We start from the raw sequence: 128,790 nt of genomic DNA on the forward strand, positions 1-128,790 counted from the left end.
ATATCAAACTGCCAGGCAGAAACTATAAATCGCGGAAGGAAGTCGTCTTATGATCGGTGGAAGATCGAATTCGTCTTCGATTTTGACTTTTCTCGCGCTCCAGGTAAGAGTCTCGTTACGTTTAATGACGAGGGACCAACCAGTCGGGAAGCGTGATTAAGGGAGAACGACCAATCAAAATGAACGAAAGAAAGAACGGAGATTGATATAATCCCCGACAATCGAGGACACCTGGCACTCGGTTTACGTTCCGAATAACCAAAACGTCGTGTGTCAACGCACAAAAAAAAAAAAAAAAAAAAAAAACAGTTTCTCGTCTATTGTGCCAACCTGTAACCCGTGCCACTTCGGATTTAGACCGTGTCCCCGACTCCAACAGAGAAAGTCTCCCGTGCCTTACAGACTTATCAACGCCACTGTCCCGAAGCCACCTTCGATCGACCATCGAAGAACTACATCGACGCCCAGAATGTCCAAACGGCTGATTGTCCTAAAGGAAACTATTTCGTACATAGTGTATGTTTATTTTATGTTAAAATAAACGGTTTTTATCAGATACTTGCAGTCTTTTTCTTCCGCCACCATGCACGTACGAATGACCCTAGGCCATCGCTGACGCGCAACTAACTGATTGCCCCTGGAAGTCGGCTTCTTACAGAAACACAGCTTCCCTATCATCAAATGTCACGGCACGCCACTGGTTTTTTAATAATTATATTATATTATATTATATATAATATTGTATGTAGTACATAACATTGAATGGGTCGACAGAAAAAAATATATTTGTTTAAGGAAACAATACACGAAAAATATTAGGAACCCTTTATTAATTGGGTTAACTTTTTATTTTTATTGGTTCGTAGGCAACTTGAACCAATCTTCCAACTTACTTTGTCGGTTTTTTGTGTATTTAACATGGTATAGTATTGGAATCGTATCAACTTTGATTTTCCGAGATTTATAGCAATTTCGACGATTTCAATCTATAAAAGCCGAAAGAAATTCCTACAATGAGTTGCGTGTTATGCAAAGTTATTTTAAAAAATAACGTTCGTGTCTCGTGCCATGTTTTACGAGATTTTGTTTTGAAAACAATCTTATATATAAAATTCTCGTGTCACAATTTTTGTTACCGTACTCCTCCGAAACGGCTTTACCGATTTTTACCAAATTTTATATGCATACTCAGTAGGTCTGAGAATCGGCTACTATCTATATTTCATACTCCTACACCATTTCCCCCCTTTCAAAAATATATTTATATATGGATTAAGGCTTTTATGTCCAACAGATGGCGCTAACTTCCGACGATCTAAGTTTGCTTTTCTGTGAGGCATTATGCTTTTCTGTGAGAATGGACTGAAGCAGATCATTTTCTATCTATCTATATAAATAAAATATAACGTTCGTTTGTTCCTACCGATTCCTTTGAAATTTTGACACAACGTTGCATTCGAATACGCACGTGTTTTTATATAATATACATGTCGAAATTCCCCCCAGTGGGGGGAGATGGACGGGATTAAGGTTTACCGTGAAGAACTCGGCTTCTATTATACTATTTTACATGCGGTTTTTTGCGTTTTTAATTGCGTTTTAATAGGTTACGTCAACAGAATATACACTAAAAAGGGATTTTTCGATATTCCCCAGCGGGAAAAGTGACGGGATTAAGGCTTACTGTGAAGAACTCGGCTTTTATTATACTATTTTAGATGCGTTTTTGATTGCGTTTTAATAGGGTACGTCAAGAGAATGTACACTAAGAAGGGATTTTTTAAAATTCCTCCCACGGGGGAAGTGTTATACATTTATAATAGATACATTTTGAGCCACAACAACGCGTGGCCGGGTCAGCTAGTGTTTCTATATTATTAGTTATTATATGATGACAAAAACCTTAATTTTGAGGGTATTGATTAGTTTTATAAAAATAATCGTAAATGCTAATAACGAGTATTCTTAGTTAAGTCAGATCTCTCTCGAGATCGCTATTTCCCCTCCTCCTCGATCTTTATCATTATCAATGTCCCTCATAATCAAGTCACCGTGCCAAATTTCGTGTTATCGTCTTTAATTTATCCTGAGATAATAAATGAAATAGACACCAACATCGCACTCGCATGCCACATGCATCCACAGATATCTTTCCCGTTAATAGCATTTTCAATTTGTTTCTTTTATAAAACTTATCTTTACTTTCAAAATTAAGGTTGTTGCAATTACAGAAGTATAAAACAAAATTTAAAAAGCTAGGAACAAAGGATTACTGCATAGCAATGTTTTTCAACCTATTTGGTCATGTGACACTTATAAAATATGGAAGTATTCAAAACACACTTTGTTGGAAAATTAAAGGCTTACCTATATTATGAAATAATATGCATTTGCTATAATACAATTTAATGACTACGTGAACGTTTGTTTGAGAACAATTTTCCCTTTATACAATACTTATTCTATTTATACAACACGATTTTAAAATTGCACGAAACCTCTTTAAAGATCTCCTTCTCAGACGCGAATAGGAGGAACTGAATGTCTCGATTGAACAATGGAAGTTTTTTGTAAACTATTTAAACAATAGAAAAGACTGAAGTCGAGGAAAACGCGGCTGGAGAGGAGTCGTATTCAGTCGCGATGTTGACCTCTCCCGCGCCCTCCATCGGGTTTCGAATTGTCACCAGGTGACGATGTGAGACCAGTGGGGAGGCGACTTTGGATGAAAAACTAATAAAACTGTTCGTTTCAAGGACATTCGGGGTTCTAGGTTTCTGGTTGTTGGTACTCGCCATCAGAATTTGCCATCGTGTGGACCAACATCGACCAACTAGTCGACGCCCGAAACTAACCATCGCTCTTGGAGACATCGTGTTTCTACTAGATTCACCCTTCTCCCGAACATTCGATTCGAAACAGTGCCGCACGCCCCGGGGCCGTCCACCGAAACGTACGTCGTCGAGGGACCGAGAGAACTTCTGACCGAACGTTGGACACTCAACCAAAAAGAGAAAAAAAAATGTTTTATTCGCTCCCAGAGTTGGGTTTTGTCCAAGCTTTGAAGAAAGTTGTAAGAAACTTCTATTTTTATTAAGCGGTTTTAAGATGGAAAACCTGTCTTGGTGAGTCTTTCCACTCCCACACGTCTGTGTTCATCTCTCGGTTACCGAGACAGCCCCCTAGTCGGCTAACCTCACATTAGTACAGTACTTTTGTTCAAATAAATACAGTCGAGTCCGCATAAGTCGACACCCGAATAACTCGACACCATCGGTTCAGTAGTCAGTTTCTGTGGTCCCGGCCGACTTACATAGGCATTAATGTTAAAAAACTCCGGTTTAACTCGTCACCACTGGATGAATCGACATACTTTTGCTGTCCCACACTCCAATAAGTCGTCACCCCTCCTGAAAAAATGAATTCACTCTGCACGTGTGGTGCGAACTCATTTTTTTCAGGAGGGGGAGTCGATTTATTTATTAATAATTGATTTATTAATATACAGGGTGGGCCAGCGAAAACGAAACGGCAGTGTGTTCGTGTTCGTCCAAGCAAAGCGCTCGGACAGGTCGATTTTACTCTCGAGGGGACATCTTTTGCAATAAAGTTTTTGCGATTCTGAATATTAACTAAACAAACATTTTTTTTCGAAATAAATGCTTGTTTAGTTATTACAAAATAAATGAGTTTTTAAAATTTTTTGTCGTCTGTTGTATTCAAAATCGCAAAAACTTTTATGCAAAAGATGTCCCCTCGAGAGTAAAATCGACCTGTCCGAGCGCTTTGCTTGGACGAACACGAAACACTCTGCCGTTTCGTTATATTCGCTGGCTCATCACTGTATATATACGTATTAATAAAAATGCCTTAACATTTTATGTATTTTTATGTATAAAATAATAACACATAAACAAAAGATACAATCTACATCAACGTCACACCAGAATCAAATTTTGCATTTTCTCACGCTAGAGGCATTAAGGCATGAAATATTATTTTGTACCATAAATGGTACTGAAATATTATAATGTACTCAAAATGTACTAAAAATCTAAGTGTACTTTCAATGCTCTCGAAAAAGTAAAATGTACCCGAAAAGTACAAATGTACTAGGAACGGCAACACTGATTGTGGGATCTCTCCTATCACAGGATCTAGTTTAAAGAACTCTCTCGAGTCAATCGCGATTGAAACGGTCGAGAGGTCGCACCAAGGCATAGTCGCCGACCTTGGTCACAATCTAGATTGAAATGCTCGGTGCGAACAGGGTATAACTGTGTACCAAATTTCACTACTTTACGTTTAGCGGTTTGCTCTGGGCGATGATGAATCAATCAGTCAGTCAGACAAGTAATTTTATATATATAGATAAATTCCTTTATATAGCACAGTGGCGTAGCGAGGGGTGCAAGGGGGTGTATCAGGCACCGGTCTCCAAGACAAACTATATGTGTTTCTGGGAGGCGCTAGGCGCGGCCCAGTTATGTTCGCTACGTCACTGATATAGCAGTATAGACTCAAATCGGACACGACCACAAAACACCGGATATGACGAAAACTTGGAGTGTCGGAGCGCTCTTACGAAGTTCGGCGAAAACGTGATGGATAAGACTATTGGAGAAGACTATTTACACACCGATGTGTGTTTTTCTAGAACATTTTTTAAAAAATAAAACAAAAAAAAATCACAACACAGCTTCAAGTGACCAGCTGTGCTTATATGTAAATTAACTATCGAAAGAAAAGCGATTTATATTAGAGTATCAAAGAGTAGAACGCCTATTTTAAATAGTACAATTTGTGATATACCGCTACAATACTTGTGTTTTCTATTCATAATAATAAATTATAAAAATTCAGTAACTTGTTGCTGGATTTTTTTCTCTGATCAGTTAAAATGCAAATGAGAAAGCAGATTTAAATTCTGCAATAAAAGTCCAACTTTATTATGTTTTTGTGAATTTTTTTTTTGAATAAATATGTATGCAATTTGTAAACTGTATATTCATTTACCATAAAACAATGGCTGAACAGCGAAACTGACAGGCGGCAAAATTGTCCACGGCAAATTTAGAATGCGACAAAATCACCCCGAGGCAAATTTGTAGTGGAAAATTGACGCGACACCATGCAAATATTTCAAAGTGAATACGTACAGCACAGTACAATATTTAAAAAAATAATCATTAAGACAATTAGCGGTTTAAAAAAATTTTATCCGGCAATATATAATCAGTTGTATGAAAATTAGAATAGGTAAAAGTGTTCTTGAGTGATTCCTTTCCAAATTTTAATACAACTGTTTACGTAGCATAGAACTTTTGAGAGAGGACGCAAAGAAATATTCAGTCTATTCATTTTTTACTTTCTGATATACTGCAGAATCGATAAACCCACGACAATTTTATTTTAAAAAAAACAACAAAATAAACACACTAACAGTATGTAACAATACTACTGTACTTTCAATAGTTTTCAAAACTGATACCAGAGTGCAGGTCATTCGTTTTCAATGTCAAAAATTGGTTTTATTTATGTCACGTTGCCATTGCAACGAAACAAAACAAACATTATAAATGGCGGTCGATTTGAAATAATTTAATACTTTTGGTATAGAAATTTAAATATAATGGCTCCAAAGATGAAAAATAAACAAAAAGTAGAAGCTGTGAAGCAAAAAACGATAGAAAAAGTAGAAGACATTAAACAAATACCGGAAGCCACTATTTTGCAATCTCCTTTAGAAAGCATCCAAGAAAATATATTCACAAAAGGTAAATTAACGTTTAAATTATATTGCAGCCCAATATTCTTCATATTTTGATGAACTTATCTAGATTTTATTTGTTCAGATTTGCATTTAAACCAGTGATTATTGTGAATAATAAAAATATGTCAACATATTTTGAGTGTTAAATTCTGCTTTTAAAAAAAAACTTAAGTTTTTCAAAATAAAATATTAATTAATTTTAAATTTCATTACAGATATTGAAAACGTTCCAGAAATTGAACCTTTAACACTTTCTGCAGACACCCAGAAGCTTTTTAACTGTGTTATTGGTGAAAATGTTACTGAAAATTCACCTGTAGTTTCAATTCAGAAAGAAAATATTTTAAATGATATTAATGAAAGAAAAGAATGTTCAGAATTTTTCCCATTTTATCAAATAATTTTGGTGAGAACAAATCTATAATAAATTTATCCTTTAAATATAAAGTTAATAGGGTTATTTATTAATTTTTCTCAAACTTTAATTTTTGATACTTTTTATTGGGAGTTTAAAAACAGGATTAACATACTGATAAATGATAATTTTTGTTGGTATCAATCGGTGGAGATAGGTTCTACTTTCTTGGCTGCTATAACATAATGCAGGAAAGCATTGTAATCATGTCAAATTTGATCCTCTGGATATTTTTACAAATTTTGATATTTTGAGACCCCCTAAATCCAAAACAAATTTAAAAAGGAAGAAATGTTTCTTGGATGTGGATTTGTTGGCATTCTAATATCTCAGGATGGGGTAACAATTAAGAAATGAAATTTGTCATAGTAACTTGTATATAAGAGGCATTGTTGCTACTAAATTTTGACAGTTAAAGGTTGAGGGGGTGGAGAGGTAGAGGGGGTCATGTATCATATGTTGAGTGGATTGGACTTAATGAAATTTTTACTTCTTATTGGCATTTACAATGTTTTTAAAAACTCATCTCTACCTCAGAATTAAGCCTGTTACCTTTTTATAATAATTAATAATATAAAAGTTATTTTTTAATAACATCTCATAACAGATGGAGTCACACAATTTTAACTTTCACTTAGTGTCATAGTGTTTTTAAGGTTAATGTTACCTTAGGTACAGCGCTGGATTAAGCCTTTAGCGGGCCGTAGACAAAATTTAAATTGGGACCCCATTTAAATAAGTTGCTTCTAAACAAATCTTATATAATGTGACATTAGCGTAGCTAGCATGGGTGACACTCGGTGCGGATATCGTGGTGTCACCCCAAGTCACACCGTAGTGTCACCCTTTTTAACTCTTTTATAAAACACTATTGAATTGTAATATCTTTGCACTGCTACTTGAACGCTATATCGAATATGCGATGTCGCGACGTATAAGTTTAGATTTAGAAAATAAATCATAACCATACATCAGTACTACCACGAGAGGCGGCCCTAAGAATATTTCTAGATGGTGCGAGAGATCCTGTAGCGTACATTACTTCTGACGCACGGGTGGCTGTTGACCTTTTTTTTCTTTTTTTTTTTTAGGTAATGGCTAGTCGAGCGGAGCTTAGTAGGAATTGTCAAATACAGCCTTTTCTGTCCTATCGAATTTCTTAGATAATTTTTAACTCATTTTGAAACAGAGAAATCTTTTGCACTGAAGCCGGGCCCCTTCAAATTACGGGCCCTAGACATTTGTCTATTTTGCCTATTCGATAATCCGGCCCTGCTTAGGTAGCCAAGATGGCAGCTCATCTCTTATCCCAGCTATCAGAAGACGGAACAGTGGGGATGCACGTTCTAACCTAACCTAACCTATTCTAATAAATTACCATTATTATTAGCAACCAAATTATTAGAATAGGTTAGGTTAGAATGTGCGTCCCACTGTTTCCTTGCTGGAATTAGAGACGAGCCACCATCTTGGCTACCTAAGGTAACATTAACCATTAATTAAGTTTTTTATCCTAATATGTGGAAAATTATCTGACTTCCTAATAAACTCCCTTAATATCCCATTCGAGAGTGGGGAAAGTTAAGCAAGAGCCCTTACTAGCCCTTATGTTAGAAAGGTATTTAATGGTACAGTCAAACCTGTTTTTGTGCGGTCTTTTTCTGTGCGATTTTTATTTGTGCGATTTGTTTTTTGTGCTGTATATGAAAATTTAAATCAAATTGGAACATAATTGACTCCTGTAAAATTTTTAAAAACTCTATTGGTTGTTTTCTATGACATCAGCAGGTTTTTTCATTTTTTATTCAGAAAAATTTTTTTCTCATACGTTTATTTCGGTCCCCTCTTATTTTAATAGCATAAAAACCATAAATATTATGTTATATTTGAACAGATGTGGTAAGTTAGCTCCCCTCCAGCTTTAGACTGCAGATGTGAAATTTCATGCCTTGTTAAATGAAATAACATTTCCTGCAGCTATATTTATCAAATAAAATCATTATTTAACCATTATTTTTAACTTTTTAATGTTAGATTCGTATTTAAGTGGAAATAATTAATTAATATAAAAATTAAAATTTTTAGAGGATTTTTTTCCCCATTAGGTGTTGCAGAAAAAGGCCCAAGGAGTTAAAAAAGCAATTCCTAGTTATTTCGTATGGTTTCGAGTTATTTTCTACGTGAGACTTTTTTTATGCGGTCCCTATTCACCGCATTAAAAAAAATATTTTTTTAATTGTGTTGCGAAAACTATTTTTTATAGCCACTCGTGAAGTTTCGCGCATTTTTTTTAATGCATTTTCTTTTATGTGGTCCCTATCCCCCGCACAAAAACAGGTTTGACTGTATTTAAATGTAAAATATAGTTTTAATTTTATTAAAACATTTTCGTTAGACGTGATTAGGGTTTTTTCTTTTAAGAGATTTGACAATAATAGATATTCTTTTATCATGAGTTAGTAATTGAAAATTTATTTTATATTGCTTGTTCTTGTTCATGGTTCTTTGATTTGAAAAGATAATATTTCAGTTGATTGTATTTGATATGTTTGGATTTTTTGAAGATAATTGTTTAGTATTTCACTAATATGTTAAATATATTTTATTTTATTTTTTCATTCTTATGAACATTGCACTTCAATGACAATAAAACTGGATATGCATGAAATAACAAGACACTTAAATATCAAAATCCAGCAAAAAAGAAGAAACTTACAATAGCAAATGTTTTCTTCTGTATTAAACAGTCATCATCAGGCTAGAGACCTTTGAAATAAGAATGGAGCATAATGGAACAATAGGTTAAAAAAAATTAGAACCTATGGATAAATTGATTGGTCACTTAACTTTTGCTTTTAACATTTTATTTCAGATGTTGTTGTTAACATATGCATTATAAGTAGAGTTTTTTACCAAATGAGCTTAGCTAAGCTCAGTTCTGGTCAATATTCCTTGTGTTTTGTAATATGAGGTGGTATTGATCTTGTTCACCTCAAGCTATCAGGACTGTACAGTATATGTTTCTCTAGAAATGATTAATTTTATTTGTGTCGTTTTAAAATGTTATCCTTTATTACTTTTAATAACTCTAAAGCTTCTAAATCTAAATTTAAACTTGTTTATAGTTCAATTGCTTAATGCTCAAGTATTTTTTTTATTTGAAGACTGTCATTCTAATAAGATAAATGAAAATGGTTAATGTTACCTATGGTAGCGAACATGGTGGCTCATCTCTGAAACAGTGGGGACGCACGTTCTAACCTAATCTAACCTATTCTAATAAATTACCTATATTCTAATAATTTGGTTGGCAATAATTATGGTAATTTATTAGAATAGGTTAAGTTAGGTTAGAACGTGCGTCCCCACTGTTTCAGAGATGAACCGCCATGTTCGCTACCATAGGTAACATTAACCCAAAACACCTTAATTTAGCTCAGCTCTCATCTCCAGTCCAAATTCACAGCTCAGTTTGCAGCTTGTCTGTCAAGACTGTAGCTATTTGGAAACACTGAGCTGAGTTTTTGCTGAACTTTAGTTATAAGATTACATTTTATTTTTTTTATTTTTTTATTTTCTTTCTTTAATCTTACGTTGATTGGCCTTGATAGCCTTTCTTTTTGCAAAATACTTATTTTTTATGTTTGTATAAATTTTATTTTATTATATTTTTCTTAAAGTATTGTTACTTTTTATTACCCTTTTATTCTTATTATTATTATTATTGCACCAGTTTGTCACAGTTTGGTCAGGTTAATATTTGTACTTACAAAAATGTATATAAATATAAATTATATTATTTTGTATGTAATATTGTTGTTTTGTTTTTGTTTTTCTTATACAAGGATAATAAACCTTGTACTAATAAATAAAATATAAACCTAAGTGTGTGCATTATACCAGGGTGGTTTATAATCAGGTGAACAGTTAAAAGAACTTAATATCATTGTTCCCATTGTTAACCAGGTATTGTTTGCCATTCTGATTATTTTGGTTTTGAAGTCTTCCCTGGACACTGCTACATACTTAATGACAGAGTTGTTGCTGTCAATTCCATGGACTGTATCAATCATATATTGTTTCATTCTGTCCAGGGAATATGGTTTCCAAGGAGCACCTTGTCATTGATGACCCCGAAAAGAAGAAATCCATGGGATTAGGTTATGCCACCACTAATAAAAAGTATACTAAGTAAGTGCCTACTGTCCATCTACGTATAAGCCATCCTGTAATATTTATTTTTTAAGTGATTTATAAATTTAATTTTTAATTTAACTTGTAAATTTTTTTCATGAAGGAATATCCAGATGATGAATTGAAATTAGTATATGACTGTGATCCCAAAAATAGTCATAATTTTTACCTATATGTATCAAAGAAAATGGCAGAAAATATTAATAATGAAATTCTAGTAAGTGTTTTTTATAATATCAATAGTAATTTTTGAATTATAAAATACAGGGTAATTCAGAACATATCAACAGGACTTACTCTAGACTTTACTTGACAGCTGTAAGATTTAAATCATGAGTTCAGTTAAAATCGGTATCCACTATTCATTAATTGAGCCATTGATTTTGAAAGTGGGACAAGTCCACTCTAAAGGAAAATATGAATATATGATGAATTTATTACCCTATGTACCACCCAGGTGATGAATAAACACTATGTACTGTACAGTACCGCTATGTATCACTATGAGTGATGGATGAATAAATAATTAATTTAGATAAATGATTTGGATTATCTTCATAGGATTTCCAATTTTAAAAAAATTTTAAGATTTTTTTCTCTTTCTTTTTACTTGATCTTTATTTGCTTTAGTTATTTTTTAAGTTTTTGAACAAGACAACAATTGCTTACTGTTTTGTATATTATAATTTCCTAGTAACCATACATTCTCTATATTTGTCTGTATACAGTATTTGTTATTGCTTTTACTTTTACATTTTACAACTAATTCTGATAATACTTTTGTCTCAAAGTTAACATAATTTCTTTCACTGTTGGAAATCGATCTATTTTGTTTATTAAACTTTGAAACTATGTGTTTAGTTTATGCATGACAATTTGGCAGACATGTCATGAAGCACTTGGACAAATTGAAGAGATTAAAACATAGCCTTATCTTTCAATTTGAGAATTTCATAATTCAGTATTAGGTTGAATTGAATATAAAAAGTAAAGAAATTCTTAGTAATCTAGAGTTACCAGCTCAAAATCTCATATTACAACATACTCAATTTAAAAACATTGTTGGTGAATATGAACACTAGGGAGCTGAGTCTATGATATATTTGGGAGAAAAAATTCCAAATGAACCTGAGGTCTGTTTATGGGTGGAATTGCTCCCAAATTTGGATAAAGCAGTGGAAAAAAATTTGGGCAAAACAAGAACCTTTCTACTTTCTCTGATTTTTTAATCAAACAGAGAAAGTAAAAAGGTTAAGAAATTAGCAGTGATGCTAAATTAAAAATTAGTACTTCTGTTATTATTTGTGTAAGATTTCAGGCAAATCAACTTCCTCTGCTTCTTATCCAAAGTGTCCCCATACCTCCATGATACTATGTTCAGTATATAATGAACTACAACTTTGCAAATGAAATTACATAGTAAGCATTTTGGAAAGCAATAAAAAAATTGGACAAGTAAAAGTACAACATGTTTTCAAAATGAGTTTATTAAAAGAAACATCAGCATTACATTGGTACATTGTCTAATAAATTTATTTTGTTCAAAATGTCCTTCCCAACTTCAGTGCACTTTGCAGCATGGGTGTGTACAGTGTATTGCATATGTAGTGGGAAGGAAAAGGATGTGACAGTATATGTACATTTAAAAAGTGTAATATACTAACAAACAAGAGACTTTTTCAAAATGTGATTGATAATTAGATACCATGAGTCTATTCTGAGAGATAAAGTGCTATGTTGTTTTTACATTAAAACTCAAATACTTAATGAACATAATACCCATGTTCATAAGGGATATTTTCCTCCAAATATACCATAGAATCAGCTCCTAAATCCTGTTGATACATTCTGAATCACCTCGTAATATAAAGTAATAAAAATTAAGATTAATATTGTATTGTTCTTTATTTCATATGATATATACTGAAAAAGTTTGTCATTCATGTACATTAGATGAGATAATATGTATTGTTGTGTTTGATGTTATAACTGTATTCAGTATTGTTTAACCTACTGGACATTGGGTTTAAGACCAGGCAAAACAAAATGAGTCTCCCTGGAATATGCCTTGCTTTATGTATATTTGATTTCTTTTAATGCTTGTAATTAGTCTGAGAAATAGTAGTTGTTCTCTAGTGTTGCATTATTTTTTCTAAAAAAATAATGAATCTTCAATGTATTTTGTTTAGGTGTAATGTATGCAATAACCATTAGTATGGGATACTGTCAAATGCTTTCCTGTATTACATATATGCTACATGTAGGTTTTTGTGTTGTTTGTGTGCTTATCATAGAATTACTGAATCTATCAGTAGCTGTTTGGATCCATGAAGTTTTTACGTTGTCTTTTTGTTGCTCTGTGAGATTGTTGTGTTGTTCTATATGATGATATATTTAATTTGTGATGCATGTAATATGTAGGAAGGTATATGATTGGTCTGTATTGTAGTCTTTGGTGTTGTCATTTTTGGTTTCATATACAGGATGCATAGGAAAGTCCCTTAACCGGAAAATTCTTGCGAACGGAGAGAGCTACAGCTATGCAAGTGAGGTAACGGTGTAGTAAAGTGACTTTGCCCGACTTAATGCAAACGACAGCAGCACCCTAGTGGCGAAATTTGGAAGATAGGCAGTGCAAATCGAAAACGAAAATAGATAGAGCAAACTTTCCAATTAGAAAGTTTTAGAGCACCAATTAATTAATACAGCACCAAAATCTAGCCAATTTTGGCTAGATTTTGGTGGTGTAAATATTTGTACCAGAAATTGTGAATATTGTCTAGATCAAGTGTTTTCAAACTGTGTGTTCTTTGTACTGAATGTTGGATGTTTATGTTTATTTTGACAGAGGATGTGCTTGGTGTCTAATGCATATTTTCTTCTGTTTTGATCAGGCTTGCTTCATTTTTGTATGTGATTAGATTGGACCAAAGAACAGACTAATAGTCTGTGAGTTGTTTTTCTGTTGCTCTAATTGTCTGTTGGGTTTAGTATATAATTGTGTGTAGAAAAGTTTATATTGTTTGTGAATAGTTTATTTTGTTTCATAATATACAGGTTTTGTAGCATTTGAGTCTTTGTGACTTGGTTCTGAGTTTATTTGAATGTCAGTGTATTCTTATAAATGTGTGTTGTGTTGTTTGTGCTTTGATTTTTTGAATATTTTTCTAATTTCTTTCATTAACTTGGTGTTATGTTGTTTTTAGTGTATTGCATCAACTTATCTAATTGTTATCTCTCTCTCTCTCTCTCTCTCTGTGTATCATATCAGAAATCCTGACATCGGCGAGCACCTGACGCAGGTTAATAAATGGTTAGTAAGGCGCCAAGGTGTATCCTGAGGGAAGTTATAACCACAGTGGTTCCCCATTGCCTTCTCTAGTGCGCGATGTTATGCGAGGGAAAATGCCTTCTGGGAAGTCTTGTAAGGGAAACTGGCCCCTATTCAGGTGTTACAAACATGGAGAAAACCCGGAAAACTCCACGTGGTCAGCCCAAGTCTGAGCCTGGGAGTCCGAGTGCAGCATGAGCCGGCGACCGAACTCCCAGTATTTAGCGACAGAATCGCTCGGCCACTGGTGAGCAATTGTTATCTAAGTATATGTATTTGTGTTTCTAGTTTTCTTAGCCAGACATATTTATGATTTGTCTTTTTTTGATTATGTCTGTTTATGATTGAACTTTAAGGTCATGGTACATCATCATAGTGATTGCACCAAAATAAACTAGTGTATGTATGTTTGAGAGTATTGAATATGATTGAATGTAATTGTAAAAGCCTTACTGTCCTTAAATTCTATTATTATTGTTAATTATCTACTTGGACTTTACTTATTAATAGGACTTTATACTGGTGTTTAAAGATTGGCACAGTAATGAGAGTTAGTTCAGGAAAGAACAAAATTTCTTTATTATATCACCTGTAGTAATAATTTCTGCAGAAATTATTACTACAGGTGATATAATAAAGAAATTTTGTTCTTTCCTGAACTAACTCTCATTACTGTGCCAATCTTTAAACACCAGTATAAAGTCCTATTAATAAGTAAAGTCCAAGTAGACAATTAACAATAATAATGATTGAATGTAGTTTGGTAATATGTATGTTAGGGTGTCCCTTATTTTTCGAATATTTTTTTTCTAACACATAGGGCCTAGTTTTGTTTATTTTACCCTTAAATACTCCCACAATAAATTTCAGCTCATTTTGATCACTAGAACCCGTGCCAACTTGCATTGAATCATTTCCATACATATGGTGCTAGAGAAGTGGCACGTATTTGCTTTGTTCGCTATTCTAACACAATTTGTTGGGCTATTAACACATATAGTTTTTTTTGAAGATGTCAGTGGAATTACGAAGCACTAAAATCTTCGGACACATTTTCTTAGTCAGAGAGATAAACCACCAAATCACGGGTGCAAAATTTCCGTCAAATCGGCAAGTACTCGCAGTTTTGTTTTTTAACATTTGCGAAGTTAAACTAACTGTAAGTGAAAGTGTAAATCTTGAAATATGCGAGTGTATCATATTTTGGGAAAAAGCTAGAATACCTTCAAAATCTATACCTAACTGTGTCAAGAAATTGGTGGATCTTTATTACATATGGTGAGTCTCCATACCTGATAAATATCCACCAATTTCTTGACACAGTTAGGTATAGATTTTGAAGGTATTCTAGCTTTTTCCCAAAATATGATACACTCGCATATTACAAGATTTACACTTTCACTTACAGTTAGTTTAACTTCGCAAATGTTAAAAAACAAAACTGCGAGTACTTGCCGATTTGACGGAAATTTTGCACCCGTGATTTGGTGGTTTATCTCTCTGACTAAGAAAATGTGTCCGAAGATTTTAGTGCTTCGTAATTCCACTGACATCTTCAAAAAAAACTATATGTGTTAATAGCCCAAAAAATTGTGTTAGAATAGCGAACAAAGCAAATACGTGCCACTTCTCTAGCACCATATGTATGGAAATGATTCAATGCAAGTCGGCACGGGTTCTAGTGATCAAAATGAACTGAAATTTATTGTGGGAGTATTTAAGGGTAAAATAAACAAAACTAGGCCCTATGTGTTAGAAAAAAAAAATATTTGAAAAATAAGGGACACCCTAATGTATGTATTTAGATAATATAAGATTTATTAAAGTCAAACAATTGCCAGATTATGTCTGCCAATTACTACTACTATTAATAGTAGAAGTAATTGCCCAATATAATCCAGAAATTGTTTGGCTTTAATATATAACTATCAGGTTTTAGATGTTTATGTTTATGTAAGGTTTGCCAACTGTGTGTGATTGTCGGGACAGTCAAGGGGTCGAGACAGTTGTACATGAGTGTGATATACACACCTAGACAGGCTTAACATTCACTTTTTTCCATTTAATAAAATATGAAAATATTCTTACAAAATTTTCTATATCCTTGTTGTTACAATTCTCCTTTGATATTTCTTTTTAAGAAGAGAGTCCAGTAAAAGTTCAAATGTCATGTTGAATGTCTATACTCAATTCTTCATTGATGGTCTTCTGCAGGATTGATGGCCCGGGGCTCATTGTTAAAGCTCGGATATAAGACATCTTGGAGGGAGAAAGAATGAATTTAGGAGACAGAACAATGGATCTTGGAAGAAGAACAAATTTTAGAGGGAGATCAGCTCTTGGAGAAAAAGAACCGAATGTCCTTGAAACGAGATTTTAAAGGATTTCTTTTTTCTATTCCACATTCCAATTGGTGTTTTCTCATATCCCAGTGACAATTCAAAACCTTTCGGAATGTTGGAGAGGCCGTGTCAACACTTAACCTGATTCCAATTGGCTAAAATTCCTCCAAACTTTGAACTTCTCTCTTGTAATTCCAGCCTTTTGTTTTCCTTTTTGATGGAAAGAATTTTTATTTTTTTCGGGAGATCTTAAGTCTAGCTTTTGAAAGGTGAGAGTTTAAATGTCCTGCCAGATATTCATCATCATAAACATAAAATTTCAATTTTTGTCTGGGACCTCACATTTAGTTAAGGTTTCCTTAGTTCTGATGTGTGTATTATGGATATTTGTGGTCCCTACATTGTAGATATAAACTTGTATATTTAATTCATATTTCTTGGAATAAATGTGAGTGTATATTAATTAATTCTATGTCTATAATATCATCAGTTGTAATTGTTATGGATTCTACACTGCTTATGTGTTTTTGTTAGTTATTACTATTAATGTTTTATTATTATTATCATTAAGGAACCTACTGAAGAGGAAGAAAAATTATTTATAGACACGTGGCCAGATAAAGATTTTAAGTTGCCAGAATCAATTGCTAGGACTCATACTTCTTTTGGAAGTGATAAAGAAATTAATGAACAATTAGTGAAAGATAGTAGAGATAAAGTAAGATTGAAGATTGTTATAAATTAATTAAATTTAAATTTTTTAAGATGTAAATTTTTATCTAAATTTTATCTAATTCGATGTTGATATGCTGTTTATTAAAAAAGTTCTCTTAATTTTAATTTATCATCTTTAAATAACTAAATAAATTAGGTCAATGATTTGATTTATATATATATATATGCATTTGTGAAATCAGTTTCTTGAAATTTCAATATACAAGACGTTTGAAAAGTCTAGGAGCATAGAAGAAATTTGTTACAAACAGCATACAGTATATATTTTCAAATAAATAATAGCCAACATATTTCCCTTTAATTGCTTAATCTCTTGTAGATGAGACTATATATTTTACATTCATATGTAACTTTTTAAACACAAAATTAGTTAAAATTGGCTTAATCCATTAGAAACGAAATTGACCAATGGAGAAGTTGTTTGACTGGTTTTGCTATATAAGTTTCCCTTGTAGCCAAAGGGGTAACTACAATTTAGTCTCCAGGTACTAATACATAAAAAGAAGAAATTTTCAGCAGTTAAAAGTTAAAGCTATTGATCAATATTGATCTGAAAGAGAAAATAAATTAGATTTTTTTGTATACAATAGACTTGCTTTATAGCAATCCTCAATTTAGCAACTTGCTACAATATAATGACCAATAGAAGTTTCATCTGATCTTCCATAAGTGTAATGCTATTTTAATATCAATATAATGGCTCTGTTAATGGTCAGAATCTTGCTAGAGCAACCTTTCTTAACTTTGGTGAGTGAAGAAAGGTTCCTCTAACAAGATTTCAAAGTTAAGAACAAAAATGAGCCACTGTCAGAATACTGTAGCAACAATATAATTTTGCTTAGAAATTCCCAGTATAGTCAATTAATACTACAAAAGCTTTTTTCTAGTTGCAATTTGTGACCAAAGTATTCATTCCAAAAAAAAAGGTCATAACTTGTCTCAGATGCCTAATCTAGAATTACAGTAAGCAGCAATATACTGTGTAGGTTCAGCATGTCATGCAGTATGAAGGAGTTCTTACTGCATGACATTTGAAAGATGTTTGTGTTACTGTAGGGTTTACTTAACTACAAGTATACCCCATTGTATAAGACCAAGCATCTTCATTGATCATTTTATTTGTCACAGAATTTACTTTTATTATATTTTTACTTGTGTAAAAATAGTTTATAAGCAGGAAGTCAAAATGAAGTGGATAGTTAACTTAGGTATTTTAGATGAAATTATTAATAGTAAAAGTATTTCTTAATCAAAACTATATTTATTGAACCTAAAAATATAATACTTTATACATAAATACAATCTTGATGATTACTAATAATTAAGGGCTGGATTTATATGCATTTAAAATTGAAATATACTGTATGTACATTTCAGACATGTTAAAATGTCTGAAATGTGTATTATGTATGTTAAAACTGCCAGTAATATACACTATAATTTGTAGAAATGCATACTTACTTTAGAAAGCACTTGTAGAAAAACTGGAAACAAATATACTAATCCCATTACATTCTATAGACTCAATGTATTGTTCCATTAAGGATATATAAGATGATCTAATAAAACAATACATTGAGTCTACAAAATTCCAGCCTGCCACATAAGCATTTGTGCACATCCTTCAGAATAGATTCGCTAGGTTTACGCATATTAAAATAGCTTCCATTTTGAATTTAAAACATGCAATAACTCATTTTAATACATTTTTAACCTGAGACAGATCTCTGAATGGGGTCAAAAATTTTGTTTTGATTAAACTAATGCTGGAAAAGTGTGTAAGGTATAGTATGATTAGCATACTCATTTTACAGTACTCTAATCTGTTTACTTAAAAACAAATCTGAATAAAATTAAAAATTGTAAGGCAAACAGGTAAATCTTGAGAGAGAGAAAAAATTTTTTTATTATTATTCCTATTGTATTACCCCAAATGCATTTCGCCGTAAACGGCCTCCTGGAGGAGGCCGTGGATGATGTTTCTGTTGCTGTTGGATGACTTGCATCAAAGTTACTTTTGAAAAAAACGCTACTGAAGAGGCCGTTTATGGTGAAATGCATTTGGGGTAATACAATAGGAATAATAATAAAAAAATTTTTTCTCTCTCTCAAGATTTACCTGTTTGCCTTACAATTTTTAATTTTCAATTTTATTCGGATTTGTTTTTAAGTAAACAGATTAGAGTACTGTAAAAATTTTTAGCCTCCGTACGTCAGAAAAGAGTGGAGATTAATACTTATTTTACTCTGTGAGCAAATCTTACTAACATCTATTATGTCACACTTTGTAGGTGGAAGGAGTTAAACATGACAGAAGGGATTTGAAAATTATGATGTCATAAAGCATATATTAGAATAATGGTAGGAATATAGGAGGTGTGCAATCAAGTCAATTATGAATAAAATTACATATTCAATAAAATTTTATAACTTTCAATGCTATCTAATCAATCATTATTGAATTTATTTCTGTATGTATAATTGTTTATAAGTTGTATGAGGATGATTGGAATAACCTAATTTCCTTTGCCTGTAGTTACCTCACTGTTCTAAAGTAGCCATATATTTTTGTCTGTAGTCATGTACAAATGATGAGAAATGAGCAAATGCTCTTAACAAGCTATTATCCAATTACAGATTTAGTGACATAGTTGATAGTAATATTTTATTTCTAACTGATATCATGGGCTTTATTAAAGTTAATTTTCATGCAACTAGAATTTACCTGTTGTTGTTTTAGCTTGTTTTGACACTTCATGTTGCACTGAAACTAATATGCTAAGACACTTGAAAGCATTTTTTAGCAGGAAATTATTTTCTGGTAACATTACAATAAAGAATTTTTCCATCTGTTTAACAAATCTTGTACATACTTTCTTACCAATTCAGCATTAGGTTTTGCTGTTTTACCCTTTTTGATCTCTTTTATATTTAATTAAACATTATATTTATGCAATTTTTTGAAAGAATTAAATCTAAAATTGTTAAATTAATAAATATAACATTTACAATAATTCTAATTGAGTAATTCAAAGGATTTTGAGAATTTGAAAAATGAGAGGCTTCCATTTTCATGGCAATGCAAAATGTGTTTGTTTGTGGGTCTTTAAAAGAATGCAAGTTAGATGATTAAAATTTAGTGTTTTGAATTTTGTGATGCTCATCTGTAATTTAATGGCAGAGTGATATTTCTCATATGAACTATATATGTGCAAGAAAGATTTCTTGCACAGATAGTGAAAATGGACTATAGCACTCATTTTTATATAACTTGTCTTTTATTTAATATGCAATAGACAAAAATACAATAAAATTGGTATGATATACATTTTACATTAAGATATTACTAAACAGCATAAAAGCAGAAAAACAATGAAAATAAACAAATAAGGTGGTGAACCAACTGTAATTAATGGTGAAGAATAAAATCATAAGATTACATGGAAATTTTGATAGGTTAGGTATAAGACCACTAAAACAAAAGTTGCTAGAAACAAAGTCACTTTCTACTTTTCACTTTTACTGGCATAAGTTTTGAATTTTCACAAATGTGTTTTGAGGAGACTTGTAATACTGGGATTATTCGATTTTGATATTGTGATGGTTACTAAAGAATGTCATTTCGGTGTAGTGGAAATTCCTCTAGAGAGTTTTGATACCAGGATATGACTGTTTAATTAAAAATATAAAGTTATATTGAATATCCTATATAATTTTAAATGAATTTTAACTGATCTCAAATTCTTCCAATTGGTTGTCAAATGATATGTAGTTAACCTAATAATTTGAAATAATTAAAAAATTCTATATTGTTTAATTTAAATGATTTCAACAGATGTGTAAGTTTTTTTATTTAACTGATTTTTAAACATTCTACTGACAAATCCTTTTTAGATTATTAAAGTGTATTAAATGATATTAAATAATATTCTACTAATGAGTAAGATTATCTAATAATTGCTGATTTAATGTTTTTAACATACTTGATGTGTTTATTGCATCCAATAAGTAATGATTATTGGTAAGCTTGGGATATTGTAGAAAAACTGAATGTTGTATTGCTAACATAAAATAAAATGCATGGTATATGGTAGGTTCCAAAAACTTATTTAAGTTATTTCATTTTAAATTTTTATTTACCACACATTAGTGCTATTTGTTTGATCTCCTAATGACATATTCAAAGTGTACTGCACATCAATGATGTAATCAGCATAGAAATCTATCACATCCAAATGAGCAGAATAGTGTGTGTCTACTCAACTTGCACTTAAATTTTATTTTAATTATTTGAATAAAGAAACACAGAAACACACAAATAAAATTGAAGTGAAATATAACATTATAAATATTACATAATATAATAAAATGATCAATATAGAGTAGTAAAAACCAATAATTGAGAATATAAAGGCTGCCATTTTTTGGGGTTAATTAAAAGTTTAATTCTCTTAGCATATCAATTTTTTTTTGTGTGTTTTCATTTTCTTAAAGTTATCATGGTGTACATCAATATTGTACTGCAACTAATAATTAATATAATTCCTATTAATTTGTGGTTTTGGTAATTTCAATTAAAAACAATGTGGCTAATGATTTGCTAGATTATATTGGACTATTATATAGCTACTGTTTAATAGTTATATCAAGAGCCCTAATGAAAAATTGGGTTAATGGATGTTCATATTTGTGTATTTTCATATTATTTATGAAATATGATTAAGCTTTTTGTGGTAAATAAAGATGCAAAAATTTTTAAAGAATATTCTTGAATTATAGCATGTGTATTACTACTTCTGGTGCACTTTATTTATTTTATCTTCATTGACCGATGAGGATATAGTGTTTTTTATACCAACTTTTGAACTCTTGTAGAAATGAGACTACACTGAGACACTATACTGACAAAACAAGCAGCACTGCACTGATGAATCAAACAATTTAGAGTAAGAATGTATAGTCTAAATTGTTGTCAAGGTGTACACTTTTTACATGAAACAAACATGACTATTATCTCTTCTTTTCATGTTTAAAAATTAAATTTTTGGTTAAAATCATTGGTAATTTTAGACTTTTAAAAGTTGATTTTACTTATTATATTGTATTAAGTTTATTTTAAGTTTTAGTTTAATTGTTACTTGGGTATAATTTCTCATGAGTAGCCTTCTGAATGTCTGTAGAGTAATATCCAAAAAATAAAACAAAAACTAAATAGCACTGATGATGATAAAAAAAAATTTCAAGGCTATTGTGGATCATTTTTATTTACAAATTAAACAATCTTTTGGGATTTTATCTCCCATTATCAGTTCCATTATTATACAGATTAGAACAGCATTTTTCTAGAACTGGTTTTTGTTTTTTGATATTTAAACATATATAGTCAAAGCAGTTTGTATAATTAAATAAAATAAAATAAACAGTACATTTTTAGAATTAGAAAATAAAAATAAAATACAATAAAATCAAGTAAAAATAAATAAAAGAAGTGTAAATATATACAATTTTTCGTGAATACTCAGGATATATTATCTTCGTAATTGAAGTTCTAGACTATTTACAAAACTATTTACAATCTATTAAGATAGACTCAAAAATATTATATTTTTTGTAAATAGTGTAAAACTTCAATTACGATTGTAAATATATAGTATAAAAACTAAATGTGAAAAACGTTCAAGTGCGAACTTAGCAACTTTTTTAGTTTTATTTGTGGTCTTCTGTCTGCCTGTAGAGTCTGACACCCAAGTGTAAGTGGCCAAAGAAAAAAAAAATCATAAATAAAAACAATTTATGGACTCCTTGAAAATTTGTTTTTTAATACCAGTGCTATTTAGTTTGAATTATGGAGTTGAATATTGTGAAGCATAGCAAAATTATAATTAATTTAACTACTTTTATATAAAAATTACTGTAATTTTATAGATATGTATTCACATTAAGTGGGATACAAAACAACCCAAAAGAAAATGTATATTAACAGATAAAGATGCTTGTAAAGAATATTATGAAGTTCCTCTTACACCAGTTCCCATAGCAGAAAATAAAATTTGTAGAAAAATTGTTGACAGAGCTGTTCAAGTGAGTATGATTATTATTATTATTATTATTATTATTACAGTAAATTTATTTAAGCAAATAATTTTCAAAACTGAAATTGGATATTCTTTATAGGCAGCAGTACCTTTAAAAGACCAGATGAATCAAACTGGATTTGTTCTGATGATTAATGAAGGAAACCAATATGAACCTAGAATATATGAGAGTGATAAAAAAAAAATTGGTGAAGATGAAAAAATTTCCAGCTTTGTTCAGAAGTCCTCAGAAGTGTAAAATCAAATTGTATTATAATTTCAAAACTGAAATTAAGATATAAAATATGTAGAATTACATGTTACTTAATTCTAAAAATTTTATCATTTAAAACAAAAGATATAATATTTAGGAATCAGTTGGTTAAACTTAGTTTAAAATGGTTTTAGATATAGAGATTAATTGGTCATTGATTAAACATTAGCTCTTATGTTTTACTGATTGGTGTTAGATCAAATATTCAGCATATTTATTTGCCATAAAGTAAGTATTCAGTATTCAGCTCAATACTAAACATGTATTTGATATTCAGACTGTCTATTCCTCAAAGCTGAACATTTTTGCTGAATAATCTTATTTTAGTTGGAAGAAAGAGAGGGAAGGAAAGAAATATAAATAAACAAAAAATAAAATTAAAAGACAATTAAAAACTCAGATATTTTAAAATATTGTTATTTATTCTTTTCTGAAACAAATATAACTTTAATGATAGAAAGTAAGCGATTTTGTTGGTCGTTATAAAAGCTTCATTGAATATACCATATGTTCAGTAAATACACTACTATGTGGGACTGTCAAAAAACATCAAACCTTAATGGAAGATTTATTTTTTACTTTTCATCACATAATAATAATTTCTTAAAAGTAAAAACATATATAATCTTTATTATTGAATAGAAGACACTGCTTGCCTCTTTACTCATAAGTCAGTGTTTTATATCGAGTTTGTTTTCGACACTGTTTCACATAAAACACATAGTTAATTAACAATTAACTTTATTCACTCTCGGATACAACTGACTGGGGTGACGACTGCACAAGAACTCAGCTCCCCGACCACGAAAGTATGTAGGAATTTTCACCCCTGACCTGACACTCAGATCAAGTTACACCCGACCGTTACAACAGATCTTCCCCCTCTAAAACGAAGTCTCGGAGATGTGCAGGTAGTGTCCGTGTTCTAGAGCTCTTTCTAACAGGTGGTCCTGTGTCTTGATGTTGATTATTCTGGGGAGCTGGATGTTGGTTATTCTGAGAAACTGGATGTTGCCTGTTCTGGAGTGGTTGTTCTCTTCGAGCTATCAGTTGATCAATATGTCTCCTTTCTATAGTTCCTTCTGGTGAAGCTATCATGTATGTATATGGTCCGGTCTTCTTTGTCACCTTACCTGGTTTCCACTTCTTTGCGTCTCTATAGCATCTGTAATTGATGTTGTCTCCTATCTGGAATTCTCGTATTCTTGTTTCCTCTATTCTATCCTTATATAGGTGTGGATTTAGTCGATCATAGATGGTACGTAGTCTTCTTCCCATCAACAGTTCTGCTGCCGTTTTACCTGTAGTACTACTAGGTGTTGTGCGTAAGCTAAACAAAAGTCTGGGGAGCAACACTTCAGTTTTTTCTTGGTTGTGATGTAATTTTTCAATTCTCCTCTTTATAGTTTGCACTTGTCTCTCTACTTGTCCGTTGGAAGAGGGATGATATGGAGGGGTAAATATGTGCTGTATCCCATTTTTACGTATAAATTCTTCCATTTCATGGGATTTAAAGCTTTGGTGATTGTCTGATACAATTGTATTTGGTAGTCCATGTGTACTAAATATTCTCCTCAATAATTTCACGGTTTCCTGGGTTGACTGCGTTTGTACTTCTTCTACCTCCACCCACTTCGAATAAGCATCCACTAGAATAAAATATGTATGTCCATAGTGTGGTCCTGCATGATCAATGTGTACTCGGTCCCAGGGTCCCGAGGGTGATGGCCAATGAGTATCCTTAACTGGGGTTGGGTTTGACCTCTGTTCTTGGCATTTTCTACACATCGATACAGTCTCTTCAATTTGGGAGTCCATTTCAGGCCACCAAAAATAGCTTCTGGCTGTTCTTTTCATTCTAGACATACCCTCATGTGTGGAGTGTAACAGGTGTAATAGCTGTGGTTGCAAGGTTCTAGGGATAACTACTCTTTGTCCCCATAAAATGCAACCGTGGTGAATTGAAAGTTCTAGTTTTCGCCTAGAAAAAGGCATAAGTTCTTCTGGACTACTCAGTGGCCATCCGTGTAAGATTGCATGTTCAACTCTTTTTAACACTGAGTCTTTGTTTGTTTCTCTGCTTACTTCCTGAGATGTGATGGGCAATTCTGGCTGTTCAAATATAAGGAATATCTCTCCTGGTTCAGGGATAGTCTTGTCTTCCACAGTAGTTGGTATACGAGATAATGCATCGACATTAGTCATCTCTGCTGACCGACGATGTTCAATCTTATATGAGTATGCTGCTAATCTTAAACACCAACGAATCATTCTGGGTGAGATTAAATCAGGAATTGGTTTAGCAGGGTTCAGAAGGCCCACAACTGGCTTACAATCTGTATATATAGTAAAATTTCGGGCAGCTAGGTAATTATGAAATTTTGTAATGCCAAAGATTATAGCTAATACTTCTCTCTCGAATTGTGAATAATTTCTTTCTGCTGGGTGAAGTGTCCTCGATGCAAAGTATATAGGAGCTTCGGATCCATCTGGTAATATGTGTGAAAGGACTGCTCCCACTCCATATGGTGAAGCATCACAGGATAATACTACTGGTTTATTTAAATTATAATGGATTAATAATGTTTCTGGTGTTAACATCTTTTTTATTTTCACGAATGCTTTGCTGTGTTCTTTTTTCCAGATCCATTGTTTGTTTTTATCAAGGAGTCTATATAAGGGTTCAGCTTCGGTTGCTTTATCTTTCAAAAATCTATCATAGAAGTTTACAAATCCCAAAAATGCTTGTAATTCTTGTTTGTTTTTCGGTTCCGGAACCTGTTGGATCGCCGCAATTTTCTCCGGTGTGGGCCGAACGCCCTGAGCATCTATCAAATATCCTAAAAATTTAAGTTGGTTAGTCTTGAATAGGCATTTGTTTTCGTTTAGTTTTAGTCCAGCTTCTGAAATCCGGTTAAGAATTTTCCTCAACTTTTGATGTAGGGCTTCTTCATTGAGTCCCATGACAAGTATATCATCTATCATCACAATTGTCCCTGGAATACCTCCTACGATCTTTTCCATCTCTCTCTGGCAAATAGCTGGACAACTACTCACTCCAAATGGTAACCTTTTCATTCTGTATAACCCCTTGCATGTGTTGATAGTCAGAATCTCAGACGACTCCTGGTCCACAGGAAATTGGAAGTACGCTTCCTTGAAATCAAGCTTGGCAAATACCTTTCCACCAGATAGTGAAGCAAGTATATCGTTAATGGCCGGCAATGGGTATACATCTACTTTTATTGCCTCTCTGTTTACAGTGCAGCGGTAATCTCCACATAAACGTACACTTCCATCTGGTTTTGCAACGGGTACCACAGGAGTGGCCCACTTAGAAGTTCTAACTGGTTCTATAACTCCTAACTGATGAAGTCGATTCAACTCTTGTTCTACCTTTGTTCTCAATGCAAAAGGAACCTGTCTTGCCCGCATAAAAATAGGCTTAGCTTCTTTATTTATCGCTAAACTGACTGCCTCGCCTCTAAATAGACCCATTTCTGAATTATTGAATAAATGCTGGAATTCTTGTATCAGATCGTCTGCATCATGTTGGTGATAAAGTCCCTCTATTCTGATTCCTAATGGTTCAAACCAATTTCTTCCAATAAGTCCTGGTCCATTTCCTTTAATTACTAACAATGGCAGATTCCTAATTTTTCCTTTAAATTGTACCCTCACCATTGTAGTACCCACTACCTCCAGATTCTGATCAGTCCATGTCTGTAATTTGACTTCTTCCGGCTCTAACTTGTCTCGCTGGATTTTGATTTCTTTTAAGGTCTGTTCGCTCACTACAGTGTACCCAGCCCCTGAATCTATTTCCATCAGGATTGGTATATTTTCAATCTTGAGTAAGATTTTTAAGGGTGGTATCTTACTTCCCTGTATTTTGAATAGAGATGTATATTCCTCGACCTGGTTAGACATCAAATTTTTATGTTCCTCAATTCGGTGTACTTTGGCTCTCTGGCTGGATATCTCTTTCCGTGGTGCCCCAATTTGGTTTCTTCCCTGGTTTGCAAATTTTCTTTGTCCACTCTTTTGTTTCGTGATACACGCCTTTTCTATGTGTCCCTTGTTTCTGCAGAAGTTACAGATTACCTGAGCAAATCGGCAATTATTCGGGTTATGACTTCCGGTGCATCGAAAACAGCGTAATATGGCCGGCTGATTCTTTCTCTTGTAGTCCGCCTTTAAGTTATACACTTGGGTGTTGTTTCCGTCTGACCCAAGCTGGCTAACATCGTTAGACGCTGCCTCTGCTGCCAATGCTGCATCCAAAATGGCCTTATAAGTAGTGTCCGTTTTCGCCAATAACACGTGTTGTATTCCTTTATCCCTTAAACCTGCCACTAGCCTATCTCTTAACATACGCTCTAGTGAGGCGCCGAAGTTGCAATTCATTGCAATTTTCCGTAGTTCCGCGACATAGTCGTTGATACTCTCTCCCGGTTTTTGCGACCTCTGGTTAAATTTGAACGATTCGACAATTTCACTAGGTTTCGGGTTAAAATGGCTATCAAGAGCAGTAATTACTTCATTGAAGTTAACTTGTGTCGTTTCTTTCGGCGCTATGAGTGTGACTACAAGTTCATATAAAGTTTCACCGCATACAGTAAAAAATAAAGCACACTTATCTTGGTCATTTTCAATCTGGTTTGCCTTCAAGCAAAAATTAAAGCGGTCCTTGTAAGTTTTCCACTGGCTGTCCATCTTGAATGGTTCGAAACGAACTCCACTGGTTGATGTTCCTGGGAACGACATTTCTGGCTTTTTATATCGAATTGTAATTTCTGCTGGCAAGTCTGTAAATTATTCCTCGTCGCCAATTTTGTATCGAGTTTGTTTTCGACACTGTTTCACATAAAACACATAGTTAATTAACAATTAACTTTATTCACTCTCGGATACAACTGACTGGGGTGACGACTGCACAAGAACTCAGCTCCCCGACCACGAAAGTATGTAGGAATTTTCACCCCTGACCTATATAATCTTTATTATTGAATAGAAGACACTGCTTGCCTCTTTACTCATAAGTCAGTGCATGCTAAAGCCTCCTTGGGAACAGAAGAAGACTTGAGGGAGTGCTAGAAAGCAAGGGATGTTAGGAGGCACTGCCAGGCAAGACAGCATTGGAAGATAAGAGAAAATAAAAATTCATTTTAAAACAAAAAAATTTTACTATTTAACTTCAAACAAATAAACTAAATTCAGTTCATTAGACATATGGCTTGTATAGATCACAAAAACACTTTTCTTTGTAAGTGTAATGAGAAAATACACAAGTTGCAATCATGTGAATCAAGCAACCTAAACTAACTATTGGCAAAATTGATCAATTTATTATAAAAGTATTAGAGAAATTTCTATTGCTTGTAAAACTGTCACCAACTTTAAGTTTAGTAATAGCAAGATTTTCTTAATACAGTAGAGCGTCGATAAGTGGAACCAATTGGGGACTGGGGTCCTTCCAGTTAATGATTTGTTCCAGTTTCCGACTTTGTACGAAAAAATACATTAACCTGTCCGATGTTCAAATTTTTCTCCGTTGCGTATCGCTTCCTGTTGAATTTTTCTCCGTTGCGTGTCGCTTCGTGTTGAATTTTCGTCGATTTTAAGCCTAACGAAAATTTTTATAATAATCATCGAGGCTATCGTATCGTTAAAAATTATTTCTGCATTTTGTACAAACAAAATAAATATATTAAAGAATATAAAAAACATGAAAATTATACTTTAGAAGTAAATTTAGTATCAAAAACATTCGATTCAGCACGACACAGTCCGACTGAAAATCGTTCCACTTTCCGGCCATTCCACTTACCGACGTTCCACTTATCGACGCTCTACTGTAATATGCAGTGTGACCCCTGCATATTATTAATAAGATATTTGGGTGATATTTTTTATTAAAGTGGTGATAAAAATCCTAGTCCACTTATTTCAACATCTAGCATGAAATTGAATCACAAAGCATACTTCAGGAAAAACAGCAGAATGTTGTACTTCTGTGTGATGGGAGTCCCATGAATCACATATCTAGCAATGTTGTGATGTCACATGGCAAGTTTGGACAGGAATGTAGGAAGTTATGTTAAGAACCAAAGGTAGTTTTCATGCAATGCCATCCAGCATTTTCAGTTTGGGATCTTTTATCAACTGACAGAAAATTTGGGGAAAGTTTTTTGTATGATATATTTTCTTAATATGTGAATGAGATTAAGAAAAACCTGGTGAAAACCAACATTACCAGTACTGTTCAGTGCACTGTTAGGAAATTTAAACTGTGAATATATGCATTTTAAAAAGGATATGTATTAGTTAGCACCTCTTTACTAAATGTCTTAAAGAAAAAGCTGGAAAAGCTTAAAGAAGCTTAACAGAATTCTGAAGACAGGGTCCAAAAAATCTGGTGGTGTTTGGTTTATGCTTGTTTATATTATACTAGTTAATTAAGCTGCCGTATCTATTATTTTTGTTTGACATTTCATTTTATTTTTGATCAAATTTAATATAAAACATTTATATATAATTAATCAATTAACGTAACATTTCTTTTAAATCATTTAAATATAAATATTCTTTATCTATTTAAATTCATCTTTTGAAATATGTTCAAAAGTTTTTATTAAAATGTAATTCAGCATATTTCAGTTTTGCATTATTTATTTCTTATTTTACTAACCTATCATAATGAATTCAATCAGTGATATAAAATAGAATATATAACAGTCATTTATACAAACATTAAAAAAAATTTTTTTTTTCTTGGAAGGAAAAAATATAGTTTACATCAGCATTTTCTAAAATATAGTCTATGATCTAGTATTAGTCTGACCGAACACAACAGTATGCATGCAGTTATGACTCAACTCATAAGCAGTGCACCTCATACTGAAACACTGTATAAACATAGTATATATTTCACACCTTTCCCTCCCCACTTAGACTATGCCTATGACAACAAGTTGATTGCAACACATTTTTAAGATAAAAAGTAGCTCTTATGTACACAAAAGTTGGCCATCTCTGATATATATCAATAATGTTTCTTTGTTTTCAAGAAAAATGACTGAAAATAACTGATTCCTAAATGGAAAATTTTCAAAATGAATGACTCGTATTCTAAATTGTAACTGATTTCTAAAAACCAATATAATTTTATATATAATTATTATTATTATTATTATTATTATAATGTAGCATATATAAAATTAGATAGTGTTTTAATTAAACTTGATTTTATTATTTACAGAATGCTTAAAATCATTAATGAAAACTTAACTTCTGATATCTTCAAAGATGACTGGTTAGAACTTAGTGAAGAAGAATTTCAGCCACCAAAATTTTCTACTGGTCATATAAAAGTGAAATCAGATTTATAGTTACAATTATTTGAAAATTTTATTATTTAATTTTTAAGTATATCATGTTCTGATATACTTAAAAATTGAGCATTGTTGCAAAGAAAGAATAAAAGTTGAATATGTGATATATCTAAAAATATATCTGAATAACCTTTAAACTTCAGCAATTTTTGACCTTTTCAAGGCTCTCATCAAATAATCTCTCAAAAAACAGAACAATTCTTGAAAGTTTTGAAAGTTTGTTGTTCCAGACGGGTGAGATTGTTACAAATTTAAAAGATGGACTATAGCCATTCGAATACATTGAAAAAATACAGCATAAATAAAAATAAAAGAAAAATTTTAAAACAATTTCCTCTGTGTTTGAACTGTGATCCATCATTGAAATCTGGTAACAATCTTCTTTATTTGGAACACTGGATTTTTAAGAATTTCAAGTATAGTTTTAATTTTTGGAAGAAGGGCTTGAAACAGTTGAAAGCATTTGTTTAAACATATATTTGCTGAAGTTTAAAGGTTAGTGAAATATATTTTTTACAATATCCTTCAAATTGACTGTACTTTACAATATGATATATGTAATGTATGTACCTCTTGATAATCATATTTTAACAAATACAGTTTCTATTTTAAATATTTATATAAATTATTTTTTTAGTAGTCTTTAATAAAAAAAATTAGCAGATCTTACTGAGTCAATTCTTTTATGAATATTTGTATTCAAAAATGATAAAATCATAGTTATGATACAGTTTTTATTTTGAAATAATGAAGAAGATATTTTTTATTCTTAAAGTACAAAAAGATGATCAAATGACTGAAAAAGATCTGAAAATAATATATTTTTTAAAATTCATTATTTAATACAATTTATTTCCAATTAAAATTATTTCTTCTTGAAGGAGCTAAGTTTTAATTATTAACTTAAATTTTTCTTTACTAAAAATATAATGTAAGATTTTAAATTAATTGATTTTAAAATTCAGATTTGTTTTATTTATTAATTATTCAATATTTTTTACTTTCTATTTCAGATTTTTCAATCTTTTACTTCTCTTAAATACAGTATAAAGAAAATGATAAGTCACATTAGCTGGCATCCCATAATTGATGGTATTTTTTAAAAATATAGTTTAATATATTGTTAAAATCAAAATAAAGTTTTATAAAATTGAATAATTGTCTTAGGCATTATTGTTGCTTCCTGTATTAAATCATACAGTTTTTATGAAAGAATAGACAAATTTGCTTATCTCACTCTTCAACCCAGTTTGATTCTGTTTTGGAGTTTCATTGATCCAATAAATCCAAAAGTGAGTAGAAACTGATTATAATAATAAAAATATTTATTATGGTAAATTATACTAAAAATAAGTGCAACTTTAATGATTTAATTCCATTTCATTTTTTTATCTTTAAATGTGCTGCAATTTGAAAAAGTTGTAGACCTATAAATTCCCATTGTGATCCGTCTGTCTGATAGATGAAAGTCAAGACCAGGTATGGAAAGCTTAGAGGCGGGAAGCCCCAATAAACTATATACGAACTTCCAGTATAGACCAGAGTCATGTGACTTCAATTCAATAATTTTTCCCAGAACAGCATGCTTCTGTTGTTGTCAGGGAAGATATGTACAGGGGCAATACATTAATAATTTCAGATCAAGATCATATAGTTTAAATTAAATAAATTAAAAATATGATTAGAAATTGCAGCCTGGCATTGTGATGATGTCACAACAATTTCTGCCTGTTCAAAATAATTTATTAAAGACAATCATATAAAATATATTATGTTACAACTTTATATGAACAAAAATCAGATATTTTTTGTTAATTGAAAATTAACATTAAAATTTTAATTAATTGTACCTAGTTTTCCTCATAATTACATATTATGTAACTATGAGGAAAATTAGGTATAATTAATTAAAATTTTAATGTCAATTTTCAATGATGATATTTCATTTATTTCATATGTATAGCTCTTGTTAGAAGCACCTGATGATGTTTTGATCTTTCAATTTAATCCAACCAATCCCAATTTGGTGGCTGGAGGATGTATTAATGGTCAACTTATTTTATGGGATCTCACATCTTATCAAGAAGAATTAAAAAAACTGACTGAGCCTCAGCATCAGATTAAATCTGAAATAGTAAGTTTTTTATATCAAATTTTTTAAAAAATTAATTATGTTAATCAGTTTAATACATTTTTATAGCAGATGTACCACTTATTGACTAAATTCATTAATTAATATTGTCAAATAATTCGTCAGTTTTTGTATATTAAAGATAAATGTCCAAAAAAAATTTCATATTAAACAGTAAATTGACAATGACTAATATTTTTTTTATTTAAAATATCTTGAAAGGTCTGTTGAGTTTTGAAAATTTTATTTATTAGATACTTTTAAACAAAAGTAAAAAAATGTTTTTAATACAAATACAAGATGAATAAAATCAGTTTTCTAATCTATTTGACTGTTGAAGATATTTCAATAATTTGTTTATTAAGCAGATGATAGATATTAATAAATTTTATATAAAGAATATATTAAATTTATTTTAAAAAGTATAAATTTACTGTTATTTAGTGTTCAATATATGAAAAAGAAATTCAAGAAGTGCCAATTATCAAGCATGTTGCATCATCTGGCATAGATCAAGGACATCTATCAGACATTTTACATCTAGAATGGTTCCCAAATTACGTAGAGGTTGTTGATTTGCTTCTTGACTTTTAAGTTAGAAAAAATATTGAAATATTTCATAAAACTTTATATTTTTTGTTATAGGTGAAGGAGAATGGAAATGTTTCTTGGAGCAAATTAAAATTTTCTGTGCAACTAATGACTTCTGGTTCTGATGGGTATGAAATTTATTGAACATAAATTCAAAATCAGTTTTATGAGATTAGCAAATATTTCAGTAGTAATTTATTTAATAGCAATTTTGTTGTAATGAACTAAAGATGAAACAGTAAAAAATTTGAAAACAAAATATTTTAATTTATTAAAGTACAGTGGAACCTCGCTTAACAAGTAAAACAAATTTTTAAAAAGTGACTCGCTTAACAAGCGATGTTTTTCATAATGAGTGATGAGGAGAGGGAAAGTTCCGGATTGTGTGCATGCTCCATCATGCTATTATCTGTGTTTTTTTTTTTTTTTTTTTTTTTTTTTTGTTTTCTGCAAATCAAAATCACATCCAGGTTGGTTCATTCCATGCTTGAAGAAAAGATGACAATGATTCACCTCCTTCACAATGTATATTGTATAATTTTCTTTGAATAAACATTATACATAAAATACTGTGTTTACTCGCGTATGAGACGATCTCACATATAGGATGATGTGTGACTTTAAAGATCAAAATAAAGAAAATTAGATTTATTAATGCAATTCTAATTTCACTTTGTTTAATCACAAATTATCATCAAATGCATGTATTAAGGCAAACAACCATGTTTTCTTGATGCTATAACCTTTTGTCTACTCAGACTCCCCCTCTGAAGCTTCGTTACAATTCTCCTCTTTCTTTCTTACTTCACAAAGCATCGTCCTCTGATCCTTCGAGTGAATTTAAAATGCAGTATTCCCCGAATGACTGCTAACAGTTCTTGAAGAATGCTTTTCCACACACCTGATACCCACGTAGAAAAATCAAAAGATTATAATGCACGTGACAGGAAAAAGTTCATTTTTAATGATTCAGAATGTGCAAATATTCATTAAAAATATCAATTTAACAAATAACTACATTTATAATCGTTGCTAAGTGACCAGCTATTTTCAGATCATCTCTTTACAAGCGACATTCACCTTGACCTTGATAGCACCCTGCTATAATGGCAGCATGAACTATACACGGTTCATAAAAATTATTGCAAAAATGCAAAGAATCCTTTGCTTGTGCATATAGGATGACCTATGTTTTTGAAGCACTGAAAAATGAATAAAAACCTTGTCTTATATGCAAGTAAATACGGTACTTGAGTATTTTTTTTGGCATGGAATGCATTATTGTATTTTACATTAATTTCTATTGGAAAAATTGTTTTGCTTAACAAGTGTTTTGCATTACGAGTAAGATTCTGGAATAAATTATACTTGTTAAGCAAGGTTCCACTGTAAAATATAAAAATACCAGAAAAAAATGGATACAAGAGGAGTTTCAATAATTTAGTTTACAACACAACATTTTCTTTCAATAAAATTAAGATATGATTTTATATATGTCAACTCTAATAACCTTAGATAGCTTTGCAAAGTATAGTTATCCACAAACGTTTTCGGTCCCCTTAGGACCTTCTTCAGGTGGGATCCGAGTAGAGTGACCCTATGTTCTAAACTTCCGTTACGGATGCATTCCAACCCTCCCACACCAGATGTGTACTATAAACAAACATCGTTGCGCATGCGTCGGCGGCTACAACGCCGGGTTGTACATCGCTTGCCACGCCTTCGAAAGTTGCTTTTCATCCTTAAAGTTGATACAAAGGCCTAGGCAGTCAGCTTTAAAGATCTCTAGCGCTTCCAAATACTTAAGGTGGTGTACCTGCTTGGTTCACCGTATCAAGGTCGCGTGCTGCAGCCCGGGCGTAATGCCGTTTTCACTGGCATATACGGCTAAGGCAGTATTGGTCTTTTTCTTCTCGATATCCATTTTATGCTCTCGGATGCGTTGCCTGAGGGATCTTTTTGTGGAACCGATATACACCAGACCCCTATTGAACCTATCGTCTCAGAGTGGAATTCTATATACACCCCGGCACTCTATCAACGTCCACCGGATCTTTCCCATTCCTAAGCAAGGTGAAAACATCCAGCTTACGCTTATAGGCTATTTTTGTATTAGTACATGCGCCAATCTCACGGTATAAGGAGTACAGATGCCGTTTGTATGTAATACTAATAGGACAGGGAGACACACCTTGCCGCCGATTATTCTCCGGAACTGCATTGAATCGGTTTACGGGGTTGTGTTCCTGTTTGTCAGCTATTCTAAATATAAGCTTCTTGTTATAGCCATGGTTCTCAGCTATTTCCGCTATTCTCCTTATCTCCTTCCGCTTGTCCCTCTCCTTATCACAGTGCGTGTGGGCTCTTCTAGTAAGTACTCTGAAGGCCGCCAGTTTCTAGCTATACGGATCATTGGAGTCTGCCGGGATGTATATCAGGATAGCGTTCGGTTTCCGGTATACATTAGTGTCGTTAAAGGTACCATTATTAAAGGTAATATTAATATCCAAAAAATGAGCTGCTCATTTGCTCTAACTCGATCAAAAGACTGTATGGGTTGTCATTCGGAACCAAGCAGGTACACCACCTTAAGTATTTGGAAGCACTAGAGATCTTTAAAGCTGACTGCCTAGGCCTTTCTATCAACTTTAAGGACGAAAAGCAACTTTCGAAGGCGTGGCAAGCGATGTATGACCCGGTGTTGTAGCCGCTGACGCATGCGCAACAATGTTTGTTTATAGTACACATCTGGTGTGGGGAGGTTGGAATGCATCCGTAACGGGAGTTTAGAATGTAGGGTCACTCTCTACTCGGATCCCACCTGAAGAAGGTCCTAAGGGGACCGAAAACGTTTGTGGATAACTATACTTTGCGAAGCTATCTAAGGTTATTAGAGTTCACATATATAAAATCATATCTTAATTTTATATTATGGAATGATACTGTGATTTAGAATTTTTATTTAATACTACAGATTCATTTTATCATCTAGTGAGATGTATAGTTTAATACTGTAAATAAATTTTATTATTATTATTATTTGATTATTTACAGTATTTCTGATTTACGAAGATTTCCAAATTTAACCAAATTTCCTTACTTTTTAAATTAATAAATAGATCTAATTTATAGATCTTTATAACTGTTTATTGACAATTTAAGATTAAGAAAAACTTGTTTTATTGAATAGGATGGATAATACTAGTTATCTTTTGTTATTTCCAGCATCCATGTAATATGATATTGGTCAGTGTTGGCTATGCAGCTAAATGTAACTAAGCATAATTACAATAAATTTTGCAGCATTCATTATGTATTGTCATAATAATCTAACTAATAATAATAATTTCCAATGTAAAATTATCAACTAATTTTTTGTTATTATTATATCTCAAAAAATAACAACAAAAAATGTAGGAACTTTTCTATTATAAGTAATTAGTAAAGCAAGTATCAAAAACTTTATCAAAAATACATCCAAAATTATATATCTAATCTTTTGTAATTTATATATATGAAAAATGGAAAAAAATGATTTTATTTTTAAAATTTTTATTAGACTAGAGGAATATCAACTTTTTTTTTATTTAAAATGAAATATTCTTGAATAACATTCTAATACCACAATTCTCAATAATAGGGTATATTAGAATCCTTATTGGATGGTTTTTGTACAAATAGAAAAGGATAAGAATATTGGCATTGTATAATGAATTTTGACAAATAAGAAAAATGTGATTCAACATAGGTTGTCATATTAATAATATCACTTCCATTCACAATTCTATTTTATTAACATGGTAGCAAGTAAATATTTTTTGAGATCACATAGTTCTGTGTGGATAGTTTACATATAACTGAGGACACTGAATTATTTTGAATAAAGCATATATGATGATTGCATCTGTTTCTAACTAATTGTTATTCTGAACAATTTCCTTCTTTGTTTTTAAAAGGAAATATAAATAATAAAATATAATTATTTTTAGTTTCATCAAGATATGGGATATTCGACCAGAGAAGAAAACTCACCAAGATGAATTGTTTTCTGTAGTTAAGGCTCACATTAGCATTTATACTTCACTTGATTTAACATGGAGTCCGATACATTCAGTAAGTAAATATTTATTTTGTTGAAATTGTAAACTTTATTTTGCTATAACTATTTGTGAAAACAGGAGAAAGAAACTATACATTTTTTTAAAATCATTTTTCAATGTGTGAAAAAATTTAATAAATAGAATAACTTACATAAATTAAGATGTATTTAGCAGAAATAAATTAACCAAAACGGTTGGTATGAAAATTTAACACAAAAATGTGTTTAATACAGAAAGATCTTCTGTTTTAGTTCATTAAAATGAAAAGAACAAAGACTAAATACAGGAAAAGCTTATAAGCAATATTGAACATCTATTAATAAATTAAAGATAACAAATCAATTTAAAAACAAAAACAAAACAAAAGAATTGCATTTACATTCATTTTTAAAACCTATAGTTTCCTTAAGGTGTATTTTATATAACTGTATTAGTAATGTATTAGAAAAACGTTCTTATAACTGATAAAGTTATAATTGGCTTAACACTATATTGTTTTCCTGAAATATGTGATTCATTTATTGTCTTTGATATTGCTTTAAGATGAATTTATTTAGAATACATTAAAGTCATTTAATGCATTATGAAAAAGACTTTGGAAAAATAAGCCAACTTTTTTGAAAGACTATAGTAGATATTTATGAATGAGCTTCAAGTTTGAATCATTCAGTATTTTAAAAGAAATTCTCTTGAAATGTTTTGGTTCTTAATCATTCAGTTTTCATTGGCTATTAATGGAAATTGTGATGTTCTCCTAGTGCAATATAGAGAGGAAGTTGTACTTGATTGTATAAGACATAATATGCATTGAGATCAAAAGTTAGTTTCACAATTATTATTAATACAATCTGAATTAATTTATACCATTTTTACGTTTATTATTATGTATGTATGTATATTTTTATTTTTTACAGTCTTGCAGTTTTATTAGTCATGTTTTTTCCATTTGTGGGTGTTAAAGAATCTGTGTCTAATGTCGATTGCTTTTTCTCTTCTTCAGGATTTTTCGGAAGTAATTAATAGCATTGTAATTGTAGAGATCCCCAAGCCTATTAACTTCAACCTGGTTTGGATGCCATTCTAAGACCATTGTTAATACATCTATTATTAATACAATCTGAATGATCAAATCAGTGATTCTTTACACTTGGAAAATGGTCATTTAGTTGTAATTCTAGATACTATTTTTTTTTTTTTTTTGCAGATTGTCTGGCAAGTTAGCAGTTAGTCAGTGTGGGCTGCACTGACAATTTAACCTGATCTTAAAAATAACACCTCCGCCTCAAATTTGATATGTTAAACATAGCATATCAAATTTCAGAAACTTCTTGTAAATTATTTCAATTTATACTGATTAATATCCCATGTGTGAAATTTGAGAGGAAGGTGCTATTTTTAAGATCAGGTTAGATTGTCAGTGCAGCCCATACTAACTACTACAACTAATATCAATAAGCTGTTAATTGCTTTATTGCAATGTAAATGAAAACATTCTTCTGAATATAACATTTTTCCTGATTTTAGTTTTTAGTTGCAGTTTAATTAATCAGCATGCTGGTAACCCTCCTGGTTATATGTGGCATGTCTGACATTCTGTGAAATACCCTCTTGTCTCTCTCTCAGTACACGGTAAAAAAACTTCCCTGGATAAAGAAAGAACTGAGAGAAGAATCAACTTTATCCACTTATGACTTGAAAAAGTATGTTTTAAATATCTGTACAATTCAAGTAAATGTTGCTCCAGTTTGATGTGTGATAAATCAAATTGTAATTTGAAGATGAGGATATTATAGATAGTCTCGAAATTCCATAGGGAGCAGAGTATATATCTGAACTTGGGACCAAAAACACTTTGATGCCCTACTTTTGGACCGGAGACCAAAAATAATATCATCTTGAGGAAACCGTGTTTTATGTTTTCTTTCTTGCGTAGACACAATGCAGTGACAGTTGATTTAAAACACTGGGCAAATTTTCATCCATTATTCGGTTGGTATTATTTTCGTTTATCCAACCGAATAAAGGATGAAAATTTGCCCAGTGTTTTGAATCAACTGTCACTGCATTGTGTCTACGCAAGAAAAAAAAAGTTATAATATTTACAATTTCTTGCCTTTCACAATGCATTCTATGCCATTTTAGTTTTCCACTAGGTGGCACTACTTGTTCTGTATACGTTTCCTTTTGTTCAAGAACTATGAATCAATAACTAGTGATGTTAAACACTGGGCGGCCTGCCGGTGGCTCCTCTCTGGGAGGAGTCCGTCAGGAGCACAAACAGTCAAATGCCACCCAGTGGAAAACTTTAAAATGGCATAGAATGCATTGTGAAAGGCAAGAAATCATAAATATAACTTTATTTTCATTTTCCAGTCCAAAAGTAAGGTGTCATTGAACTCGTCTTGGTCCCGAGTTTAAATATATTCAGTCCTGAAATTCCATAGGGAGCAATCTATAGTACACCCTTGAAGACTTCTCTCTGGTTGGTAGATCATAGATCAGCAAAGAGGAATACTTTGTTGTGTGTCCTCTTCACAGTAAGCATTGTACAATTTTGAACTGTATGTCTAGAGGAGTCTCAATACGCTGGCTCCTCAGTATATTTCTCTCTCCATGATATATGAAGTTCATTACTCAGAAACTTGTTTGTTATCTCTACACAACTTTTACTTCCATTTAAATTATGTTCGTTAACTGATCTCCATTGTATAATCTGTTCCAAGACTTTGTTCGCTATCTGAATCATTCATTAACCGATTATCGATTTTACCATAGGTTTTTATGGGAATTTGATTAATTTATACCGTTTTTACGTTTATTATTATGTATGTATGTATATTTTTATTTTTTACAGTCTTGCAGTTTTATTAGTCATGTTTTTTCCATTTGTGGGGGTTAAAGAATCTGTGTCTAATGTCGATTGCTTTTTCTCTTCTTCAGGATTTTTTGGAAGTAATTAATAGCATTGTAATTGTAGAGATCCCCAAGCCTATTAACTTCAACCTGGTTTGGATGCCATTCTAAGACCATTGTTCTGACATCCTCCCACTTCTTCAAAAGATGTTTAATAGCAGATGTTGGCATTAATCCTCTTTTTCAGAAGAAAACATATCTCGCCGAGTTTCTTGGCATCAGATCAATTTCAGGTTCCATTACGAGCTCTGTAATGTTCTTTATTTCTCAGATGTTATTTTTGTTACTCCTTTAGTTGCTTGAGTCTTCTTGATTGTACTGTGTGTTTCTTAGATAAGATTGAACTGCAGCCTACTATAGACCTGTTCAAGCCATACTGCCCAGAAACATCAGACATCTGCCACTTTGCTATTATACTCTCATCTTTTGAAAATAAAAACAGACGCAAAACTTAACGAGTGCCTACATGACAGTCTCGCAAATACTATAAAAGAATTGTTTCTGTCAGAAAAATAAAAGGCTGGAATTACAAGAGAGTGGATGGTATTCCACTGAATTTTGAAACAATCAGTATATATACTGGGTTGAGTGTTGATGTTGACGTATTCCATGCTCTGAAAAGTTTCAAATTGGTCTTTTCTTGTCTTCAGGCAACAATCGGTATTCATTATTTTATGTCACTTCTTCTGGTGTTTGTTCTGAGAGATGTTCGTTATCCGAACATAAAAGTCTTTTGTGAAAGTGTTCGTCAACCGATCACCCACTATACTTCTGTAATGTTTGTCTCCTAACTCCTTCCTTGATCATCATCTACCTGTCCATGTAAACAAGCTTGGTCAAGCCAATCTGATAGCATACTCCACAAAAGTGAATCAAATATTATTGTTTAAAATAAACTTTATAAATTCTTGGAATCAAGTAGTTGTTCAGAAGAATTTTTCACTGAATATACAGTAAGGGATGTGATTTATAGATTCCAGAGGAACCGGGTAGTTTTTACTATAGCTTACAGTGATTGTAAATGAAAATGATCAGTTTCATTGTGCATGGACATGTGCAAAAGGAATGGATTGAATGGACCATAACACTTAGGACTTTTGTGTGTCTGTCAGACATGCACGTGCATGCACAGTGACTTAGGTAACGAAAGTGAACAAACATAAGCACTTCACTACTATAGTGCTAAAAAGGTCTACAAGTGGGGATTTCAGCAAAAACTTTTTTGTCAGGATGACACAGTGATTTCAACTCAACATTTGGCCCCAAAAAAGAATAAGAATCACTTATCTGATTTGACAGTTAAAAACCACTGACATTATATAAATATATGTCTACAATAATTTTGAAAGATTAGCAGAAAGATAAAAATTTATATATCAAATTTTTTTCATGGTTTTTTAAACAAGTTGTTTTAAATTATTTCAATATTTTATTTTTAGGTAAAACTTGCACCACCTGCTGATAGTGCACAAAACAATGTATCTGTATTTTCTTTTGAAATTAAAGGTAATGATTCTGAAATTCTTAAGCTTAATGCTCATAATATATAGTTTTTTCTTATTGGTTTTTCTTTTATCAGAAAACTCAAATGATGAGGTAAGAAAACCTGCTCCTCCTGCATCAAATTTTATTGGTGGCACTGTGGTAAGAATTACATTACTTTGAAACTCATTGATACATAAATCAAATTTTAACCTAATTTTTACCCATGTTAGAATGGTGATATCTTTTATGGTGACTGGAAAATACCATGTGATGCCACTGGACAGCTAACTGAATGTAAACATTCTTTAGAAAATTTAGAAATTATGAAAATAAATTTTAACTAAATCAATTTTTTAGGTATTCCACCAGTTTATTTTGAATGTAAAATAGGAGGATTTGTAAATACAATTCAATGTTCTCCTTTCATACAAGATGTATATTTAGTAGTAGGAGGATGGAAAATGGCAATATGGAAGTCAGATATACCAGTATCTGTTTATTTAAAATCTAAATATTTAAATTCGTCTTAATAATTATATATAATTCTAATTCTTTTCTTATTTCAGTATGGTCCTTTGCTTGAATCATCATGTGGGACTTGCGAAAGAACGGCCGGTCATTGGTCACTAACTCGACCAGGAATTATATTTATTGGTCAAAGCAATGGAAACGTAGAAGTATGGGATATTTTACATCAAACTCACGAACCCATTTTAATTCAAAATGTTTCTGCTAATTTTATTACTAAAATTAAACCAAAAATCATGAAAGGTTAATATATTTCAGATGATATTTTTGATTTGATGTAACTTTTTTGAATATTATGTTTTTTATAGATAAATCTCATGTGTTAGCTATCAGTGATGCAAATGGAACTTTATATATCATGGACCTACCTTTATCACTTTGGTCACCTGTACAAAATGAGGTTAGAATTTGATTATTGTTCTAGAAATAAAATTATAGTAGAATCCACTTATTGTAATCATAAATATTGCTATCAGGGTTAGCATGTCCCAAAACATTTAGGATAAAATGCTTATTGTTATAATTATCAAGTGTAAAGTTTATTAAGCTATTGTGAGGATCTGACAAAATTGTGACACATTTACCTTTGTCCTTTCTAGTAATAGACATCAGTGAATTCTTGTTGCCTGTCCCTGGTGATCCAAATTAATATAATTTAAAAAGAAAATATGTTAAATCTTCAATTTTCACTGACACTTAATGTTACCAGACTTCATTTTTTTTTTTTTAAGTAAATAAATAAATTATCACTAACACATACATAGGGTAGTCCCAAAGTGATTACAATAAGAGATTCTACTGTACCTCATGAATTAAAATCTTAAACTCTTTTTTTTTTTCATTTGGGATAATCAAATCAAACATTTTTGTTAAGTTTTGAAATACAGTATTTTATTGTTGCCATTAGGAGTATCTCCTATTTCAGGTCTTAAATTATATGTTGAATTCTGTTTATAATTCATCAAATCCAATTTATTGAGAGAAAAATTAGTTATCAGCCACAAAATTGAAGAATTAGAAATACTATATACAATAATATATGGTATCCCTCTCCTCCGATGGCAAGTCGGAGGAGAGGGAAATATCTTGCTTACAATGACCTATAGTATTTTTCTCCAAAACAACTTTATATGAACTTGGGTATTCTCAGTACTTTTGGAGATACAGCAGTATGAAAGTATCTTGCATACAACAATAAAAAGTGAATGACACATGTATTACGCTCAAAACCAAAATCTGAGTAATGCACTTCACAACTCGTGTCATTTTTCTGCATTACATATGATGACCAGTGCATAACTCAGAGATTTGAGTCTTATCACAGCATCTCCTGGAAACAGGTTAAAATGTAAAAGAAATTATCAATATATTTAAATATGGGAAGAAGCCTTTTTTCCATAAAAAAGAAAAAAAATTATTTTATAGAGATTACGTATTTTCCATTAAAAAATAATATTGATAATTCTCAACTTGAACTACTTATCTATAAATCAAGATAATTAAGCCATTATCTTGTGCTATTTGTACAGAAGTTATAAACACATTTGGCTTACAGTATAAATTATTTAGATAATTAATGTCTAAGAGAAACTAAATATCATATAAACCATTATAAATGATAGTTTTTTTTTTATATATTTAATATGTCTCGCTAAAAGGATATCTATCACTGACCTATTCTACTAACACAGTCAATAGTGTACAGTATCCTCATAAATTAATCAAAAGAATCTTTCAAAAGAACATTATTAACTGTAAAATGTTATCAAAAGTCCATTCATAATAATTATTGAAACAACTTTCTAATTGTATCAATAATTACTTTCAGCACGATCCCTACAAGAGACAATAATAAACAGGAGGGGGGAATATGGATGAGAAAATTATAAATTGGCTAAAAATTTGTTGGATGAGATTCAAAAGGGATGAACCTTTACCCTACTGGTTTTAAAGAAAATTTTTAGAGTACCACATACATAGCAGTAACCAGTAGAGTACACATACATAGCAGGTAGACTTTGGCCACTCCAAACAGACCACTGGGAGAGATGATCATGAATGCCTACAACAGAACCTTTGTTCACTTGAGACTAGTGAAATCCTTCTGAATCTCCTCTCTAAAATTAACCATTTACTGTTATTCATTTATGTGGAAAACAAGGAAGGCCTAAAAATTTGATCAATGCTACCACTGTACACAACTTCTAGACTAGTAACAAGAGAGGAATATAATGATATGATTAGTTTTATTGCCTTAACACCTCCGATTGACCATAACTACTTTACTTTTAACATAATATTTCTTATCTTAACAAAGTAAATTACTTTCAGTTATTATTAGGTAATAAAATTGATTACTTGTTTTAATGTAAAAAATAATAAAAACAAGAACATGTAAGTAAATGAATAATTATTTATTGCAACATTGTCACAATGCCAGGCTGAAATTTTTAATCAAATCATATTTTTAGTTTACTAATTTGAGATGGAGAGCATATATATTAAATTAGTGGCTTGCCCTTGTACATCATACTTTTCCTGTTAACAATAGAGTCATGCCAGTCATCTATCAAAAAGTTTCCCCTGAAAGGTGTTAGAATTGAAACAACAAGATTTTCTGGTGCATACCAGAAAATCTTATATAGTTAAGATTAAGGACAGGAGGCACCAATTGAGAACGGAGTTAAACAGAAAGATGACGGTGGAAATTATAGGTCCACAATCTTTTCAAATTGCAGCCCAAAAATACATTTCAGAAAAGCCAACTTCAATTAAATTGTGAAAAATAATATGAATAATTTATAATTTTAAATAACAAAAGTCCATTTGTACCTAAAAAAAAATCAATCATTTATTTTCTTAAATTCAGATAATATTTTTAAATAATAATTAATAATTATGTAAACTATAAACTTGTTAACATTTTTCAATATTTTTCAGTTGATTTGAATGCAAACCCTTAAATATCTCAATGTATGAATAAACAGACTTACACCACTTTCATTTATAATGGCTCATATATTATCGTTGATTGTATACTTTTATTTTAATAGATTTCATTACTAAAGACATACTTTGAAAAAGAAAGTATGAGATTGAGAGACAAACAAAAAATTAATCTAGAAAAAGCAGAAATTCTCAGCAAAGAAAAAGAATCTGAAGTTATTACTAAAGCATTAATAGAGCAAGATAAGATTGCAGCTGATAAAGAAAAGATGGTAAAATTTATCTGAAGAGAGATTTCTTTTAACTACATAATTCAATATAATGATTTTAATATATTATAATACTTTAGCCAACGGAACTGCAAACAGATGAAGAAACACTCCTTGTTCAACAATATGATGAATATTGTAAGCTTGAAACACAATCTTTAATGATTTTAGGTGAATTTTCTGTTTTTCCCACAGCCCCCTCTACACATTTGTAAATAAATTAAAAAATATACATCTGAATCGTTCATAAGTTGTAAGTCAGTATTAATGCAATTTTTCATTATGTATATTACAAAAAATAATCTAAATATAATGAAATCATCAATGATTTAAAATTGTTAATATATTAATTTTGTAATTTTTACTTTTCATTATAAGATAGTTTTATTAAATTAATTAATTAGTTTCTTGTTATTGAGAATCACCTTTCTTTCTTCAGTGTTTGATAGTCTAATGATGTCTTTCTCAAACTTTGCAGTCAAAGAGGAAGTAGGATGGTCATTCTGGGGCAGTGGCTATGTAAGAGTACACATACATAGCAGGTAGATTTTGGCCACTCCAGACAGACCACTGGGAGAGATGATCATGAATGCCTACAACAGAACCTTTGTTCACTTGAGACTAGTGAAATCCTTCTGAATCTCCTCTCTCTGTACCATGGGCAAGCATCCAGCAGGGAAATTTACATGCCATTAGCACCCAATAGGTTGTCATGGCACCACTGCAAATAAAAGCATGGACTACTATGGACTGGCACCTGTATTGTCTTTAGTGATGAATTACAGTTCTATTTGATATAGGAGAATGTTGGAGTTTGGAGAACCACTGCTTCAATTTTGCTTTTACGGTTGAGCAGACAGAACTGCTCTCCAGATCAGTATGATGAGGGATTAAGAATCACTGTAATAAGTTTAGGATATACCTCACTCTTTTATGGCAGGGCTTTAAACAGCATTTTCCAGGAAGATAGACATTCCTGGGAAAACCTAGATGTGTCACATTGCTACACTTACTTGGTCCACCTAGTCCCTAGATTTGTTGCCCAGCTTGTTTGACAACTAATTTCATATTATATGATGTTTAGTAACTCATTTTTAGAATGTAACCTACTATCTGTTTCCGAATGAATTTTGGAAGTAAAGTGTAATAATTTTATTCAATTACAAATGTTGATTAGAAAAGTTTGTCTGATCATGCATGACTTGTGGAATTGATAAAGTGAGCACCTTGACTGTTCATTTTAGCAGCTGAATTTTGAAATAAGTTTATCCCCATAAAATCAAAACTGATTACTCAGAACAGTATATATATATATATACTGTTCATAACAGTATATAAAAGATTTGCCCCATAATCTTTTTACACAGAGCTCTGAACATTTTCTAATTAATTATGATCACCTTGTACATCAGTTTAATATTCAAACCAAAATCAACATCTCCAATAAAATAGTGTTTATGTATAATATAACAACAAAAATTTAGTAATTACTAAATACAAGTTTTAGTTAATTGGAACAAATAGTGGATATTAAATGCAAATCTATAAGTTAATTTAGAAAAAACTTCAAAATCAACACTCTGGTAAAAAAAATTTATATGCTAACAAAGAAAGTCAATTTTTTTTTTAACTAATGTAAGGTTTGGTCTGTGTGAGTGCACCGTATTCAAAATTACTTCCAGATGAACATTATTCTTATATTACAAGCAGCTGACAATGTACAGTACATGCATGCCTGACATTTGGAGACTTCCAAATAAGTATGCTGAAAATCCTTATAAAAAGACTTAGATGCTCATTTCATTAAGATACCAGGGTAAATTTTTAAGCCATTCTGGTGGCGCATTAGCTGTCAAGCAATTAGATTACAACTGTAATTATTTACATATCTGTGTGCTAAATTTTGTAGTAATTGGACAATTATATCTAGATGTGTAGCTGTTTTTGGACTACTATTAAACCATCATATTCTGGAAAGAGGAGACTTACATTTTTCCAATTTCATTGTAGTATGAGTAAATCAAATTATATACACAGTAATTGTAAAGTCTCAATCCATATTTGTGAAAATGGTTAAATCATTTGTAATCACCCTGTATTTATTTTCTGAAAGATAGATTAGGTTTTAAATTATCATCTAAATAAAACTTAGTTTTAGAAATAATCCTTGATTTTACAAGCAAGTTTTTTTGTTTTATTTTCTAAATATCTTACAAAAAAAATTCAAATTTATTGCAAAAATAACTTTTAATTGCTATTTTTAAAATTTATACAATGATCATAATATTGATATAATTTGTTTTTCTTAATACAACTAACCAACAAAATAAAAATATTTTAAACAAACAGAAAATATGAAAATTCATAACAATTGAATAAAAATTTGCAGCCAAAATAAAGTCTATAAAAATTTAAAATTGTGCTCTATAAATTCTAAATTAGTAGAAAGCATGATTATCAACTTATATATCTAACATTTATCTATGGTAAGAAATATTTCTTGGCTCTTTATAACAAATTTTATATTCTTTCAGCTTGCTAAAATCTGGCAAAAATTAAACCAACTCTACTGGGTATATAAACCTGAGAAAAAAAGTTTAGCATTACAGGAATAATAAATAATGAATGATTTAAAATGATCCAATAGATTTCCAATCTTACCATCATAGAATTTCTTCTTCCGGCGTAAGGTTCGGGGAATGTGAAATGTTCCGATCCCGGATTCAGCCGTTTGTGTCCTCCAAATTCTTCGGCATCTGAATCGAGTACTACTTTATATCTAATCGTATATTTAAGAAAAGTTCATCTAAAATGGATATTTTCAATTTTAAGAATTTGTTGTTTCTTCATTTCTAAGAGTCAAAAGATGATGATGATTTGTTAGAAATCATCTTTTGACCAACAATAAGGCATAGCATTAATTAAATTCTGTTGAAAGTAATTTAAATAAATGCTACAGAGCATTTATCTTTTGTTGATGGCAATCAGGAAATGATTAAACTTATTTTAATGATTTAGTTTACAGACTTACATTCTAATTTGAATTTACAATTTTTTAATTGTGGGTTCATCAGGAGGTGGATGGAGTCATACCTCCTTTTTTCGGCTAACAGGTCGGTGAGACCTGCCCACGGTCAAGATGGCCGTATGGGTTTGTTACGCGTTACGCGAGTGGAGGAATAGGATGGGTCCGATGATAGAGCGACAGCGATATTCGAATAATTGACATCGATGGAATAAACAACAACAGTTTATTAATAACTAAAAATTTCATCTACAATAAGGAATGATATATGTCGCTTCACCTAAGTTTAGGGTACCCGGAGAGAGTGTTCACAAGGATTGGGGATCATACCTCGTCTTTCGAGTGGATGGTCCTCGTACGAAATTTGGAAGAGTATTCTCGGCTCGGTCTTCGTCTCCGGCTTCCTTCGGGACGGACACTGTGTAACTCACCTCATTAAGATCGGATGGAAACTGCGTAACCGCCCCCTTTTTCTCTCTGTTCCCCCTTTTATCTTCTTGGTCACGTTACTCCTCTTTACCAACCAGCACAATTTGGATTTAGTTCCTTGTGATTCATTCCTGACTCCGTGGGAAACATACAATAAAACATTTTTATTGCTAGATTTTTGTTCCGGCGGGTTCGAATTTTCACAAAGGTGGTGGTGTAATGAAGAAAATATATATTCCCGTCTGGCATATATGAAAATAGATTTCATATTTATTATAAAAACGTTTTTTAACACATTTTTATATTAAATAGTACATATTCATATAAACATTACATTGAAATGATTTTATTTATTATATTCATAGTCTTTAATTATCTTATATATACATAGGTTGGATCATTCCAAATTTGTACTTTGTTTGCAGATCTAGCAGCTGTTATGCTAACTTATAACAAAAAAAGACTTACATTATCCTTTAATTAAATTTTGCAGTATTTAGTCGATTTACCAATGATTCAATGTTCAAAAATTTGATTCGATGAATTTTGATTATCAAAAAAGATTAGTTGGGAGTCTATTATTTTCTTTTTTTTTATGACTGATTTAGAAAAAAAGGAAGACTAGGGTATCCCATCTCATTTGGTTTTAATATGAAATAAAGTAAATACATGTAAAGATATTTACTTTAAATAAGCACTTTCATTCATACTAGTAGGAAGTAAATAGCCAGTCACCATTTCAGTATCTTCAATATAATTTAAAATTCCAATTAAAAGATTGTATTTGTGGATGAATTTTTCAGACAGTAATTCTTTTTTTCCAATAGAGAAGGCATATGATATAACTCATATCAAGATTATTTAAAGTTTATTTATGTGCTTATGTTATTCATATCGTAATTCTGGTGTAAGGAACTGAGTCCGAGCGTTATTTTTATTTTATTATTTTTTTCGTTTTATTATATTTATTTTGTTTGGGGTTTATGTTTATTTAGGACGAAGGTTCCCACCACTCTCTTATTAGTAATGAAAAAGGAAGATAAAACAACTCACGAAAAAAAATAAGCGCCGTAGGAAAAATCTCGCGCACTTGCGCTGCCCAGCGGAAGTAAAGGTCCGCAGAAAAAAAAATGGAGGGGGGAATCCCATACTCACTAGCAAAGAAATACTTACTAAACCGTCATAACATCCCAGAAAATTGTGCTAAATACTTTGTAAACGGTTTATAAGCTTTTGTTGGAAAATTAAAGCTGCCAGAAAGAAACTTAATGTTAGCAAACTAAGTATGTAAATAAAGGGAGTAACCAGCTGAATTGTGACATCACCTCACAGCCTAAAACCAGGACGTCAACCGAAGAATGAGGAGGTAAATTCCAATCCGAGGTGGATTCGAAAGCGAAGTGGTTTTCTGGTCGAAGTCCAGAGTGATAATTAGGTGATCCAAAGGTGTCGAAGAGGAATTCGATTGACGAATTGACGATAGCGAAAAAGATTGAGGAATTAGGTTCTTTGTATAGTGAGGTGACGGATAGACGTTTAATTAGTAAGAGATTTTGTTCATAGTTTCTAAGTATTTGATTTGTCGAATTTTCAAAGGGGAATTAATATTAAGTTAAGCTAAGTAGCTGAGTTTATTGTCGGGTTGACTTGTTGATTTTCGTTAATAAATTTTGTTTGGATTATAGACATTTGTACATAGTAAATTCTAGTTAATAATTAAATATATTTGAACTTTTTGCTTAGACTTGATATTTATCGTTATTCTTACTAATTTTTTTTGGTGCACACTTAAAAGCCCAGGCCTGGCAAACTAATCTCGAATCCGCGTGAAGTACCCGTTCGGTTAACGGAAGTTTTACCGGCCACAGTCAGTGTCGGTTTCCTAAGATATATAATAGTGTAAAGTACTGTTTTTAGTAAAGTTTGTAGATTGATAATTTATATCTCAATTTTAATTGAATAAAATTAAGATGGAATAATGCAAAGATGATCAAAATACATGATGAAGTTCAAATTGTATTCCATAAACATGATCATTTCATTAATTTATTTCATGATTTTTAGCACCTCTATTGTAAAATTTTTGTTATCTTTATTTATTTATTTAAAATGATAAAATTATTATTGTATAGCTGATGGCATCTAAATTCATAATAATAATTCTTTAATATTTCTGAAATTGACCTAATTTTCTCGGTTCAGTAATAAAATTTGTAAATGAAAAATTCTGATAAAACAGTCGTAAACCTGAATTTAGAGATTTTAAAGGTATTTAAATATTGTGTAATAGAAATGGCATTAAACATTTATTTCTTAAATATATGATAATGATGGAGGAAATGGTTTCTTATATTTAGATTGACATATTTTCATATAACTCCAAAAGCAGTAGCCTAGCAAAATGATGTTAGATAATTATAGTAACCAACAAAAGCGATAATTTTACAATACTGATTTAATAAAATAGCCAACTAATATATTTTCAATGCATGAAATTGGAAATATTTTAGTCAGTCATATTTTGTAAGTAATAAAGCATTGTTTATAACTCAGCTTCTTTTGGAAGATCAAAATGTTTTTAAATATGCTTAAAAGCTTTTGGAAGACTAAATGTTAAAAATAAAGTGAAACAGTTTAAAACTCAAAGTTTGTGAAAATTGAAGTTTAAAAAAATCTTCAGTTTCTCCTACAATGAATTTGAATATATGAATGCATTCAAATGATTTATCATCAGAATAGGAGGCAAGATTTACTAGTTTTAAATTCAGTGAAAGTTTTGAAGATGGAAGCTAAAGGTTCCTAAAAAGCTTTAAAAAATATTTTGATTTCCTAAAAGAAGCAGAGTTTAGCAACAATTTTTATTAAAAAGAGATTAAAACTTCAACAAAATGTGTGTAAAAGTTAAATGATTTAAATAAATATTACTAGAAAATTTAATTGTTACAAGGATACTTTCCTGGTTCTTCGACACCAATCTTATAATCAGGAAAACTTTTTGATGGATGAAAATTAAGAACAAATATTACTCCTGCTCTTTCAAATACAACAACCTTGTCATCTTCATGTTTCCAACTAACATAACCCTTAAATAAAAATAAAGTACATTAAATTTTATATTGATCATGATGCCTTTATTTGTTATAATTATTTTATTTTATCAAATGATCCTAAATTAGCACAATGACTATAAAAGCATTCAAATAATAATTACAACATACATCTAACTCCAGTTATCTTAACTTTGATACTTATAACATATTTTGAAGTTTTATTTACTTAAGCCTTTTAAGGAAATATGAATGTGATGTAGTTTATAGTTGCAAAAATAGTACAAAATCGCTTATATTTCTGAATAGTTCAGAATGTATTCATACAGCAAACAATTTATTTCTTGTTTTACATAACAAGATACTTGATTTAATTTTATCAATGCTCATCAAAAAATCATTGCTCACATGAAAAATAATGGCTATAACAAGTTTTCTACTGGTTTTCAATTAATGTAAAAATTTATATATTTATTTTTTATTATAATTTTTTATTTCTTTAGTTTTTTGTGTTAAGTAAATTTAGGTATAATACATATTAAATAATTATAAAAAAAAGAATAAATAATAATAAGTTATAACAGTACTATATTATAATTTTGTCTATTTTTATATAAAGATGTGTTTTTTTTTAATTTTCCAGTAATATCAACTTTTTTACTTCAAATGAATTAGCTTAAATATTTTTACATACTCTGATTCCTCTTTAAATTCTGAATCCATTGATATATCAGATTGAGCCAGATTTATTTCAATATGGCATTATAACGTCTGTTGAATGTCGTTTCCATTCAATTTTATTTCTCTTCATATTCAATAATTAATACTAATTTACTCCTAATAATTCATAGAATGTAAAAAAGTAAATGGCCAAATATTACTTTAAAAAATGTTGCATTACAAAATATAAAACAAACTATACTTTTATCCTCTCTAAAAACTAAACTAAAACTAAATTATATAGAAAATGTTAGTAATTTCAAAAATTTGCCATGTAGGAAATAAAAAGCAAATGTATTTTCATTACTATTAATACAAGTAGTAAAGAAATTCAAACAAACATACTGGGTCTGCAGAAAGCCATTTATATTTTTCTTCAGTTAAATTTAAAGCTCGATCAAAATTATTTAAATGTTTATATCTTAATAAATCATCATCAGCCAAATTCCATTGACGTCTTGCATAATAATAACTTTCATTGTTTCCTTCTCTTGGAAAATCTAACCACTCAGGATGACCAAATTCATTACCTATAAAGAGAGGGGGGGGAAAATTTATTTGTTTGTTATATACTTGTTTTAATTTAAGAAATTATTATTATTATTTGATTATTATTATTACATAAACAGATAGTATATATCAGTGATGGGCAAACTTTTTTAGGTGTGGGCCAAAAAACAAAATTTTGGCAGGCTGATATAATTTATTATAAAATGCAATTAATGGTCAATTTTTATATAAATTCTTACAACTATATTTTGTATATACAAATAATATTTAAATTTCAATGTAAATTTTTGCATATGCAAAAATGGGACACATCCTTAAATGAATTTTTTTAAAACATAGAAATTTTCAATTTCTATACTATTCTATTCTATTTCTATTCTATTTTAAAATCTGTGGCAAGCTGGATAGAATCTCTAGGTGGGTCACATCTGGATGTGGCCCGCAGGCCTAGTTTGCCCACATTATATAATTATATATATATATATATATATGTATATATATTATATAATATATAATGATTTCAGTTTATATAAAAAAAGCTTTTATCATTCTCAAACTATTTTCATATCAAAAATAATTTCACATTTAACACTGAATAAATATTTGCAAAAAATTTATTTTAAAATACAAATTTCAGGAGTTAAATAAAAATATATATCCTGCAAATTCAACTTTAGTCTTTGTAAATCTTCAGATCTGACCATAAATATACAGGATATTGTGTTGCTTATTTTATAAAAACAATAACTGTCTTAACATATCACTTTAAATTTAGACTTAGAGAAAAACTTATTAGTATTTTAAACAAGATAAAGTAATATAAATGAAAATTATACTTAAATACAGTATATAAAATATAGTTTCAAAAATTACTTTATCTGGAAAATTGGTAATATATATTTCTCCAACAAAACTAGTTTTATTATATTTGTTTAACATACCAAAAGGATGATGTCTTTCAGCAATACATTTTTCTTATTTATTTTTAGTGTAACTTTTATAAGATTTATTTTATGCAAAAAAATTACATAAAAATAAACAAGACAAAATACTGCATAAAAACTTATTGGCTAAATAAAACTAACTTAGAAAAAAATTGTTGTTTTCAAAGATATTTTACTCACCAATAAAATTTAGCCATCCTTCTCCTCCCAAACCATGGGTAATAAGTCTAATCATTTTGTGTAGAGCAATCCCTCTATCAACAATTGGAGACAATGGTTTCATCACTGTCATTTCTGTGTACATTTCTTTATCCATCAGCCAAAATGCTATTGTTTTATCACCAACTAATGCCTAAAACATTTTGTAAGCAAAAAAATTTTGTAAAATTTTAAAAATAAGTTTTTAATTGTAAAATTTTTAAATAATTTATTAACTATGCATTACCTGATCATGAGACTCAGCATATGCTATTGTTTTCTCCATCCATCTACGATTTGATAATGTAAAAACAATGTCACCAATATTCCAGTCATCATCTCTCTTTTCTTTCAATAACTATGCATGATTTTAATTAAAATTATCAATGGAAATGTAATAAATAGCAAAAAAATTTTAGATTAAAATCAATATTCTTAAACTTTGTCTACCTTAAAGCAGGTTATGTCTTAACAAAATACAAAGAATAAATTGAAACCAACTTTGATATTTGATAAAAATGATTTGACAACAGATTTAAAACATGCCTATTAAACCAATGGATATTTTCTTTTTAATTGCTGTTTAAAAATTTATAATTATATTATGTATTTTCATAATATATATATATATACAGTAGAGCATCGATTATCTGACCCCCAATCAACCGTCACATCGGTTAACCGACCGCGTTCTAGTCGGCAAATTCAATTGTCCACTAGTGATGTGGGGCTACAATATTTGGCTATGTCTCGACTACTTTAATATTATTTTTGTTAAATTTTTGCGTGTTTTAGCTGGCAACACTGGCTCGACCATGAAAGGGAGGCCAGTATTTAAATGAGGTTTAATTTTCTACTTTGTCTTTATTTTTGTATTTATTTTGGGCAAAGTAAAGAAATAATTTTTAACGATACAATAGCGACAATTATTATTTTAAAAAAATTTTGTTAGGCTTAACATCAATGAAAATTCAATGCAAAGTAGGTTAATAGCAATATACTAATTACATGGGTGCAGAGGTTGTTTCTTTAATATTTTGAACATTGCAAGTTCCAGAAATATAAGTTGATTTATATTACTTTGATTCAACCAACTCAAACTCTCCAAATACTAATATATATCCCATGTAATTAGTATAATTAGATTATACTAATAATGTATTTTTTCATACTTTTCAGTTATCTGACCAACCCCAGTCCCCAATACAGTCGGATAATTGATGCTCTACTGTATGTATATGTATATATATTTGTAATATTTGATACAAATAAAAAGCTAATTTAAATAAGAGCTAAGTCTAATCATCAGAACCAAAATCAAAATTAATTTAAAATCTAAATGTTTAAAATAAATTTTGAAACAATTTTTTACTTTTTGCAATATTCTTCATAGTTTCAACCTGACATTCTGAAAATTCAGATATAACTATAAATAAAATCTCTCTTGTTACCTCAGTCTATTTATATGATTTTCATCCAAACTATTCATTCTAATATTTAGTTACTTATCATTTATTTTGAATTTAGGAGTCAAATTATGTTAAACCTCAACTTCTATCTCAGTACTCAATATCCTGGTTAGTACTTCAATTGAATAATAAACAAAATTGCATCCCAATGATTTAGGATTTAATTATGATTGTACTATATTTTTGTAACCATATAGTAATAGAAACACTACCTAGGAAACATTTCATTTCTATAAGCATGTTCAATACACAAATTAACATTACATGAAAGACCACTGTCAAACTGATACAGCAAGCTAGACTTCACTTCTGATGGTCAGTATATAACTGTGGAATTGTAAGTGATTGATGATTAAGGGTTTTTCTGCTAGATTCTATTCAGGTTAACTGTGAAATTTTGAATAATTGTAATTTTGTAAGTTGTACTAATAGTCAATTTTATTGTTATAAATATCAAATTGAAATTTGTACATTAAATAACATTTGAGTTTTATACTAATTATTGGTTTATGTATTTTAAAACACTGCAAAAGCTTATTTCATCATTACATTCATTACATTTTATTTTTCGAATGTGAATATTGTCACATTATGTATAGAACATTTCTTTTTAAAAAGTTGTTCAAGTAATCACATTCAATTTACGAAATGTATAACAACCTAACAAAGGTTTCTGAAAGTGATCAAAAACTTTTTTCCAATGACCATACATGCTGGAGCTAGTACAAAAAAGTGTCTGTGAATATAATATTTTGTTTTGTAGCCATAAAATCCAATAATGGCAATGAATAGTTTATTAAAGTTTTTGATATTTTTACAAACACTGGTGCAGAGGTTGTTTCTTTAATATTTTGGACATTGCAAGTTCCAGAAATATAAGTTGATTTATATGACTTTGATTCAACCAACTCAAACTCTCCAAATTGAAATATATGAAACAACTTGAAGCCTTATCTGCCAGAACAATGAAGTGCATAAACTTTAATGATCAAGACAACATTTATGGAATCTCATACATGGATTTTTGTGCACTAAAAATGGTATTAAAAACTATGTTAAAACACTGTATGGTTCAATACATGCTTTTTTTATGTATGTTTTTTCTACTACCTTATTTTTATTTTACATTTTACATTTTTACCTATGTAATGTGTATTTCATATGTTTCATTATATCGTTTAAGAAAACTAGGTGAAGTAAATAACTTAAACAGTTGGAACATATTTGGTTACCCTTTGTTATATTTTAAAATATCTTACTCAGCTCCTTAAATAATAAATCATCCAACACCTGATGCTGAGAAAACGTTTACTAAAGAAACAATGTTTTCGACCTAATATGATAGGCCATTTTCAGATGCAAGTATTCTCGAACGTATTTTAACTAAATATTTAAACATCAGAATGTTCAAACACTTTTACAATTTAAATTTAAAACCAAATACTGGATAAATTAACAAATAAAAAATGAAATAAAACACATACTAAATGAACTAATACAATAATGATGAAAATAAAGTAATAAAATCAAAATAACATATGTAAAATAAAATAAATACACAAAAATGCCACTAAGTATAAGGGCAGGTGTGGGCTAAGAATTTTTGTTTTAGTATTTCTTTTATATAGAACTTCTATGCAGAAGCTAGTCCATCCGCATCCCTGTTGTTAATACAAAGGATATTTTAAAATTGCTACAACAGTCTATTTTGAATTTGTATAGTATGTCCCATGTAAATTCACTTCATACTTCAACCGTCATCAGGTTAGACTATTCATAATCTTTGAATAAGGTCAAAAAACATTAGCAATTAAAAATAGTTATGCTGGAATTTAAGGTTTTTGTTTTGTCAGCTTTTTAACTTTAACTAACTTTAACTTAAACTTTAAACAACAAGTCAACATGAATAATTATTATATTAAAATAATAATTATTCACCATTTCTCACAATAATCAAATCAAAAATAAAAATAATAAGAGGGGAATAAAAAGGAAAGAGAAAAATACCTGAATCCATTTATCTGGAATAGCCATAGCAAGTCTATAATCAAATCCTGTCCCTCCTTCATCAACAGGTCTACATAAAGCTGGCATTCCTGATACATCCTTTAAAAACATCAATACAATACATTTTATTATTATATATTGGATTATTGGCATTCAGTATAATATAAAGTAACAAATTATAGAAAAATATTGTAAAATATAAAGCAGTTTGGTAAATGTAATGAAAGTTAATTTTTTGACTTTAATTTTTTTTCTTATAATTGAAATACTTTATTTAGAACAATAATAATGAGAAATACGATATATGCACTACATCTTTTTTTCATATAACTACATTCAAAATTAAGATATCTCTTTAGTTCCATCATTTCAATATTTCAATTGATAATGGTTAATTTTCATTAACAATTATTCTTTAGTGTTATTGTCAAATAATTTGACAAGATATTCATATAAACTTATTTGACTATGTATTCAAATTATTTCTATGAGAAATCTAAATATTTATCTATTAACTTACAAGCTCTGTGAATTTATTATTCTTTCTAAATATGGGTTATTTCAAAATAAAAACTTTTATGATTGCTAAAACATTTCTTACCTCAGCAATAGTAACCATATTTGGTGATAGTTGATGTAATAGATGATTTGCAAGCATAAGATAAACTAAACTCTCTGTATCAGTATTTAAACCAAAATATTCATTATAATCACCACTAAATGCATGGCCCAGCCCATGGGAATGATACAACATTGAAGTTACACCATCAAATCGAAATCCATCAAAATGATATTCTTTATACCACCAAGATAAATTAGAAATTAAAAATCTCAATACTTCCCATCTGAAAGTAATTGTAATTAAAATGATTAAAATTATAATATGTCAAAAACTGGTACATATTATTGGCATTAATAGTAGTAGTAATAATTTGTGATCTAAAATGGATGTAAATTTAGTAAATTTATACACACACTTAAATGATCGTAAAATTAAATCACTTAATTTTGATAAATTCTATAATTTCATACATATAGTCTATGATAGCACAATCTGCACTGCCTCATATCCTACAGAAAATCAGTAGAATGAAAACAGGGTTCCCTTTTTACTCAACTTTTAAATTTCCCAACTTTTCCAGATTTTCCCTGCCTTTTGCAACATGCCTGTACTTGTTTGCTATTAATATACACTACTAACACCATGTTTTTAGTTCTGCAAGTTAGAATAACTTTTAAAATTGCATCTTTGTAATCTGAACAATGTTCTATTCTGTTTTTATAAGATAAACTTATAAAAAAACTGAAAATGTATTCTCTATTCTTAAGTTAAAAAAAATCATTCATATTTTCTCTTGAATGCACTTTAAATATTGTTAGAAAAAAATATTTTATTTTAAAACATTTATTTAATAAGAAAATATGATTATCTTCATTCCTTACAAATTAGTTCTGTTGTATTGTAATAAAGATAAATTATATTTCACATCAACCAATGCAAAGTAAAATAGGGATGATGATAATATTTAATTATTATTATAAAAAGAATTTTTGAGAATTGATAGGAAATATTTGTGTGAAACCATGAATTTTAGAGAGGGAATTTTTTAAATGAAAGGAAACTTTCCTTTTTTTTTACATTGTTCAAAATTGTTGTAAACACCCCCCTTAGAAAAACTCCTCACGAAGTATCTGAGCAGAGGTCTCCTCCAACTATCAACAGTCAGGTGGAAAAGTTGACACTTAGTTGTCAAGAATTGCAAGTCATTGTCAACAACAGACTGCTTTCCCACACTAATGCTATAAAAGCACAAGCTACTGAAAGCTCAGGGCACGTCCACACAAGGAAGTTATTTCTGTACTTGTGCCAGTCGATCTCCATGCAAAGGTCTTGGATCCCGTCGGAGAAGACATTCAACAGCTGCAGACTCTTCCATACCGTCGGCATCCGCCATACTTCAGGCGTATATACCGTCCATTCTCGCATAGAGGTGTTGTTTGTTAGCACTCTGTGAACTCTCTCTCCCCAGAAACGGGATTAGATGTAGCTAAAAGCTTCCCCCAGTATAATTTGCATTTAACTTGCATTTAACCACATTTAATCGAGTAGCTTTGTAAACAATCTTGTATGTTAACCTTAGCTAACCAATAAATGTTTTATTTGTTGACCTGTCTATCTCTTTTTCCAGAAAGACGCCTGTCCACATACAGACGACCTCCTCACTCACTTTTTGCCCTCCTAAGTCATCCAACAGACGCAGAGATCGAGTTTTACCAGCCTGTGCAGATTAAGTGGTCAGAAGGAATTAACCCCTGGCCCCCTACTTATCTCACACTCAGTTAGTCAATATTTTTGTGCTGTTTTTTGTTAATATATGATAATAGACGCTATGAAAAGCAACAAAATAGTTCAAATTTTGAAAGCTCATAACTGTTTAAAAAAAATTAGAACATCAATTTTGAAAGTGTAAAGGTTAGGTGTCTTGTATGTTCAATGTCAATTGAAAGATGAACACATAAAATGAGCATTTTTGGTATATTATGCTTTTTTATTTTAAAAAATAAAAAAAATCTGTAAAAAGATATGAGCTATGTGCAATGAGAATGCCTTGAAAGAATGTGAGTGCCAGTGAGAATTCATTGCGGAGATTTTTTTGTCCAAGACATACCAAACTCAAGCCAGCCACAAGAGATTGATACCAACAATGCAAAGGAGCTAATTGACATCAATCCATACTACACAATAGAGGAGACTGCAGGCATTCTTTAAATATTGAAATCAAGTGTGGAAAACTATTTCCATCAACTTGGCTACATTAGCAGACTCAGTGTTTGGGTTCTGCACGAATTGACTGAAGGAAATCCCTTAGAATGCATTATCATCAGCAATTCACTAACAAAATATGAAGAGAGAGATCCATTTCTGTAGCAGATGTTAATGGGCAATGAAAAATGGATCACATACAACAATGTTGAGCACAATCAATCATGGTGACTGTGTGGCAAGCCTCCAAAAAAACAACTTCAAAGGCAGGACTTTACATAAACAAGATCATGCTTTCAATTTGATAGGATTAAAAGGGTGTTGTGTTCTATGAGCTGCTTCCAAAAAACAGAACAACAATCAATTTGGATGTGTACTTTGGCCAACTGGACAAATTAAATGCAGCTATCCACAAGAAATGTTCAGAATTGATAAACTGAAAGGGTGTTGTCTTCCATTATGACAATGCCAGACCTCAAATTATCTTTCCAAACATGGCAAAAATTATTGGAGCTGGACTGGAAGGTCTTGCCACATCCTCAATATTCAACCAGATAGTACTATCAGTTTCAGTCTCCAGAATTCTTTAAATAGACAATGCTTTATTTCCAAGGAAGGCATCAAACAGTACTTGAAACAGTTTTGTCATGAAAGACAGGAAGTTCTTTGTGCAAGGAATTATGGAGCTGCCAAAAGGATGGCTATAGACTGTAGATCAACATGGCCTCTACATTATTGAATAAAGTTATTGCTTTTTTGAAAAAAAATTGCCTTTCATTTATACATTAAAAAACTGCACAGGTTTCCTGACCAACCTAATTATTTATGTAAAAAAAGCATATTAAGTGATAATATCTACATTAAGCTGATTTAAACTTTCTCATTTTGAATAATTATATAATATTAACTGATCGCCTATTCATACAACTGGTTAGCTAACTTATCCTGCCTTACACTGGTTGATTCACTATTTGTATTAAATATTTCAGTGTTTCTCTCTTCATTTGCAAAACAGTGTCAACTGATACAGAATTACTCTCTTATTTGTAATTTTTTTCAATGCACAGATTATGAAGTATGGAACATGTTATTATGTACAATAGGAAATATTCCATTCTAAATACATGCATTTTTAACTATTAAAATCTTCAAAAAGCATTCTATAATACACTGTTCAATGAGTACACATAAAACAGTCTCTGATTGAATAATTTTTGTCTGCATGTTAAATGTCCATTATCTCTGTATGGCATTATTAATATATCAATAAAAGATAGGCTGATTCACCTAGAAAATGAGCTTCTATGGAATGAGGTCTGGTGTTGCTTTTATATATTGAAATATCGTTGAGTTTTACCAAACACAAACATGTGATGAATCAGATCACTCAATAAAAATATCTATAAATCTGAATTCAGAATCATAAATACCTTGGAAGATGACTGAATGAACTTGTTTCCTGTTAAAATAAGACACTTGATCATCTTTTGGAGCAGTTATCAGGATATGAGTCCCATCAACACAATGAAGTACTCCAGAAAAACTTCTCTGCCATATAAAGAGGAAAATTTCCTAATTGTTTTTTGTGTTTTGGTATGATGTGACCACTGAATAACTGTAGACTGAAATTTACAAAGTGAGTTGCAAAATTTAATGACCACTCTGTAGGCCTAAGAAACACCAACACCAAATCTATCTGTAACTTCTTGAAAAAATTCTTGGTTACTTAAAATTCAAAGAGAAAAGAAGGACTGTTGTTTCCCTGCTTTTGCTTAATAAGGATGGGCAACCTCAATGACAAATCTGTGGTTCATATGGAAATATTTCTACTAAATTCTGTAGAAAAAATAAATGCATTCTGTTCTTATACTCAGTATATCATGTTAACCTTCATTATGAAAAAATATAGTACAAAAATTATAAAAAATTTAATACTTTGAAAATGTCTTATTTACTTGAAAAGTTGAAGGGGAGAGAGTCAAAAATGAGATATAAAATCATCATTCAAATACTGCAAAACAACATTATCAACATAACTACAATTTTGGCTTTTTTAATTCATGTATTTTATTTTCTTTTAGACTTCATCATAGTAACGGTAGCAGCTATTGAAAATATTTCATTAATAACACCATTTTTATTACTCGTGTGTGTTAACCCAGAATTATTTTGACAAAATATGTCTGCAAATGCCAATATAGTGCTTTTTGCTTCCATCATCTTGTTACGTTGTCAGATATTCCAGTAAAAGCTTTTTGACTATTCACCAATGCATAAGTTGTGACTGAGACTAGTAATACAGTGACATTCAATTAACCCAGCATCATTGGGATTGACACAATGTCAGGTTATCAAACATGCTGTCTTATTGGACAGTGGAAGTTTTTCCAGTTTTTTCAATCCCTTGGACACAATTTTACATATCTTTGCATGTAGAACTGTAAAATTCGCCTTTTATGATTGTTTAACACACCATTTCAATTTTTACAGGCTATTCCTACCTTTGATTGGCTTGAAATAAAAAAACACTATTCTTTCTTTGCTCTTTGTACACTTGTTGTACAAATACTGACAATAATTAATACTGAATTACTGACAAATATAAATACTGTACTATAATTATCAAAGTATATGAACAGCAATGCACTGTAGCTGTTTCCATGATAATTATTGATTCCAAGTGCAAATATTTCTGCTTCTCACATCAAACCTATGCACTAATGTCTTTGGGAAAGTCTTTAGAAAAATCATGCATAAAGTAACTGGTTTTACCTAGCACAGCATCATGTCATCTTGGAATTTGTCATCTCTAACTGGAAAACCCACATCTCTTTCCAAAAACTGCACATTTTGAATGCTTTTACCTGAAAATCTTATCTCCTGATCTACCCTGTCCACCAATAACCATGAACTTGACATTCTGGCTTATTGAGTTTGCCTGCATACCAGATGCCAGGTTAATTGAATGTCACTATACTAGAATGTACCAAATGTGTTCTTTGTACAAATAAATGATTTACAGTTTGAAAAAGTTTTGCATTATAATGAAATTATTATTGGAAAGTAAATTTAGTTATGAATAGTCATCAATAGATTATTTTAGTAAATGAAGTATTCTTGTTTAACATTCCTTTCAGTGTTACACAATATTAATAGGAAATACATAAAATAAAAATAATTATACCTTTGTTTTCAAATCAGTTCTGCAATTATATGAATAAAATTATGTGATAATTGCTCTTTATTCATTAATTGCATTACAGTTTTAAATAAAAATTTCTGCATAATCATCATCATCATAATGAAAACAAGATAACTAATATCAATATTATAATCCTGTATTTTATAAATATATTTATTTTTATAATTATATTAATATAGTTTAAAAGAAGGAAACATACTGCGTGTAGTCAAAGAGTCGGCTGTCCCAAAGAGTATGTTCACCACGTGGACCATCATGAAAGAAACAACCTTTTGTGCCATCGAATTCATTGAGTCCATCATATACATTTTTACTTGCATGACTATGAACGACATCAAGTAATACAAATATGCCATGGGAATGTGCTACATCAATTAAATGTTTGAGTTCATCAGGAGTTCCATAGCGACTAAAATTTTAGAAAATAATAGAAATATATAGATACTTTATTATTATTGTCTAAAGTTAACTTTGTAGCTTTGCAAAATATATTAAAAATTATTTAATTCCACCAATATGAAGACATGTCATTACTGGATTTAATAGAAACATATAACTACACTCATATCTAAAATTAAGCAGGCATAACTGAACAAATATAAATGTATATTTTAAAATCCATTATTATTAAACTTTTTTTACTAAACATAAACAAATTAATTTTTTAGATGGAATTAATAAATTATTTGATATCACAGTACATAATGATTGCTTAAAAACTGTTTTATTACCTAATATACTAACATTTTCAATCTATGTCATAGGCCATCTTCATGCATGGAATCCAGAATATATTCTGGATTCCATGCATGAAGATTTTATCAAATATTTTTAGTTGTTTATTTAATATATTCCACTTTGGTTTATATAAACTATTAGAAAATGGAACTTTAGAAGAACAGAATTTTCAAGTGTTACACATTTAAACTTATATTTTACAATAAAGCATTAATGTATTAGTTGAATAAACAATTTCTCAACAAGCATTAAGTGGTGTAGTACTGTGGTTATGTCTTTATGCTGAGTGCAATTTACTATTACATTATTTGATATCGCTACTATCATTAAATTTGTTTTATTTATAAAGTAAATTTTAATTTTGTTTCACTTAAATTTTTCCAAATAATTATTATTTATTTCCTGGACAATGAATTTTCTAGAGTATTATTAATTTTGTTGGTTTTTTCCAAAGTGATATTTTTTGATATACTGAACAACATAAAACATTATGATTAGGAATTTTACATAAGAACTTTAAATTGAACAAATGATTTAAATTGTTATTTAAATATATATATATAATAAATTTAACAATATATTGAAGAAATTGTAAAGAATTTTTAAAAAAAGACAATATTTTAATCTTATTCATTTAGCAACATTGAATCAAATTTTAGATTATGCCATTATTTTAAATATTTTGTTCATTTGAGAGTTTTTTAGGTATATACATATGTATAAACTATGTATAAAACTGATTATTGAAAATGATATAAAATAAATTTTAAAAACTTGTTCAATTTAACTGAAAATTACCTAGAAGCAGCAAAGAAGTTTGTAACCTGGTAACCAAATGATCCATAGTAAGCATGTTCCATGATAGCCATTAGTTGAATAGCATTATAACCTAATCAATTAATATAAAATTTTTGTAATTAAAAATTCTTTCATTTTACATATAAAAATATTTGAATAAAAAAATAATAATACATATTTTAAAATATCTGATACAAATTTCTCTCAAAAACTTTAAATAATTTATTTTTCTTGTCAGTTTTATAAATGCCTTGTTTTTTACATTTATAAAACTGATTTTGTAATTAGTAAAAATAATTTGAATGTACCATAATTAATTTCAAAATTCTATCACAGGAAAATGTTCCATCAGATAAAAGACAAACATAACCTCATAACAAAATCAATTTTATAATAATAGTTTTTAAAACTTTTAAAAAAAATTTAATCATCATCAGAATCTATAAATTAAATCAAAATATTTACAACTTTATTAGAAACTAATATGGACATTGGTTGCATTAATATATTAATATTCAAGCATAAAAACACAAACAGAAATTTAGTTCTCATTAGGTTTAATTTTAAACATTTTAAAAATATTTCATCATTTTGTCAAATATTTTTAGTTGTTTATTTAATATATTCCACTTTGATTTATATAACTGTTTATGACAAGAATAATTTAGGAGAAATGTCAAGAAAACAAACCATGTTGTAAGGTAATCCAATATCTTTAAGTATAACAAAACCTTAAATTTATTGCTATTACAAAAATCTGAAGTCTGCTAGATTTTTAACTGAAGAGGTACACTTGTACATAAAACAAAGTATGGACAAGAATCTATTCTTTGGCTTATAAAAATACAAAATAAATTGGTAAGTCAAAATAATTCAGTTAGCTCAATCAAATTGTTTCATTATATTAGTCGTAGAAAAAACTACAGTTACACTGAAATTATGCAAAAGCAAGCCGCCCTACAAGTATTTTTACAAAAGTAAAAAAAAAATGTTAAAAGACATATTTCTCAACTTCTTGATCTAGGCTACAATTTTAGAGTTTACATCAAATAAAATATGATTAAAAAATATTTCTTCAGAAAATTAAAGTTATCTATATAATAATTAAGTACACCAATCCTAGTAAATAATTTAATGCAAATTTAACAATTATTTTGAATCTTAAACAAGATTTGCTTCAGGTCAACAATGTCATAAATTGGAATGCACAGAACAAATTTTTAGAGTAAAATATAAAATTGAATAAAAATAAAGATTATGTTGCCTATCTACACTGCATTACCTAACATGTACAGTACAAAATTAAAACAATATCTCTATATAATAGAAAGTTTATTTAAAACTTTACATACTAGCCAGGTTTATTTCCTAAACTATGAATTCTCTATTATTAATTTTGCATATTTTTTTCAAAGATTCCAATACAATATAAAATATCATAATTAGGAATTTTATATAAGCATTATAAATTTGTAATTTAAATATATATGCAACAAATTTAACTGAACTAATTAATGCATCTTTAACAGTGGGATTTTTAGAAAAACAGTAATGTTTTCAACTCGTCATCCTCAGGCATCAAAAGTCAAAAGTGAAGTTTTAGTGTTGGAAGTAAGGATGACTCCAATAAAGTAAACAAACAGGAGAGATGGACTATGATGGTAGCAGTTGATGTGAAAGAGTGAGGAGATATTGCCAGGCAGGGAGAAGAGAGTCCTTGTCCCTGCTGTTTATACATGTATTGGTAATGGAGTTGTTATAAATTTCATAACTCTTTACTATGGGCACCCATACATTGGAGAACTTGGGACACAAGCCCTCTTTTCTCTGTATCCCTTTTCCTAATCCCCAAGGTGGCTCCAAATTCCACTATCAACAAACAACAGAAAATTCATGACTTCAAGCCTATTCTACAAATATAAAAGAAACTAATGAATGATATTTGTCCATAGTCCCATGCAACTTTGTTGTATGTTGACCAAAACTTGGCCTTAAAAACAAGGAATGTTCCTTCTTTTCAAGGTCAAGTTAATCTGACTTCAACTAGTGCCAACTTGTGGGAGTGCTGATCTGACACTGAATCATACACTCAAACCTGTTTTTTGTGCGGTCTTTTTTCTTGCGATTTTTATTTGTGCGATTTGTTTTGTGCGGTATATGAAAGTTTCAATCAAATTGGAACATAATTGACTTCTGTAAAATTTTTAAAACTATTGGATGTTTTCTATGACATCAGCAGGTTTTTTCTCATTTTTTATTCAGTAAAATTTTTTCTCATATTTTTTTCGGTCCCCTGGTATTTTAATAGCATAAAAATCAGAAATATTGTGTTATATTTGAACAGATGCCTAAGTTAGCTCCTCTCCAGCTCTAGTTGCTGGTGTGAAATTTCACACCTTGTTAAATGAAAGAATAACACTTCCTGCAGCTATATTTATCAAATAAAATCATTTTTTAACCATTATTTTTAACTTTTTAGTAAAAAATGTTAGATTCATATTTAAGTGGAATTAATTAATTAATATAAAAAATAAAATTCTTAGAGGATTTTTTCCCCCATAAGGGATTGCAGAAAAAGGCCCAAGGAGTTAAAAAAGCAATTCCTAGTTATTTTGTATGGTTTTGAGTTATTTTCTACGTGAGACTTTTTTATGCAGTCCCTATTCACCATATTAAAAAAAATACTTTTTAATTGTGTTGCGAAAACTATTTTTTATAGCTACTCGTGAAGTTTTGTGCGATTTTTTTTATGCGTTTTCTTTTATGTGGTCCCTATCCACTGCACAAAAACAGGTTTGAGTGTAGTTTGAAGCTTCTTGCAGTGTATGATGCCCTTTTTTATATTTTGCACCCCCTTTCATTATAGTCTGTGGGCACCACTGCTTTAGACAAAGCTAATGTGGGAGGAGTGAGAGATGTTCAGATGAGTTTGGCACCTGCCAATCTCCTCTGTGCCAAAAAGTTGTGCATAGGAAGACAAAACTGTAAGCTTATCTCCTCTTTTAATGTCCCTTTGTGTTCAATAAGCCTCTGATTGAGGGATCTTGAGATATAACTGACATATGCTTTGTTGATGTCAATCTCCTCATTTATGGATGGGATGATGCTCCATTTGTCATCCTATGGGGTCTTTATTATTCCATAGGAAGCCGTATAAAGTTGGTTTGAATTAATATGCAACCCTGGTTTACAACTATGAATTTACTATTACAGTGAGTGATTTTCAACAGATTATGTTCATTAACCAGACTGTTTGCTATCCGAATTGTTTGTTAACTAAATTATCAATTTACCATAGGTTTTTATGAAAATTTGATTAATTCCTTCTGGAAACTCCAAAAAATAAAAAATACATACTTTCTTACTATGTTTATTTATATGTAATATTAAAAGTACTGTACATATATACACAGTCTTGCATTTTTATTAGTCATGTTTTTCCATTTGTGGGGTTAAAGAATCTGTAACATAGATTGCTTCACTCTCTTCTTTGGGATTTTTCAGAAGTAATTAATAGCATTGTAATTGTAGAGATCCCCAATCCTATTAACCTCAACCTGGTTTGGATGCCTTTCTAAGACCAATGTTCTGACATCCTCCCACCTCAAAAGATCTTTAATAGTAGATATCGGCATTAATCTTCTTTTCAGAAGAAAACATGTATTGCCAATTTCTTGGTGTTCATTCAAGAGTTCTTGGCATTCTTCTGTCGTCAGATTCATTTCAGGTTCCATTATGAGCTTTTCAATGTTATTTATTTCTCAGATGTGATTTTTGTTACTCTTTTAGCTGTTTAAGTCTTCTTGATTATACTGTATCTTTCTGCAGCTTACTGTAGACCTGTTCAAGCCATACTGCCCAGCAACATCAGACATCATCTGCTCACTCTCTACCTTTACTATTATACTCTCATCTTTCGAAAATAAAAACCAATGCAAAACTTAATGAGTGTCCACCCAACAGTCTCGCAAATACTATAAAAAAAATTGTTTGTCAGAAAAATAAAAGGCTGGAATTACAAGGCAGAGTTTCAAAGTTCAGAGGAATACTATCTGATCAGTATATACTGAGTTGAGTGTTGATGTCAACATATCCCATGATCTGAAAAGTTTTGAAATGTTGCCTGAAGACAAGGGAAGAGCAATCGGTATTCATTACTTTAAGTCTCTTCTCCCTGTGTTTGTTCTGTGAGGTGTTCATTATTCAAACATGTGTTCGTTGTCCGAACATAAAAATCTTTTGTGAAAGTATTTTTTATCTGAACTGTTCGTTAACTGTACTACACCCTCTGTACTTTTAGCTATAGAGTTGAAAATAGGTTGAAGGGTTTTGGAATACATAAACATGGGAGGAGGAGGAAGTAAGCTTGCAATCAGATATATTTTGATCAGTGAGTACAAATTTCTTGATGAGGAAAATAATTTTACACTTCTGGAAGCTTTTTTTAATGCTGGAGAATAGATCCTGTTAAGCTCTGTATTCTGATCTGACTTTGAAGCAGCAAGTGTAGATGTGTATTTGATTAATGTGCAGAAAACTACAATTTTATAGATAAAGGGCTTATTTTGGCACTGCATTGCTATGTCAATGTATGAAAAAGAAACTAAAAACTGGAAAATAATTCAAAATATCATGCAAACAACCTTGTCACTCTCCAGCAAAATTATTTAATGATTGGACAAGTGTTTTTGAGCTGCTTTACAGATACAACTTTAGGCCTACCTATATATTAATATATATTGTGTTCTATTTCTGGAACACATTTAATTTATGTAATATTACATAAATTTCAATATTCTAATGTGTAATTAAAATTTATGTAAAATTATATAAATTAAATATAATATTATGTTAGAATATTCTAATGTAATATTACACATTATCTAAGAAAGATTATTATAGAACAAGTTATATTAATTTTTGTTTGGCTGAAAAATTTTTCTAAATGATTATAGAATATAGAAGTTTTCAGAAAATAAAACAAATTATATATAAAAAGAATCTTATTATATCACATTCATAGTTGTTGGATCATAAAACTGAAATTTATATTTTTCACATCATTAGAGTAAGTTATATTAATACCTTGTTTAGCTATTCGAGGTATAACATTTATCCTGAAATTATCGTAACTTGCTATTTTTTGTTCCTCTGAAGCTATTCCTACGTGGCATTCATATATTCTCAAACCACTGGGTCTTTCTGGTCTTGCATGTTTAAAATAATACTTCTAAAAATATCAATTAAATATCAATATATTAAAACTAAATGTAAATTTTGTTTTTTAATCAAACATAAATATACTCTGTAAATTATTTCATATATTTTCCTCATTTTCACAAAATTTTGTACATTTAACATTTTCTATGATTATTATAGGAGCAAGGCTTCTTAAACTTTTTCCATTCACAACTCCTTTTATCCAAGAATATTTTACGAGATTCCATGTACATACATATATATACATAATATTTTATTTGTAAATTTTTATGTTAACTGATAAAAAAAAATCAAAGAAATTTAATTCCAAACAATTCTTTGTTATACTAATAATTTTACTACTGATTACCATTTATTAAGATAAAAATAAATTTGCATACTAATGAGACAGATGTACTTGATTATTTTTGCAGAGAATTAAATCTTGGCTGAATATTTGATACTGCAGGATGTAAGACACATTAGATGTTTTTTAGAGTTCATCAATATTTTCATTTTATAATCATCAATGATGAAAATTAAAACATATGTAACAAATATATCAAGAAGCATAATGAATAGATTGTATAATAACGAGAATTTAAATACTGTCCTGCCTCCTTCAATCCACAATGCTGAAATCTTAAGTATGAATTTTGCATCAGAAATCGGAAAAATTCTACAAAGCTTGGCACCAATCAAAACAACTGAGTGATTTCAGTTCATTACCTCAGGAAATAAATATTTATGGAGCCTTGTGTAAAATAACATCAGGGAAATGCTCAAAAATATTCTGTTTTGCCTAAAGCCAACATTGAAACAAAATGAAAGGAACTTCATTATTCCTAGAATTTTTGTGTCAAAATAAAGGATGCATGGATTTTTCAGATAAATCAAAAGATTGTTTGTGTGTATTGAAAAGTTATTTTAATAAAAACTTTTAACAAATAGAAACAAATATATTAAAAATTAATTGTATTTAAAAAGTTAAGCAAAATAAATATGAGACAATTGTATATATTCTAATCCTACTTTGTATAGTTTCTTCTGAATTATTTTTTTCTAATTAATCTTTTATAAATAATAAATTTTTTTCAAATCTTCAGATTCTCAAGAATTTAAAAAAGTGAGTCTTGATTCAATAAAAATTTTTTTACTGATTCAGGAATACCCAATTCTTCAGAATCCAAAAATTTTGGGAAAAACAATTCCTAGTCACAATATACAATCCAAGAATGTACAGGTATAAATTTTACAGTTACATACTGAGAAATGACAGCAATAAAATTTTGTTAAAATTTTTATTTTTTGGTAATTAAACTATTATGTTTCTGTAAAAGCACAAAACTTTGCTGGCATTATCTCATACAATGGCATGTACAATGCAAAGTTTGACAAGTAAATGGTAATAGAATAAAGTCTAAATAGGAGTGATTTTAGCAGCAGTAGATCACAGTAAGAAAAGATATAAAAACACTTCATTTCTCTGCTATGTATCCATAACATTATTTTTTATTTTAATTAAATACAGTTTTTTAATTACAAGGATAATTCAAAAAGTTCTCGATCTGACACAGATGGTGCTGGTAGTATCAAATGATAAGGTTATTTATTTCTCAAATATAATCCATTAGATGGCATTCTGTGAAATTTCAAATACTGTATGTGCATTAATAGTTTGTTTGTTGTGGCTAAGCAAAGCTAACAAATTTTGGTATTTTCTGAAAAATAGATAAAATCAATCATCATGCTACAATAAAATACTTCATTTTAAAAGGTTTACACTATGGATATAAAAAAGGAGTTGGATTCCACTTTGAAAGACTCTTCAGTATTATTTTCTATAGTGAAGAAATGAACTGCTGAATTTAAAGGTGGTGGTTTTCTATTTTTAATGGTGAACACTTAGGATACCCAAAAACTGCAATGACCAAGAAAATCATCACAAAATCTACAATGCTGTATTAAATTAACCACAAGTGGAAGTGTGTAAGCTTGCTGATATTGCAAAGATCTTAATAGATTGTGTTCACATCATCTTACACAAACATTTGCATATGAAAAAGCTCTCAGCTCAGATAGGTGCTGCATTTGTTAACAGTCAACCAGAAATGTATTTGAATGAACATTTCTGACATGCTTGGACATGTTTAAATGCAGCACCCATCAATTCAACAGAGTTTCTGCAATGTTTCATCACTGTTGATAAAACATAAATCCACCACTTTACACCAGAGATGAAGTAACAGTCCAATGTATGGAAGAGGGTGAAAGTACTCTGAAAACAAAAAGTGCTTCATCACCAGAAAAGGTAATGGCCACTGTTTTTAGGGTGCTCAGAGTATGGAACTCAGACTATCCTAGAAAAAGGCAAAACCATCTATTAAGAGTATTAATCAGCATTGTTTGAGCATTTGAAAGATGCTATGAAGGGCAAATGTCTGCATTTAGTAAAGAAAAAAGTTCTTTTTCACCATGACAATGCACCTTCATTTGCAGTCATAAAGCTTCATGAATGGCACTTTGAATTGCTGCCACATGCACTATACCATGAGATTTGGTCCCTAGTGACTTTCCTCTTCCCAAATGGCTTGCTGGACAAAAGTTCACTTTAAATATGGCAGTCATAGCTCAGACAAATGATTATTTTGCAGAATTAGAAAAATCATATTACACTGAAAGTTAGAACAATGATGATTTAACTTCTGTAAGTGTATCAAGTAAAAAGTGGCTATGTTAAAGAGTAAATTAAAAAAAAAGAAAAAATTGGTTAAAACTCTTGTTTTTTTCTCAGGCCAAAATCTTTTTCAAATTACCCTCATATTTTTGCTAAATAGTGTTGGAGAATCTGATAGAGATACATTTTATGGTAAAGTGACATTCTCTGTGACCACAAAAGTCTGTTACATGAAACCATATGGAGTCACAACCCATAATTTAAGAAGCCCTATTATAGAGTAATTTCATTATGATAAGATTATATTAATATTTATAATTACAATTTACAATACAATGTTCAACTTTAATAATTATTTTATTATTGCATTATAATAATTAATTATACAGTGGAACCCCACTTAACAAGCATAATTCATTCCAGAACCTTACTCGCATTGTGAAACACTTGTTAAGCGAAACAATTTTTCCCATAGAAATTAATGTAAAATATGATAATGCATTCCATGCCGAAGAAATACTCAAATACCATATTTACTTGCATGTAAGATGAGGTTTTTATTCATTTTTCACTGCTTCAAAAACCTAGGTCATCCTATACACACGAGCAAAGAATCCTTTGCATTTTTGCAATAGTTTTTGTGAACCATGTATAGTTCATGCTGCCATTATAGCAGTGTGCTATCGAGGTCAAGGCGAATGTCGCTTTTAAAGAGATGATCTGAAAATAGCTAGTCACTTAGCAATGATTATAAATGCAGTTATAGTAGAGCATTGATTATCCAAATACTAATCAACCAAAACATTGGTTAACTGAAAGCGTTCCAGTCAGCAAATTCAAATTTCTGCTAGTGATATGGCATTGCAGCACTCTCCCCCTCCCTGCCAATCTAAACGGTAGACCTACTTTAATGTACTATATTACGTAAGGTATGTATTTGTAAGACGTGATACAAATTATATACAGTACAGTTTTGTGTTTAATATAGATATATTTTCGTAAATGATCAGTTATCTGAACAACTCCAGTCCCGAATTGTTTCAGATAATCAATGCTCTACTTTATTTCATATTTGTTAAATTAGTATCTTTAATGAATATCTGTACATTCTAAATCATTAAAAATAACCTTTTTCCTGTCACGTGCATTATAATCTTTTGATTTTGCTACATAGGTATCAGGTGCATGGAAAAGCAATCTTCGAAAGTTGATAGCAGTCATTCAGGAAATACAGTAGAGTCTCGTACAACGCGCAAATAAAGCAAGCAACAACCCTCAAATTTTGTCAATCAGAGGTATATGTTTCTTTTTCAACTTATAGGCCAAGGTTTAAACTTTCATAAATCGTGTGATAATGCAGGTTTCGATAACATGATTTCCTATAATACATAACAAATCCCCCACATTGTATGGGACTCTACTGTACTGCATTTTAAATTCACTGGACTGATGCTTTGTGGAGTAAGAGTGAAAAAGAGGCAAATTGTAACGAAGCTTTGGAGGGCGAGTCTGAGTGGACAAAAGGTGATAGCATCAAGAAAACATGATTGTTTGCTGTACTACATGAAGCATTTGATGATAATTTATTTGTGATTAAATGAAATAAAATTAGAATTCTATTAATAAATCTAATTTTCTCTATTTTGATTTTTAAAGTCATACCTCATGCGAGATCATCTTATACACGAATAAATACGGTATTTTACATATAACATTTATTCAAAGAAAATTATACAATATACATTGTTAAAGAGCATAAATCATCATCATCTTTTCTTTTAGAATGGAACGAACCAACCTGGAATGCGATTTTGATTTGCAGAAAAAAAAAAAAAAAAAATCACAGATAATAGCATTATGGAACATGTGCACAATCTGCAACTTCCCCTCTCCTTGTCACTCGTTATGCAAAACATTGCTCGTTAAGCAAGTCATTTTTTAAAAATTTGATTTGCTCATTATGCAAAACACTCATTGTGCGAGGTTCCACTGTATATACTAAATAGCCAAATTAATTAAATACATTAAATTTCTAAAAGATACACATACAAAATACACTAAACTCCCTATTATCCATGTGCATCATCAAAATATTAGAAATTACTATAAAAGGACAAAGTATCATAAGCAACTTTCAGGTTTTCTTTCATCCCTAACTGTCAATTCTAAGGGATGGAAGTGAGGTGAGTCATTAGTCCTAGAATATTATTTTGCAGTAGACCAGTAGGCAAAGTTGTGGGAGTGTGAGACCTTGACTCATTAGTGTGATGTTTATGGTAATAACTTTTTCACAAATGTCTCTCTCTCTTCATATGCCATATCAGGTCACCCTGATGTCGGCAAACACCTAGCACAGGTTAGTATGGATTAGTTTGTGTCAAGTGATGTCTTGGGGGAAGTTAGTTCCCTGTTGCCTTCTCTGAATATGCATGTTATGAGGGGAGAAATGCCTTCCAGGAGGTCTTAAGGGTAACTGGCCCCTATTCAGGCATTACAGATGTGGAGAAAACCCAGAAAACTCCACATGGCCAGCCCACAAACCCTCGACTGAACTCCCACAGCCGATCGCAGAGACCTTTAAGAGACCGTGACAATTTACAAATTGGGTAGACCGCGGTTCAGAAAAATGTCATTGCAGAGACAGCATTTCTCGCTTGCCACAATGTAGACAGCGATTAGAAACAAGTTATTTGACCTACTTTCTAGACTCACTCGACAGCAGGTTTAGAGGGCTTTTTAACTCAAGTGGTACTTTTGTTGGTGGAAAAGTTTAGATAAAAATGGATATCGTTCCTTTGATAAATGTTGTAAACGGTACAAATCAACAAAATTATTCATTAATTAATTGCTTGGAGCAAAAATAACAAAATTAAATACAGTCAAACCTGTTTTTATGCGCTCTTTTTATGTGCGATTTTTATTTGTGCGATTTTTTTAATGCGAATTTTTAATTTGTGCGGTATAGTTGGCGACTAGTCTCGTGCGATTCGTCATGTCTCACGTTGACTTATTATAGCTAAATAAACTTATTATAGCATAAATGCACTTATTATAGTAATATTATTGCATGAATATGCGAAAAATGAAATAATTTACTTTTTAAGTCAACAAAACACCACCTGGACAAAAATATGTAAAACAGACGATAGACCAGACGATGCAGTCAAGTGCTGACATCTGTTGTCAATAAATTCTATTTCGTACGGTTTTGAGTTATTTTCTATGTGAGACTTTTTTTATGCGGTCCCTGTTGACCGCATAAAAAAATTATTTTTTTAATTGTGTTGCGAAAACTATTATTTACAGCCATTCGTGAAGTTTCGTGAGATTTTTTTTAATGCGTTTTTTTTAATGCGGTCCCTATCCCCCGCATAAAAACAGGTTTGACTGTACTTTAAATTTGTTTTAAATGTTCCAATTTCAATATTCAAATGGGTGAAGACTTAAAATTACAATTAACTTAAATCAGATGCATTTATTAACAATTCAAGTATTGTGTCAGTTATAAAACGTTAATGCATTTTGGGTCATTGTAGTTAATCCCCTAGTCAGAATGTTCAGTTAAACAAGACAATTTTAATAATCACTGAAATCTTTTTATAGAAATAAAAAGAAATGTAATAATAATAATAATAATAATAATAATAATAATAAAATATTTAAAATTATTCATTTTGACAGTTAGGAAGGGAGACAGTAATACGATGTCGAAATAATTCCTTAAAAATCTATTCCAAAGACGAATTTCGAATTTGGTATAAATTTTCTAAATATGGATCTGTTTGTATTTTAAACCATACTGGCGACGAAATTAAATATCAAAATGGAAAAGAGTCGTCATTAACTGCCGAACAATGGTTGTTGACAGCCTTAAGATTTTATTTCCGGAAGCTTTCGGAATATAGCTGGCGACCTTTTCTGACGTCACAAACGAATAACCTGATTGACTGAATGACTCCTAAAACAGGGGAGTAATGTCCAAGAAAGTAAGAGCCAATGTTTTTTTCAAGATCTTGTAGAGGGCATTCAGAAATAGATGCTCGTCATCGTTGCAATGCATTTTAAACCGCGGTTCAGCCAGCCAATGTCTATAGGCCATTCTGTTGTTAAATGTTGTTTAACGTAAACTCTGTCTCTGCAATCAGCTGCCAGTGTTCAGCAACGGAACCACTCAGCCACTGGTGGGCTTTCACAAATGTATATACACTAAAAAACAGTCTAAAACAACGATGGATGTTAAACTGAATTTACAAACGAAACTTAAGAAATTTATTGATAGAACTAGCTGACCCGGCCACGCGTTGCTGTGGCTCAAAATGTATCTATTATAAATGTATAACACTTCCCCTGTGGGGGGAATTTCAAAAAATCCCTTCTTAGTGTACATTCTCTTGACGTATCCAATTAAAATGCAATCAAAAACGCATCTAAAATAGTATAATAAAAGCAGAGTTCTTCACAGTAAGCCTTAATCCTGTCACTTTTCCTGATGGGGAATATCGAAAAATCCCTTTTTAGTGTATATTCTGTTGACGTAACCTATTAAAACACAATTAAAAACGCAAAAAACCGCATGTAAAATAGTATAATAGAAGCAGAGTTCTTCACGGTAAGCCTTAATCCTGTCCATCTCCCCCCACTGGGGGGAATTTCGACATGTATATATTATATAAAAACACGTGCGTTTTCGAATGCAACGTTGTGTCAAAATTTCAAAGGAATCGGTAGGAACAAACGAACGTTATATTTTATTTATATAGATAGATAGAAAATGATCTGCTTCAGTCCATTCTCACAGAAAAGCAGAATGCCTGACAGAAAAGCAAACTTAGGTCGTCGGAAGTTAGCGCCATCTGTTGGACATAAAAGCCTTAATCCATATATAAATATATTTTTGAAAGGGGGGAAATGGTGTAGGGGTATGAAAAATAGATAGTAGCCGATTCTCAGACCTACTGAATATGCATATGAAATTTGGTGAAAATCGGTAAAGCCGTTTCGGAGGAGTACGGTAACAAAAATTGTGACACGACAATTTTATATATAAGATATATATATATATTTTTTTATATATATATATATAAATTATAACGTTCCCCTAAATGCATTTTGCCTTCTCATTGGCCTCATCAGTAGGGCTTTCCTAAGTACAAAACCACACAAAGGATGCACAACCATCAAGTTCAGTTTCCATCTCCTACTCAGGGGAACATTAAGTAATTAAAAACCTTTTTCTCTCTATATACTTGTTTGGTTTTTTTGACCTTTTTGAGAGAATTCTACTTCATTTCTTATAAATGTTTTAGAGTTGTCTTAATTTTTAGTCTTCTTAAAAGTCAGAAAAGGAAGAAAATTCTCAAAATTTTCATGCACTTTTTTAAAGTACAATATGCAAGATTTGGAAAGTTCTGACTCCATTGTTTTTTTTTTTTAAATTTCTCTTTACAATGTTTATTTTGTTTGTGAAAAATAAAGAAATAATTAAAAAAATTTTGTTAGTCTTAACATTAACAAAAATTCAACGCAAAGCGACACGCAACAGAGAAATTTCAATATGGGATAGATTAATTAAACAAAAGAAATTAACTCCTCCTGAATTTAAATTGACCCCCTACCTCCGGGATGTTTTTCTACACATACTTGTTCTTCAGGGGTCCTTTGAAATTTTTAAGTGCAAAAAGGGGGGGGGTCGCAGACCAAAAGTTTGAGAAACACTGATCTAGGCAATCAAAAGTCAGATTTCCCCCCATAGGGCCAATGTTAGGAAAACTGACCTTTATCCATTTTGTGGAAAATTGCACACATCAACTTTTTATTTTATTCTAGTCCTAGTAGGGGATCACTATAGGCTATCAATTGAGCCAATTTCAAATCCAGTCCCAATCACAATGTCTTGTGTCTTCTTGTCCTTTGCCCATGAATTTTAGAATATTGAAATTTTCAAAATTATTTCATGCTTTTCATCAGGTTTATTTTAATGAAAACTGATAGGACAAGGAAGAAAAAAATTGTACTAACTTTCCTATCAACCAGGTGTTGTCATTATTGCTTTCAGACTTTAGCCCTTAACACTGTCACTATGTTTTCTTTTTATAGATTAAATAAACTTTACTAAATATGAAACATTTTGGGAAATGTGTGAAAAAACTTTACTAATGAAGATCAAACATTTTGGGAATGTGTTATTAAACTTTTTAACAAGGTATTACTAACCTATAAATGATTACTTCATTCATAAAAATGACAATCAAAATACAGCAGTATCTTGGTACTTGAACACAAATTCTGGAAAAAGTCACTCAGTACTCGACTGAACAAATAAAACCCACTAGAACAAATTTTTGATGAACAACATATTTTTATTTCATCATCCATAAAAAATTTTTATGATAAAAATAAAAAATATGAAAATGTTGCTGATACTTCTGATCAAGAAGAATAAAAGAGCTGAGATGATGACACTTTGTAAAAAGAAAAATTCTTAGTAACCAAAAAAATGATATACTTTTGCTAACTTCTGGAATGTAACCCTATGTTTTGCATTGCACAGATTCTCATAACATGCACTTTTTCAGAATGCAACTACAATGGTACCTTGACTTACGAGTTTAATTTGTTTTGTGATGGAACTCAACTCAAATTACTCGTATGTCAAATCAATTTTCCCTATTGAAATGAATTGAAATGCCATTAATCCATTCCGGACCACAAAACACCACAATTTTGTTACATGTTTTTAAATAAGAAAAATGTATTTATAAATAACAAATATTGTATAAAAACACAATAGAATGTACTGCAATAAACTGGCTTTGCAGCTGTTGCATTGTTCACTGCATAGATGCATAGAAAGAAAAGATGGAAAATTCGAGAAATGAGAGACAGTGGTTCCATATACAACATGAAAGTGATCTAATGCCTATGTCACTCAGTCACATGTTTTTCTATAAGCTAGCCTGTCAGATACTGGAAGAGTAATGAAAATGACAGAATCATGGCAGTTTTCCATCTTTTTCTTAATCTATAGTCTGCTGTGGTGTTTGCTGCACCAACTAGCAGTGGGGTATCTGAAGCTGGCTCAAAATCCAAATTTTAGTTCTCAATTCAAAGCAAAAAAAATCAGCCAAGATAAAAAAAAATCAGCAGCTTGTATCTCAAGAAACTCTTAAGTTGGGACACTCATAAGTGAAGGTACCACTGTATTATGTTACATGAGGGATACCTATATATTGAAGTTCATTTAAAACCTTTAAATAGTTTTTTTTTTATGGTTTAGAGAACTATTTTGGATTATCCATGTTTTCTGGTTTTTGTGCACATCCATGCACTAATTAGCACAAATAATAGAGAGTTTGGTGTAGCTTAATTTTATATTTAATATTAAATTTAATTTAAATTGTTAATTAATTTATTATTTAATTAACATTTTAATACCCTAATAATATTTTAGTATTTTCACAGTTTAATCTAACAACTAATTTGATTATTTAGTTTAAGTTTAATTTACTAGTAGTATGTTTTTGTTCCCATCAGATGCCCACCAGATGCAACATATGTATATTACGTAACAGACTGAAGAGGGGCAAAAGCCTGAAACGTGTCTCTGTAAAGATTATGGATTAAATAGATGACTTTGCCAAGTGTCTATAAATTCACTAAGTCGTGACACCAAACAAAACAAAAAATATGAAAAATTAATATAAGTACAATTCATATTAATAAACATTTTAAGTTATATTTTCAAAAAAATCAGTTTTCTTATAATAAAAGTCAACTAACTTGTTCTTCAGCAAATTAAAGCCCATCTGTATTACAATAATATAAATATCAAAAGCAATAATAAATTTTGAATAATGTGAAAAATAAAAAAAAACCTGACTAGTCATTAGAAATTAATAATTTGCTATTTTTCTATTTTGTTTTGAAAAACTAAAAATTAACGAATTTATACTTAAATTCAAAAGTATAATAGTAATTTCTCTTACTAAAATACAAGTATTAATGTTTTAAAAGAATCAAACATAATAATAGTAGTGTTTTTAATTAACTAAATAAGATTTACAATTTTTAAAATGTATAATAGAAGATATTATAACTTACTTCTTTTTCTCCAGGATTCCAAAATATTTGATGATAAACAATACTCTCTCTTGGACAAGTAACATATGTAGCCCAAGGACTCAATCTATCTACATATTCATCATTTTGAGTCAAAATAACCAACTATATAAATTTAATATATATTAGTGTATATGAAAATCAATTTAAAAATCAGATTAACTGTATAATGAGCAAGATTTCACAAAAATATACGTAAATTAAAATATTAATGCACAAAAAACTACAGAAAGCATAAAGACAGAACTTACAAATGACACTTGTAGATATACTGCATCATGAATGAAGCTATATAACATATAACTTCAAGTTGCAAGCTTTCTGCACAAACATGCTACTGATATAACCAAACAGAAATGTAATACATCAAAAGTCTGCACCCAAACACAAACTACCCCAAATCCACACACCATATTAGAAATACATATCTTATGTAATCATAGAAAACAAAACATATACAATATACTATGACTTTGCCACAATGACAGACAAAATAATCACAACAGACCAGATGTCACATTCATTAACAAACAAAACAAAATCACATACATCACAGGCATAACTGTAGCAAACACCAACAACATACAAAATACATACATTAAAAAAATTAGCAAATACTCAGAATTTAGCAATAAAGCATTTGTGAGAAATAGATAACCTACTTAAATTGTGCCAGTAGTCCTTTTGTGCACAGGTGTCATACTACATGCATTATACAAAAGCGTAGAAACAGGTTGCCTCCAGATTTTGTTTTTTTTTTTCTTGTCTTCAGGCAAATTTGGAAGTGTATTGTATTCAGAGGTATTTTTAAAAGTTTGTTTCTAATGGCAATTTTTTCTATATGTTATAAAAAAAACTTTTACCATAAATTAATAGCATTTCAAAACCAACAGTACAACTTATTCTCTTTGGCATAATTTTAATATAGTGTATTGGTTAAAAGAAAAAACTGTGCAAAGATTATAATCAGAATTGCCAGGTTTAGTGTTTTCTCCAAACTTTTGGGAATTTAGATATAAGACAGGGAAGAAAATAATCTATTTTGAAAGTTAAGTATGAACTGAAATTAAGAAACAGAACCTGCTAAAAATCTGTTTCTTCCAAACAAAAGGCAAGAAAGTCAGCAGCCTCAGTAGCAGGTATAAAGCAACTATGCAGGTGAAAATGCAAAACTGACTACTCTAATGTTGAAATGTTAATAGAAAATTGTGTGTTATTTATTTAAATAAAACTTTTGATATTTTGAATGGTACAGAAGTTGTAGTTACCAGTGTGGTTTAGTCAATAAACGAAAAGTCCAACTCCAACTCAAGCAAATTTGACTCTGGCCTTAGTTTTTTTTTTTTAAATGTCAGACTACAATTCCTTTTATAAGAAAAATGTATTTGGGTACCCAGTGGTGTCTATCTAAAATTTTGACTATAAAAAGTCAGACTAAAATTGACGGCAAGAATCAAAAAATGGATATAATGAATTTACCTTGGAAAAACTATCAAATACATAAAGAAACACTACATCTTAATAGTCAAAAGAATTCCACTTTTATCACTTAATTATGAAAAGTTGATTTAAATTTAATTAATTTTCAATATAAAAAATTAAATACATTGAATGCAAAAAATTAAAGATTTGATGAATGATGTAATAAATTGGTCCATAAAATAATTAATTCCTGTTGTAGCTGGAGTGGAAGAAGCTAATTTTCTACTGACGGTTGACTAAACTCAAACATATAATAGAATTTTAAAATATGAAATTTGGAAAAAAATCAATCATCTTAAACTGACAAGTGCAATTGTGCTCTGAGAAAAATAAAATAAGCTGAAACAATCCTATTAATTACATTTTGCAGTTTTCTCTTCCTCTTTTAGTTTGTTGCAGTTAGATTCTGATCTCGGTCTTTTTTTTTTCACTGTTATTCTATCGACTGTTGTAAGACAAAATTATGATATTGAATTTATAATAAATAGCCATAAATAACTTGAAACCAATAGAAGGGCAGTGAAAAAATTAATCAGTCAAATTATTCAAAACACGATTGATATCCAGAGTAAAACATATGAGATGAGAAAAATATTGCATTTATGGCATTTGAAATGAAAGTCAAATTTTTTCTTGGGAGCTTATCTTTGGTAAACATAAGCTTGGTGCTTTAAAGTGATACCATAGCTTTCCAGGCATGATTCCACGACTAATTACAAGTGTTCAATGATTTTATCTATTTGGCCACTGGTGGGCCTTAAATTAATAAAAGCTATTTTCTGAAAGTATATAGCATGTCACTTGAGATATGCATAAAATTTTCCTATGAAATGGCCTTTATGCATTAATATCATTTTGATATCTAAATTTGTTGAAATGTCCCTTTTCTAAGAAATTTCTTTAGATACTAATTAATTAAAAAGCATTTTTCTTACTTCACACCTTACCAATAGTAAACTTTAAGGTCAGAGTCACCAGAGTCAACAGTTTTTACAGATTCCACCCAAAAACATTTGACTCCAGTAACTGACTCTACAACAATGGTAGTTATTGCTATTACTTGGGTTGTTTAGAGGCTGTTTTGAATTTCAAAAAATGATTGAAGGCTTTTGGAGGCAAGATTTTACACAACAGCAACACTATGCAGAAACATTAGGACTTCACAACACATACCATACACTACATCCAAAGCCACTATACTAAACACATTTATTTAGAGAAAGGGAATAACGGCATTACTCATTGGTATAGCCATGTTAGTCAGAAAATTCTTAAAACACAGATAAATACATAAACAGCATGTAAATAAAATAATAGCATGTTCTTTAGTTATGCCTTTATCTTGGCACATCATAGCAATAGGCACTGGTATATAAGCCAAATAGGATACAATACCACAATGACACTAGTTTTTCCTATAGTTATGCTTTGATCTAGGTTCAGCATAGCACTAGACCAGCAATTCCCAACCAGGTTATGCAATTGGAGGTTTAGGGGTATGAAAAAAAAAAAAAGAAATAATGGCAGATGTACTATAAGAATATTTGGATTCTGTGTTGAGGTCTTTGGCGATGTCACAGCACTACACTTAGTTATAATTAAAATATAATTATATTTTTATTTACATCTATCTGTGTCCTTCCTCTAATGCTTTTCAATTTAAAAAATCTTTTTCTATGTGTAAGTGCTGTATAATTGATCAAGGTGCCACTGTTTGATGAATACATAATAAAAGTTAACAAAAATAGGCTGCCAGCGGATACGCAAGTTAAAAAAGATTGGAAACTGCTGCACTAGACATTAAAATAAACCAAGTAGGAGTAATATTTATTATTAAGATAGTGTTGGTTTATATAAATGATTTTAAAAACACATTTAAATTTAATGTTTAGGTAAATTTAAGTATATAATATATAACATACTTTTATAACACTACCATGTGGAATTGGACAACTTCCATCACTTTTTGGTGGTATATTTATTTCCCATTTACCATATCCTATATTTTTGTATGGGTGAGAAGTACGATCCCAATCATCTGAAAAAATAAATTGCGTTAAAATTTATTTTCAACAACAATTTAATTGGTATTACTCATATAATTTATTATATTACTATTTCTAAGAAATAAAGTCTATATAAATTAGATACGGCCAACGAATCAGTTGTGATCAACAGGTCAATTACTGTATCATTTTAGGTTAATTGTGTATAATAAGACCTATTAAAACATAAAAAAAACATGTAATTTCAATAAGAATATTAATTTCATTTTTCCAAAGATAAATCTTTTAATTGTTGTTATTGTTGGTGACATTGTGATCAATAAGATAATATAAATATGTTTCTGCAAGCAGCACAATGTAAAGAATATTTGTAGATACAAGTGAAAAATATAGAGTAGAACATGCTCTTGTTATTTATGATTGTATCTAGTTATGTTGCTATTTTATAAATTGTTTTGAATTGATTAACATCTAATTTTGTGATCAAAATTTTCTAGCAAATTATAAATTATGCAGAATGTACACTATATGTTGTAATAGTTAAATTCTGAAATTTTAAACTAAAAATCACTCATTGCTCATGTATAAAAAACAATATTAGCAAATATTAATAAAAAGGAAATAAATAAATAAATTATTATTATTTAAATAAAGAATAAATCATCATAACTCAAATAAAAATCTAAAACTTACTAAAGTCTCCTCTGAGAAATACCCCTTTAGCTCCCGGAGCCCATTCTATTCCTCTTATTCCATTTTCTTTAGTCACATGAAGTCCACATGTATTGTAACTATCCCCAAATTTTTCTATACCACCCTCCATTTCATCCATTGTTTTCAGAATATTTTTAAATATGCCATATCTAAAAATTTTGAATGATAAAAAATTAATTCTAATAAATATTGCATTGTAGCATTGAGACAGAATTGTTAGCTCATCTATTTCTTTTTTACATTAGCATAAGAGATGTCTTTAAATATGGTTGAACTCTAAGTTCAGATGCTAAGTTTGAATTTCATTTTCAAAATCAATAAAGCACACTCCTTTTCAGAAATTAATAGTGAGGTTGAAGCCAAAGTTTTAAACACGAAAACGTGTATGTCGGACGTTCAGAGTCACTTTCCTGTAAGCCTAGAAGTTTGACAATGGTGTTTGGAAAGTCAGTGGAATCACTGACTTTCCAAACACCATTGTCAAACAATACATTCTGATACTTAACTATATTGAAAAACTGAAGTTTATTAAAAATTTATATTAAAGAAATAGGAATTTCTTAACAAATTTGTAATAATATATGCAGCTTTAATGCTTTTCATCACTGACTTTTCTATTTGTATAGTATTCAAAACTTCAACTAAAATGCAATACATTGATCTTTTTGAATACATTCCAAATCAAAACTTATCAATATGTAAGCTCTGATACTTTCATTTAGATGTTAAATGCATTAAAAATGCTGCCAAGTCAAATCCAATCAACTACTTCATTTAAAATATCAATCAAATATTTTAAATGCAAAATATTTTTTAAAATAAAATAAAGAGAGACAAAAAGTGTTGGAAATAAAATTTAAGTAAATATTGAATAATAATAATACTAGAATTAATAAGAATTGATAGTTGAAAAATTAATTTTTACAGATTTCTAGAGAATAAACTTCAGTACTATAGTTTTGAAGGCAAATACCTTCTGACTACTTTATAAAAATAATAAAATTACAAATTTAAAACTTTCCTATGTCTATACCATAAAATCTAAATAATCACTTTCAAAGATTTTAAACACATAAAAGCTAGAACAGTTCAACAAATGCACACAGATGCTTTTACATGCTACTTTTGGCATCAATGTTTAAACATTGCTACTTCCAGTATCGTGTAACAGTGTGTTTAATCTGTGTTTAATCATTTTCAAATTGATATATATAAAATTCATTTAATGAATGTAATGCTACATATCAGATTTACAAATAGTCATGCAAAATATACAAATATTAACTATTTTAGTAAGCAAATTACTTCAATTATCATAAAAATCATAAAAATTATATAAAAAAGGTAAACAGCAATAAGGCATAACTTTCCATCTAAACCAATTTATAACAATTAAGCTATTATTTCCCTTAAAAACTCAATAAAAATTAATACAGAAATGAGAATTTCAAAAATTTTAAATATAAAAAGCAAAAAGAGCTCATGAAGTTTTCTGAATATTTATTTAATATAAATTTGAAATTTATAGAAATTTAATACAGATATGAATAAATTTTTAAAAAATATTTTCCTTGATAACAAATTTCTGAAAAGGAAAATTATTTTGTTTAATATTACTGTATATATATAATTCTTAGCAAAAATATGCAATGAAGATCAGTTTCTTTATATATGTACAGTACAATTCTGTCCTAATGCTGAAACAAAAATTTATATATAAATACAAAAAATAATCATTTACAAAAATTTCTTTCAACAAAACATTCAATTTATTGACATCTTAAAATAAACCAATAAAAATTTCTTAATACATTTTTAATAATTATAATCAACAAATGTTAAATTCTTTTTATTTATACAATGATTTTTTTTTTCAGTTTACATTGTTTATTCTGAGGTTCTTAATACAAATGAAGAAACATTTCAGTTTACTATAAGTTTTTGTGAAAATTTTAATTTTCAGAAAAATTAAGACAAAATTAACATTCTTACATTTATATTTATATATAAAAATTAGAACTGTTATATAAATCCAGGCCGCACAGCAGGGTGTATAACAAAATAATTAACTTATGTGAATTAGAATTAGAAACTAAATTAGAACTTTGGTATACTGGCACAATGAAGTGGCACTTAATCAACACTGGGCAAGTTTTCCATCTTTATTTAGTTAGTATGCTATTTTACATGTGCGTTTCGGGCTTTCGCCCCTCTTCAGCTAACTTGGTTTAAAACACTCACCTGTGAACAACATTTAACGGATAGGCATGAGACAAAAAAGTTCATGACAATTATTACGGTATCTATAAATACAGTCCTCGTATGACAGTCATAGCAGAACGATTGTTTTCCTCAAAATCCCAAGCACTAGCTTATAGGTAAAATATCTTTTGCAGGGTGGATGAAACAATGATTGGTTTTACAAAGTTACGCTTAATAACAACGTTAAAGTAACAAGTTGTAAAATTAAATATAATAAGGTAAAACACAGTATAAAAATTCCCTTGAGTGTTACAATTCTTCTAGACACATTCTGTAAACTGCCATTCCAACACGGCTATCCAATTTCGAATTTCATTACAATAGAGTAATTATCAGAACAATTCTGATAATGAAAAAAAAATGATCTTCAAACTCCAATAAGCAATATAAAAGTATCAAATATAAAAATAAAAATGTATAGTTTCTAAATATCAAAAATATATTAAAGAATTGCTCTCTCTCTCAATCATCATTCTTCAAAAGAATATGTTATACGTATAACAACAGTTCACAATATCACCATTTTACAATTTTATTATTTATTATTATTATTAAAGTGAGACTGATTTAATTTTAAAGGTAGATTATGACCTCTTACTTAGTGCAGTTAATTAAATATTTACAGCAATGAGTCAAGAGGTGTTTATCCAGTCCGTCCTGATCTACATCTACTTCTCTAGTGTAAAATAGTGTACTAACTAAATAAAGATGGAAAACTCGCTCAGTGTTGATTAAGCGCCACTTTATTGTGCCAGTATACCAAATATAAATAACAACACGGTTTCGATTGTACCAATAAATTAGAACTGTTATATTATTATATTTTCCCACTCAATGATTACTAAATTTGCAAACAAAATTAAAATTATATTTATACATCACATATATATCACTTAGAAAATAAATTAATCATTAATTATCCATTACTTTTTAAATAATTCTCAAATATGTATTTTTTTTTACTAAACACACATCTGTACATTTTTGTGATGCATGTGCAATATAGTAAATGACAGGATATAGTTTAATATATTTTTTAAAAATCATAACATTACAAGATTTAACAAAAATGTCATCTAAGAGTTACTGTATGTCCTCATTTATGCAAACACATCCACATCCTGGAGATAAAAATTACTGTCCAAATACATTTTTGTAAATTCTATTGTTCACATTTCCAATGAGAGTATGTTCCATGAATTGTTCAAAAGGATCACAAAGAAAATTTTTCTGACTTGAAAACAGCAACTATTGTGTCAAGTGCTATAACAAAAACAAGCATTAATAAACTGTGCTGACATCCTATTCATTGGAAGTTTCAATAAAATCTCTTGCAGATTTTTCTCGTTGTTGACGTTTCAACAAATGCTAGCAAACCATAGTAGTATGAAACTGCTCCAATTCTTATCCACTATTTTAGAATGGGGATTTTAAAATTAAACTGTTTAACGTTGAGAGTAAGCCAATAAAATAACAGAAATTATTGAAGCCTATATCAGACACACACTAAGCAATCTAGGTCTTTCAAATAATTATGTAGTTTGTAAGAGAACTAACTGGAACACAGTGTTCAGTGATCTTGGGAGAAGTAATGGTAACAATATCTTTGCAAATTTGAAGAGTTTGATTAATCAGATATTAACAGGAGTGGGATGCACTATGCACATGATGAATAACTGCACTTGGCATCGCACAGATCACCTTGACATTGACTTATGACAAATCTAGTGACAAATATATGGGCTCAACAGTGATTAAAAAGCATGGATTATCTTTGCATTCTGTATGACACATTTTTTTTACATTCTCCACTGCTAGGCATTTTTTTAACACTTGAAAAAAAATTTTAAATGAAATAGATGAATATAATTTAAGTCACAAGGTTCAAAAAGTAAACATTCATCACAGTGTATTGTTGCAACTCCTACAGTTAGAAAATTTTTTGTTTGTGACATGATTAAAATAGCATCATGATATAATTGTAATAAATAACTTTCATATCAAAGTGTATAAAATATTTTTAAATATAATAAGAAAACATTTATAAAAAAAACATGCATTATATAAGCATATATTCAGTTATGAGTATAAAAATTGTTAGCAATTATTAAAATTATTGCCCAAGAATTAAATACACCAAATAAATAAATTAATTTAAAAAATGTCTGCATTGTAAAATTTACAAAAATATATATTTATATTGTGAATGATAAAAAGCAAGGTGCAACTATTAAATTTAAATAAAAATTTGAATTATGTATTTTTCTTATGATTTCAAAAACAACATATCATGCTGGTCCAATGATATTGAAGATTTAATAACACAAAGCATGATTAATTAGCTTACATTCAGAGAAACCTTCTATTAACTTCAAATCTTCAAATTCTATCCAACAGTGTCTTATCTAATTATTTTACTTGTAATGTCATCTAAAGGAAACAAAAAGGTACCACTTCACTTTCATTTGTGTAAAACTGTACAAAGGTTCATTTTAGATTTTTAAAATGTGATCATTTAAATATAATATGCAGTTTATTCATATAAAACAGAACATTTAAAAAATTATGCATAAACATAACTTTTAAAACTTTTAAATTTTTATGTAGTCCAAAAGAAATATAACAGAATAATCATATTCAGAATTAATACATTTATAATTGTATTATGTGAAATTAAAAAGTTTTAAATAAGATACATATTTACATGCAGTATAATATTTTATTACTCAAGATCATAAAATTTAAATGCTCAATTATATTCAAAATACAGATAACTAAAATTTAAGTACAATCAACATAACCCTTAACATCCAGTATTAAAATTTAATGTAAAAATTGACAAACATTTCCAATGTTAAACAAGATCTGCATCAGGTCAATATTATATTCCAAACTGAAATGCTCAGAAAATTTATCTATTGTAATATTTCTATAACCAAAACAATTATACAAAATAAAAGAATATATGAGATTTATACAAAAATATTTAGTTCAAAATTTGTTACAAAAGAATAAATAGTGTTATACTAATAACAGAAAAGAATATTTTCAATAATATAGGGCCTTGTGTGGGTGCAAAGAGCCTTGCTCACATTAAATAATAGTTTCTAAAATACTTTTGGCAATAATAAACAGAAATAGAAAAGTACAATTGTAGTTTTCTATTGAGCAGAGTTTAAAAGAATCTTATAAATTTATCAGTACTAGCTTCAACTATTATTAAATATTCTACACTGACATTCTTAATCAATCAAATATTAACACCAGCCTAAAATCATAACTTTTTTACATGCTTTCATTACTTTACCATTAATTTTGACTTTATAAAAACTACTGAATAGAGAAATATATTCCAAAAACATTTAAATAAATTAACTTATATAAGTTTGAGAATTTGATAAATTAAAATTTTAAAAACTCAAAATGAAGAAAAACTCAGTTTTTCCTCATTTTCAGGCATGTCTTGTCTAAGTTTCAGCATAAACATATTTTACTTATAGAATAACATACATAGCCAGATATATTAGTAATATCAAACAATCTGCCAGATTTTTATCAAGCTATATTAAGGCTAATCAATAATCTAAAACAAAGCAATTTAGCTAGAATTGATTTGTTTCCAGAGCTTCCTATAAATGGATTAATTAATAGCTCTAAAAATAAAGATTAGAAAGAGGTCTGGTAGCTTAACTGAAAACACAAAGTTCCTGCAACTCTTGCTTACTACACACAGTAAGCAAGAGTTGCAGGATCAAGTCTTGTTTCATGTCAACTCTTTTCTTCCAGAATATTTAAATTTAAAATTAAAAGTTAATTCAATAATCTAAAACAAAGCAATTTAGCTAGAATTGATTTGTTTCCAGAGCTTCCTATAAATGGATTAATTAATAGCTCTAAAAATAAAGATTAGAAAGAGGTCTGGTAGCTTAACTGAAAACACAAAGTTCCTGCAACTCTTGCTTACTACACACAGTAAGCAAGAGTTGCAGGATCAAGTCTTGTTTCATGTCAACTCTTTTCTTCCAGAATATTTAAATTTAAAATTAAAAGTTAATTTATTTTTAATTATTAAATTTATCATGAAATGGTAGCTTAACCACCTCTAGCCAAACTGTTTTATTTTGGATTATTAATTAGCCATAATATAGCCTGATAAAAATCTGGAAGATCTTTTGGTATATTTACTTATGCCTTGCCTAAACTATATTCAAACTTTAATTACACACTGAAACTCTCAACTACCTGTTCTTTGGCATGTAAACAGCCTATTCAATTGCAATCAGCTTTCAGCCCAAAGTTTCAAAATGTCCACCCTTTCCGGGAACAACTAATTAATCATGCAATACATGATGAATCAATCTATCATTTTAACAAAAGCTATGGCAATTGTATAGCAATCTGAATACTAATGCCATCCTGTGATCATGTGAAATTTTGTAACCACATGTTTTATCACTATCACTTCTAGACTTCCACCTCTGCAAGTAAATTCTATTTCTACAGTTATACTGTAATTTGTTTGTCTTTAAAAACAATTTTCATATTAATTCAAGATAAGTCATTAAGCATAGAAGAAAATTTGAATAGACTAGAGTATTCAGAAAGCTATTTCAACCAGGGTGGTGGAGTCGGAGTCGAGAGGAATTTCTAGCAAAAGGAGTCGGAAAAAATGTGTTGACTCCGACTCACGCATTTTTAATTTACTTAAATTTTTTTATTTAAATATAAAAAAACTAATTATATATTTATTAATTTTTTAAAATCTTTTTATATTTTTAAATAATTCATTTATTTTAAGTACAAAATACATTAATTTAATTTATTAAATATGTAGTGTTCTTTGTAGTATTTGCAATTTAGTAGTTAAATTATTTTGACCCAACTGAATTTAAATACTTTTGTATCATTCTTTTATTATCCCTGCTCAAAATAAGTACTCTATTTTTCTGAATGAGCTAGACTAATTGATCAGAGTATATATTTTTATTTTCTGAACAAGGGGCTGAAGTAGCTAGATTGAACACTTTTTAGTTGGACTAACTTTTCTGGAAAGGTGAAATTGAAGTGCAAAAGATGTAGAATAAAAATATGTAGATGTAGAATTTTATTGCTCCCCCTTTCTCTTCTTATTAAATATTTGTTAAAAATTAATTTTTTTATACAAATAAATATTAATGTAAGTTAAATATTAAAAATACTACCTATAAAGGTTTTTGGATAAATGCCCAAAGCTCCTTTCAGAGTTCAGAGTAGGGTACCCTCTATGAGTGCCTCTGCCCCCAATAAAATGACTTGTTATTTAATTTTGCCTGGAGTGGGGAGTCAGAGTTGGAGTAGACCTGCTAAAATTATCAGGAGTCGGAGTCAAGTGTTTTTTTTACCGACTCCACAACCCTGATTTCAACAAATAGAAAATTTTACTGTTAGGGAAAGTAATATTAAATACCTCTCTACAATAATTTAAGTTGGGTTTAATATTTTTTTAAAAATATTATATTTTTTAAAAATATTTAACCTAACCATAAATACATTATAATAGTTTCTCTTCTATATCTGGCAATGTGTCATAATTTTCTGTAATAAAGGAAAATGATTTTGAAAAGTCTACACATGCCACATTTTGATGTTTAATATCTTCTCAAAGAAACAGTTTATCAGAAAATCTATTCATATTTACTTTTATGAGGTATTGTACTCTACATTACTATCCCCATAGTAAAATTTCTGCCTACTGAAGCTATCATATCTGAAAATTTGACATTTAAAGTAAATACTGTATTTTTGCTGTTATTCAGGTTAACAGCTATCTTAAAGGTGAAGCTATTGATTCTCAGTTGCTTTTTAAAATTTAGCATTCAAACTGTCATAGCTGATGATAATCAGAGCAATAGCAAACCAAATACACCTTTCAAAAAGAGAATAAAGGTTTCTGGCAGTACAATATCTATTAAATTTCACTCCTGGAATTACAAAACTATCCTAAGCTTTGTCAGCTCCTACCATAGAGATGAGTTTGCAGAATGTACATTTTATTGATGTATGATCAACATAAAAACACAAGTCTGTGGTTCTTTAGAAAGAGAGTATTAACCAGAAACATGCTAAGACTGTAGTAGCAATTGAGAAGACTAGGATAATTTTCAGAACCACTGATATCCTGGATAAAATAAGATGTCTATATTAATTTAACTTCTATCTGAAAATAAATTATCATCATTGAATTAACTTATTATTGAATACTGTTAAGTTCAAGTTATTCGAGCATTGAATAACTTATCATAGTGCAAGTAATAACTGCATTATTCTTTACATCTCATTGAACATAGTCTGCTGTTTGCTACTGCAGATTGTGCCAGTCCTCTCTATTCAGGAAGATGTTCCCAAACAGTGCCATAACATCAAAATTTCATTGTGCCCAGACTAAGAGTGCTTGTATTATCAATGATACTATTTCACATTGTTCAATAGAGCCATAAAAGAATTGGTATAAGAAATGAAGCAAGCTCTATTTTCTATATTTCTGATTGGAGCAATGACTCTGAGTTGGAAAAGATGTATCTAATAAGTGTCAGAATTTTTGGCAGAAACAGAGAGAAAGTTGCTGCAAAATTCTTGGATGTGTTTGTCAACAGAAAATATCTTCAAAAGTATGTGTCAGATATTTGAAAAATATGGCCTTTGCTGGAATAACTGAATTGGTTTAAGCATCAACAATGCTGCCTGTAATACAGAAAAGAACAGAGCTTAAAGAGCAGAGTATTAGAATGCATTTTTTTTAGAATGCAAGGAAGATACAACTGTCCCTATGACAAAAATATATCTGTTATCCTTTGAATAAGTAAGCTTTTGTTTTTGCCAGATTAATTTTGCCTTACAAAAAGACAAACCTCAAATATCTAGGCTTTCTGATAAAATGGTTAATTTCTTGAAAATAATTCTAAATATTTCAAACTAATTCACAATTTTCTAATTATGAATAGATTTATTCAAGATTCTCATTTGCACAAAAATGCACACAATGTAGCTGATATGGATATTACAGCTGTAAATCAAGTTTGTGATGAAACTTTGTATATTGAATTTGCTAGAAAACAAAATTTATTAAAAGTTGAAAAATGATGTGTTTACTTCAAAGATAAAAAGCTTTCTATATAACATGATCTCAGAACTTCTCTAAAATTAGTATATGCTACTTGCAAAGCAGATTGCGACTTAAAAATGATATAATTAAAAACAGCAAACATGTTAATTATTAAAATCCTTGCAGTTTTTCTCAATTACAGTACTTTTGTGATAAGTTTAAGAAAGTTTTTAACTTTGCTGCAACTGAGATGGAAGTGTTATATGACAAGTTTCAAAATTGCAAATGGTTTACTGCCAGTGAACTGCAGCAAAATTTCATCATATCCTCTAAATCTATTGATATGATGTGGCAGGATATGTCAAAAAAGAGAGATGCAAGTGGAAAACTTTGCTTTTCTTTTGTCTCAAAAGTGGCTGTTTTGACTATGCCATATAATAATGCAGAAAAAAAGAATTTTTAGTTTAATAAAAAAAAACAAAGCAAAAAGTAGAGGCAGTAAGAGCTTAAAAAGTATCTTGCTATCATTTATATCATTAAAAATCAATGAATTTGGAGATAAAAAATGCTATGAACTCAGTAAATCATTGCTTCATCAAGCAAAGAAATGCATAAAACAGTACAGTGAAAAACAAAACCCCAACAATAATTATTTTACAAGTTGCATATTTGAAAAAAGAAATTTTATTTGTACAGCCACAATGAAAAAAAGATATGCATTAGGTGTAAAATCAAGTCAATATGCTGCTAGCCTTTTTTCATCCATAATACAGTCCAAATATATGAAATCAGGTTGACAAGTCTGCATACTGCTTTCAGAATAAATAAAAATGCTGAAATTAAACAATAGTTGATGAAACGAAAAAAAATTTAAATCAATATATCAATATTGAATCAAATTGTTTTGTATAAATATTTCTCACAAAAATTTTGTTGTGTCTCATCATGTCAAGTAAATTGAGGAAATGATATAGTAGATAAGATTGAATTTATTTTTTCTATCTTACTGAAATAGAACTTAAAAAAACATTCTAGACTTCTTTGCTCACTTTTAAACCTTAAAGGCAATAAATTAAAATTAAACAAGGAAATATTTAAATTGTTTTTTTAATAATGGCTTTGATTTAATTATTGTACAAACTATCCAGATATTATTATTTCTGTATTTAAAAGATCAATCATTACACTCAGGAAATCAAAAATATTCTTTATTCATTAACATTTCCAGTAATTATACAATCATCCTCAGTTCACAGAATCAAACAATGTTTCTGAATTTTTTCTTAATCTTATATTTTTCTTTTGGTTCAAAAAAATCCTTAATAAATTAATTTTAATTTTGTTTATGTTCTATAATAATTTTATTCTAAATTCATCAAATCAAATTTATGTTCTACATCTCTCATTCATCTGTGCTTTTTACAAGGTATAGATGACCACAGAATGGCCAAAAAATGTTACTAAAAAAAAATTTTTTTCCTGAATGTAGTAGTTTGATCTTTTAAATTATGTCATTGTGCCAAATTTCACATAGTTTTATGACATGACATTATTTCAATGTATGTAATATTTTGAATATATTGGCAGATGGGTAAAGTTGTTAACATATAAATATAAGCATGGAAAATAATTCAGAAGAACAATATAATAAATTATGCATATTCAAATAAATTTTCTGATAAAAGATATGTATGATAGACTACTATAATCATCCAAGCAGTAGCATAACTAGAACCAATATTAGAAGGAACCTAAATTAAAATACATAAACTACCTTCTGTGGATACAGACACTAGTGCTACGGATGAAGAGTAAACCCTTAAATACGTTGTACGTAAATGTATATTTATCATATTCAAATTTTTTTCTGTACTTATTTGATTCTTTTCATTTATAAACAAAAAAAACTTCCGAAAATTAGATGTATTAACTAAAATTATCATCAAAAAACCTTAAATCAAATAAAAATAGAACGTTTATTATGAAAACAAATGTTTTCAACCATGTATAACAACCATCTTCAGGTTCCAAAATAGAATTAACAAATAGAACTGGAAGTACTGTACATTTAAAATTAAAAACATTCAAAAATTATGACCATTAAGTAGATTTAAAGTTTTTTGACAATTTTAATTTATACACATAAGAGAGAGCCCGTGCTCCTTAGGTCTCTCTCTGGTTACTTTACTACATCCAGATCAAACATTTCAAAATAAAATTAATTACCGCAGTATTTTTACCAATCAGATTAAAATTAAATTTTTAACCTATTCTTTTGAGGTTAAATACATAAGATATAAATAATACTATTTTATTTTTTCTTTTTGAAAAGATTAATCTTCTCAATCTTTAAAACACTTATACCTTCCCAATCATTTCAACATTATAAAAATTTAACAATTAAGAATTTTATTTTTTATCAATGTCCTTGATTTATGAACTTAGAACAGATAAATCTTACAATTGTAGATTTTATAACTTTACAATATTGAATGACTTCACAACTACATTCTGAAAAATAAATAATTGATAACAACTTCCAAAATAAACTTATTAAATGTAAATTTGCATACAAAAGGGCATTCTAAATGATAAAGTTTATTTTAAGTCATTTAAATAACAGCAAAGTATATTTATATTTAAAAAAAAAAAATGTGTCCTTGAACTTTTACAAATAGTTAAATGTAAAGGTTAAATTTCCTATTTTCTCACCTCCTTTTAATTTCTTTCTCATAAAACTTTAAATATGGATCTATTTGAAACGAACGATTCAATTTCGGTATGTCTACTTTCTTATTTTCTTCCATTATCTAACTAAGAAAATAATATCTAGTAAAATATTGTTATTCGTCTGCTTATGTTACAACTGTACCACCAAATCGAGATTATATGGCTGCTAATCGTCTGCTTACATCGCTATTATAACTTTATCATCCGAACACCAGAGGCGCTCTTTTAAATTTTTAAATAGAATTAATTTAAAAATATTAAAAATTAATAACTGTCTAAATTCCAAAATATTTAATGCATATTTATAAATCCAAACAAAAACATCTGAAATGTAAAAAGTTGCTCTCCAAGTAAAACTTATCACAATTTAGACAACAGTGAAATTTTATCTTAGGAATGTTTCTTTGGTAAAGATAACCTTGGCCCAGAGAACATAACTGGCGTCCGGGACACGAAACTTTATTGGCGCCCCCTCCAGAAACACACATAATTTGTCTTGGAGACCATTTCGGCTCCCCTCTGCGAGTGGCGCCCGGTGAATAATAGACTCCCCTCGCTACGCCATTCTTTTTTTAAACTCTTTCCGATCTGTGGGCACTAAAAGGGCCTCTTTCAGCTAGCCCATTATGGATTCGGTCAGACCCACGATGGAGCGGCATGGTGGTGAAGGACGGGAGCAGACGTATCCGATCAGATCACTCCCCCAAAAATTCCGGGGATAATTCGATCACGTTGGGATTCGAACCCGGGTCCCCCACAACGGAAAGCTGCCACCTTGACCGCTCGGCCATCCGCCCGTCAAAGAATCTACAGTTTTGTTAATTTAAATTAAAAATAAATATAACAACATATCGAATAGACTTCACTTAAGTAACGAAAGTAATTCTGATGTCATAGACCCCCTCGCTACGCCAATGGCTTGGCCATTCTTTTTGAAACTTTCGCTAATATCTCACGCCATAATATTTTTTTTTCTGACAGCTAAAAATTTTCCTTTATGTCTTCATTACTTAGAACGTAACAATTTTGATTTCGAAGGAATGCTACATTTATTTCCAAATTTTGTCATGTCTACGAGAGTCACAATCAAAGCTGCATTTTTGTAATTGACATTCTAAACAATCCAATCCATTAGTTGGTGTCGACCCGTGACCTCACGTTGCTACAAATTGAAAAATTTGTAACTTATAAATTCCCACTGTTGTCCGTCCGCTGTCTTAACAGCGGTCGCTCACCGGTGGCCTGCTCGCCATTTGCCCCTGGTCCTTTTTTTTTAACTCTTTCCGCCCAATGGGCACTAAGAGGGCCTCTTTTAGTAGGCCCATTATGGGTTCGGCCAGGCCCACAATGGGGCGACCGGGTGGTGAGGGACGGGGCCCGACATATCCGAACGGACCACCCCCCGAAAAATTCCTGGGGATTATTCGACCCGTTCGGATTCGATCCCGGGTCCCCCAGAGCGGTAGGCTGCCATCTTGACCGCTCGGCCATCCGGCCGTCCGCCCCCTGGTCCTAAGCTCATAGGCGTCGAATCTCAAGAAACCCAGATATATGTAACACAAGCCCCCATTTCTCTTGTTAACGTCTATTCCCCACATGGCGTCGAGCCGGCTGTACCGCTGGACTCCCTCTTGCGGACTATCCTCGCATTGTGTGTGTAGATTGGAACGCTCGTCATCCCTATTGGGAAAACGAGTGCAACCGCCCAGACGGCGCTGGCCGCACCCTCTTCGATTGTTAATCGCAGTCGCATTTTAGAAAACAGAGAATCGGGAAGGTTAGAACTTCCTGGACGTTTCGTGGTTTCGTTTATTAAAGTGACCATCGGATCAGCCTTGCATTCGAGGCTGGTGCTAGGGATAGAAAGGAAATAATTATCGTGACACCGATGTCTCAGATTCTTAAAATCATTCTCTTCACTGGGACAACCTAGGCCATGCATTTGATCATTTGTTGACAAACACTTGCATTCACGTTGACAATATGGCAGACCTCGTACACATTGTTCGTGTCATATTTACAAATAAAAAAATAATCGATTTCATTATTTGCAGTCACGTTTCTGTAATTGATTTATTTTAAATATGAAAGATCGACTATCGTAAATGTTTTTTTTTCTTATTTATTTAGTAACCATATAAACCCGTTATTTTATTTATTAAAATATATTGAACAATAGTAATAATGCGAAACAATGAATTAAAAGACTAGTAATAATGCAAAATACCGCTTTTTTCTACTTTTCGAATGCTTATATTGCAGCAACTGCTTTATACAAAATCTTGAAATTTTGCACACTACCTAAGAAAATAATTTTCCTTCGAACGACACTTGATATTGGAAAATATCATAGAATGTTTGGGGGCAAAAAATCGATCCCGAAAATCGGAAACTCTGATTCCTGTATATGTTGTCAGTTAGTGACTTTTTTAGTGTCTTATATCAGAGTCACTACCGTGACTCCTGATATAAGACACTAGATTATTGGATCAAATTTCATCCGTTATTATTAAATACAGAACGTCCTCAATATATGTCATACTTAAGTTCTTAAAACCCGCCGTGAACAAAATGGTGTACATCGAATATCAATTTCTCACCGAAATAATGTATTATGTGACATTGCCGACCAACTAAAAACAATTTATGTGTAAGTGTCTAGTGTACAATAAGAAACTGTTTATATGGAAGTGCCGCTACTTTCAACACCTAGAAAACAATGTGACGGCCGGATGTTTGAGCGATTAAGACTTCAGTCTACCGCTCTGACATCGAATTCGGGCTATTGAAGAACCCAGGGCAATCTGTACCTGATGTGTCGAGTTACGTTCCATGCAGTCCGGCAGCCCACATTGTGAATCTTAAGAAACCAAAAATGGGTAAGATTAAGACAGTTCTCGATGAACAAAACCAGCTACCGTGATGCTTGCAAGTATGATGAAACATACGATAAGCACAAAGATCTTTAACGAGTTTTTTTTTTTTTTTTAACTCTTTCCGCCCTGTGGGCACTAAGAGGGCCTCTTTTAGTAGGCCCATTATGGGTTCGGCCAGGCCCACAATGGGGCGACCGGGTGGTGAGGGACGGGGCCCGACATATCCGAACGGACCACCCCCGAAAAATTCCTGGGGATTATTCGACCCGTTCGGATTCGATCCCGGGTCCCCAGAGCGGTAGGCTGCCACCTTTACCGCTCGGCCATCCGGCCGTCAAATCTTTAACGAGTTAGCAATACTGAAATACGAGCGGGATTTGTGCGCAGATAATTTCTTACCACACTAAATTTAACAGAACAATTCATCACAAAACGATTATTGATGCTAATGTGTGAAATTCCATTTAATCGATGCAAGATGTGTGATTACCAGAGCCCCTTCGGCCGCCAATTTAAAGTCTTTTAATCTTTAAAATTGGCGTTTCCACTTCCCGGGACGAGGACCCAGGGGTTGGATTTGTGGGAAGCGAGTGTTCGTGTTGTTTCATTGCTGTCGAATTACACGGAACGAGGCGCATGACATGTAAGTGCGTGAGTGCGAGAATTCAAGTAAAGGTTAAACGGTGTATATCTTCGTGTAAAGTGATGTTGTGTCCGTGTGTGTGTGTGTGTGTGTGTGATCGAAGAACATTTTCGGCATGTCTATAAACAGAAAACAGTAAATTACGATACGAGAATAAGATGTGTTAAAAAATAAAACGAAAGAGTTCTTACCATCGGAGATTTCGGAAAATATTCACTTGTCCACTTGGTCCTCTTCGTGGTAAAGTTGGGGAGGGAGATTCTTCTCCCTCCCAAATGTTCCTATAAAACACAAAGACAGTGAGAAAAGAAAGTTGATTCATTTATTACCTAAGGTTAAAATTATTACCTTTGTCAGATAGTCTTTCTTCCCGAACAGTGTTATGAGAAGAGCCTGACCTAGCCTAACCTAACCTAACCTACCCTAACCGGAGGCTCAATCCTCATAACAGCTGTTTGGGAAGAAAGATCGGCCGAATGTCGCGTCCGGTGAGTAAAAGTGTCACGTCCGGGTGGTCACAATCGGGAGTCAAATCCGTTGTCGTCGACCGAGTGTCAAGTTCGGGAGACAAGTCCGTGTGGGTCACGACCGGGTAAGAGAGGTCACGTCCGGGAAAAGCTGTCGAGTCCGGGTAAAGTGTCGAATCCGGTAAGAAAGTCGCGTCCGGGTGAAGAAGAGGAAATCGAAGAGGATCACCGCCTAGGCCAAGGGAACCGCAGCCGTCCGCAGCAACTAAACCACGGACAGCCCGGTCCCTCAACTTCGGCGGCTCTCTCCTTCGACTCCTCCCCGTTCCGACTTCGGCAAGGCGGTGGCGTCGCCGTCGCGGACGAACGGGCAGAACGCGACCAACCAGAAAATGTCAACTCAGACGAGTTGTCACTTTCAGCATCCTCCACAGCAAGGTCTGTGGCAGGATGACTCCCGAAGACCTTGGCCAAGTGCACTGGACCCAGGGTGTAGCGTCGCATCATCCCGACTCCGGGAGGATGCCACGCCACGCGCACTTGGGGAAGGTCTTCTTCACCCGCTGCCTCTCGCTCGTCGAGCCCCCGCTCCTCCAACGGCACGGAACGACAGACTCGTTCCGCGTCGTCCGAGGAACCCCCTCCCTCCGGCGCCACCGTCTGCCTCCGCCGGAACCGCCTCCAAAGCCGCACCAACGTCTTCATTCTGTAAAAAAGAAAATTTGCAATTAGTCCAGTGAAAACAAAAGCTTAAATTAATATAGACGTAGAAATATAACACCTTAATTTGTTGCTGAGAAGAATATATAATTGAAAACACAAACGTTTTCAGCCCGATTAACAGGCCATCATCAGGTCAAAAACAAAATGGAACAGATACGTTCCATGTATAGAATACAAATATTTAAATCAAAATTTAGAACAAAAAAATTTTTAAAATATCCAAGAGAAACGGAAGAACACATAAAATTAACACAAAATAAAATTGAAAATAAAAAATATCATAAATCTTCCAATAAACTAATTCTAGCTTAAATTAATGCTTAAATTCTTCTGAGAAAAGCAAAATGCTCACCGCAGCTGCCTTTTTAAATCTAAAAGATTCGAATCCGAAGCGCAAACGGACGACCATCGAACGATGTGCCGAGATGTCTTCTGGGACCGATTCTCCAAGTAATATTAAATAAATTCTTACGTCTAGGGTCAATATGCATTAAGACTTACCTGAAAAATCTTCAATCTTCTCCGCAAAAGTCCGCAAACCGCAAAAAACCAACGCAATCCAAGAGCACGAGAAAAGCACGTCCGACCACAACCAGAAACACAATCGAACTGCGAATCGTCATGTGTGACGTTTTTCGAACAAACGTTAAAAGACGCGTCAACAATGTTCGAATTACGTAAAAATTAGAATTAAAAAAAATCAATTTTATTTTTTTTAATTAATTTATAATTTTTTTTTTAATTTTGCTTCAATCATTTTCTTGTGTTCGGAATTTGATAAATAAATTATCTTCTGCATTCACATGATGCAGAATGTCCAACGTGGAGATCTTTTTCAATTCTGCGTCTCGAGGCTTGACCAGCTCCGAAAATCGCCCGAAATTCGTTTGAATAAACATCTTTCTCGTCCATTTTCGGCCATGGCATGAAATAAATAAAATTCTTAGGATTTCGCCCAATATTATTTCGCTTTTCGGAAAGATTCCTCGGTCGCCGTCGGGAATGCGGGTTTCGCGTATTAATGCAACATCAGACTGGGACGGCCGGATGGCCGAGCGGTAAAGGTGGCAGCCTACCGCTCTGGGGGACCCGGGATCGAATCCGAACGGGTCGAATAATCCCCAGGAATTTTTCGGGGGGTGGTCCGTTCGGATATGTCGGGCCCTGTCCCTCACCACCCGGTCGCCCCATTGTGGGCCTGGCCGAACCCATAATGGGCCTACTAAAAGAGGCCCTCTTAGTGCCCACAGAGCGGAAAGAGTTAAAAAAAAAAAAAAAAAAAACATCAGACTGGATAAAGTTAATATTAAGCAGCACTAATATTCTCAAAACCCTAAATAAGCCATTGGTATCTTTTTAAGAAGTATTTTACTCTTCTTCGTTTGGAGGTCTTAACTATTTCGTTATTTCTGCCGTAAGGTCTTTTATAACATACAGGCATTGGTGATATTCAGCGGATTCGCACAGGTTCGGCCGAACCCGTTGTTAAAATTTTCAATTTTCCGAACCTTGTTAAACACACGGAACATTTCTCAGTGGTTTTTTTTTTAAATATATTAAAATATACGTATTATACTCTGTAATACTACTAAACTAGAGCCTTATACCCCGTTCGCACCGAGCATTTCAATCTAGATTGTGAGCAAGGTCGGGGACTGTCTTGGTGCGAATTCTCTCGACCGAAACGAGGTTTAATCGTGATCGATTCAAGAGAGTTCTTTAAACTAGATCCAGCCATAAGAGAGATCCCACAATCTCACTTGCGTGAGATAATACAAGATGGCTGAGGAAGACGTGTCGGGTTATCGGACAGTGAAATAAAAAGCATATTGTATTTCGAGAGATAATGACATCTGTCTATTATCAGCATCTGTCTATTCGGGGTAAAAAATGTCTCTGCCTAAAAAAAAAAAAAAAAAAAAAAAAAAAAAAAAAACAGGTCGCCAGCACTAATATACTATTGTTACCTGGTCTTCGCCCAGAGCTCGTTACGTTCCAAATACGCCACTGATTATTACATATATCGCAAGAAAAGGTATTGTATTTATTTCTAGCCAAAACTTCCATTTCGTTTGTCGGTGATTGTCAAGGAAAAACTTTCTGCTAGCGAACCCTTTGTTAACTATTTCGAATATCACCACTGCATACAGGGATATCTTGTTTTAAGCTGTTTATACATCGTAAAATATCAAATGCTGCGATTCGCTTTATAGCAGTGGTCTGCAACTAGAGCTGCCATATTTCTACATTTGCATTAAAGGATACTTAAAAATAATTAATGCTACTATTCGCTATCTTTTACTCTACCTCGTTCCACTTCCCGTAAAAAATAAAAAATAATAAATTAATTTATTTTTACTTAACTATTTATTTTTTTTTATATTTTAAGTTAACCCACTTTTCCCAACTGTTCTCTATATACAACGAATTCAAGGCTTGTAAAAAATTATTCTATACATTGTCTATACATGAAAGAATTTCTTAAATTTAATTTTAAAAATTTCAATTATCCGAATTTGGTAACCTTTTATTGAGACTTTCTAATACAGATTTTTGAACGTGCATCATATTTGCCCTTACAGCATGGTATAAAGAATTTATTCAATTTTTTCATATAAAATTTCTATATTTTTCTGTAGAATAACTGTATTGATATGAAATCTCTTAATATACGAAGGCTATTTTTTAAATAAGGTCCGTTTTTTAATAAGAAGAAAAATGCTGTAAATATCATTAAAGTATATTTTTTTCCATATTCTACATACTTTTATCTACTTTTCTACATAATTTCCATTTTTGTTTAAACATTTGTCATACCGCTCAACAATTTTTTGAATTCCGACTTCAAAGAAATCTGCCGCCTGTGAAGAAGCCCAATGCATGACTGCAGTTTTCACTTCTTCATCGTCGTTGAACTGTTGTCCACTAGAAACTCCTTTAGGTATCGAAACAAGTGAAAATCACTGGGTGCAAGGTCTGGACTGTAAGGTGGATGATCTAGTTGTTCCCATCCAAAAGAACTGATTAGACTTTGTGTTTGTGCAGAAACATGTGGCCTTGCATTGTCGTGGAGCAACATTACACCGGAAGACAGTAGGCCACGCCGGAGTTTCCTCAAAGTAACATAATATGTATCAGAATTGATTGTTGTACCTCTTTGCATAAAATCTACTAACAAAATCCCTTTCCTGTCCCAAAAGACAGTTGCCATGATCTTTCGTGCTGAAATCGTCTGTTTGGCTTTCACTTTGGTTGGCGAAGATGTGTGTCGCCATTCCATTGACTGTTGCTTGGACTCAGGAGTCATGTGAGACACCCAAGTCTCATCTCCTGTAACGATGTGGTCCAGCAATTCATCTCCTTCCTGATCGTATCGAGTCAAAAACGTTAAAGCACTGCCCAATCTTTTTGTTTTGTGATCGTCAGAAAGCAGTCTTGAAACTCACCGAGAACACAATTTTCGATAATTCAGTTTCACCGAAACAACGGTATACAAAACTGATCTTGAAATCTGTGGAAATTCAATTGATAACGTTGAAATCGTGAATTGTCGGTCCTCTTGAATTTTGTTATCCACATCACGAATCAAATCTTCAGAAATCAGAGGTCGGCCAGAGCGTGGCTCATCATGCACATTAACTCGCCCATCCTTGAACATTCTTACCCATTTTCGAACTTTACTGTCACTCATAGCATTATCACCGTAAACTTCACAAATCTGACGGTGAATTTCCGCTGCTGCCAAGTTTCTTGCACTCAAGAATCGAATAACAGATCGTATCTCACAGTGGGCGGAAGACTCAATTTTCTTAAACATTTTAACTTCTACAGCTCAGCACAGTGGCGTAGCGTAGTGGGGGCGGCAGGGGCAGCTGACACCCATGCTAGCCACTGGCTCAGCATACACAGACGATATGGCTGCAAATGGCGTCAAAACGCACGCCAAGCTTGGTCGGAGCAGAAGCGCATGCGTACTGCCGTGATTGTGCATTATTCTCACTCTCATTCACAAACGGACCTTATTTAAAAAATAGCCCTCGTATAAATAAATATTTGTTTCAAAAATAACGAACTGTCCACTGGAAATATCCACTTACGTTAGACCTACTATATATATAGCCATGCACACATCTATTGCATTTATTTTGTAGTTGCATGATTAATTGTATATACACACATAAATCGGTAAATATGTTATATATAGCAGTTCTCTGCATGACATCAAAGTGGTTTACTACTGACAAATTTTGAAGATGCAACTGTAAATGAGTCAATAGTGCATAGAAAGAACAGACAGTGTCCAATGACAAGTTACATCGAGCTATAACCAACTACCATAGTTGACATCATATTGTTATACTAGTTGCATTAAGTACAACATTTGTCTTTGTGTATCATCCAGTGCGCTTTGGGGAGGCATTTTGGAGGATTTGATTGACCTGAAATGTAACTTGTATCAAGAGCCAGAAACATCCCAGAATGCTATGTATATTCATGGAAGAAAATTATCTAGAAAAACTAACTCTTTACAAAACATGCACAGACCAGTACTGAAATAACTTGTAATAACTGAGGTGCAGTCTGAGACCACGCTTAACTTACAAGGAAAAATTTAATCTCTTCTTAAACACTAACTCTACAGAATGACAGTAGCTACAAGTCATGTCTGTACCTAGGATTTTAGGTCTTATCCACATACTGAGAAAGAAATAAACAGGATTTTAAAAATCAATGCAGTTCCAGAGACTGTACATCAATACAGGGTGTTTATAAACGAATGGTGCGGTTTAAAAAATTAATAATAAATCTATTTACTTTACAATATTAAATTCACAGAAGCAATCACAAAACCTTTGCGTCTTCTTTTAACATCCTTTTCACACTCGGGAAATAACTGTCTTTACGGCGGAATCGACTTTCTTTTGTAGGCTACTCTTCCGCCTCAATATGTAAAACACGGTTAAAAATATCCCCGAGGCTTTTGGCACAATCATTAAATTTTTACAAAAACTATAATTAATATAATTAAAACATGCCAGGACAAAATTCATACTTTACAATATTAAATTCACAGAAGCAATCACAAAACCTTTGCGTCTTCTTTTAACGTCCTTTTCACACTCGGGAAATAACTGTCTTTACGGCAGAATCGACCTTCTTTAGTAGGCTACTCTTCCGCCTCAATATGTAAAACACGGTTAAAAATACTCTTATATAGGCAAACCTTACAGCATAAGCAGTGGCAAATGTCCAAGTCTTTTATGCATTAATCACAATCCTTCAATATGTGTACCCAATATGGTCACACGACACACATCTACACAGTAATCAAATTCTTCCCATATGCAGTGTAGCATGTCCTCCGTGATAGTCTGTAGTGCATGCCTTTATCCGATCACAGAGTTCCTCAAGGGAAATGGGCATTGACAATACATAAACTTGGGTCTTTAACAAACCCCCACAAAAAGAAATCGCAGGGTGTTAAATCTGGCAAACGGGGTGGCCAGGGGAGCAGGTTGTCTGCTGTTGCACCACGTCCAATCCAGCGTTGGTGAAGAACACGATTAAGAACCTCATAAAGCAGCACATAAAAAACTTGGACAGTTGCCGCTGCTTATGCTGTAAGGTTTTACCATATAAAGTAACCGATTTATTAATTTTTAAAACCACATCATTCATTTATAAACACCATGTATTTAAAGGTTAATCTTTACAGAAGCAATCTTTTCAAGACAGATAGGCTGAAATAAAATTTTATGCACAGCTTGCAGGAGATTAAACATGTGAAACATTTATCCTTTGTAGAATGTTTGTGTAAATTTGAACATATTAAGCTCATATAATATTTAGTATACATTATTAAAAAAGCAAATAAACTTTGAAAATTTTAAAATGTTCTTTATTCTGTTTAGAATATAATTTGTAAGCTGGTTTCATAAAAATAACTTGCAATTCTGTTAAATTATAAAGGATTTTAAAAAATAAGTCAAAACATATTTTATATCTTTTATTTATGAAATTGAATCCACATTTAACAGATTTTACTAAATATAAATATGCACATATTGCATTTTAAAACGTTAGGTAAATTCTACAGAAATAAAGTTAACTAAAATTTTGGAAAATTCTTGCAAAACAATTCCTTGCAACAGAAAAAATTTATTGCAAAATTAAGAAATTTCACAATAAATGGTGCTGCTTGTGTAATTGCATATTGGTGAATAGTAACTTTATAAAATTAAACTTTTAAATCTGTTTTTGTGGGCATGTATAATTTTGTAAAATGTGTTTGTTGTTATGTAAGTTTTAATATAAAATTAAAAATAAGTAAATGAATTATGAATGTTCAAATGGGAATGGCTGAAAAAAACTTCAACTTGATTTTTCACAGATGATTCCTTTGTACATATAGACAAATGACTATATTTTATTTTTGCTATGAAACTTCCATGCTAGGATTACTGTCTGGAGAAACTGTTGGTTTAAGTGGTCCAGTACTGTCTTCAGAGATAATCTGATTACAGTCAATTGGACGAACTGGTGGAATATTTTCTTCTCCAGGATTATCATCCCAATCTATTTTGAACCTTGTAACTCTTGGACTTGTCGCAAGTATATTTCTCTGTAACTAAATAAAAACTCATGTAAATACTTATAAATTTATTTCTACAAATCAACATTATGGGTGAATAAAACCTACTTTTTCAAATTGAGGAACAGCAGGCGGATTTTCTCTGAACTCCATATCAGTATACTCATTGTTAACATAATACCCCACTCGTATAAATTCTTTACCTCGATAAGAACAAGTAAGGAGTACTACTGTAACACCAACAGCATCTTGAACTGGTATTTTAGATGGATCAGGAGGATCAGCCTTAAAATTAAAAACTTTAATTATTTCAAATTAAATAAAATTTTAAAGATTTTTCATAAACCAGAATTTCCACATTATAATTTTATGTGAATGAAATAATTAAATATACAAGAATTTTTGTATTATACAGTTTTCCCAATAATATTAGAAGATACAGTAAGTGCCTATGAATTTTTATTTTCAAACAACTTTTGATGAAATTTGCAAATACATTTTATAAGAGATCAGCAAAGCTGATCTCTTATAAAATGTATTCCCTTTTGTAAAATGTATCCCTTTTTGGGAGATCAGCTTTGCTGATCTTCCCAAAAAGTCTTTGTGCTTAAGATAATCATAATAATTAGTAATATGCAATTTACTTGATAGCAGGATGCACAAATAACAGTGCTACCTACCATTCTGGGGACCCAGAAATAAATATGTGGTCACCAATAAAAATAACAGCCATTTTATATCATATTACACTCAAACCTGTTTTTGTGCGGTCTATTTTTGTGCGATTTGTTTTGTGTGATTTTTTGTGTACGGTATATGAATTTCAATCAAATTGGTATACTGCACAAAAATAATTGCACAAAACACATTGCACATATAAAAAATCGCACAAAAAAAGACCGCATAAAAACAGGTTTGAGTGTATAGTTGTATTTCTCAAAAATTGGCATGAAAATTGAACCATTACTCTGTAATCCTTTTATTTCTGATATAATCTTTATTGCAGATGCTGACTTAACCAAAGATGAACTTACTGATCTTAGGACAAAAACCTTACTACAGTTTAACTCAAAAAGCTTCAGAGAATTCTGGTGTTCCCTGAGAGAAGCCTATCATCATCTAGTAAAATGAGGTATGGAAGCTTTGCTTCCATTTATAACAATATATCTTTGAGAGTTGGGATTTTCAACACTAGTAACAACGAAAACAAACAGCTGAAAACAACTAAATCCAACAATGACATGCATGTTGCCTTGTAAAATCTATGTTCTGATTAAAGATAAACAACAATCTTCACACTGACATGTCTTTAAAAAATATAATTGAACTCTAGCTTCACTATATTTTAAATATACTGTATTATTATTAACCCTTTCCCGGCCAGGGTACCGATCTATCGTTACCCTAACTGTTTCGCAAAACGGCCAGGGTACCGATTCATCGTTACCCTGTTAAAAATCGATTTTTATAAAATTTATCGACAACAGATGTCAGCACTTGACGGTATCGTCTTGTTTATCGTCTGTTTCACATATTTTTGTCCAGGTGGTGTTTTGTCGATGTAAAAAATTTTAATTATCGATGTTTTTTCCTTAATTTTTCATTTTCTGATAATTTTTTATTTCATTTTTAGCATATTCATGCAATAATATTACTATAATAAGTTCATTAATGCTATAATAAGTTTATTCAGCTATAATATGTTAATGCATCATAAATATTCAAGTTATGACCTTCAGTTCCGATATTTTATATATTTTTTTAATTTTTAATTTTTAATTATTTTTTAAATCTAAAATATCAGCAAATGTTACATCTATTGCTACTGGTAATCATATGTTTATTACGAAAATAAATAATCTTGTTTGATATAAAATGAATAAAGTATATTAGTTCATTATATTAGTTGAAAGCAGAATAAAGTTCAGATTTCAAACAAATGTTTGATATAATGTGCGATTATTTCACAACGAATAAACATACATGCATAAATGTTATATCAAATTGTACAGAACAATATTGTACGTCCTATTGGCTCAGTGACAATAAGAATGAAGTAACCAGACAATGTTAATTTTGACAAATAGTAACAAATTTTCAAGTCTGAATGTCAGTTATCATATATATATATTTTTTTCTCATAAATTTTTCAAACAAACTTTATCCAAATATATGTCATATTTAAAACTAACTATATTGATAAATATATGTGATTTTTTTCATTTGAATAAAATAATAATTTAATTTTTAGGGAATTTTTAAAACAATATTGCCTGATTCACCTATTTTGACCTTGGCCACTTTACAAAATAAGGGGGCGTGGCAAACGGCAGGCTAAGGGTTAAATATGTGAAGAAAGAATCATTTTTTAATTTAGTTGCTATATTTCAATTAAACTGTTTTCCTTTACAATTTTATGTTTTGCATTTAAAAACATTTTTCTGGGAAAGAGTCTGTGGCCTTTGCCTGAATGGCAAAGAGGTCTGTGGAATGAAAAAGGTTAAGAACCACTGTTGTATAAGCTTAATAGTGAGCCATCTCAATTATTACTGATATTATTTTTACTATTACATACTTTACTTTTTACTTTGAATTCAAAGTTTCGTCAGTACAATGTAGATTGCAATGAAAGTGTAGTGCTTGTTTTTAATAAATAAACAGTAAAAAATAGACTAATTTACCATTTGTACGTATTAAATTTCTGTGTCTTAACCAATTTTTTACTATTGAACTAGAATTAAAATTTTTATTTCATTTATGATATTTATCTTCTTATCTTTTCCCTACCAAGAATGATTAGTTAGCCAAAGTGCCACACTCCCAATTATTTTGGATAATTGACACACTACTGTAAAATGAAATCTTTTATTTCTTACAAATTTCTAAATTAAAAACTGTTATACAGTAGAACATAGATTATCCAAATGTCGATCAACTGAAACATCAATTAACCGAAAGCTTTCCAGTCAGACTGTCAAAATGTGTGTTGTGCTGAATCAAACGTTTTTGATAATAGATTAACTTCTAAAGTATAATTTTTTTTTTATTTTTATATTTTTCAATATACTTATTTTGTTTGTACAAAATAAAGAAATAATTTTTAACAATACAACAGCCACAATTATTATTTAAAAAATTTTCGTTACTCTTAACATTGACAAAAATTCAATGCAAATTTTCTTCATTGTGTGTCAGACACAATGAAGAAAAATTTCAACGTGGGATATATTATTATACTATTATTGGGATATACTAATATACTAATTACAAGGGCTATACTAATATACTATATTAATAATGTATTTTTTTGTACATAATTGGTTATCTGAAAAATTGATTTTCTGATCAACCCCAGTCCCTAAGTAATTCGGATAATCAACGTTCTACTGTAATTAGATAAGATTATCATTACAAGAAGTTTGGAAAAGAAAAATGACTACAGACATAAAAATAAAATGGTAAGGGCTTGCTAGACCTTCATGGCACTTGAAAAGGATGTTAAGAAGACCAGGAAAGAAGCCCAGTAATTTTCAATTATAGCAAGATATAGAATTTAAACAACATAAACTTAAAAAGTGTAATTTTCTTAAATTATGATAAATTTCTCTATTTATTTAACCAAAGTCAATTATAGATAGTAAAGGAAAAAATATTTTAGTTTAAAAACACAAAGACATTAGCTCAAAGTTAAAATTGTGTGGAACCATCTATCAATACTATGGGTTTTTATTAAAAAATAATTTTTATATTATTAACTATTATAAAAAGGCCTTCAAACCTTAAGTTTGAAGGTAGAAATAAGTTTTTTAAAACATTATAAATGCCAATAACAAATAACATTTTCATTAAGTCTGACCCCAATTGAGATACAACACATGACCCCCCATTATCTCCCTATTCCCATGACCTTTAATTATCAGAACTTACTAGCATCAATGCTCCATATATAGAGATAACCCTGCCAAGTTTCAAAATTTTTTTTGTTCATCTAGTCCTGAGATATAATGCAAATAAGATGCCAACACAAACACAGAATTTTGTAAGAGATTTTTTTAAAGTTTTGGGCTCCTGGAGTATCAAAACATTGAGAAATGTGAAAAAAACTATGGGGTCAAAATTTGGCTGACCACCATACTTCCCCTATGTTATATTCTATGACAGCTTGGAAAGTAAAAGAAAGAAATAAAGAAAAACCAATTGTAAAATAGTGTATAAAATTGATGTAGTATATTTGTATAAGAAACACCAATAAAATTTTAATGAGTCACAGCAATTGAATAATGAGTACTGATTACAATATTTAATTTAGTATTCTGTACTCTATTCCTTGTCATATATAGTAGTTAATAACTAACTATTATTAAACATATGAATATTAATACCCTTTATCATTATTTGCACATCACTATTGATTATAGAGTTATTTCTGAATTTAAGTGATTTTCATTAAAAATTAATATCAATATTTCTACCTGAAATACAAACATATGCCTTCCTTCAGGAACTGGTCCTACATAAACAGTATCAAGTATCTGATCATAATCTTCACTTTCTGCTGATCCAACATAAATTATTTTCCATTCTAGATCTAAAAATAAAACAAATACATTACTTCAAATAAGTATTTTAAAAATTAATAATACTTTTCACTTGAAACTGGATATATCTTTAATATTTTCAAAAAGATTCATTATATTAATTTTCTTAGAAATTCTTAAGCATATTTAAATCAAGAATATAAACATCCATAAACCTGATTTTTTAGATTAAAGCAAAATGATTGCAGGATTATATTAGGCTATATTAATGCTACTATTAATAATTAAATGTTAAGTAATTTGGTCTAAAGGTAGGCATTAGACACTATTTCTTGATAGATTTAATCATTATAATTAAATTAATATCTTACAATTAATTCAATATAGCTTGATACTAGCAATAAGCCCAGCAAATCATAGACAAAAATTAATTGATATAATAGAAATCCAATCAATATTTTGAAGTGGCATGCATGACATTATCTAAGTTAAAAGTACGTTAATGTAACTGCAGAGTTTTGTAACAATTGGCTGAACGGCCTAATGAGTGTATAGCAGACAAACAAACACCCTCATTTATATATATATAGATAAATAATCTAGCAATCATTTGGCTGTAATAAAGAATATTTTAAAATGTTTTTAAGTCTATTTTAATCTTATTTTTGTAACCCAGACTTAAATAATTTAAGGAATTGAACAGGAAATAGAATGAAATTACAGTAGTAGTACACAAGAATGAGGAAAAAAAAATTTACTTCTCAAAAAGTTTTCACAACAAAACTTAATACGTCAGAATATTTATTTTTAACAAGACTATAACATTTATGTATTATTTTATTACAGAATGTTTATTTTTAAAAGTCATTTCATAAATTATTTTAAAAACATTAACTGTGATGGCATTAAATAAAATTTTAAACAGTCTTAAGAGACAAATACTACTAATAAAATTGAAAGAGTATCACATTTATTTGATTAAACTTTTTTCAGGGCAAGTAATATTTAATCATTAAAAAAAAAATATGCAAATTCTTGAACTTTATTACCCATACTGTATATCTTAAAGCTAAATGATGATTATGGAGTTGTTAGTGTCAAAGGATAGGAATTAATATTTTATTGATGATTGCAATCTGGCCAGTTAGGTTATTAGTTAAGGTCCAGTCATTGTGTATTATTTCTCCAGTAATTACATCGCTCTGCCATAACAAACAGCCAGAGCAACATTTCATACAGTAGTTGAAATTAACTAATTACCAAGGATAGTTTGTGCAGCCACGAATTTGTACATCACTATCAATATCTCACAACAAATGACAATTTATTATGATAACTGAAGATGCATTACTGAAATCTTACCATCTGATAGACTTGATGTATTGATTTTCTTGCATAGAAATTTTAATATAGCAGCAAGCCTCACTACATTTGTGACATACATCATAATTATATATATGCATGAAAATTAATTTGAGTTATAAAACATTTTTGGAAATCCTTTAAGATATTATATTTCTCATAGTAAACCTGATAGATTGTGTCACACACTATTTTAAGAATTTGTTTTTAAAAGAAATTTTTTGGAAAATGGAAGACTATCTTTTTTTTTATAAGTTATTTAAATGATTTATTTATATATTTAAAATATTTTAGTAATTTGATATACAACCTACAGTAAATCTTGGTTGAATATGGAATAGCAATAATAGAAAATAAAATTTAAAAAAATCCTTTTGTTACATTAAATAGAAAAAGTTAAATCATAAATAATTTTTAAAAATGTCTACCAGAGTTTAACAAGGTAACCAAGGTAACTGTTTTTTCAATCTTTATGGTAAAACGTGTTTTGTAAAATGTTGTAAATCACTTTGTCATTTAAAGACTTATTTATTGGTCAATAAAAGAAGATTAATTAAAAATAAAAAGAAAGAAAGAAAAACCAGCCTTATGTTGCTTAATCTTCAACTTGAAGACAACACAACAGAAAGCAACATTTTATTACACTGTAGCAATTATACTATTTAAGGAAAAGCAAAAACCAGGATATTCACTACATTTAGCAGTATTTGTATGTTCTTTGTGTTTGGAATGTTACTGGCTGGAGAAGTACAAGTTTGCTGACTTAAGAATCAGATTCAGTGGCACTAGGAATAGGTTACTGATTTATACAGATTTGTGTTTTCCCAAATGGTTTGGTGGTGAATCCAACCAAACAAATCTGTGTACATCAATCCTATATAAAACAAGATCCTATTGAAATACATAGTACAGTGGAACCTCAGTATACGACCTTAATCCGTTCCTGATGTTTGGACTTATACTGAATAGGACGTATACCAAACCAACCTTTCCCATAAGTAGTAATGTAAAAATGATTAACCTGTTATCATGTAAAAAAAACCCTCTTGATATGGTATATTAATGGGGTTGTAAAATAATTTAAACACTGTTTGAGCACATTAATAAAAATATAAATTTTATTATAGATTTTTAAAGTTATTACAGTATACTGTATTATATTATTTAAATCATTAAATCAAAATCAAATCAAATCAAACTCTCCTTAATACTAATAATCTGTTTAGAAATTGATTAAACCCCTTTCACAACGTTAGCAGATTTAATAATGTCTATTTTTCACAATTGTCGATATCGTCATTCTCGGAATACAGTATGCAACAGTTAAAACTAGAACACCTATGCCATCTTCATATTTCCCAACAATCCCTTTTTTCAGTTCCATTGTGATTCTAGTCATTTTTTTTAGTTTTCTGTTGCTTTTCATTTGCCTTTTTGCAATTCATGATTAATAAAAATAATAAAATTTTACTTACAAATTAAAATCAGAAGAAATTTAATAAATTTATAAACTGTGGGACCGCGAACGTCTAATCTGGTCTAGTAAACCGATAGTGCTACTTGTTCATAGATGGCGCGTATAATTGAATTAAGTCATATACCAAGCAAAATTTGTTTCGTCCAAACAGGACGTATTCCGAATTGGACGTATTCTAAAGCAGACGTATACCAAGGTTCCACTGTACTATTGATAACATAAACTTACATTACGAACAATTATTGAATAATTATATAAATTTTCTTTATTCTTATTAAATGTTGGAAAAAGTTCAATTTCTACAACAAGTTTTATTTATTTGATCATCTATCAACATCTCAAACTGTTCCTAGCAAAAAAAATTATATCCATTTAAAACAATTAAAATAAAAATAAGCCTTGAGTTTAGCAATACAAAGGAACTATTATTAAAAAATACACTTACGTAAAACCAGATAACCGGAGTGATTAGTATTCGGGTTGCAAACGTTTATCAGAAGACAGTCTACAAAAAGGAATATATTCGAATTTATTACTACTAAGCCTGAAGAAGAGCCTAGAAGAGGCTACAAAAACGTTTGCGACCCGAATACTAATCACTCCGGTTATCTGGTTTTACGTAAGTGTATTTTTTGATTGAATCACCGGTGTGTAAGGAAGATTGAGGAACTATTATTGCTGCAAGTGCCTACATGTTAGATTAAATTCGTGATTTGAGTTTATTAAACTTTCAAATTACTTCAAAATAATAAAACTAATTAGTATTATGGTGGTTTTACCTTTTCAATTAGGATAATCTAAAAGTATATCTAATACATTTAATTTTACATAATTAGAGAATAATGGCATAAAATTTATAAGTATCAATAGAATGCCAGGATTTACATTAATACAAAAGAAGACAGATTAAACTCAAAAGAACCATTTACATCATAAACATATCACCAGTTTTTATCATCAATGAGGTGATAAATTCAGATGAAATGGAATTCCAAATATTTGAAACATTTATTATATATATAGAATTACACAGGCAAAATCTGTCAAAATTCATTATATAATTTACTAAATATTTTTGTCAAATATTTAATAATAATTCGATACAGTATTAGTATAGTGTATGTCAAGTAGATGTTTACAAGTATTACAATAAAAATAAACATGGTGTGGCTTTTAAGTGAATAGATTTTTAGTATAATACAAGAGAAAAAAATTAAAACAATTTACAGAATTAGGAAATATCTTGTACTTGTTTAGAACAGCATTAAAAGGAATTTAGTAATAAAATCAAAAGAATATTTAAGTACAATCGGTTAACAAACATAATCCATTCAAAGACAATGTTTACTACCTGAACTGTTTAACTGATTAATTCGATTAATTCGTTCTAGAGACCCAAAAAATAAATAAAATATTGTAAAATTTCTTGCTATGTTTATTCATATGTAATAACAATAATATCAATATATACATATACAAGCTTGCATTTTCATCAGTCATGTTTTTTTTTCATTTGTGTTAAAGATTCTGTCTAATGTTGATTGCTTTTCTCTCTTCTTCAGGATTTTTGGAAGTGATTAATAGCATTATCATTACAGAAATCTCCAAGCCTATTGACCTCAACCTGGTTTGGGTGCCATTCTAAGACCATTGTTTTGACATTCTCTCATTTCTTCAAAGATCTTTAGCAGATATTGGCATTGGTCCTCTTTCACCATCATCTTTTTTAGAAGAAAACACATCAATAAATTTTTGGTGTTCTTCATTCAAGAGTTCTTGGAGTTCTTCTGTCGTCAGATCATTTCCATGTTCCATTATGAGCTCTTCCTCTTCAATGTCATCTTCATTCACCTCCAATTCCAGATCTCTAGCAGTTGTCACAATTTCATCCATAATTTCAGGGACATCATCTCTGTCTCCCTGAAAGCAGGAAGGACACAGCTTTCGCCAAGCAGAATTTAACTGTCATTGAGTGACTTCTGATTATGCCTTTTGAATGAGCTGTATAGCTTCAAGAATATCAAATTTTTCTTTCCAAAACATTTTAATGTCATCGTTGAGGAGACCTGGCATGCTTCAAAACACAGACAAAACAGTGCTCAAGTGTACACTTTCTTGAAACCTGCAATAACCTCTTGATCCATTGGTTGAATCAACAAAGTAGAATTTGGAGGCAGAAACTGAACTGTAAGTCTTCCAGCAAATTATCTTCAAGGTCTTTTGGGTGTCCCAGGGCATTGTCCAATAGCAACAGTGCTTTCAATGGCAATTCATTGGTCTGAAGGTAATCCTTGATGCTTGGAGTACTAACTCCAAACAGCCATTCTTTGAAAAGAGCCTGCACGACCCATGCTCTTTTATTCAATCTCCACATCACTGGCAATCTTTCTTTAATTATGGTAGGGTTCTCAGAGTGATAGACAAGAAGCTTCATGTCACCACTAGCATTAGCTTATAAAAGTAATGTCAATTGGTCTTTAATGGATTTATGCCAAGGGAATATTTTTCTCATCTTTCATGACTGCATACACTTCAAAAATAAACCAGATTCATCACAATTGAAAATTTGTGGACAATATCCTTCTTGAAATCTTAGACAGAACTTCTCAGCTTCTATCTGCATTACATGTTTAATGCCAGATCTCCGTCTAAACTTTGTGAACCATCCAGTGGTAGCCTTGACTTTATCTCCTCATGTAACAAATGTGGAGTTTGTTTCTTCAGTTCTTCAAAAATTTCTCTAGCCTTCACTTGAATGAGTCATACAAGTTACATCTCTTTTCATGAAATTTGTTTCATGAAAGTGTTTGTTATGTGATTTGTTCCCAGTCTGAACTGCTCATTAACTGATCACCCACTGTACAAAAAAATTGTTAATATTGTAACTTAAGAGAGATCTCAATTATTTTTGTATTAGATGAACTACTTCATTACAGTTTAAACTTTAAACTACTACTTTAAACTTATTAATTAAAAATTTATACTGCTAAATTAGCTTGAACAATTTCCTCATATGATTTAATTTTCTAAATAGTACAATAAAAATTTTATGAAATTTAAAATTTTTCTAAAAATCCAAATTAGACAGAGAAAGAGAAATAATAATTATAAAAACATAATATGTAATATACTTTAAAACTACCATCTTTCTAAATAAAGTATAAATTAACAACATTATATTAAAAACATACAAAGAAGCTTTAAACGTATACAAAAACAAAAGTACTTTTACTGAACTTTGTTTTTAATATGGTATTGTTAATATGTATATTTCACTTGAAAGGATAATAATGATATATAATAACAGCAAATGATATTTGAGTTTAGATTTAAATCAACTTTATCAAATGATTTTTGAGAAAGTGATTAATGTCACAGATGTAATCATTCATTATTTAATCCAATGTACTACAATTTAAAACTAACTTACAGAATAAAATTTCCATTCTACACTATGATTTATAGTTTTAAAACTTCCAATAATGTGCACCTTACAATAAACCAGTTAATATCTCAAGTATATGTTAATTCAATAAATTCTCAACAATTCTTTAAATAATAGTAAAGTAATACATCTCTGTGTTAATATTAATTACATCATTATTAAGAATGATCATTCAGTCTGGTATTATTAGTTACCAAATATCTGTACATTATCAATGCATATATCAATTTAATTCTTTAAGGAGTAAAAAATTACACCAACAAAACTTTTTCAAATCCAAGTTAGAGTTTGGTTAATTAGACAGTGAATAAAACATCAACACATTTGTATCATTAATTAAATGTGTACTGAAAAATATACTTTAGTTATTAATATGTTATTAAATCATTTACTTAACACAGAATACACAGTATAAAGTGCATTTTTATATGAATTACAATTATATATTCTAAACAACTTTTGAAACATTGATCTTATAAAAAATGTGTTTATGTAGACCCTACTACACTTTAAATAATTCAATGAATAATGTTGATATAAAGAAATCTGTTAAATTAATTGTAATGTTTCATGATCTTATGAAATTCTGAAAACACAGCAGGGCACTATTTACAGATGATTGATATATATATAAACTTTAAAGTAAAAATTTGTTTTAAAACAATATTTGCTTTAATTAACCAAATAATTTGAATATTTTCTGTTTAAATAATTTAAACTAAGTTTAGTTTTTCTCCAAACTAAACAATGTGCATTAGCTTTTACAATGTGCTTGGTTTTTTCACTGACCATTTAAAACTTAACACAATAATATTAATTTGATTTTACCTTCTTTTAAATCTTCAATGCATTCGAAAGTGATTTCAAACTGGAAAGGATTGAAAAATGGAGATGGATTATCCAAAACGACGACGTTGCATACGTGAACTTTAGCCATTTTATGGAGGATGTATTCGAATTTAAATTGACAATATCTTCAATCTTAATTTGCTAAATAATCGAAATTAAAATATTAGCCAATTACGAATATATTTTCAATATATTTAATTATTAAAAACATTACTAACCAACTTTTTAAGACTTTTTTTTTGTTAAACAGTGAAGGAAAATAATAGAATAACTTTACATTCCGTTTATATATCAAATTGAAACAATATTTGATTTTATAAATTTTTGATTGACTTAGGTTAAAGTGTAAAAAAAATCAACTGATTGGGGAAAAACTTCGAATCGTGTAGTTTTGCATGAAGTGCAGGTTGTTCACTATAAAAAAAATTTTATTTGGCGCGAAAGATTTTCACTTCAACTTAATTTGTTGACAAGTTGCCACCCTAGAAATCTATGACGTAAAATCACTAATAAAATTCAAAAAAAATTAGATAAAACTTTAAATTAAATTAAATAATTAATTAAATTCTTAAATATAATTTAAAAGATTAATAACTATATATAAATTAATAATATTATTATTACGTTGGGTTATGTGAGATATACTTGGTTAACACCGGTGGCTGTGTACTATGCCGAACCAAAGTCAAGGCATAGTAAACAAAACAAAAATTAAAAAAAGTGTATCAGTGTGAGTGTCTGTATTCAGGAATTTCCTCACAATATGACATGTATTCAATATAGTGGCCTTCTGTAGTGTGATGTATGTGTTTCCAGTGGTAATATTCGAAATATTTAACAAGGGGTTCGCTAGCAGAAAATTTTTCCCTGACAATCACCGACAAACGAAATGGAGGTTTTGGCTAGAAATAAATACAATACCTTTTCTTGCAACCATATATCTAACAATCAGTGGCGTATTTAGAACGTAACGAGCCATGGGAGAAGTCCAGGTAACAATAGTATTTTAGGGCTGTCGACCTTTTTTTTTTTTTTTTTTCAAGGCAGAGAAATTCTTTACCGCAATATGGCGCTTCTAGAAATAGGCACATGTCATCATCTCTCGAGATACATTATACTTTTTCTTTCGCTGTCCATAGCCCGACACGTGTTCCACAGCCATCTTGTATTGTCTCGCGCGCGTGGCATTCTGGGATCTCTCTTATGACTGGATCTACTTTCAAGAACACTCCTGAATCGATCGCGATTAAACCTCGATTGAAACGGTCGAGAGAGATCGCACCAAGACATACTCCCTGACCTTGCTCACAATCTAGATTGAAATGCTCGGTGCAAACGGGGTATAAGGCCCTAGTTTAGTAGTATTACAGAGTATAATACGCATATTTTAATATATTTTTTTAAAAAAAAACAAACCCACTGAGAAATGTTCCGTGTGTTTAACAAGATTCGAAAAACTGAAAATTTTAACAACGGGTTCGGCCGAACCTGTGCGAACCCGCCGAATATCACCACTGTGTGTTTCTATTCAATTGTAATGTGCCCAGGCTTTTGTGTAGTGTGTGGTATGACCCCTGTAGAGGAGAGAACGACAGGTACAATAAGCACCCTATCCATCCTCCACAGATGCCTTATTTCCTGGGCGAGTTCTGTGTACTTGCTGACTTTTTCAGTGCTTCAGTGCATGTGTTTTGTACATTGTGAGTGTTTAGAATGGATATATCTATAATGTATGTGATTTTATTGTGTTTGTCAATGAGTGTGATATCTGATCTGTTGTGGTAAATTGTTTTATCTGTGATTATGGCTCTGTCATAGTACATTTTGTGTGTGTTATTTTCCAATACCGTCTGTGGAATGTATTTGTAGTACGGTTTGTGGATGTCTAATAATTTGTGTTTGTTTGCAAGCTGTTGGTGTATTATATTTGCTACTTGATTATGTCTATGTAAATAATCTGTTTGTGCCAAGAACCTCCAACCAGAAGTGATGTGTTGTATATCAGTAGTTTCTGACATAATGTGACATTTTCTGTATATGTCGTTTGTGAGTGTTGTATCTTTGAATATGTGTTTTCTGTAGTTTTTAGTATTTATGACCTGATCCTGTATGGCAATCATGAATCCTTCCGTCTCCCCAAAGAGGTATCTCCGAGCTAACCAGCTGTTTGACGCAGTTTTGTCAACAAAATCCTGGGCCAGGTTGTAGGGATACCTTTTGAACCCATAATTGCTTAATGGTGTCTATGCTTTTTACATGTGTCGTGTCCATATGTTGTGAGTAGGGAATTCGATCTCGGTCGTTATTTCTAATCCCGGGATTTCGGGATTATACTTAGTCAATCCCGGGATCCCGGGATTATTTCGGAATTATTTAGTAGCGTTTGTTGGCACAAACGCTAATAAAATCCGCTGGCAAAACAAGATGGCTGACACATTGACAGGTAAAACGCACTGAGCACTAGACGGGAAGATCTCACCCCTCATTCTTAAGTCTACAGTTACATAACATATCTAACATGTCTGACGGAGCTGTGGACTATACATGAATGCTAGATAACATAAACACATTTGACACGTGTTTACAATTTTGTTTAATCGACTACAAAGTGTATTCGATCCTTATACTACGTTCGCACACAATCCTCGACTAACTTCGATCTCGATTTACCTACAATCTGGATTGTGACTGTCGCTATTCAAACGTCGTGCCGTTCGCACAGGTAACTCGCTTGAGAATAACCCGGCTATTGTAAGCGATGATAAAACTGGCATAACTACTCGGTAAGTCACAAACACCAACACACAAAATGGAGGTTTTGATTAGAAATAAATACTTTTTCTTGCCATATATTTAATAATAGACAGATGTCATCGTCTCTCCAAACATCTTTTTTATTTCTTTCCCGATAGCCCGACATGTGTTCTGTAGCCATCTTGTATTTTCTCACGCGCGTGGGATTGTGGGATCTCTCTTATGACTGGATCTAGTTTCAAGAACTCTCTCCAGTCAATCGCGATTGAACGTCGTTTCAGTCGAGATTGAAACGGTCGAGGGTGTTCGCACCAAGGCATAGTCGCTGACCTTGGTCACAATCTAGATTGAAATGATCGGTGCGAACGGGGTATTAGAATATCTAAATTTTAATATAGATGAGTTTTCAAGTATATTATTTATGTTCATTATTCAATTTAAATTGGATGCAACAACCAGAGGCTGATGGAAGCGCTCACTTAAGGGTGATGATATTCCTCCATTGAATGACTTATTAGAATTTTTAATTTTTAAAGGGTCATGTTAGAACTCTATAGCCAACCAAAAGTTCTCTCGACTGTGCCAGAAAACTGATTGGCGCCCGCGAAAATTCAAAAATGCAAAAATGAAGTATATTACCAGGTAACCCAGTGAGAACTGCTTGCTTATCATTTTAGTTCAAAATACAAGAAGTTTTATATTGAAATGATAGGCAAGCAATTCTGTTAAGAGCACTGGCACTGACCGTTTCGCTTCATGCAGTCTATTTTGCAAATTTTTAAAATAATGTCAATCCCGAAAATCCCGGGATCAGGAAAACTGAATTCCGAAAACTTTGGGACTAAAAAGTTGTCGGGATCCCGGGATCAAATCCTCTAGTTGTGAGTGTAAATTTAATGGTGTGTTATTCGAGTCTGCTAGAGTTAATTTTGAAACAAATAAATACTGGCAAAGCTGGTAATTGCATTCAGTTGGAAGACATTCCTATCGTAATAGCTAGAACTTCATGTGTGCAAGCTATGCCAGAAAAAGTTATAAGCTCTACAACAGCGGTCGCCAACCTTTCTGACCTCATGGACCACTAAACTCAACTTTGAATCCCGCTGACCACTATCATGAGTTTTTTTAAACGATACAAACATCTATAGAATAATGATAATAAAAGTTCCATTTTACTTTAATAAAGATCTAAATGCACTTAAATTATTTTTTAACCTATTTTGATATTTTGAAGAATTCAATTTTTCATTAACAATGACAATATCAGTTTTTCCATTAAATCCAAAAGCATCTCAAACCATTAAACTACCACGTTCTAACTGACCATTCATTCTAACTTTGGCTTCTCTTTTCACATCATGCCAATAATATCCGTAACCATCTGGTCAAGGGCGTCGCCAGCCAATGGGCCGGGGGGGGCAAGATGATATAAATTGATAGAGGATATGAATTGTATGTAGGTAAAATAAAAACGATTCATAAATTTTAAGAAGCTTAAGAAGATTATTTTAATTAAAACATAATCTTCTTGGGTTTTTCGCGCGGGAATTATAAATCGGGCAATAAATGACTTAGCATTTAAATAATTTTTTTCGCATGTCTAGGGAGGGGCAACTGCCCCTCTGCCCCCCTCTGGCGACACCCTTGCATCTAGTCCATCTAAATTCCACTTTTTTCATCAGAAAACACATTTTTTCGTCAAATTAAGTATCACTTTCATATTCTTGTATCATTCGTTTCTATTTATAGTATCTATCATTTATAAAGTGATAAAAGTTTTCTTGAACGTCCGAAGAGGGGAGGGTGTTACGGAAACTTGGACAAACTGGAATCAGAGGGAGAGGGGGAGTAAAAATTCCAAGAAAAATGCGGACATAATTTATGGACAGCATAGTGTTCCAGCATATCCTAACTCTATGTGAACTGATTATAACAGCTCATGTCTGTGAGGACGAAGAAAAGGCTAGAGACGAACTCGTGCAATGATCCGTCAAAATCACTCTCTTTAGAAATAGAAAGACACGGAAATCACGAAATTCACCGCAAAATCCAAATTTTTAACCTTAAATTGAGTCGCTACGCAACAATAAAATTTTCTTGTTGAGAGAGGATCTATTGTTCACTCGTGCGATTATTTATTGAGAGTGCTTTTTCGAGTTTTGCTTCATTTGTAGCGATTATTTAAATAAGTTTAGACTACGATCTTTCTAGATTTAAATATTCTTTAACTTTAAAATATCACAATTAGCGGTGGTGGTTTTCAATAATAATTGATCGGTTTCCATCAGAGGAATCGGATCTTTTTCTTTGAATCCGCTTCCCCAAAATGGTCTTTTTATTGTTAATTTTCCAATGGAATTGTTAAAGCAAAATGAAAATTAATCAATAGCTACTTTAAATCTTATTCCCCGCTGTAGTTGATATATTACATACGTCTATACATTAATATCCCGTCTGAATCTTAATTAATTAGGATAATTCGAGTTTATTCGTCGTCTCGTTTCCTTTATTTACACAGATGTTTTGTGTTACGGAAGTCAACAGAATAGTACAGTTTTTTTTAAAACTAATTTCTCTATCGAACATTAAAAATCGTCGAAAACATTAAAATTATTATATATAATAAATAGAGATTTTATTATAACATTCATTTCTGACTTTGAAAAAATTAAAACAATCATTTTTGCATTAGAAATTTACAATTCAGATTAGAATAGGAACATTTCTCATTTTTGCAAGTTCTGTTTTCACAACATTCGCTCATTTTCCTTTGCAGAATGGACAATTTCAAAGAATCGAAGGAGTGGCACACCTCGTGCTTGCCTCGTATAATACTGGTGCTTCCGAGTCGCATACACCCGACGTCAAACGGGTGGTCATCATAACTCCAGGGATGACAACGCCTCGTCTCTCGTCCATTATCTGGAGCGGTGATACCCTGAAGGAAGTTCCGGAATGGACGGTCGAGACACGGTCACGTGAGGAGGGACTCAACAGAAAGGAGTCTGAAGAAATGGTGAAAGAATCCGTCGAGCGTAAAAGATCTTGGTGGAAAAGTTGTTTTGCTGCTGGAAAACATAAACCTCTTCTCTGCCGAGGCCTTCTTGCACGGATTTCGACTTTCCACCGAATGTGACACAGCCACCGGAATTGGACGGCCGGATGGCCGAGCGGTCAAGGTGTCAGCCTACCGCTCTGGGGGACCCGGGATCGAATAATCCCCAGGAATTTTTCGGGGGTGGTCCGTTCAGTTATGTCGGACCCCGTCCCTCACCACCCGGTCGCCCCATTGTGGGTCTGGCCGAACCCATAATGGGTCAACTAAAAGAGGCCTTTTAGTGCCCACAGGGCGGAAAGAGTTTAAAAAAAAAGCCACCGGAATTGACCTTTCATCCGGTTACGACTTAATCAACCGGACTTGACGTTCCATCCCAATTTACGGGCGAATACTTCGACACGATTCGAGATTTGTTCTCCCACTTCGATTAAAATGCATAGAACAACGACAGTGAAAATGAAAAATTAACCAGTGTTTTCGTATTTAATTAAAAACTGTTTAAACGACTATAACTGGCAACTTTGAACATTTCGACCGGTGATCTACTAGTAAAACATTTCACCACAGAATAATGCACTACGGGAGGTAACCATTTCCACGTTGAACTTTAACCAAACACATCTTGCAGTCGATATGTGTTCAGACCAGAATTATAATTACTTCAACAATTAAATTTTTACATCGAATTTTTACGATTGTAAATAAATTTTTATATTTAATAAAAACTTATTAAATTTCATATTAACTGTTTAAAGATTCGATATTTATCAAAATATTAAAATTGCGCATTTTGGATTAATTTCTAATTAGAGATATTATTAACAGTTATAAGGAGTGGTGAAAAGAGCAAAAATTCATAATGAAACAAAAATCGGTAAAATATGATTTGAAAAACATGGAATTCAATAGTGAAAAAATCGCATGAAAAATAAAATTACATTAAAATGAGATCCGCTTTTGATAAACACGTTTTTAACATCAAATGAAAAATCCTTTAAAAATCCAGCGACGAGTTTCTTAACTTTGCCGGTAACATTTGATGGCGCCATCTGTTGTTATATTTTATTAACATTTTTTTTTACATTTTTAACTATTATAAAATGACAATAAACTTAATTTCGAGTGTAGGGATGGGTTTTATAAAAAAAACTGTAAATGCTAGTAACGAATAAAGTCGTAATTAAGTCCGATCCTATTCCAGATATGACACACAATCCTCTTTATCTGGGCCACAAGCAGCCAAGCGGTCTTCGTTCCCTGAAAACTGGGAGTTCGGTAGTGGGCTCGCATCTCGCTCGGACCAGCCCACTTGGAGAAAACCCGGAAAACTCCACGTCTGTAACTCCTGAATATGAGCCATTTATCCATAAAAGACCTCCCGGAAGATTTTATTCCTGCGAGGTACGTAAACGTATCCAACTATTACTACTACTAGGCACTGAGCTTACACATTCCAATATATAGCTGGAATAGCCAGAGAAAGCTGGGGCAAAATAGCCAGAGAAGTTGATGCCCAACATGCTACCAACACCATCCCCTTTCTCTCTCCGTCTGGACTCGTTTTAGGGTATTCTGCAGCGGTAGGTGTCACCTTCACCACTACATTTATAGAAATGGTCTATTCTAATGCAATTTGTATAAGACTATAAGTTTTCCATATCTGCTTTGGACTTTAATCTAATTTCTTTCTTGAAATTAAGAAAGGACATACAGATAGACAGACGCAAGAGGAAACTTGTATATTTAAATCACGACTGATAAATACCGGTACGAATTTTCAAAACTTCCAATATGACGGAAAATTTGAAATTTAAAGACTTGAAAAAGTTTATTTTAGATTTATTGGTATTGCCAATCTCCGATGCTTCTTGCGAAAAAGTTCACTCCCTCCAAGATTAACTTAATTAAAACGAAACATTTGCAAGAAACTCTCAACAGACTATTAATTTAGCTTCCAAAAGTACCAATAATGTTTTCGTTAAATGTCTGTCAAAAAATGTTATAAATGCACGCTAAATTTCTGTACAGTTTTTAGTTTTGTTTGTTTAAAGACGGAATTTCTTTCCCTTTGTTAAAATCTTTGCATCAGTATGATCTAGTTCAGGGGTGGCGAACCTGTGGCACGTAAGAGATCTGGCACATAATGCATCATATGATTTCTGTCCTTTTCAATCATCTTTTCTGTTTATCACCTGATCATCCTTTTTCCAATCAGATTTTTTACATTTATTCGAATTAAAGCGTATTCATTTAATTTCTTTAAATATCATTATTCGAAGTCTAAGACTTTGGCACGCATTAACATCTTTAAAGCTAAGTATGCTTACAATATGGCACGCAGAATCGAAAAGGTTTGCCATCCCTGATCTAGTCCAACTAATTGCCGTTGTT

General features: G+C 30.8%; 3 protein-coding genes across 5 annotated transcripts; 1 reads left to right on the plus strand and 2 right to left on the minus strand.

Moving 5' to 3' along the window:
• Positions 1-5,540: 5,540 nt before the first annotated feature.
• On the plus strand, positions 5,541-45,745 carry mmm (missing minor mitochondria). Of its 2 annotated transcripts, XM_067281767.1 has the most exons (21): positions 5,541-5,777; positions 5,989-6,179; positions 10,486-10,599; positions 16,627-16,773; positions 22,716-22,871; positions 22,965-23,119; positions 30,400-30,511; positions 31,546-31,624; positions 31,700-31,824; positions 32,496-32,666; positions 33,108-33,230; positions 33,309-33,382; positions 37,244-37,367; positions 41,707-41,773; positions 41,847-41,911; positions 41,983-42,046; positions 42,110-42,240; positions 42,319-42,523; positions 42,589-42,680; positions 45,334-45,498; positions 45,576-45,745. In XM_067281767.1, the coding sequence occupies exons 1-21, from the start codon at positions 5,633-5,635 to the stop codon at positions 45,708-45,710; spliced, it is 2,640 nt and encodes an 879-aa protein (XP_067137868.1). In that variant the 5' UTR covers positions 5,541-5,632; the 3' UTR covers positions 45,711-45,745. The 2 variants fall into 2 exon arrangements, with proteins under 2 accessions (XP_067137868.1, XP_067137869.1); XM_067281768.1 differs by lacking the exons at positions 42,589-42,680; positions 45,334-45,498; positions 45,576-45,745 and having other exon boundaries at positions 42,110-42,227; positions 42,319-42,517.
• Positions 45,746-47,753: 2,008 nt separating this feature from the next.
• Positions 47,754-97,805, minus strand: AGBE (1,4-alpha-glucan-branching enzyme). The gene is made up of 15 exons (XM_067281769.1): positions 97,598-97,805; positions 85,522-85,691; positions 84,745-84,860; positions 81,323-81,445; positions 70,432-70,576; positions 65,347-65,437; positions 64,010-64,219; positions 58,446-58,689; positions 57,845-57,943; positions 54,616-54,726; positions 54,351-54,522; positions 53,062-53,246; positions 51,902-52,032; positions 48,157-48,274; positions 47,754-48,078 (listed from the first exon to the last, which is right to left on the minus strand). The coding sequence occupies exons 1-15, from the start codon at positions 97,690-97,692 to the stop codon at positions 48,034-48,036; spliced, it is 2,055 nt and encodes a 684-aa protein (XP_067137870.1). The 5' UTR covers positions 97,693-97,805; the 3' UTR covers positions 47,754-48,033.
• Positions 97,806-108,316: 10,511 nt separating this feature from the next.
• Positions 108,317-121,105, minus strand: asf1 (histone chaperone asf1). Of its 2 annotated transcripts, none has more exons than XM_067281824.1 (5): positions 120,806-121,105; positions 120,567-120,728; positions 113,389-113,504; positions 109,025-109,201; positions 108,317-108,952 (listed from the first exon to the last, which is right to left on the minus strand). In XM_067281824.1, the coding sequence occupies exons 2-5, from the start codon at positions 120,673-120,675 to the stop codon at positions 108,761-108,763; spliced, it is 594 nt and encodes a 197-aa protein (XP_067137925.1). In that variant the 5' UTR covers positions 120,676-120,728; positions 120,806-121,105; the 3' UTR covers positions 108,317-108,760. The 2 variants fall into 2 exon arrangements, with proteins under 2 accessions (XP_067137925.1, XP_067137924.1); XM_067281823.1 differs by having other exon boundaries at positions 120,802-121,105.
• Positions 121,106-128,790: the final 7,685 nt, after the last annotated feature.

Source organism: Centruroides vittatus, unplaced genomic scaffold, assembly GCF_030686945.1.
Source record: "Centruroides vittatus isolate TY-2023 unplaced genomic scaffold, ASM3068694v2 contig_926, whole genome shotgun sequence".
In the NCBI taxonomy this organism is placed as follows: Eukaryota; Metazoa; Arthropoda; class Arachnida; order Scorpiones; family Buthidae; genus Centruroides; species Centruroides vittatus.

Coding starts and splice junctions, on each gene's coding strand:
- mmm (XM_067281767.1), top strand. CDS start 5,633: ATGGCTCCAAAGATGAAAAATAAACAAAAAGTAGAAGCTGTGAAGCAA. Junction 37,368..41,706: donor CATGGAGTCCGATACATTCA/GTAAGTAAATAT, acceptor TTTTATTTTTAG/GTAAAACTTGCACCACCTGC. Junction 42,047..42,109: donor CACTGGACAGCTAACTGAAT/GTAAACATTCTT, acceptor TCAATTTTTTAG/GTATTCCACCAGTTTATTTT.
- AGBE (XM_067281769.1), bottom strand. CDS start 97,692: ATGGAAGAAAATAAGAAAGTAGACATACCGAAATTGAATCGTTCGTTT. Junction 65,438..70,431: donor ACCTCGAATAGCTAAACAAG/GTATTAATATAA, acceptor TTAATTGATTAG/GTTATAATGCTATTCAACTA. Junction 52,033..53,061: donor AATGGCTTTCTGCAGACCCA/GTATGTTTGTTT, acceptor TTTTTATTTAAG/GGTTATGTTAGTTGGAAACA.
- asf1 (XM_067281824.1), bottom strand. CDS start 120,675: ATGGCTAAAGTTCACGTATGCAACGTCGTCGTTTTGGATAATCCATCT. Junction 109,202..113,388: donor GGCATATGTTTGTATTTCAG/GTAGAAATATTG, acceptor TTTAATTTTAAG/GCTGATCCTCCTGATCCATC. Junction 108,953..109,024: donor CTGTTCCTCAATTTGAAAAA/GTAGGTTTTATT, acceptor GTTTTTATTTAG/TTACAGAGAAATATACTTGC.